General features: G+C 36.6%; 1 protein-coding gene and 1 non-coding gene across 2 annotated transcripts; one reads left to right on the top strand and one right to left on the bottom strand.

Moving 5' to 3' along the window:
* Window positions 1-16,695: 16,695 nt before the first annotated feature.
* On the bottom strand, window positions 16,696-16,884 carry LOC114495925. Its single transcript, XR_003684580.1, has one exon. It is a non-coding gene; the product is annotated as a U2 spliceosomal RNA (small nuclear RNA).
* A 28,714-nt stretch (window positions 16,885-45,598) lies between these two features.
* Window positions 45,599-119,662, top strand: SPOPL (speckle type BTB/POZ protein like). The gene is made up of 11 exons (XM_028508868.2): window positions 45,599-45,924; window positions 97,223-97,355; window positions 97,537-97,658; window positions 97,915-98,066; window positions 100,906-101,033; window positions 107,046-107,223; window positions 107,304-107,359; window positions 109,576-109,698; window positions 113,193-113,335; window positions 113,425-113,478; window positions 117,005-119,662. The coding sequence occupies exons 2-11, from the start codon at window positions 97,281-97,283 to the stop codon at window positions 117,147-117,149; spliced, it is 1,176 nt and encodes a 391-aa protein (XP_028364669.1). The 5' UTR covers window positions 45,599-45,924; window positions 97,223-97,280; the 3' UTR covers window positions 117,150-119,662.
* Window positions 119,663-144,179: the final 24,517 nt, after the last annotated feature.

Genomic DNA, 144,179 nt, shown 5'->3' with positions numbered 1-144,179 from the left:
ATGGTAGGTACAAAATAGACAAGGGAGGTTAAGAATATTATTGGAAATGGAGAAGCCAAAGAACTTATATGTATGATCCATGGACATGGACTAAGGTGAGAGAATGCTAGTGGGAAGGGGTTTGCAGGGAGAGGGGAATAAAGAGGAGAAAAAAATGGGACAACTGTAATAGTACAATCAATAAAATATACTTTTTAAAACAAAGACTAGAGAATCCCCATTTTAAAAAGCACTTTTTGATACTTATATAGACTGAAATCTAAGAACCAATGACTAAGAAATAGGGATAAAAAGCTGATGTGAATTCATCCACCTTTAAACTTACTTTCAGAAAAATCTCATTCAACAAGGAAAAAGAAATCAAAGTTATCTTAAAACTGTCAAGTCCTACAAAGCACTACATTTACATAGATGTAGGAATCCAAGACATGGCCATTACTTAGTCTGTTGGGGGCTAATTGTTCAAAATGCTATCATCTGCGTGGAGAAAGTGCCAAAAAATAATAAGGGACAAGCTGACATCATATCCAGGAAGTTGGAGGTGGAGGCTGTCCTGTGATATGCTGACCTCATCTTCTCTCATGAATATGAATACACCCCAATATATCTGTAATTGAAGGTAAGCTTCTTTTATTCTAAACTTTGAATTCTTAAGACACCATTATAAAATGCTGTCTTTAGTAGCCCACATTAGAGTTAAACCAGTTATGAGCCTTACACCAATATTCCAGTATGCACATTGGTAAGGACATTAGAAGACTGAGTTCCAGGCCAAACTGTCAATACTAAATGTATCCAAGGGCCTAATTAATCCTTGGAGCTCTCTTACTTCTGTGTCTGCATTCACTCCCCTGGTGTTCTCATGGCTTTAATTATAATCAATACTCTGATAATCATTAAATTATCTAGTCCAATACCCTTACCTAAATTCTAGATTTATATTCAACTGCCTGTTTGAAATCATTGCTCGGATAGCTAATAGACATTTCAAGCAAAACATTTCTAAAACTGAACTGTTTGTCTCCCTCCAAACCTGTTCATCTTATAGCCTTTGTCATCTTAGTTAAGTGCAACCCTATCTTTCCAAATACCCTGGCCCAAAACCTCGGAATCATTTTTAATTTTCTTCTCCTTTTAACCCCAAATCCAATCCTTCAGTAAATCCTCTTGGCTCCCCCTTCAAAATGCATTCATAATCCAGCCTCTTTTGACTATTTCTGCCATTCCCATCTGGTTTGAGCCACCATCTTCTCTTACCTGGACTATTGCAACAGTCTCATAAGAATTGGTTTCCCGGGCTGTAACCTGGCCTCACTCTAAATCATTTTCAACACAAAAACCCATGGTAATCCATTTAAAAACTACGCAGAAAGATGTTACTGCACTGCTAAAAATTCTCCAATATCCACTCACCTCACTCAGAGTAAAACCAAAGTCTTTGCCATGGCTTCCAAGCCTTGTATAGATCTGGTTCTCCATAACCTCTGAGGTCTCTCATCCCACTGCTCTGCAGCTTCTTCCGCTCATTCTGCCCCAGTTTCCTTTTCCTGGTCTCCCAAAGAAATCATCATGTTCCTGCCTACAGGGTTTTTGAATAGGCTTTCTCCAGATACTCTTATTATTTACTCCTTTACCCTGATTATCTTGTTGCTGAAAAACATCATCTTGCCAATGAATACCTTCCTGACAACCTTACTTAAAATTTACCCAATGCTTCCAGGACTACGTCTTGCCTTCCTTTTCTGCTGCAATGGTATGAATACTTGTGTGTTCCCCACCCCCTGCCCATGCCACTCCAGCTGCCCAAATCCATATGCTAAAATTCTAATGCCCAATGTGATGACATAAAAAGGTGAAGCTTTTGGGAGGTGCTTGGATCATGATGGGAAGCCCTCATGAATGGCACTAGTAGTCATAAAAATAGAGTTCCCTAGCTCCTTCCATGTGAAGATACAATGAGAAGGCACCAACTATGAACCAAAAGGAGGGCCTTCACCAGAAGGTGACCATGCTGGAATTTTGATCTTGGACTTTCAGCCACGAGAACTGGGAGATATATAATTCTGTTATTTTTAAGTTACCCAGTTCATTATATTTGTTATACCAATCCAAACAGACTAAAGATGCCTGCTTTATTTTTCTCTTATGTGTTGTCACCATTTGATATACACTATAATTTACTTTTGTATTTTTAGTTATTATTTGCTTTCCTTCACTAGAATATAAACTCTATTGAAGCAATAATTTTTTTCTTCTTTTCCACTGCTGTATTTTCAGTACCCAGAATAACTCAGAGAACAAAGTAAGTTTTCAAGCAAATGTTTTTTGAGTGAATCAGTTAATGAATAAAGAAGCCTAACTGGCTCTGTAGCCCTGATAGAACAGGTCATTTAAGTTCACATCCTCTGTCCTCATTTGTGAAATGTGATTCATGATCCTTCCTAAGATCCCTTCCATGTTCTAAAATTAAAGTCACCATCATAGATCCATAGATATGGCAGAAAGCCCAATAAAGCTCTGGGACAGAGTCTCACTATTTGAACACTGCTGTAAAAACGAGCTGGAGTGGCTGTAACGAAGGCACTGAGTGGTCCTGTGATGAAGACTGAGTTTCAGCAGTACTTGGTGTCAAGGTGGATTTGAGGTTGCACTATCCTGCCTCAAAGAGTCATTTTTAAATAAAATCCGTTGACTTTGTCCTTATATCTTTTTGCTACTTCGAGCAACCCAGGCCATGTTCACTGCTTCCACTCAGCATGATTTTGGAAATGCTAGCCACATTGCACAGTTTCAAAGGATAAAATATCTAATTAAATTGAGATTTCTGGTGGGACTAGCTTTCAGAGAACACAGATGTGATGAGACAATATATAACCAAAACAGTGTGAGACTAGCAGTCAGAGGAACTTGATCCTAAATCTAGTTCTGTCATTATCTGCATGACATCAGTAAAGCCACTTATCCTTTTTGCCTCTATTTCCTCATTTGTCAAAGACAGATTGGTCATACTTCACCAGGTAATTGTAGAAATTGCAGAAGATACCAGACATAAGTATTTTAAAGTTTATAAATGCCCAACACTTACATATGTTAAGGAATTATTTCATCCTTTTGAAGCACTAATAAAGTGTTAAGTTCTGAAAATGACAGAGTTAAATATGATCTTTGCTCATAAAACTATGAGATGCAGTCCTATACATTCAAAATCTACCTAACAGGATATGGCATGCACACTGGGAGATACTCCAGGAAAGAGGCTGTTGACAGAGTAGAAAAGTCAGGCATATGCAATTACACTGTTGAATCCAATCAGTGTCATGAGTTCAAGGTAGATATTTAAAGATCACCATGGGGATTGGGAGGAATCTGACATTCTGGGTGGATAGTAGAGAGAGGATTCTCACAAGGAAGGCAAAGTTATCAAAGACAAAGTCACTTCCAACTCAAGAATTGAACACAAGTTGTGCAGCTAATCTATTTAAATGGTTTTTTTCTGCATGCAGAAATTGAATTTGGTTGCCATGAGACCACAGTAGATGTTCTGAGTGCCACACTTTGTACCAGCACAACTGTAATTAGGACACATTGCAATCAGGACACTTTTTCTGGCTCTATAGATACTGACAAAATCCATGTTTTCTTTTTCCAGGATCCAGCTCAAAAATTAGTGCTGATCAAACAAAGCACACATTCCCTTTAGCACTGAGTTTGACTTGGCAGAGTCTATATGGGGATCTTGGCAAGCAAGAGATTCATTTTTCTAAGCCATGGCCAGTCACTGGAAGCAAATCTAAGCCTAATAGGGCATTCCAAGAAGAAATGTGAGGAATGTTCAGAAATGGGCAGAAGGGGAGATATAAGAATATCATAACAAGATCCTTAGGGGAGAGAGCTATATTGGACTAAACTTCAGATGCCCTAGAGCAGCTATACAGTTCTGCTTAACCCCCTTAAATAACTAACTGCATGTGTTAATTAATGAGAGGATGAATGCCTAGCTGGATTAGACTGAGTCTGTATGATTGTATCATTTGGTAGCAGAATCAAAACATTCAGCCTTTAGAGTCACTGGGGGCTGGCTCACTACTGTATAGAATAACAAGTTATTTCTGAATGCCATCCATATCACACTGCCACCAGAATCAAAAGCCATTTGAAAGAAGAAGCAAGTGTGTGCTCTATGTTGTTCACAGTCTGTTTTGGCCAAGGTCATACAGATGGATTCACAAAGGAAGTATTATTGCATCGTCATTGAACCACAAACCAACTTTTAAAAGACAAATGCCAATTGAAAAACAAAGTGAATTTAAGTCTATGTAACAAGGAGATTCTTCTTTTTTAATTTTAGTTTTGTCCAGCTTTATTGAGATACAATTGAAACATAACATTATATAAATTTAAATGTACAGGATGATGATTTAATATACAATGAGGTCTGCCCAGAAAGTATCCATCCATGCAATATGGACAATAAAGATATTTATTGAAAAAATACAAGATAAAAGAAACATAGTACATAGGGCAATGACATCTCAGTCCCCTTCCAAGTGGGCACCTTGGGACCTCACACAGTTCTCCCAGCATCTCTTCCACTGTTCAAACACTGAGCAAAACTTTTTGTTGGAATCGCCATCAGCCACCCCATTGTATTTTCCTGAATCTCATTGATGGTCTGAAATCTCTTCCTTTTCAAAGGTGACTTTAGTTTTGGGAAAAGCTGGAAGTCTTTGTTGATTGCAGCCCATACACATTCAACATTCTCAGGTATTCTGTTTGTTACAGGCCTTCCAGAATATGCCTCACTTTCAACAGATTCTTGACCATCTTTGAAGCACTTGTGCCACACTTTCATTTGTGCTGCACTCCTTGCATAATCTCCAAAAGCCTTCTGAATCATCCAAATAGTTTTCACAGAGGAATGTTCAAGCTTAATGCAAAATTTGATACAGACTCATTGCTCTACTCACTCAGTCATTTTGTATGCGACAGCCACACAGTACATACACAAGCTCACTCAACAAAGTCTACTGTCCCCACTGACTAGAACAATGAAGCAGTCATTTTCCATGCCTGCACACTCTAGTCCACTCTCCTTGGCTGCCAGGTACATCGATGTCATGCAAACTCTTCTCTTTATATTAATAATGGCTGGACTTTTTCCAGACAGACCTCATATGTATATATTGTGAAATAATTACAACAATAAAGTTGAACACATTCTTCACATCACACAGTTACCATTATGTGTGCATATGTATAGTGAAAACATTAAATATCTATTCACTTAGCAAATTTCAAGTATATAATACATACTTGTTAATATAGTCCCCATGCCATACACTGGATCCCCAGAACTCATTCATCTTATAATTAATGACCTCTTCTACCTTTCCCTGCCAACCTTTCAACATTTAAAGTTCCCCAACCCTTTTTGTTTTGTATTCTTTTTAATTGTTCACACTATCACAAGTGCCCCCCCATTTCTCTCTACTTTGCCCTCTCCACCCAGCATCACCTGCAGGCCTTCACCACATTGTTGTCTGTCCATGGGCTATGCATATAGACATGTTCTTTGGCTAATGTGTTCCAGTCCCTCCATCTCCCTCCCCTCTGTGAATCTGTCAGTCTGTTCCATGTATTCATGCTTCTCGTCTGATTTTCTTCATAAGTTTATTTTGTTCATTAGATTCCACATATAAGTGAGATCCTTCAGTATTCATCTTTCTCTGACACACTTATTTTATTTAGCATAATAATCTCCAGGTTTATCCATGCTGTTCCAAAGGGTAAGAGTTCCTTCCTTTTTCACAGTCTCATAGTATTTCATAGTGTTCCAATGTACCGTATCTTTTTGATCCACTCATCTACTGAGAGGCACTTGGGCTGTTTCCAGATCTTGGCTATTCTAAATAACACTGCAGTGCACACAGGGATGCATATATTCTTTCTGAATGGTGTTTCACAATTCTTGATTACAGACCTTTCAATGACTTCAGCTTCTCTTTAGCACTTGTACACAAGAACTCAGCCCTGGCTGGCATAGCTCAGTGGATTGAGCGTGGGCTCTGAACCAAAGCATCGCAGGTTCGATTCCCAGTCAGGGCACATGCCTGGGTTGCAGGCCATGGCCCCCAGCAACCGCACATTGATGTTTCTCTCTCTCTCTCTTTCTCTCTCCCTTCCCACTCTAAAAATAAATAAATAAAATCTTTTAAAAAAAGAAAGAACTTCTCTTACATGATACAGTCATTTAACACAATATTCTGGTTACTAATAAAGGCATACCATATAAGGTTTCCAACAGATTTTCAACAATAATAATACACAGCTATGTTATATATCATCTTTATTATTACATAAAATTCATTGTATTACATGATATTATATTACATCACATTATAATCATATAACTACACCTCTGCTGGACATAGTGGAATTTTCTCTTGGTGACTCATAAAGTACTTTAGTATCCTGGTATATTTACAATAAGCAAAAAACTGTTCCAAACTGATAGTGAATAGAGCATTATGTTTAATAGATTAATGGTAAGCACAACTACATCTTTGCTCCAAAATTATTTGATATGCAGATAGCTCCTGGTAACCTTAAGTTATTTTCTATCTATATACGTATCAAGATTAGTTCTACTTAGTTTCCCAGATCACATAAGATCAGGTGTGGTCTATCTATTATGTTTTTAAATATTTGCTTATGATTATATTTATTTGGGCTCCAAGTTTCTTTCCATAATAGTGCTCTTCATATGTTTTCCTTTTAGATTCTTTCCAGGTTCAAAGATTTTATTTTCCATGGCAATGTCTTCCCTTGCATATTATTTTAAGGCTATGTACAATGAGTCCTCCCAAAAGTTGGCTCACTGACTGACTCTTATTGGCTACATCTTCTGTAGCAAAAATAATTTATATCATTAAGCAAATAATCAAAATGTTATTAGAACTAATATAGATTTATAATTTTCCTGGCTTGTTCCATGGAGATCTGAGATTCTACAGATGTGCTTCACTGGCCACAATGATATGAAGAGAAAGCTAAACTCACTTGCATCTCATACTCCTCAACCTGAGCAATCCCTTCCTCATCTGTTTTATGTATTGGGTTTCCACATAAGATTATAAAATAGATTCCATAGCATAAATTTAGTTTGACAATAAGTAATATTCCCAAGCTACTTATTGACTGTTAATATTTCATTTTGGTTTATCTAATTGCTTGTTGACAAATCTAGTATTGAGAAGCAGTGATGCAGACCAGTCCTTTATTTGGTGTAGAAACATTTTTTAAATCCCACATGTTCAAAGCTGAATAAGGTGCATGTACTCCCAATGCTTACTGTCCAAAGTAGCACTATGTACAACACTTAACTTAGCTTCCACCCTACAATTCTAAAGTCTAAGCAAGAATATCTGTTGTTGCTTTAAAGATTTGTGTTAGAAATTATTGGAGAAGCACATTCACATGCACCTTGACTCTTTTCTACATTGGAATAATTACCCAGCATTGTAGCTGGAATCAAGGGATTTTGAACATAGTAATGAATTATAGAAAACGTTCCAAGAAACACAGAACCATATGTCTCAGGGACTTGGTTGGGGGCTGAAGCTATAGATAAGGATATAGGAAGGGATGCTAGTAATTCTAAAGTCAACCGGGGAAGGTTATGAATTGAAATTCATTGCTAATGTGGATGAAGCTTGAATGCATTTTTCCCATGCTGTTTAGGGTGGAACTCGTCATAGTAGTAGGAAACTGCATGCTAAACTTTATAATTTGCTTCCTAATGATTAAAGAACAGAATGTCCAGATTCTTAGAATTTTCATACTAAAAGTTCAGATTTATGTATGGCTTATATTATCTGGATGGCTACAGTGAGAAACTCTCAGAATCTTAGGCAAGATCAGAAAAAGGTCAAAATATAAGACTAAATATAAAGAAAATTAAAACACAGTTCAGTAGTCCCCACCTACCTATGGTTTCGCTTTCCACTGTTTCAGTTACTTACCATCAATGGTTGTCTAAAAATATCAAATGGAAAATTCTAGAAATAATTCATAAGTTTTTAAAAAGATTTTATTTATTTTTAGAGAGGGGAAGAGAGGGAGAGAGAGAATCAATGTGCGGTTGCCTCTCACATGGCCCCCACTGGGGCCTGGCCTGCAACCCAGGCATATGCCCTGACTGGGAATAGAACCTGCCATGCTTTGGTTTGCAGCCCACGCTCAATCCACTGAGCTATGCCAGCCAGGGCATAATTCATAAGTTTTAAATTGCAAACTGTTCTGGGTAGCATAATGAAATCTTGTGCCATTCAGGGCGTGAATCCTCCCTTTGTCCAGTGTCTCCATGCTGTGTATGTTCCCTGCCATTAGTCAGTAGATGTTTAGGTTATCAGATCAACCGTGTCAGACTCATAGTGCTTGTGCTCAAGTAACTCTCATTTTACTTAATAATGTTTTACTCACCTCATCTCATTACATAGGCATTTTATCATCTCACATTATCCCAAGAAGACAAAGGGTGAGTACAATATAGATATTTGTGAGATAGAGAGGCCACATGCACATAACTTTTATTAGAGTATATTGTTATAATTGTTCTATTTTCTTGTTAGTTGTTAATCTCTTACTGTGTCTAATTTATTTATTGGTTTATTTATTTTAAATCCTCATCCAAGGATATGTTTATTGACTTTAGAGAGAGAAGAAGAGAGACTGAAAGACAGAAACACAGATGTGAGAGAAAAACATTGATCAGTTGCCTCCCATACATGCCCTGACTGGGTATCAAACCCTTAACCTAGGTATGTGTCCTGATCAGTGATAGAACTGGCAACCTTTTGATGTATGGGAGGATACTCCAACCAACTGAGCCACCTGGCCAGGGTTGTGCCTAATTTATAAATTAAATTTTATTATGAGTATGTGTGTAAGAAAAAACAGTATAAGGTTTTTTACTATCCTTGGTTTCAGGCATCTTCTGGGGGTCTTGGAACATAAACCTCACAGATAAGGGAGAGCTACTATAGATTAAAGTAGCAAGGTGTAGAACTTCCGTTGAAGGCTAGAAAAAGAAGAACCAAAAATAAAGGTTCATAGAAATGTATTCAACAGTATCTAAGAAAAAGAGATATTATACTATATTTAAGTCACCTGACGTGCACACTCATTGAATAAGGATGGCTAATCAAGCTTTTCTTGTAGACTTTTAGATAACTTTCAGGATCTCAAGAAAGAATAGAGAAAATAGACTTGATAATCAAATTTAAGTAAAAGAGATTATTCTAGGTATGCTGGGTAGGCCTGATCCAATTAGTTGAAAGGCCTTAAGAGCAGAACTGAGGTTTCCTGAAAGAAAAAAAAGAATTACACCTGTGAACTGCAGCTTCAGCCTGTGTCTGAGACTTCCAACATGCCTTTCCTGACAGTCTACCCATCCCCCCACATCAGCTCCCACAATCACATTAGCCAATTCTTTAAAATAAGTCTGTTAGTGTGTATTTCTTATTGGTTCTGTTTTTTTCTGGCTGAATCCTGATGTACTCTCACAAAGCCTTTCTTGGGCAACTCACAGAGAATATACTTAAAAAAAAAAGAGGAAGACTAAGGTCAAGCAAACTGGGAATACACTTTAAATGAGAGATGAAGGCAATCCAAGGATAATGATGACAAAAAACTTTAGGAGAGCAGCTATAGACCATGTTCAATAGGATGCCGAACATCCACAAGGGAAACAGAGACATTCATATGGTAAAAATGATTGGCAGCTTGAAAGGAAGACCAAAGCAAGACAGATTTCAAAACAATATTAACAGGAGGTCTTAGTGGCCAAGATGAAAATATAAAAGTTGCCTGACCATTCATTGGTACAATCACAGAAGTTTCCAGTTCATTGCAAACACAGGAAGTAGGGACACCAACAAAACTCTTCCAGGGCCCTAAATGTGCTATAATTATACTTTTGCCTTAAATTATCATCAACTTTATGTTCTGTGTTCTGAAGAAGAATCTAATCTCCATTACAAAGGAGAAGGTTAAAATAAAACATCAGAGCAATGAATTATTTTCTATGATTTGGTGTATTAGAGAAAATGAAGCTTTCTGAATAGGGTTAAAAGAATGATCTGAGGAAGATGCCAGAAAGGAAATGATTTCTAGGAGGAGAAGGAGAATTAAAAGTTGTGTTGATAGAAAAATGCTTTTAGTAGATGGGAAGACTCAGCACTATTGGAGTTGCACTGTGGAAATAAAACTCCAATGTCAGAGTAACAACTTTTATATCTCTCAGCTACCAGATTCTATAAAATCAAATCACATTATTTAGATATCAGCATCATGTGTTTTGCTTAAGGGGTCAAAGGCTAAATTCAAAGCAACTTTAGGAAAGAATTGGGTTGTTAGGAAAAGGAATGCCTTCTGAAGTTCTGGGCAATCCAGAAATCATCAAGTAATGGAATTCTGAGCAGTGATTTCTATTATCCTCATGTAGATATGTGAAGTGTCATTCAGGCATGTCCTAGATCCTGAAGTAAATGGACAGGTTATAAATAGTAACTACAATTTTCTAGGATCAATTGAGTGGTCACTATAAGGGCTTCAAGTGGCTTCAAGACTACTTTCTTCTACATCAGCATTTGAGGATTCTAGGGAAAGTTGGAGATACAATGCCTTTATTTTTAGTGAGTTTATTTTTAAATAACAGAACACATGCACATAAGAAAAAATGTCATACTATCATCAATTGGGCAGGCTGTGACATGAGACATCCTAGTACTTTAGCAACATGTATAACCGAAAAAGGAAGAGACGTCACAGTGTGAAGAGTAGGACATGGGAATGCCAACCAGTCTAGAGCAGCTAACTTCTGGGGGAGTAGCCAAGAAGTCAGAAATTCAAAAGCCAAAGGACATAGCAGCCTTGAGGCTGGGTAAATAAGGGTCCCCATTAGTTAGGCAGAGAACAACAAAAAGAATCCATATCTGATGTTGATTATCATTCTCTCACAGCAAGCCCCTTGCCAGGAGCCAGGGCCATGGGAAAAAGACTTGATGCTAGTCAAACAGGGAGTTGGGGTCAGCCTGGTAAATTCCAGTTCGGGGAGTATCTCAAGTCCAGCAAGGAAAGCAAAACTAATTCATGCTTGGATTAATACAGTGGGTAATGAGGGGGAAAAACACTTGCAACAAAATGTCTTATGCTCCAATCCAAGAGATTTCTACTTCCATGTCAATTACAAAGAAAGAAGAATATATTTTGCCATATATAATGCACACTTTTTTGCCCAAATTTTTGAGGGAAAAATAAGGATGTGCATTACACATGGGTAGTATTTAAATGTGGATGCACATTATACACAGCAGAACACAGTACTTCTAGGCTCTTTTGATAGGTCATGCAAACAAAATTGCTCTGATCTCCTGACCTCTTCAGGCTCTGCTAGGAAACTAGGATCAGTCTGGTCCAGCAGGAGGACATTATTGTCTCTAGTGGACAGAAATGGGGGACAACAAAAGTAGGGAAAATTAGATCATTAGGGATAACAAGGACATGTCCAAAGCTACACAGAAAGAAATGACATGAGTCTTATTTCACAGCTGTTATATATGTTGAGAATTCAAGGAACCGTTGTCAGTGACAAATCAAGAGTTTTTAATGAACAGGGTTATAGGAGGTCTATGCTATATACTTCTAAAAACTGTGGTCTGGATCAGGCCAATGGAAAGAAACTTCTGCTCATTCAGCCAGGCAGACAGTCATTCAGAGTGATAACAGGAATTATGTTTTGATCTCAGTAATAGTTTATGAAGCTTCCTGGAGAGTCATGGAAAGAATGATCAAAGCAAGGACAAAAATAATCTATACTTTCTTTTCCCCATAGAGCATGAAAAATCTTTTTTACCCACCTTTCATTATCCTTTGAAATAACTTGTGGGGGAGTAAAAGCAGATGTCTGGAGAAGTCATCAAGAAAAGCCACAAATCAAAAAGATTTCAAACAGAATGTTTTTAATGAACTGGCTGAAGGTTTGTGTTTTCCTCCCCCTGTTCCATCCCAACTGATCCCAGAGTGTTAGTGGGAGTGTTCTATCAATCACTACTTTTCCAAATCTAAATGTGCTGTCATTCTATTTTCTTTGGGAAGAGAAGACTTAAGACAGTGGGTAGAAGAATGCTTTGGAGTACTGAACGAGCTTTCTTCGGCAATCCAGACATACTGCTTTCCTTTCAGTCCATAGTACATTCAACCCAGAGCTGGAAAACTTGGAATAAACCCTTGGCCATCCTTCTTTTACATTTGTGAGGAAAAAATATGAAGTCATGACTTTTAAGAGCTGTCTTGGCCCTGACTGGCATATCTCAGTGGATTGAGTGCGGGCTGCGAGCCAAAGCATCACAGGTTTAATTCCCAGTCAGGGCACATGCCTGGGTTGCAGGCCATGGTCCCCAGCAACCACACATTGATGTTTCTCTCTCTCTCTTTCTCCCTTCCTTCCGTCTCTAAAAATAAATAAATAAAATCTTTAAAAATTTTTTTAAAAAGAGCTGTCTTGGCTCACAGAACATTCACTCATTGGCTTTTCTTTCTTTTTTCTTTCTTTCCTGGAGTCATAGTATTTACCAATAATAATTAAAAAGATCCTTTGGGGAGACTTCCGGCAAGATGGAGGAATAGGTGGACACACCGTACCTCCTCACACAACCAAGATTAGAACAACAATAATTTACAACAAAAATTTACAGATAGAATAACGCCCAGAACCGATAGAGGATTTATCTGAATGGAAGTCGGACAGCCAAGAAGTTGAAGTAGACGCGTTCATCCGGACTGGTAGGAGAAGATGAGCTGGGCGGGTGCGGGGCTGGCGCGGGTCGGGGGCATGCGGAGGTCGGGGAAAGTTTGGCGCGAAATCGGCGCGACAGCCATAGGGGCGCAAGAACGCAGCGGTGATCCCTGAGTACGCAAGCTGCGGCTGGCAGACCCAGAGGGGTAGCGATTGTGGACCAGGGCAGAACTTGCAGCCCGGGAGCCCAGAGAAGGGTCTGAGCCCAGGAGAACAGAACTACCGCCATTGTTCCCTCCCGCTCCCACTCCCACCACCACCCCCACATATAACGTCACAACTTAGCGACTGGGGTGCCCAGCCCTGGTGAACACCTAAGGCTCCGCCCCCCACAGTAACAAGAGCGACCAGACTGGAAAAAAAAAAAAAAAAAAAAGGAGAGACAGGGAAAAATATGTTTTCAACAGAGCAGATCAGTCCCCCAGGACTCATCTTTTTGAGCGACCAAGAAATAGCCAATCTATCAGTTGTGCAGTTCAAAACACTGGTGATCAGAAAGCTCACGGAATTGGTTGATTTTGGGCGCAATTTAGATGAAAGAATGCAGGTTACCATAAAAGAGATGCAGGAAGATAGGCGGAGGAGAGCCAATAGTGAAAGGAAGGAATCTGAGTCTCAAAACAATACAGCAGACCAGAAGGAAGATAGAATCAACCAAGCAGGAAAGCATGATGAAATAAGAATTAAAAAAATCGAGGAAAAGCTTAAGAGCATCCAGGACACCTTTAAACGTTCCAATATCTGAATTATAGGGGTACCAGAATCGGAAGGGGAAAAGCGACAAATTGAGCACGTATTTGAACAAATAATAAAGGAGAACTTCCCCAATCTGGCAAAGGGAACAGTCTTCCAAGAAATCCAAGAAGCTCAGAGAGCCCCAAAGAAGTTGGGCCCAAGAAAAAACACACCAAAGCACATCATAATTACATTAGCCAAGGTAAAAACGAAGGAGAGAATCCTAGAAGCAGCAAGAGATAAGGGGACAGTAACCTACAAAGGAGTTCCCATCAGACTGTCAGCTGATTTCTCAAAAGAGACCTTACAGGCAAGAAGGGGCTGGAAAGAAATATTCCAAGTCATGAAAGACAAGGACCTACATGCCAGATTGCTCTATCCAGCAAAGCTCTCATTTAGAATGGAAGGGCAGATAAAGTGCTTCTCAGATAAGGTCAAGTTAAAGGAATTCATCATCACCAAGCCCTTATTTTATGAAATGTTAAAGGGACTTATCTAAGAAAAGAAGATTAAAAAAAACCATGTATAGTAAAATGACAGCAAACTCACGATTATTAACAACCACACCTAAAGCAAAACCAAAAGAAACTAAGCAAACAACTAGAACAGGAACAGAACCACAGAAATGGAGGGCACATGGAGGGTTAGCAGCAGGGGAGTGGGAGGAGGAGAGAGGGGGGAAAGGTATAGAGAATAAGTAGCATAGAATGTAGGTTGAAAATAGATAGGGGGAGGGCAAGAATAGTACGGGAAATGTAGAAGCTAAAGAACTCATAAGTATGACACATGGACATGAACTAAAGGGGGGAAACGTGGGTGGGAGGGGGGTACAGGGTGGAGGGGAGAGAAGGGGGGAAATGGGACAACTGTAATAGCATAATCAATAAAATAGATTAAAAAATAAAATAAAAAGATCCTTTGGTAGTTTGGATACTTTCTTTTTCTTTTTAGAAGAATAGGTATGTTTTTTCTATCTGACTAGGGGTTGGATAGACATATTATTTCTGTATAAATAGATCTCCATCCAAAAGAGATCAAGTAATTTCTACAACTTTCCATTCTTTTTTTTTTTTAAAGATTTTTTATTTATTTATTTTTAGGGAGGGAAGGGAGGGAGAGAGAGAGAGAGAGAGAGAGAGAGAGAGAGAGAGAGAGAGAGAGAGAGAGAGGGAGTTGTTCGGGTGCTGGGAGTTATGGCCTGCAACCCAGGAATGTACCCTGGCTGGGAATCGAACCTGGGACACTTTGGTTCCCAGCCCGCGCTCAATCTACTGAGCTACGCCAGCCAGGGCTTTCCATTCTTTTTTTTAAGAGTTCACTGCCTTCTTTTTTAAATATTTTATTGTTTATGTTATTACAATTGTCCCACCTTTTCCCCCCTTGCCCACCTCCACCAAGACCTCCCTCTACTTCCATAATCAGTCTCATTATTATTGTCCATGTCCATGGGTCCTTCTCATATGTTCTTTGACTAGTCCCTTCACCTTCCTTCAGTCAGTCCCTACCTTTCCCACTCCCTTCCTCTCTTACAGTTGTCAGTCTGTTCCACGATTCTATGCCTCTAGTTCTCTTTTGCTCTTTATTTTGTTCATTAGATTCTTCTTATAAGTGAGATCATATGGTATTTGTCTTTCACCAATTGGCTTATTTCACTTAGCATAATAGCCTCCAGCTCCATCCCTGCTATTGCAAAAGGTAGGAATTCCTTCAATTCTTAACATGACTGGCCCTGATTTTAAGTCAGTCAATGGCTATAGTGTTAGAAGGGGCCTGAAGATATCATTTTTCCCTATCTCCTGTGTTCTACACAATAAGATATAATTATGCCCATGCTTTAATTTTATACTGTGAAGTTCAATGTTATGCTAAGGTCCCACTGCAACTCAGAGGGCATGGGAATTCAGGACAATGGCCTCTAGTGGAGGGCCTTGATCTAGCACGACACCATGCCGTTTCTTTTCTGGAACAGTGGCTAATTTAATCCATATTATTATAAACTAAGTCATAAACATTAACTTAGTAATTGAGTTCTGTGAAATTTCCAATCTAGATGACAATGATTAAAGAGTATCTTTATAACAATAGCTTCATAATTAAAACAATGATATCGTAGAATATTGTAGTCAATAAAACATTTTTCTTTTTAAGAAAGTAACAAATAATGTTAGGAAATATTATTAGTAATTATTTAGATCCTTATAGCAATACATATAATTATATAGAGTGACTATATATTGTAGTGAATATATTCTGGTCTGAGATGAAATTATAGAGACAAGGATTGTAATCAGAGAAATGAAAATGAAATCACTATACAGAAAGATATGGTGGCACATGCTGCTGCAATATTGTAAGACTGCTGTGGTCCCTGTGTCCCTCCCTGGATGAGTCTAGAGGGGGTGAATAAAGGAGAATATGGGAAACCTAGGATTGGACATATCCAAACAAGAATGATGGAATTTATACTATGTTACCCTTGCTCCAGGCAATGCCATTATTCTTCATTAAGCATACTCAGTCAAAACCCCACTTTGCCAAGGGAGAATATAACCATGCAACATGCACCAAGAAGAGGAAAAGGGTACATTCACAGAGAACCTCAAGAAGTTTGGATGGCATCTCCAGCCAGTCTTTGGGAAATGTTTATATTCAATGGAAAATAAGAATATGAAAAATACAGTTTAGTATTACAAAAATTAAAGAATATATTTCTATGATACAGTTTCACTATCATTTCATAAAAATGGAGATTTGATTATTTACATTAACAGTGCGGACAAAGACTTCTATCTGGGAAATTAGTGCCACCAATTCCATGTTCACATGACAACGTATGTTCTTTTCTTGCTTGTTTTAGAATAAAATCTTTTAGTTTTCATGTTTCTTGTAAAAATAAAGGCCTTTAAAAATTGATTTTAGGTAGAGAAAGGAAGAGAAAGAGAAACATCTATTTATTGTTCCACTTGGGGCAATGCTCTAACCAACTGATTTCTACACTGGTCCAGGGCTCTGCTGAGGGTTTTGACAGGACACCTGCTAGGAAAGGTAACATATCACTGTAAATAGATTCTCCTTTTCATATGATGAATTTTATCCCCCAAGGGGGGTGGTGCCCATTCCTGGAAGTACTGCAAACTGGGTTAATGTGTGAAGTGGACTGAGCAAGCTCCTATTCCATCTTCTTGCTCCACAAATACATTTAATACAATGTCCTCAGACAGAAGATGTATCAGATAGTAAACTTATAAGAACAAATACTATACTTGATATTAGCCAAAAGACTGAAAAATGATTTTAAAATGGAGACATTTAAAAAATAAGATCTATTAATTGATTTTTGAACACTATGGTTATGATATTTTAAAACAAATTATTATACCCCTGGCTGGGCAGCTCAGTTGGTCAGAGTGTTGTCCCAATACACCAAGGTTGTAGGTTTGACCTCTGGGCACATACAAGAATCAACAAAGAATGCACAAATAAGTGGAACAACAAATTGGTATTTCTCTCTCTCCCTCTCTCTCTCTCTCTCTCTCTCTCTCTCTCCCCCCTTCCCTTCCTCTCTGTCTCTACAATCAATTAAAAAAAAACTAGTATAAACTCTATACAATTGATGAAATTAATGAATTACTTTTAGTTTTTAGAAGCAATAGTTTTTAAATTTTATATTTATAGGTGAGGATAGTTCTGGGCCGCATGTTGAGATTTAAATACGCACACACACATAAACATGTAAACACACAATAGAATTTTTATATATGTGTAAAGTATCATTTTATACATTGCTTTGTCCCTAAAAGAATGTAGGGGAGAATAAAAAGACATAACTATAACATATGAATCTGCCTTTAGATTTTATTTTGAAATTCAAGGTTATATGGTACAGCAGGTAATGTATTTGTCAATATAACCTAGATTATGCTTTGTTTAATAAAAAAATCCCCAAATCTTAGTAGTTTAACAAAAACAAAATTTGTTTCTTATTTAATAAGTCTGTTGTGAATCAAATTCCTTTTTTATGTTACCAAACAATACTTGGGGTCCTGCTGCTAGCTGCCTCCCTCTATGCAACAATTTCAGAGGCAAAGGTTTGGTGGTAAAGGAAAGAAGTCTTTATTCAAAAGCATGTTACTTAAGGGTATCAATTAAGGCTAAACTCTAATCCTTGAGTTCTGCTATCTTTTCCTCTGTTATTTTTTAGTTATCTTGTTTCTATAGGGTTACTTTACCAACCAAAAACAATATACAAAAACTACACAATTTTAGAAGAATGGCAGTCTTCTGCCTCAGAGCCTGTTCCTTCTAGAACACCCAAAGAAACACCTGCCACCACCCTCTTCCAGGTCAGCCTGATGGCAGGGTGTGCAATTCCATCCCATACAAAATACCATCCATTGGAAAATGCAGGCAGCTGCAGGATCATCCAGGCATCCTCAAGGAAGAGTGGACCTGAGAGCCTGAGCCAGAGCCTGAGAGAGAACCAGCTCAAGAGCCAGAGAGCCAGCCCTCTTTTTATTTCCATTGGCTCTGAAGGCATTCAGGTTCTCAGCCAATCACATCCTAGACTGCCCCCAATTGCCTAGGCAACCTCCTCCTACAGTCCCTACCTTCTCCTCCCCAGTGATCTGTTTTCTTAATCAGATCTCTCTGTATCATTCAAGCAAATGTCTTTCTTAGGGAGACTCAAGAAAGTGAGGGTGTTTTTTACCATTTTCTAGTGGTTTTCAAAGCATATTAATTTTACTTTTATCAAAATCATTTAAGTGAGAACATTCTTTAAATGTGTATAGGATGCTATCAACTTAACTTTTATTTTGAGCTCTAAGTACCTATTTATATAATATTAAGATAGTTCTTTTATTCTCATTATCTTTATAATATTTACATTTCCTACATTTTTTAACTTTACATGATTATCCTTATTATTATAATGTGTTGTCCACCCAAAAGAAACCTCCAAAACTAAATGTTTACATTATTGTGTTTTCTTTTCTTCCTGTCCTTTAAAACAGTTCAAATGACCTGAATAAGCATTTAAAACTAGCATTGATTTTAGCTATTTTGGTTTGCATTCCCCAAATAATATTTGTTTAAAATGAAGTAATTTAGAAGATAATCTCTAAAATCTGAAAGATAAGAATCTGAATATAAAACAATATCCTTTTATTCTGAGGAATGTTTTTGTGTAAAATATTAAAAGTCTATTATATTCTAGGCCTTATGCTAAGTACTAAAACAAAGACAACACAAAGAGGCAGAGGAGACCTGGACACTGAGGGTATGTGTACAGGGGTGTGTGCCATTTTGACCCCGATGGATTGGGGAGACCTCTCTCATGGCGTGGCATGCATGCAGATGGCCAAACGAGGGAGAAAGTAAATTGTGTGAAATTTGGGGAAAGGGCATTCCAGCCAGAAGGAATATTGAGCATAAGGCACAAAAGCTGCAAGGTGCAAACAAGTTCAGCTTGTTCAAGGGTTTGAAAGAAGATCATTTTCTGAGCTATAGATTAGTTCAGAGAAGTAAGCAAGATGTGGATCATGCAGAGTCATAGCAGCCTGAGTGTGGGGTTTAGCTTTAAGTGTTCTGAGAGGTAGCCCTTGGGGTCTTTTGAGTAGGAATATAGTATGAAGTGATTCATATTTTACAAAGGCCACTGTATCTTGTACAGACAGAATAGTATACAGGAGGCAGGAGTGGAAGCAGAGATTTGGTAGGAAGCCAAGGCTCTAGTCCAAGTAGGAGCTGATGGAGGCCTGGTCCAGCAGTGGAGACGGAGAAAAATTGACAGAATTCCATAAGGAAATTCCAAAGACAGACAATGAACTGGGAAAATATCTGAACCTCATGTCATAAAGGGTTGATCTTCCAAAGGTCAATAAGAAAAAGACTGATAATCTGAAAAAAATGCAGTTTGTAGAAAAGGAAGCAGAAAAGGATTTTACATGTGTATATGTTAAACTTCTCAACCTCACTGCTAATTAAGATAAATGAAAATGAAAATTATGCTGGAATGCTTGTTTAACTAGAAGATTGGCAAAAAAAAAAAACAGAGTCTGTTAGAATATAGACTGGGGGCAGGGCATAAAGAAATAAACACTCATACACTTCTGGTATGTATATAAGTTAGTACACTCTATGTGATGGACATATTGGAAACGTCGACTGAAATTACAAATGTACTTGTCCTTAGACCCCGCAGTTCTGCTATTATAATCTATCCTACAAATAAACTTTTATTCTACATCCTGGTAACAGATGTTATCAGTGCCTTGCCCATATCCCTCAGATATGCAGCTCTCAATTACTCAGATGATGGTGTGTATTTATTTCAGCTCTCTCACCCTGGAGATTGTGAAGAGTGCATTTTGCTCTCTTCTTAAGTTTCTCCATTTTAAAATCCTATAAGATTATGCTCTAGTTACCCATGGAGGTACTTGGCTTAATAGTATACCATTGCTTGACTCCTTTTTCCTGAATCACTTCCCCCTTTACTAGTTTCCCCAGCATCTACAAATAAACTACTTACAATCGATGTTGCTTTCTGTAGGAACCCAATTAAGAGAACCCTCCGCCTCTTCTCTCAATGTGCTTTCCACCTTTAGCTTCCAAGTTGGCATGGTATTTGGATTTGCCCCTACCTTTTGGGACTCTTGGCATTCCTCTTCCTTGGACACTGAACTTCCATAGCATTCCAACCCCTAGTCATTTTGACAACCAAAAACTTAATCCATGCATTTCCACATGGCCCTGTCTTTTCTCTGGGAAAACAGCTTCCTGTGGCCCTCGCAAGCAGTGTCAGTTGCTTCTCTGGGGTGCCTCATAACAACACTATGCCTGGTGGGGACTTATGTGTCCTTCTTACTGTTCTTTACTGCTTCTAGATCATTTTCTTGCACTCTTTACCCAAAACTTCATCTTTGAATCTCGTATCTTCCCACCATACCACTATTCCTTATTGTATGGGTGACCCTTGAAGGCTCCTTAAAGGTTTCAGCTCCTCACTAATTGTCATTTTAGCACTACTATCTTAGTTATTGGTGATTATAATATTTACTATGGTCTCTTAGTTTCTTGACCTTCTCTCTTTTCTTTTTCCTGTGACCTTATCTGTCCTTCAAAACAGAACCTCTACAACTGCTCACCACAATACCTATTTCTTGGTATCTATGCTACATACTGCCTTCTTTTCTGTTACTATGAATAAAATGCCCATCCCTATTTAGACCAACATGCTTTCTAATGTCCTAATCCTATACTTTCTTACCTAATCCTTCCGGCAAGGACATTCCTCCAGCAAGTCACATCTCTGTGCCTGCATCACCAATTTTCCCCTTCCTCCTGGATCATTGCTTTCAACATTCCAGTATGCTGCAATTTCACCATATGAACTTATAATACACTCACCTGTTTTTTTTCCTGCTTTACTGCCCACTTTGTTATAGCCTTTCTTGTTGGTTATGCCTTATTCCATGACTTCTAATTAGAGGAGGGCACCAGGGCTCAGTTCATGGCTTTTTCTCCATCCATGCTGCCTACTTTGGTGATTTCATCCAGTTTCATGGCTTTAAATTCCACATATACAGGGTCTGGCACAAATAATGCCCCTTTTATTACAAAATTTTTATTACAAAATCATAAGCATGTAATTCTGTAACATAACATCACTCTCAAGCACACCATATGACATTTTAGGTGAAATGTTCAAATTAAAACTATAAATTGCTACACCCATACTATTACCCTACCAACCACACCTAAGACTTCTAGACTCTGTATATTGACAACTGCAGAATTAACTTCCTTAGCTGGGCCCTCTCCTCTGAATTCTAGATGCATATATTGAACATCTTACTTGATAACTCTATTTGAATACCTGATAAATGGTTTAACTGGTAATGTTTAAAGTCAAACTTTTTATCTCCTCCTACCAAATGGTCTTCTTCTACTCAGGAAATGTCATACCAATTCTTCAGGTTGCTCAAACCATACTCCTTGGTATAATTATTTCATTTTTCTCTTTCTCTCATACTCGACATTTACTACCACTTATACCTCCATTGCCAGCATCCTGGTCCCAAACATCATTTTAAAAAATTGTAGTAGCCTACTAATTGAGTTCCCTATTTTCATTTTTCCCACCATCTTATCCACATTTTAATCTCAACACAGAAATCAAAGTGATCTTTAAGAGCTTAGCTAGATCATGTTACTATTTGTATCAAAATCCAGAATTTCATTTGGAGCTAAGATGTAAGTTCTTACAATGGCCCACAAGACTGCAAAGAGTCTAATCCCTCAAAGTACTGCTCTATAGCTCCACTTATTGAATAAGGAACTAGACAGCAAGACAGATTAAGCATGTATTTTAGGAATATTAAGACCTGCCAATGGACTGAATGTGGTAGGATTGGGGAAAGAAAGCAATTAGATGTGGTAAATGACTCCTTAGTTTTTGGGCTGAGGGTCTGGGTAAATGACTGTGTGTTAACTTCCATGAGAAAGACCAGGACAGAGTAGGTATGGGCCTGATGTGCACATGTGGGAATTACGGCATGTACATTTTAGGATTTAGATCCCTGTTAGACATGTAAGTGAAGACTATTAGTACACAGCTGGTTATACACATCTGCAAGAGAAAACTAGGTGAGTGTGATTTCACAGAACTCTAGAAAAAATGTTTTTTCAAAGAGAATGCAGTGATAAACTTATTTTTGATGCTGCTGAAATTGAGTAAACTCAGGACAGAGGTTGACAATGAATTTGACAAATACAGGTCATTAGTGACCTTGAGAATATCATGTCATTGGAGTGGTGGGATGGATTAAGGAGAATATGGGAGGTGTTAAATGGAGGATGGTGGGAAGATGAGTTGGCTCCCTTTTGGTTACATTATTTTTTGAAACACCTTTATTGTGATATAATTAACAAACAGCAAATTTATCATTTAAAGTATAAAATTTAGTGGTATTTAATATATTCACAAGGTTGTGCAACCATCACCACTAATTCCAGGCCATTTTCAATACCCCCAAATGAAACCCCATAGTCATTAGCAGTCACTTTCCCTCTTCTCCACCCCACCCTCTAACCCCAACTCCTGGCAATCACTGATTTACTTTCTGTCTCTATGGATTTGCCTATTTTGAACAATTACCACAAATGATATCTTGCAATGTGTGGCCTTTTAGCTAGCACGTTTTCAAGGTTTATCTATTTCATAGTATGTGCCAGAACTTCATTCTTTATATGGCTGAGTATTATTGCATTATATGAGCATTCCACATTTTGTTTATGCCTTCATCAGTACATGGATATTTGAGCTGTTTCTACCTTTTGGCTATTATGAATAATGCTGCTATGAATATTTATGTAAAGGCTTTTGTGTGAACATGTTTTTATTCCTCTTGGGTAGGTACCTGGAAGTAGAATTGCTAGGTCATATAGTATCTGTATGTTTGGAAATTTGAGGAACTGACAGAACTGACAGACTGTTTTCCAGAGTCTGCATTTTACATTCCCACTACCAATGTACCAGGGATGTCTGTTTTTCCACATCCTCATCTGACTTTATGATTACAGCTTGACAAATATCAATGTAAAGTTTAAGCTGTACAGAATGATTTGACTTACATATATTGTGAAATGATTATCACAATAATTTCAGCTAACATCATCATCTCATGTAGATACAATATAAAGGAAAAAAGAAAAAATACTTCCTCTTGTGATGAGGACTCTTAGAAATTATTCTCTTAATTTTCCTGTAGATCAAATAGCAGTATTAGGTATAGCCATCATGTTGTATATTGCATATCTAGTACTTGTAACTAGCAATTTGTACCTTTTGACCACTTTCTTTCAACTCCCCCTTCCTCTACTCTCTGCCTCTGGTATGCACATGTCTGATCTGTGACTTTGGGGCTTTTTCCTTTGTTTTGTTTTTGTTTTAGACTTCACATATAAGTGAGATCACACAGTTATCTGTCTTTTTCTGTCTGACTTATGTCACTTAACATAATGCCATCAAGATCCATCCATGGTCATGACTGGTGGGATTCCCTCATTTTTTTATGGATACACACACACACACACACACACACCCCACAACTTATTTATGCATTTTTCCATCAAGAAGCACTTGTTTGTTTCTGTCTTGGCTATTATAAATAATTCCTCTATGAATGTGGGTACAGATATCTTTTTAAGTAGGTGGTTTTCCCCCCTTTGGATATATTTTTAATATATTCTCTGAAGTGAAATTACTAAAATTACTAGATCATATAGTAGTTCTATTCTTAATTTTTTGAGGAATCTTCATGTTTTGCACTGTGGCCAGAAAACAATTCACAATCCCACCAACAACGTACAGGTTTCCTTTCCTCCACATCCACACCAGCATTTGTTATCTCTTATCTTTTTGATGATGGCCATTCTAACAGGCATGAGGTGATATAGCTTTGTGATTTAATTTGCATCTCTCTAATGACTAGTGATGTTGAGCATCTTTTCATATTATTGTAAATAGGATCTTTTTCTTAATTTAATTTTCATATTATTCACTGCTGGTTTATAGAAATACACTGATTTTTCTATATTAATCTTGTACCCTGAAATCTTGATGAACTTATTTACCATGATATTTTGATTGCTGTAGCTTTACAATAATTCTTAAAATCAGGGACTATTAGCCTTCCATATTTATTTTTTGCTTTTTCACAGCTAATTGGGTAATGTTATTGTCTAGTTTTGATATTAGGATAAGGCTGACCTCATAGAACAAATTGTCATATAGTGCTTACTCTCCAAATCTTTTGTAGCTCTATCTGGCTGGATCAGTCAATTAGAGCATTGTCCTGTACACCAAAAGGTGGCGGGTTCCAATCCTGGTCAAGGCACATACCTATGTTGTCAGTTCAATCCCTGGTTGGGGCACATACAGGAGACAACTTCTTGATGTTTCTCTCTCTCTCTAAGATCAATAAATATCTTTGGGTGAGGATCAAAAAAATTTTTTTTGGAAAAGATTAGGTACAATTTATATTATTTCTTCCTTAAAAGTTTGGTAGAATTTACCTATGAAGTCATGTAGGTCTGCCTGCAATTTTCTTTATGAAAAGTTTTTTTCTTTTTTTTGAAAAGAAAGCTTCTAATTTCTTTGTTATGAGTTTTTTCAGGTTACCTTCTTTAAAGTATGTTTTTCTAGGAATATATCTGTTCCTCTAAATTATCAAATGTACAGCACAAAGTTGTTTCTAATAGCCGCTTAGTATCATTTCACTGTCTGTAAAATCTGTAGTGACAATACCTCTCATTTCTGACATTGTACTATGTGTATTTCCCTTTTTTTCCTGATCATACTATGGATTTTTTAGCCTTGTAGATCTTCCCAAAGAATAACCTTTTTGGTTAATCAATTTTCTCTATTGTTTGTTTTCTACTTTTTATTTCTGCCCTGATGTGTATTATTTCATGCCTACTTTTTACTTGGGTTTAATTTCCTTCACTTTGATAGTTTCTTATGGTAGAAATTAGTTCATTGACTTGAGATCTTTCTTTTTTTCTAATACAGGTGCTTGATGGTATAAATTTCTCCCTAAGAGAAACATCCCACAAATTCTTATAAGTTGTGTTTCCATTTTCATTCAGTTAAAGCAACTTCTAATTTCTCTTTTGGCTTCTCCTTTTAATAATGGGTAATTTTAAAGTGAATTGTTTAGTTTCAAAATATTTTGAATTTTCTAATGATTTTTGGATTACTGATTTCTAGTATAATTCCATTGTGGTCAGAGAACATATGCTGTATGATTAGAATCCTGTTTTATTTTCTGAGATTTGTTTTGAGGCCCTGAACATGATCTATCTAGTAAATGCCTTGTGTGAATGTTAGAATAATATGTATTCCATTTTTATTGTGTGGAGTGTTATATAAAGGTCAATCAAAAAAAGGTGGTCATGAGCACTGTATAAGTCTCCCCATTCATTGTTCACTTTCTGCCTACTTACTCTACTATTGAGAAAAGTATTGAAAACTCTGGGTACAATTATGGATTTGTTTTATTTTCCCTTAAAATTCTATATTGCCCCCATATATTTTCAAGCACTGTTATTAGGTGCATAAATATTATCATGTCTTCTTAATGAATTGACCACTTAATCCTTATGAATGACCATCATAATTCTTGCAAAATGACAATAGATGTTGCTCTACTGTGTTCTCATTTGGATTATTTCCAATTAAAAAGATCTCATTTCATAAGGACTGTAAAGAATTATGGCTGGTAATATATTTTGCTCTGAAAATTTATTTATTTATTTATTTTTTACTGCTTTTAAAATTACTTTATTGTTGTTCATTTACAGTTGTCTGCCTTTTCTCCCCACCATCCCCCCCAACCCAGTCATCCCCACCTCTATCCCTTGCTTCCACCCTCCCCTTGGTTTTCTCCATGTGTCCTTTTTTTTTAATTTTAATCATTGTTCAAATACAGTTTTCTCCTTTTTACTCCCAATCCAGTCTCCCCTCCCACCCTCCCCACTTCCCTCCCATTACCACCCTCCCCTTAGTTTATGACCATGTGTCCTTTAAGTTTATTCCTGTGAACCCTTCCCACTGTCCCCTTAAATTCCCTATTCTCTCCCCTCTGGTCACCATCAGCCTGTCCTCTACTTCAGTGTCTTTGGTTATATTCTGCTTGTTTCTTTGTTTTGTTACTTAGGTTCCTGTTAAAGGTGAGATCATATGGTATTTGTCTTTCACTGACTGGCTTGTTTCACTTCGCATAATGCTTTCCAGCTCCATCCATGCTGTTGCAAAGGGTAGGGACTCCTTCTTTCTTTCTGCTGCATAGAATTCCATTGTGTAAATGTACCATAGTTTTTTGATCCATTCATTTACTGGTGGGCATCTTGGTTGATTCCAGCATCTAGCTATTGAAAATTGTGCTGCTGTGAACATTGGGATGCACAGGTTCTTTTGAATTGGTGTTTTAGTATTCTTAGGATAGAGTCCCAGCAGCGGAATTGCTGGGTCAAAAGGCAGATCCAGTATTAGTTTTCTGAGGAAGTTCCATACTGCTTTCCATAGTGGTTGTACCAATCTGCAGTCCCACCAGCAGTGCACTAGGGTCCCCTTTTCTCCACAACCTCTCCAACACTTGTTGTTTGTCACTTTGTTTATGATGGCCATTCTGTTTGGTGTGAAGTGGTATGTCATTGTGGTTTGAATTTGCATCTCTCTGATAGCTAGCGATATTGAACATCGTTTCATGTGTCTTTGGATTTTCTGTATGTCCTCCTTGGAGAAGTGTCTGTTCAAGTCCTTTGCCCACTTTTTAATTGGATTCCTTGTCTTCTTAGAGTGGAGTCGTGTAAGTTCTTTATATATTTTGGAGATTAAACCCTTGTCTGAGGTATCATTGGCAAATATGTTTTCTCATACAGTTGGTTCTCTTTTAATTGTGATACTGTTTTCTTTAGCTGTGCAGAAGCTTTTAATTTTGATGAGGTCCCATTTGTTTATTCTTTCCTTTATGTCCCTTGCTCTAGGGGACACGCCAGTAAAAAAGTTTCTTCGTGAAATATCTGAGATTTTCCTACCTACATTCTCCTCTAGGACTTTAATGGTGTCACATTTTATATTTAAGTCTTTTATCCACCTTGAATTTATTTTTGTATATGGCGTAAGTTGGTGCTCAAGTTTCATTTTTTTTGTACGTGGCTGTCCAATTCTCCCAACACCATTTGTTGAAGAGGCTATTTTTATTGCATTTAATGTTGCTGCCTCCTTTGTCAAATATTAACTGACCATAGAGACTTGGGGTTATTTCTGGGCTCTCTGTTCTGTTCCATTGGTCCATGTGCCTGCTTTTATGCCAGTAAAAGGCTGTTTTGATTACAGTGGCCTTGTAGTATAGTTTAGTGTCGGGTATTGTAATCCCTCCTACTTTACTCTTCTTTCTCAAAATTGCAGCAGCTATTCAGGGGCTTTTACGATTCCATATAAATTTTTGAAGTGTTTTTTCTATGTCTGTGAAATATGTCATTGGTACTTTAATAGGTATTGCATTGAATGTGTAAATTGCTTTGGGTAGTATGGACATTTTGATGATATTAATTCCTCCAATCCATGAACAAGGTATATGTTTCCATTTTTTTTGTGTCTTCCTTGACTTCTTTCTTCAGTGTTGTGTAGTTTTCTGAATTCAGGTGTTTTACCTCCTTGGTTAGGTTTATTCCTAGATATTTTATTTTTCTTTTTGCTATTTCAAATGGGATTTTTCCTTGATCTCTGTTTCTGCTGCTTCATTGTTGGTGTACAGAAATGCCTTTGATTTCTGGATATTGACTTTGTATGCCGCTGTTTTGCCAAATTCATTTATTAGGTCAAGCAGTTTTTGCCCAAATCTATAGCATTTTCTATGTACACTATCATGTCATCTGCACACAGTGACAGTTTTGTTTGTTCCTTTCCGATTTGAATGCCTTTTATTTCTTTTTCTTGTCTGATTGCTGTGGCTAAAACTTCCAGTACTATATTGATTACAAGTGGTGAAAGTGGACAGCCTTGTCTTGTTCCTGATCTTAGTGGAAAAGATTTTAATTTTTGCCCATTGAGTATGTTGTTGGCTGTAGGTCTCTCATATATGGCCTTTATTATGTTGAGGAATGCTCCCTCTATTCCCACTTTGCCAAGTGTTTATATCATGAATGGGTGCTGTACCTTATCAAATGCTTTTTCTGCATCAATTGATATGATCATGTGGTTTTTGTCTTTGCTTTTGTTTATGTGATGTATTACATTTACTGACTTGCGAATATGGAACCATCCTTGCATCCCTGGAATGAATCCCACTTGGTCATGGTGTATGATCTTTTTAATGTATTGTTGGATGCGGTTTGCCAGTATTTTGTTGAGGATTTTAGCGTCAATGTTCATCAGTGATATTGGCCTGAAGTTTTCTTTCTTTGTTGTGTCTTTATTTGGTTTTGGAGTTAGGATGATGTTGGCCTCATAAAAAGAGTTTGGGAGACTCCCATCTTTTTGGATTTTTTGGAATAGTCTGTGAGTATAGGGGTTAGTTCTTCCTTAAATGCTTTGTAGAATTCTCCTGTGAAACTATCTGGTCCCAGGCTTTTGTGTGTTGGGAGTTTTTTGATTACTGCTTCAATTTCTTTTGTTGTTATTCATCTGCTCAGGCTTTCTGCTTCTTTTTCATTGAGTTTTGGAAGATTATATTTTTCTAGAAAGTTGTCCATTTCACCTAGGTTTTCAAATTTCTTGGCATACAGTTCTTTGTAGTAATTTCTTACAATCCTTTGTATTTCTGTGGTATCTGTTGTAATGTCTCCCCTTTCATTTCTGATTGTGTTTATTTGGGTCTTCTCTCTTTTTTTCTTGATGAGTCTGCTTAAAGGCTTGTCGATTTTGTTTATCTTTTCAAAGAACCAGCTCTTGGATTCATTGATCCTTAGAATTGTGCTTTTAGTCTCTATGTCATTTAATTCTGCTCTGATCTTGGTTATTTCCTTCCTTCTGCTTGCTCTAGGCTGCCTTTGTTGTTGTTCCTTGAGTTCTTGTAGACATAGGGTTAGGTTGTTTGTTTGGAATGTTTCTAACCTTTTTAGGTGGGACTGTATCGCAATGAACTTCCCTCTCAGGACTGCCTTGCCTGTGTCCCATAAGTTTTGGGTTGTTGTGAGTTTGTTTTCATTTGATTCCAGAAATATTTTGATTTCTTCCCTAATATCATTCTTGACCCATTCATTGTTTAATAGCATGCTATTTAATCTCCATGATTTTGAGTGTTTTGGGTTTTTTTCTGTCGGGTTGGTTTCTAGCTTCAGTCCCTGTGGTCTGAGAAAATGCTTGGTATGATTTCAATTTTCTTGAAATTCTTGAGGCTTGTTTTGTGTCCTATCATGTGGTCTATCTTTGAGAATGTTTCATGTACATTTGAAAAGAATGTATATTTAGCTTCTTTTGGGTTGAGGGCTCTGTATATATCAGTAAAGTCCATTTCATCAAGGGTATTGTTCAATGCCACAATATCTTTGTTGATATTTTGTTTGGAAGATCTGTCCATTTTTGATAGTGGGGTGTTAAAATCTCCCACTATAATTTTGTTGCTGTCCATATGTTTCTTGAAGTCCTCTAAGATTTTCTTTATGTATTTCGGTGCTCCTATGTTGGGTGCACATATATTTACAATATTTATGTCTTCTTGATGGATTCTTCCCTTGAGAATTATGAAGTGACCTTCTGGGTCTCTCTTTATGGACCTTTTGTGGAAGTCTATTTTGTCTGATATGAGTATTGCTACCCCGGCTTTTTTTTTTCCTGTCCATTTGCTTGGAAGATTTGTTCCATCCCTTCACTTTCAGCCTGTGTAAGTCTTTTATCCTGAGGTGGATCTCTTGTAGACAGCAGATATGTGGGTCATTTTTTCGTATCCAATCAGCTATTCTATGTCTTTTGATTGGAGCATTTAATCCATTTACGTTTAAGGTTATTATTGATAGGTACTTATTCATTGCCTTTTATGTACGTGTGTTCCTCTCTCTCTCTCTTTTCCCTCCCTTCCTTAAAGCAGTCCTTTTAGAATCTCTTGCAGAGCTGGTTTGGTCAAGGTGTATTCTTTTAGACTTCTTTTGTTTGGGAAGCTTCTTATTTGGCTTTCTCTCTTGATTGAGAGCCTCACTGGATATAGTAGCCTTGGTTGCAGGCCTCTAGTTCTCATTACCTGGAGTATTTCTTGCCATTTTCTTCTGGCTTGAAGTGTTTCCATTGAGAAGTCAGCTGTTAGCCTTATTGGGGCTCCCTTGTATGTTACTTCCTGTTTCTCTCTTGCTGCCTTTAAGATTCTTTCTTTGTCTTGAAATTTTGTCATTTTAATTATGATGTGCCTTGGGGTGGGCCTCTTTGGGTTCCTCTTGATTGGGACTCTCTGTGTTTCCTGGATTTGTGTGACTTTTTCTCTCATCAAATTACGGAAGTTCTCCTTCATTACTTGTTCAACTAGGTTTTCAATCCCTTGCTTTACTTTTTCTCTTTCTGGTATCCCTATTATACGGATATTATTACGTTTCATATTGTCTTGCATTTTTCTTAATCCCTCTTCATTCTTTCTGAGCCTCTTTTCTTTTTCTAGCTCTTTCTGGATGCTGTTTTCTACTTTGTCCTCCAGCTCGCTAATCCGATCTTCTGCTTCATCAATCTTGCTTTTCATTCCTTCTACTGTGTTCTTCAGTTCAGAAATTGTATTCTTCATTTCCTCTTGACCTTTGTTGAGAGTTTCTATTTCCTTTTTGATGTTTATATGGTTTGTAGTGAGATTGATGTAGTTTCCCTTTAATTTCTGAAAGCTCATTTTGACTTCATTGAACTTTCTGGTAATCATTGTTTTGAACTCACTCTCTGATAGTTGAGTTGCCTCTATTTCATTTAATTTTTCCCGAGGCTTCCTCATTTCCCTTCAATTGGGGGTTGTTTCTTTGTTTTCTCATTGTTCGTGGGTTTCTTCTTGTTTGTTAATTTTATCTGTTCTAATTCCCTTTAATTATGGTGTGAACTTCTGTGGTAGAATATTTGTGAGATTCAGTGGTGCAATCTCCTTCGTGTATACTGGTGCTCACAGCTTCCCCCTATTCTTTTTTTGTGATCAGTTGGAGGAGTAAGGCAAAATGGTTTAAAACAGCAAGACAGTATACTATGATATTTACTTTAGCAGCCAGTAGAGAAGAGATGGGTTATCCTTTGGCTCCTTATAGTGTTAACCATGATCCTCCACCCCACTATCCACATTTTAGAAAGGATGGAAAGAAAGTAAGACTCTTATTGGGGACTAGAGGATTGTTAGTTGGATCTAGAAAGCTGTGAGGCTGTGGGAGGTCATATTCTGAGGTAGGGTTGGATTAAAGATTGGTATATAGGAGTAGTGTGTAAAAGAATAGAGACAACCCCCACAATAGTGTAGTTCAGAAAATTGCAAAGTGGGCTGAGATCAGGTAGGGGTATTGAGAAGCATTTACAATTGTATAGACTAGGTCTTACTAGCAGTAATAGTAAAGTGACAGTCTTGTGGAAGAATCGATGAGGTCTAGGTAACAAGAATAAAGAGTATAGGACCTTGAGAGGTGTATTAATGGAACACAGATGAAGGATAGTAACTTATCAACACCTTGTGACTGAGATACCAGGGGGAACCTATCAAATGACAGTATAACCAGCCAAGCAAAGAAGGTTATACAGAAAGAAAAAGAATACCAAAATATTATTAAAATAAAAAGTGTCAGAAGAGTGAGAAAAAGATAATACAAATTTACAGTAACTTGCAAGATTAATAAAAACGGAAAAGCAGAAGATGTAGTGCAGGAGAGATAAATTTGGAGTGGAAAGAATAATATTAGGATGAATGGAAGAGAAACATAAGGGATTGCGAGATGAAAATAATAAGAATTGAAAAATAAAATGTCACATAAAACACAAGATAAAATCAATCAACCAACAACAGCCAGAGAAACCAAAGAAAACCAAAAAAAACCCCCCAAAAACCAAAAAAAACACAAAAAACAAAAAACCTCTTGTTGGTTTCTAACTGGCCAGACCAGTTTTTCTGATCTTGCTGGCTTCAGCTGGCTGAGGAACCTTTGAAATGCTTCTCTGTCTCCTAGCCACACCTCAGCTGGTCTGTTATGTAGCCTAGGCACTCCCGAACACACTGGCTCTTTGGATCTCACTTCCAAGTTCTTCCAGACTCCGGGGTCCTGCAGGTTTCCAGCTCTATGATCTCAGGAGGCACCCGCGACGTTTTGGGATTCACTGCGCCCTCTCTGGGGATCGTAAAAGGGCACACCCCTCCCCCAAACTTTTGAGATTCGGGGTCTAGGATCACCCTAAGCGCCTTGCCGCGACCCTTCCGGGATCAAAGCGCGCGAGAGTCAGTCATCCTGATGGTGCGCTAGCAAAGCCATTTCCAGCTCCGTGTTCCCCGCCGAACCGAGTGATCGGGTGTGGGCGCCTTTTCCTGCTCCCCGGGTTGGGCTGGCTGGAAATCTCTGAGCCACCACTGTAGGAACGCACCAAGTGCCACGTCCCTCCCGGGATCCCAGCGCACGATTCAGGCCTCCTAATGGGGCTCGAGCAGAGCGCGGCCGGGTTCTGTACTCTCCACCGATCTGCACTTCCACCGGGCTAGGGGTGCAGGCGCCCTTCCAGGCTGCCCCTGGTCCTGTTGGCTAGAGTCCCTCACTCCTCCCAGGCCTCTGGGCGGGTGTTCATAGTCCCTGGGCGATTTTTTCCCAGTCCAACTGGCCAATCTGTTCCTTTTAGCAACACGTTCTCCCCTGGAGTTGCTCACCCCCCGCATTTGGGGGTGGGAGCAGCGACTTCCCTCTCCCGGGCGCCCTGGGGCAGACCCCGGAGCACCGGGCAGGCCTGGGGTCTGCACACCCCTAGACCCCAGGCTGATCCCTGGGCCCCTTTTGTCCTGTAGCAGACTCCTTACCGTCTGGTTTTCCAGTGAGTGTAATAATTTTTGATGTCCTGCTTTCAAAAGCGATTCAGTAACCTAACCCACTTGCTCTGTTTCTCCACCAATCCACGAGTTTCCCCTCTCTTCACAGAAGCCAAGAAAAACGCTGCCTAGAGTAAAGCCGCCATCTTCCCTCCTGAAAATGTATTTAATACTAATATGGCTTCTTCAGCTTTCTTTTGACTAGTGTTAGTATTGTATATCTTTTCCATTCTTCTAGCACCCTGCTTATAGGCAGCATATAATTGAATCTTGCTTTTAAATCTAATCTGATTTAAATAGTTTTTATTTATGCTAAAATAATTTACAATAATATGATTATTGATGCACTTGGGTTTAATTCTATCATTTTTCTATCTGTTTTCTATTTATCTTTGATAAATATGTTCTTTGTTCCCATTTTCCTCTTTTTCTATCTTATTTTGGATTGAATATTTTTTTATGAATTTTTTTTCTGCTTTCTTGGGCCATACACTATAAGTCTTTCTTTAGTTTTTAATGATTGCTTTAACTTGTCACAATCTGTGTTCAAATGATATACGACTTGAACACGGACACCAGTCCGCAGTGTCCACAGTGTTATGGATAAGATAAATTCACATGGACTCCTAAGTCCTGTGGAAGAAAAGGGACAGCACAGCCACTCTCAAGGGGAGAGTGCCCTGACCCTTGACTTGACAAGCTTTTATTTGCTTTCTAATAGCATGCATCAAAGAATGTTTTCATATTTTATATTTAGGTTTGCTTTAGGTAATTGCTTTTTACAGATAGCAGTGGAAGGGATGTTACTGATTACTTCTTGCAGACTAACAAGGAAAAAATGTTACAAATGCAAGTGAATGATAAGAGTAAAAGTCTAGTTACACTTCAGTCCTTGGGAGAATTATCACAGACTTCAGGAAGTTACTTTAAAGATGTGAAGCAAGCATTTGCTGCATGAACTCAGGGCAAGAGAGTTTTAGCAAGAGCAAGTCACAAAGCAGCCTAGGTATAATGCAGGCCTGATTTCCCATGGGAGAACTTCTTCACGGGTGTGGTCCTGAGTGCCAACTTGCCCCCTACTGGTTTTCCACATGGGTGCTGAGCTACATTTCCACACCTCTCAAAGCAGTTCCCTATACACTTAAGCTCCACAATAATAATTTTGTAGTAGGACACTTCCATTTCTCCCTCCTAAACTTTATGCTAATGCTGCCATCCATTTTGCTTATACATATGTTATAAACCCCACAAAACATTGTGTTTTTGTTTAAATAATAAATTCTTTTAAAAGATTTAAAGAATATGAAAAAATGTTTTATACATTTACCCATGAAGTTAAAAATTACTTTGCTGTTTATTCCTTTGTGTATATTCATATTTCCATCTGGTAGTATTTTCCTTCTGTCTAAAAAGCATCTTATAATTTTTTTATAGTATGTGTCTGCTGGTAATGAATCTGTTCAGCTTTTGTATGTCTGAAAATATTTTTACTTCAGTATTGTCTTTGAAATATATTTAGCAGGATATATCATTCTAGACTGACAAGTTTTTCATTACTTTAAAGATGTTGCTTCATGGGGTTTTCATTTAGATTGTTTACAATTAAAACCTCATGTCATTCTTATTTTTGTTGCTTTTTACATAACATGTCTTTTATCTCTGGGTACTTTTAGGCTTTTCCTGTTTATCACTATTTTTGAATAATTTGGACATGGCTTGGTGTAATTTTCTTTGCGTTTCTTGTGATTCGGTTTAATTGAGCTTTTTGGATTTGTGGGTTCATAATTTCTAAATCTGGAAAGTTTTTCCCTACCTCTTTTCTCCTGTGAGGACTCTAATTACCCACATATTAGGTCATTTGAAGTTGTGACACAACTCACTTATATGCTTTCATTGTTTTGGATTCTTTTATCTTTCTGTGTTTCATTTTGGATAGTTTCCATTGCTATGCCTTTAAATTCACTAATCTTACCTTTGCCATATCTAATTTCTTATTAACCTTATCCAGTATATTTCTTATCTCAGGCATTGTAGTTTTCATCTCTAGAAATTTGATGGGTCATTTTTTATCTCTGCTTGATTTTTTGAATGTATAGAATATATAATCACAATAATTATTTTAATGTCCTTCATTGCTAGCTATATTCTGTGTCAATTTTGATTCAGTTTTAACTGATTATTTTCATTATGCATTGTGTTCTCCTAGGTCTTTGCATGTCTATGATTTACCCTCCCACACCCCACCCCTGCAAATACTAGCAAAAGTTTATTTAGAAAGTCACAGGGGTAGAAATGAGCTGTGAAAGAGGTGAGCCAGCTGGGCTGTGTGAACTCAGGAAACAAGTTAAAGATGTAAAAGAAAGGCCCTTGGAATTTAGGAGAAAGAAAGCAAAGGCATGTGCCTTGAGGGAAGAACGGGGGAAAGTCACTGGCATGACAGAGAGAGAAAGAGGAGAGAGAGAGAGAGAGAGAGAGAGAGAGAGAGAGAGAGAGACTGCATGCCTATTATTTTTGATTGCATGCACACTTTGTGGATTTATTTTGTTGGGTGCTGGATACTTTTGAATTCTCATAAATCCTAAGCATGGTTCAGGAAAGGTGTTCAGTTACTTCACATCAGGTTTTTCTTTTATGGTTTTTTGGCAGATTGGGAGCAGTTCTCAGTCTAGAGCTAACTATTCCCCACTAATGAGCCTAGACCTTCTTAAGTTGAGTTTTTCTGGTCTCTCTAGTAGAACCAGGTGATACTCCTAACCTTGTGTGTGCTCCAGATGAACTGTTCAAGGGCCTCATGTAGTTTCCTTACAGGCATGTGATCAGGTCTCTGTGGAATATGGGACAGGGGTCCCTCTATAGACTACCAGTGCTCTCTCTATGAAGCTCTCTCTTCTTTGTCACCAATTCTATCAACTCTCACTGTCCTGATCTTCTTGGACTCTCACCTCTGTCTCTTCATCGCATGGTTCTAACTGGGCTTCACCTAAGTTGTATTTCCGTAAGTCATGACCTGAAAACTCTCTCAAGTTAGCATGCTGGGACAATATACGGACTCATCTTTTTGTTTCCTATCTTCAAGGATCACTGTCCTTCATTATCTGATATACAATGTTTGAACACTGCTGTTTCATGTATTTTGTCTGTTGTAGTTTTGTTTTTGTTTTGTCTTAGTTATTTACAGGTGGGAGGGTAAATTTAGACCCTGCAACTACATCTCGGCCATATAGCTTTCATTAATCAGAGGTGGAAGGAAGGACTTTGAAGTGGCACATCATCACTGTCTTTCCTTAGTTATGATGAGAATGGGAAACATGGTTCGGACTGTAGAAAACTAGATAGGTTTTTGTTTGTTTCTCAGACCTTAAAAAACAGATGCACTGAAACCTCAAATGGATTTCTTCTCAAAACATAAGAACATTTTACCGGGGAATACTCATATATAGTATGGAATGCTAGCCTAAGCTTTGTCCTGGCAATGATTACCAATTCAAATTTTAACACAGGAGCCTGGTAGAAGGGAAGTTGCAGACCAGGTAAAATACGTGATGATCTGGGGAAATGACAATCAGTGTAGTGGTAGGCCTGATCCAGAGTCCTTTAGATTCAGTAGTATGACAGCAAGTAAAGGGCCCTAACTTTCTGGCTCAACTTAATGGCACTGTCTGTATCCTAAACTCCTGTCCCTGCCTCAACCATAAGATTGTTTTTTATTAAAATACTAAATAAAAAAAGTCAAAAGTAAAACAAAACATTATAGTGGCGTTATTGTTAATAAGTCCTATAAAGAGGACCCATGGTCCCCCAAAAGAAGATTAACCAGGAGAATGTAAAATCACAGATGAGGAAATGAATCTAATTCTCCTGAAAAAGTAATTACCCTCTTTACTCATCGGAGATGTGTGCCCACAAAGCTCAGCACTATACACATGTCAAGCATAATATATCTCTACTGTCTCCCCAGCAGAAGTAGCCCATTACTACAACTGCTTCTGTTTTGCAGTCTGTTTTGGTCAATATTTTCTTAAGCTAGTAAGAAAGCTAACCCACACAGCATGTTTGGAGAGCTGGGTCAACATTTTAAAAATAATAATAATTTCTAGATTTTAAATAGCTATTGTTTGGTTTCCAGTGTCCTAGAAATTCAATGGTAGCTAAGAGTATCATATTAGGAGTAGTAATCACATGCAGGATTCCACTGATTATGACTTAGCAATTATGCTGATAAAATTCTAACTCCTGCTGCTATTTAAGGTAGTCTATACAGGTACAGACAGAGATTACCTGAGTCGTGTTATGAGATATATGTTCCTACTAGTATTTAGTCTGACTTTCCTTGCCTTAAAGGACATCAAATGATATCAACATGTAATAGTCAAATGTAAAGTAGTGTGGTCTTTTAATACCTAGTAAAAATAACGACAGGTATTAACTGTGAAGAGAGCCCATCCTGGCCTGGCAATCCAACCACAGTGCTCAGTGGGAATATGAGTCTCTCCAACACAAATACTTCGTAGGACACATCACTGCTATCACAGTAACCACCGACTTCCCTTGGGTTTATGGGTTTATGGATCTCTAAGAGGTTATGTTTCATTACTGATCTGCATTTCTAAAAGGTCTTTCCCAAAATGTTTTTTTAGAAAGCAAACCTTTTATCTTTTTTCAAACTTAAATTTAAAGAGGTCTCATTTTTCCAAATAGATTTGGTTAGGTCAGTGTTTCTCACCTGGAGTGCTTTTGCTCCTCCCTTTCTCCCAGGGGATATTTGGCAATGTTTAGAGATGTTTTGGTGGTCAAAACTGAGGAGGAGAGTGTTAGTGGCATTAGCAGAAACATTTTAGGATGTACAATAATGAATTATCCAGTAGCAGATATCAACAAAACTGAGACTGAGAAATCTTGTTTTAGATGAAAGCTATGTGATGCTATTACACTTTCATATAAATTCCAACTGAGAAGTACCTTTGCTGCTAAGGTTTAAAATGACATTTGTTTCAAGAAAAAAGTAACTAGTCTTATTTTTAAAAGATTTTATTTATTTATTAGAGAGAGAGGAAGGGATAAAGACTGGAAGAGAAACATCAATGTGCAAGTGAAGCAGGATGGGTTTCCTCTAGAACCTGGAACTTTTTGGTTTGTGGGACGATTCCCAAACGACTGAGCTATATCGGTTAGGGCCTACTAGTTTCATTTATATTTTAAAATAACAACCTCTTGCATTTGCTTAGCATTTTACCATTTACAAAATCCTTTCATATGCTTTAATCTCACTTCTCATGGCTCTGATAAGTCATCTTACTTCCTTTTCTACTATCAAAAGCACTGTCCTTCAGGAAGAGGCCAAGTGATTCAAGCAAGGTCACACAGATCCAAATTGTGCATGGAAAATCCAGTGACCTTTCTGCTACCCACCAGTTGTGATATTCTTGTAAAGAACATTATATAAAAAGATTTAAAAATGTAAAAATCACATCATCGTGCTTCTGTGGCCCATGACTCCAGAAGACAGATGTAATTTGTCCTGAGGATGAAGAGAGAGGGCAGGGTGTGGGGGTTGGTGTTATGGGAAGTGGAAGCAAGTATGAGAGGCAAGGAGCAGAGAAACAATGACATTGGTCAAGCCAAGTGGAGGAGCAGAGTCAGGTTCCTCAGTTTAATGAGACTATTTCCCTGTGAAAATCATTCCTCCCCCTCTAAATGGGATAAGACCCTTATGAAAATATCAAATGGACAAATGTACTTAGGCCAACCAGAAAAACAGAAACTGCACTCATGACTTCCAACAGAGAATCTCATAGAAGGAATCCATTGCACAGGTGATGAGAAGAATGCAGGCTTGAGCAGCCAGAGGAAACCATTACACTTTTAATAGGCATGAGGGAAAACGTGATATTGCCTGGGCCCAAGGCTGATTCTCTGCTAGGATTGCCCAACAGGAAATGGGGCCTGGGAGCAGACAGTTGCTGCTGGGGAAGGTGCCTAAGGCAGAAAAAGAGTAAATGTACTGGCTTTTCCTTTCCTCTGCCATCCAGGTTCCTGACAGTCCCTTCTATTGGCCTAACCCAGCAGGAGCCTGGAAAACAGCCTAGAGGAGCTGGCTGAGAGGTGGAGCTGAGGACAGAGGATGGTTCTGAGTGCAAATGGGCTCAGGACCATCGCATGTCCTGTGAGCGTTATGCCAATGGAAGGACATTGTGAATTAGTTCAAAGCATCAAGAGAATATTCCGGGACCTAAATCATCTGTTCATTCAAGTTGAGGAAAACATGTCTTACATAAGACTATCCTGGACCAAACAAATTGATAAATAAAAGAAAAATCACACTCAGAAGAGAGAAGGACTTGACAAATGGAGCATAATAATATTTTATGTAAGTATCCAGACCTTTTATGGTTAAGTAATTACAACTGAGAGAAATGAAGAAATAGCCCTGACTGGTGTGCTTCAGTGGGTTGGGTGTTGTCCCACAAACCTAAAGTTCACTGGTTCAATTCCCAGTCAAGGAACCTGCTGGGTTGAGGGTTAGATCCCCTGTTGGGGGCATTCCAGAGGCAATCTGTGCATGTTTCTCTCACACATTGATGTTTATCTCCTTCTCTTCTCTCTCAAATAAATGAAAAAAATTTTTTTTAAGAAATAAAAAATAGAAAATAGCTCAAATAGATATTCAGAAAGGAAGTTGGAATTTTGTCCCATGTTTTGCATACAGTAGACTCCACATTCAAAATAGATGCAAATTCTTGATGAGCTCTTGACAACATAAAAATAAAAACATATCACCTTTTCTCTCAGAATGGTAGACTGTAGCTGAAAAAAAAGCCAGCTGAATTTTCTTTCTGGAGGAAGAAAATTGAAGAGGAAGACAAAGAGGCAATAATATAATGCTACAACTCTCCCTCTTACCTGGCTATGTGGTCTGAATATGCATAATTCATTTTTTAAAAAGTATATTGAAATTGTAGAACCACTAGTGTAAAAACTAGAAATCCTAGAAAGTAAAATCCAAACTTCTAATGGCTCTTTCAGTTAAGTAATGGTTAATATTTAGATGAGATATAGTCTGGGGTAATTTCTGGGAACATTTTTGTTTCCTTGTACATGTTCTCAATTTGTATAATGAGTGATCAGGAAAGCCTCCAGAGAAATGTATCAGTGATGTTGTATGTAACAGGCATGAAAGGCTTCCTTTAGCAATGGAGACACCTGAAGCACACAGAAATGTGAGCAGGCACTTAAGTAGGAAAATGTAAAGTGTGCAGCTATCCTGCTTCAAATACAAGTGAGGTTCACTGGTCAGTCCCAGCAGATGGGGTAAAAATGAAGCATCCAAAATGTAGTATTGGACCTGCCTCTTGGAGTGGGGGATGGGCAAAGAGCTGGATGCAGCTGCAGGCAGAGCACTCTGTGGAGAACATGGTCATATCTACAGGGTCAAGAAACAAATACCAAAGCTAGTCTGAAGCTTCAGTCTCCTGGGGGAAAGGGGCTTTAAGACAATAATCAAGGGCCTTAAGAGGTGGGAGGAACCTGTGAAAAGCTATCCAGGAGCTGGTGATCTTGTGAAATCCAGGCAGGCCAGCTGGCATTTGGAATAAGGGGAGTACCCATGTGAGCAGTGAGAGTAAAGGGTGAGTGACACAGGCAAGTGATCAAAGAAGCCTGGTTATTAAAAGCTGGGGAAGAGAAAGATTTAAGGGATGATTGGAGTGTGGGAGGGGCCTGGAACTGAGTCAAGTTTGTAAATGCTTCCCTCCCTCCCAAGCCATTTGCTTAATCCTTTTAAGGAACAGGTTCTCACTATAGGCACAGTGCCCAAGGCCCATAAGCTTTTCCAGGTTTTATCAAATTGCTTGAGAGCTGGAAAAGAAAATGCCTTGGCTCTAAAATACAAAGAATACTGTAATATTAAACTAATAAATATTTCAAGTGGAAAATTTTATGTCTTTCATTTTGCATAACAAAAATTGTCTTTTTCACATGGAATATGGCTACATTTTTCCAGTGTTAGTATGTGACATGAAGCCCCACATCCAGGGTTTATGTAGCCTTTGAGTTGGCCCTTCTTTGTCCTGGCATGGTTCAGACAGAGAAGGTCAGGAAAGAATGGACAGGCAAGGTGGAGAAGCCAAAACCCAAATCACCAAGGACAGAAATGTAGGGGAGGGGACAAGAAGAAGTCTTGAGGGAAGGGTGTCTGGGACAGTGGCAGAGGTTGGGCTTTACCAGGTGCTAGGAGGTACAGGCGTGGTATCCCTAGAGATGGCACAGTATAGTTTCTAATTTTGTAAATGGCTATATCAGGGTTTCCAATCTGGCAGGCAGGTTAGCAGCAAAGGGCTCTGAAGAGCAGAGAGAACCATCTGGAGGCAAGTGGCCACTCAGAGTTGTGTTGGGGTATGAATGCAGAATTGGCAACAGCTAGACAGCTGGCTTAGTTTCCAAAGCAGGGAAGTGGTAGAAGGGAAGCGAGGACTGAGCGGGAGAACTCAGTGCTTCTGAGGCAGCAGAGTAGTGGAAAATCAGGGAGTTAACACTGAGGCACAGAAATTCCAAGACTCTGATGTTCACTTAGTGCCTGATTGGCTGCAGGGCCATCCCAGGAACACCACAGAAGTTTACCCAATGGGTTTTCTAGGACTTCTAGATTGCTGTTGTGAGAACAGAGCCCAATTCTATATGCTTCCCCCTTGGGAGAAGGGCTGCCTTAGTCTGAGAGAAACAGGAGGCCACCTATTACCCTACAGCCAGGACCCCTTAATGTGGCCAGAGAAAAGAGCTACAGAGTTGCCATTTCTTGAGTCAGGGTCAGAGGGGAATGGAATGAAGTGACCCCAATTTTCAGGGAGAACAGGGCTAAAGGAGACAAGGAACCATCCAGTGGGTGTTGCAGGGGCAGATGTTTAAATTAAATCCTCTAGCCAGAAATTGCCCTGATAGGCAGAAGGGTGTGTCTCTCTGGGAGGGGATCAAAGACCCTTACTGGAGACATTGTGATGACTGAGCAGAGATAAAAGAGAAGATTGAGCAGCCGCACCCCTAGAGCCGTTTGGGACTGCTGCAGAGGCTGTGGCCACTGGTTGAAGAGCACAGTGGAGAGCCCTAGGCTTCACCTGGGACTCTTTCCAGGGTTCAGAATCAACTGCAACTTCTCAGGTTACCTGAAAACAGAGAAGGGGCAGGGCCTGGGCACCAGCAGAGGACAGAGAGCTTAGGCGGCCAAGCTAAAGAAGAGAGAGGTCATCAGAGACTACTAGATTATGGCAGCAGTGACCGCCTAGATCCTGGCACAGTGAAGGATACCCAGCAACTGTAAGTGACCTGAAACAAGAGTTCTCAAGGCATGCCTGGAGGGATGCTATAGGAGCTTTGGGTAACTTTGTAGAAGAGATCATTTTTGTTTTTCTCCTATTATATTGTAAATAGAGGATTTAACAAGTAGGTGACCAAGATTTCTCAAGATGTAATGCTGCCTAGGTAGTGGTATTGCCATTTCTCATTCATTGAACATTACTGATCCAGAATCTAGGGATTATTAATGTATTAAGAACCTTGAATGTTTTAAACCTTATTAAAATTAATATTTGATCAAATGGCTATAAAATGTATCAGTACACCAACTAGTGCACTGCGACTCAACCCTTATTCTTCACATGGTTATAGAAAAAAAACAACAAAAATCACTTCTCCTATAGTGGACTCAACAGATTATGCAGAGGACCAAAACACTAAATATATGAATGTTTATTTAATTTGAAACAATGGAGCATCCTGAAATATTTGACATAATGTGGCTGGGCACATGAAAATAGTGGTATCAATGGAGGACCTAAACAAAGGCATAAAAATGATCTTGTTCTCAGAATTCTGGGTGGGCCCTGTTTTCAGTTTCCTAGGAATGATTTCTGAATAATAAGTATATCAAACTTACTGGCCTCTTTTTTGCTGTAGGCATTACTGCACAAGGTTGTAGGGATAACGCCAGAGTTCTGAAGTTTTTGGATCTTTAAAAAGTATCATACAATGCAAAAGTACTACAAAATAGGAATTCACAAACAAGGTGAAAATCCAGAGACAGAAAAAGAAATGAAGACATGGGAAGAGAAAATGAAATTATGTGTAAGATAATTTTTGAGTTAAAACAAAGGTTTTAGTGATCTTTTCCAGATAACAGGCCTGTAATTAAAACAGTGAAAAAAATTAGTCAACAAGTTGGTCTTTTCTTTCCACATAAATTCCAAAAGTTAAATTTTAAGAGTCTGATCACAAGTGTTAGGCTATAGAAGTAAGGAGTTTAGTTTCCTTGAAGAAAATTTAAGATGGGAGTTTAGAAAAATAAGGGAAGACAGATCACTATGAGAGGAAAAGCTTGGTGGACCACATAACGGAAAGGGGATGAGCACAATGTCCAGGGAAGCTAAAAGAGTTATCACTGAGGATTCATGAAGGATATCATGCTTATTAACAAGCATATCACTATTGTTTTAAACTTGTAAACAGAAGATAATAATGCATTTGTGGATTGTCAAGTCCATTGTGTGTACCCAGCCCTGAAACGGGAACATCTGTGATGTTTAATTTAGAAAAGAGGAATAAGATGCTGCAGTCCCTAAAATATCAAAGTGGGATGCTTGGTTGGCTCTTCAGACAGTGTGGCCCTTATCTGTGCTCCTTAAGCCCAGAGAATGGCTCTTCTGATCTTTAGTAACTACCAAGCTATTAAGTACAATAAGTAAAACTTCAAAGTCAGATGCATCCAGTGAAAACTCTGGTTTCCTATTGAAAACTGACAAATGAGCAGCAAAATGATTATCATAATTTCTTGTTATCTAAGGAGTTAGGTAGTTGGGTGATCCTAATGGCTAATGCCTTAAGTGATGTAAGCCTGATATATGATGGGGTTAAGTATACTATATTGTACACCAGTAATAAAGCTCTAACCTATTTTTAAAAGTCACATATAGCAGCAATAAACTAAAGCCTATTATAATAGCCTAGTTCATTGAACCACTCCCTGATTAGAACCCAGTCAAGTGTCAACGGTCATCCAACCCACTCAATCCTGAACTCCAATTAGAAATTCTGCTTCAAGGATTTATTATAATTTGATTCCTTCAGCATGTTACATTTATTAGTGCTAAATTGACCAGCATAAGAGAGGGCAGGATATACTAGTAAGGGGTTGAAATAACTACAAAGTCTGGGCAAAAGTAAATTTTCACTGTATCTGTCACATACCATGAAGTTACAACACAGGCCCACACTAATATTACACTAATATTTCTTCTCCCCATCAGTTGCCAACACACCAGCGCTCACTTCTGATTCTGTTTTTAAACTCTTGGCCTAACTTTGAACTCTATGGTTAGGCTTGTCTTATCTTTTTCTTTTTCTTTTGTAACACACGTTTTGTGTTAAATACATGGGTAAGGTTGCCAATGTAGTATTAATTTGAAGTAATGGGGATCTTCAAATTTCACAGATTTCAAACCTCAGTAACACTGGGATGAGTTATTCTTTTTGATCCTCAGTTGCTTTGTGTAAGATGAGAATTTCGACCCTGAAGTTGTAAAGAAGTTTAGAGGATTAAAAAAAGATCATACAAGTCTGCTTACAGTGCTCAATATAGTAAAATAATAAATGATTTTCCTTCATTCTCCCCACACCCTCTTCTTGGGAAACCAGATAAGCAGTCTGTTGAGTTATGCCCAGTTACAGTGAAATGAGTCGGGGTTCTTAAATGATACTCGTGCCTGCTCTGGCAAGGCCTGAATCGTTAGGTCCCTCAAACCTGTTTAAATGAGAATGTTCTTGGCAATTAGATCAATTATCTTTTGCCCATTGTTTGCTAAATAAAGTTCTGTTCTTTACCACCTGTTTCTCTAAACTCCATGAGGAAGTCCCCTCCTCTCTTCAGACCTCTGCTTAGAGAGCACTTTGTTTACTAACGCCCAGTCTTGGGCTGCCGCCTGCTCCGTGGCTGCCCTGCGACATACCCCTACCCTCCGAGGCCCTGGACTTCCATTTAAGGCTCATCACGTCCAAAGGAAAGCCATTCCACTGTGGCACTTCATTTGGTTTTCTCGTTAGGGACTGCATACTGCTGTTTCTGTTTCAGCAGTTTATATACTTCTTCTAGCCTGGGAAGTCCCCAGGAAATCGTGAGCAGAAACGGTTGTTGCTTTTCACACCCTACTTGGGTCGACCAGACGAGTTAGTAGGCATTATAAGTGGGCTTTTTAAGCAAGTAAAGGTCAATCTAGGCCTAAGCGGGGTCCTCCCAAGGTAAGGTCCTTCTGCCTCCTCAAAGCGGCTGGGCCAGGAGGAAGCCAGTGCCAAGCGCAGAAGGTGGCAACAACGGCGGCTATCTCTAAAACCCGGCGGCAGATCCGGACTGGCCCGGAAGTGCCCGGCGCAGCTGGGGGGGGTTGAGGAGAAAGAACCTCGCGAGCGGCCGCCGTCGCACCGCAGCGCGCACGCGCCCTCGCGGGCTGGGACTAGGGCTGGAAACGCAACTCGGAAGCCGGAGCACGGACGGGCCCGGGGTGGGGGGGGTGGGGGGGTTTTTCAGGGGCGGGAGCGGCGGAGGTGGCCGCCCCTGGCGGCGGGTTTGTTTATCCCGGGGAAGAAGTTTAGGACCGGGAGATTGGGAAGGAGGGCGGGACGGGGAGGAGGGATGCGGTTCGGCGGAGGCGGCCGCCACAGGGACTCGCCGCCATCACCTCTGTCTCCACGGCAGCCTCGGGCTCCGGTGGCAGTCGTTGCTGTCGCTTCAGCCGGAGAGGAGCCGCCGCGGGACTGCTCGCTACCTTGCCGCACGTCCGGGTAGGCGCCCCTCCCCTTCAGGGTCTCTGCCGCAGCCCTGGCCCCCACCCCGCGGACTCGCCTGCGCTGGAGCGGGGGGTGGGGTGGGGGCATCCCATTGGTCCGGGACCCTGCTTCTGCTCGCGCCTACCTCTTTCTCAGGGCAGGTCTTTTTCCCCAGCCGCTCCGCCCCACCCTTGGTCTCCCCGGACCGCCCTCCCTACGCGAGTCTCCACTTCCCCTGGGGACTCCTATCTCCCAACCCCCCGCCAAACACCCTTTGATTTTCCAGCTGTCGCCTACCAGGACCCCCCAGAGTTTCCTCCACAAGTCTGGCGCCCGTCCCACAACCCCAGTCCTCCTCTATACCCGTACACCTCCACGCCCGCCCATTCACACCTAGTCTGTCCTTCCCACCCTGAGTAGTGCTGTAAGCGAGAAACGCCCCCCCCCCCCCCCCCCCCGCTCATCACTAGCGTCCCCATCCATACGTCCTCATCTCAAACATGTACACTCGACATTGTCACCCCTGTTACCCATTTTAGGTCGAATTCTCGACTCCCCAGTCACACCACTCAGTACCTCCACGCCACACTGGTAATGCCCTCAACCTCCATATCTCCAAGCACAAGTTCTCTCAAATCCACCAAGGTACAACCCTATAGCTCCGGGTTCTCGGTCCAAGCCTTGACTTCTCCCCTTTCTATTCCCTTTTGCTACCCTTTCTCCTAATTCCTCCTCTGCTTGAGTTTACATACACATGAAGGGGATGGTAGGATTTTCTCCCTCTGAGCAGTAGGTCCAGTAAAAATAAGATTCACCTTTTGCTCATCTCAACTTTTGGCTTCTTTCTCTGTGAATAGTGTCATTCAGCCTTACTTTGGAGGTTTCTGATGCTTTGTCTGTATTTGAAGAATCCTGGGCCTAGATTCTTCATTTGTAATACTCATCCTCCCAGCTTTTCCTTAGAGTTGAATCCACTCTTTTTTAACTGGAAACTTAAGTATTTTATATTTAATTCTAAGAGAAATGGGAAGCACTGAAGAATGGTAAACAGCTGAGTAACTTACTTGAATTTTTGTTTTAAAAACATCACTTGGCTGCTCTGTGGAGGACATATTGGAGAGGCAGCTGTTAAAACGGAGACCAGATAGGCAGATGCTACTCAGTATCTGTGGTTAAGGACCTGTTTTGTTTTAGTTTCTAATCTATACTGGTACTTTGGCAATGTGATAAAGTGGATGTTGTACCTTGTCAAGTTGCTATAAAAATTTCTAAATGCTTCCACTTAGTTTCTGTATTTACTGTCTCAGACTAATAATAGTTTGCAGAACAGTATTGGTCCACGCACCACGCTTTTGAGTGGAATTGAGTTTGGCTATTAGAGTAGTTTAGGCAAGAGATGATGGAGTCTTGGTCCAGCATGGCAGTGATAAAGTAGCTGGATTGACAAATATTATTAGAGTAAAATTGGTAGGATTTGATGATGGCTTAGATTTGGGGGTTTGGGGAGAGGAGAAGGCTGGTTTCCAGGGTAAGTGGTTCTTGTGTCTAATATAGGGGATTTTGGGAAAGGATCAGTGTTTTGTTAGTTTCTGGGAAGTGCATGAGTATTTTTTAATGATTTTTTAAAATTTTAATTGTTCAAGTATAGTTTTCTGCCTTTTACCACCATCCCAGCCCACCTCCGCAGACCTCCCCACCACTCCTGTTTCTATCCCCACCACCTTGTTTTTGTCCAGGTGTCCTTTATAAGTATTTCTGCAAACCCTTCCCCTTTTCCCCTGAAATTCCCTCCTCTCTGGCCATTGTCAGTCTGTTCTTAATTTCAGTGTCTTTGGTTATAGTTTGCTTGTTTGTTTGTTTTGTTGATTAGTTTCCTGTTAAAGGTGAGATCATATGGTATTTGTCTCTCATCACCTGGCTTATTTCACTTAGCATAATGCTCTCCAGCTCCATCCATGCTGTTGCCAAGAGTAGGAGTTCCTCCTTTCTTTCTGCTGCATAGAATCCCATTGTGTAAATGTACCACAGTGTTTTGATCCACTCATTTACTGATGGGCATTTGGGTTGCTTCCAGCACTTGGCTATTGTAAATTGTGTTGTTATGAACATTGAGGTGCATAGGTTCTTTTGGATTGGTGTTTCAGGATTCTTAGGGTATAATCCTAGCAGTGGAATTGCTGAGTCAAAAGGCAGATCCATTTTTGTTTTCTTAGAAAATTCCATACTGTTTTCCCTAGTGGTTGTACCAGTCTGCCATCCCACCAACAGTGGAAGGGCGTGAGTATTGAACATAATACAGTTGGGAATAGTCAGTATATGGCTTATCATTGATGTCTTGGTGTGGGAGGTAGGGAGTCAGACTGCTAAGGAGAAAGTACCTATTTTGCCATGTATAACATGAACTTTTGCCCAAATTTTGAAGCGAAAATATGTATAGGTATAATGATCACATACCATGGGTATAATAATCCATATATAATGGGAACAAAAATGTGGGTGCATATTGTACATGGCAAAATACGGGATTTAGAGAGAAAATACAGGGACATAGTATCCACTGTGACTCTTAAATATTTATTTATTTAATCATTTAATACTCACCTGAGGATATGTTCACTGATTCTAGAGAGAAAGTGAGAATGGAGAGAGGGAGAGAGACTCCAGTAGGTGCCCTGACCCGGGATCAACCCTCAAGCTAGTCATGTGCCCTGACTGGGATTGAACCTGCAAACTTTTGGTGTACTGGATGGTGCTCCAAGCAACTGAACCACTAGCCAGGGTTGACTCTTCAATATTTAAACATAATGGAGTAAAGGAGGCTGAGAAGGTGTAACCAGAGGTTGGAGGAAATTTTCCTTGGTGTCAGACTTTTTTAAGACCAAGGCAATAGACTATTTTGAAAAAGGAGGGAGTGGCTAATTAACTACATTGAATGAAGCTGAGAAGTCAATTTAGTTGGGAACTAAAAAGTGCACATTATATTTATCAACATGAAGAAAATTAGTAGTCAGTCTATCTATAAACTATTTGATTATGAATTTTGTTTTAATCTGCCAAAGTAACAGTCCAAATTTAGAATAAATTCATATCTATAGCATCAGCCATATCTTCATTCCTGGGCTGAGACTCATGTTTCTATTTATGATCATCTGGATGTTCTTATATGCATCTCAAACTCCATTTGTACAACTCTCACTTGGGACATAATCAAACAAAATATGTATTTTAAGTACCATTTATTAGACATTGAATACTAGACTTTTAAGGAATGTCATTAGTCCTTAGAGACTAGAGACAATGGACATTTAAATATTGTTAGTATAGTGTGACCAGAGCTGTCATAGTACTTTATTCAGGTTGCTTGGGAAGCACAGAGAAATTGTGCATTAGGGAAGGCTTTCTAAGGAAAATGGCACTTTGGCAGAGTGTTTCCAAAAGACAAACGGAGAGTCGGAGACTGCAATGCAGTGATAGAAAATTTTAAAGAAATTATATTCTAGGTGTTTTAAAAGCATGCAAATGCAAAGAATTGTGGATGTAGCATATGGGTGGTAAGTTAGTATGGTTGGCCATGCCATCAAAACTTTTTTTCTTGAACTTGTGCCTCTTTTCTATTTGTTGTTTTAATTAATATTATCACCACCCATGTCGTCACCAAACATGGAGATGTCTTTTGCATATCTTCAAAAATTAAAGATTTTCTTTGTTGTAGTATTTATTGTCCAAGGTGGTGTATATCTGTGTGTGTATCTTTTTTTTTGGTATCTTCACCCAAGGACATTTTTTCATTGCTTTTAGAGAGAGAGAAAGGAGGGGAGGGAGAGAGACAGAGGGAGAGAAGGAGAGACAGAGACATCAATGTGAGAGAGAATCGTGGATTAATTGCCTTCTATGGGCTCTAACCAGAGATCAAACCCACGATCTTTCTGTCTGTGGGACTATGCTCCAAGCTACTGAGCCACACTGGCCAGGGCAAGGTGGTGTTTTATTTTTACTGGTTAGCTATATATTTTGTATATTACACCTATACTTATAGAATCATTAAGTAACTAATGATTCAGTACCTGTAACTTTTTCTCAAATTTAGAGAGTTGTAATGAAGGCCTTAGTAAGGATTGCTATGAGTTTACTGTTAGCTTCAGGTATATGGTCAATGATGGTACTTTTGGGCTCAGTACAATAATAACAGTCCTGTGATGCCTTAAATGCTGTTTTAGTTAGTTGTCTCAACCTCCCTAGACTTAGACTTATCTTAGAAAACTGTTTATCTGTAGGGATTACTTTCTGAAGAAAACTATAGTTGGCAAAACCTGAATTGGCAAGATCAAAGTTTCACAAAAAATAGTGTGTTAGAAGGGAAAAGGATATTAAAATGAGCTTTAAAAACATAGTAAATAAAAGTTCTAGGAGGCACCTGCTGTAAAATAAAAAGGGATGGGCTATATTAAAACTTGCTTCTGAAATACCTTTTTTTGTTATTGTAGAAACACCTAAAAATGCCTTCCTTAAATTTCATATTAATAAAATTATAACTTAAAATTTATTTTTATTAGTTCTTACTTGCTTTAATGTTTTTTTGCTCTTGCCCTCTCTCTGATTTTTAGTTTATTAAATCTTACTGAATTTCTTTGTATGCTTTTCATATACTACTATGGTTTTTAAAAACAGGCAACCTTTTCCAGAGTAATTATTAGCATTACATTCTGAATAGTGTTGTGAAATAGAACTTTACGTAGGTAAAAGATAGCAGATTAAACTTTTTTTCTGCAAATATTCCATGGATTGTTTATGTAGACAGAACAAAAGCATGGTGGAAATACTTTTTCCACCATATGTGCAGTATGTTATATGTAAGTCATATGTGCAATATGAATGTGCTAATAAAATAGCTACCCCTGCCTCCCAAACTCCTTTGGGGTTTTCATATTTGCCTTCCACCCTTTATTAGATATAGGAATAAAAATTACTGGGAATATCAATTCAAAACCATAAAAGAAGGCTTTTGCAATACCTTCATATTAGTAATGCAAGATCTCAAAGGTTGTAGTGAAACTGAGAAGTAGTGTGATGCTTTTTAAATATTTGAGATTTGTTATCTAAAATAATGTTTTCTGTTTGTGTATGGCTTCTGAAATAAATTTAAGTTTTTTTTCTTGTGTAAAATGCACTTGTACTCCTCTTTTTGTGTGTTATTTCTGCCCCCCAAATAATTGATATTTAAGGTAAACAGTGCAATTGTCTTAAGGCATTTTTTTTTCATTGTAATTTGGATACAATTTCTGGTGTTTTACCATGGGAAATTCCCTTGAAAAGTATAGTTTTCATGCTATCACACAAACACAAAACCAAACACAAAACCAAACACAAAATACTCTTTAATATGTTCATCCTAAAATTGTCAAGGCAAGTATCAACATAGGAAACTATCAAAAATTTAAATAAGTCACATTTCATTAATACATTTTGTTGTTGCAACTCTTAGGGTCAGTTTAAACTTTTATTGACCAGTTATTCAACATGGCAGTTCAGTTTAGTATGTTTCATTTTCTTAGAGAAGCTCAAGTGGGGTATAGGCACATACCAAACAGATTGTCATTTCTGATCATACTGCTGCTTCACTGTTGATTTTTTTTTTTCCTCAGGTATCTTTATTTTCACTGTCGTTTTGTCTCTTTTCCTCACCCGAATCCAAGTCCTTTATAAAAAAATTTTTTCTTCATCAGATTGTTTAATGAAACCTAGATTATTTGAACATGGGCTGGAGAAACAACTTAATCTAGTGCAAAGATATCTTTACATGGAATTTCCTTATAGGTCATTTGGTTTAAAGGGAAGAACTACATTTTTTAATTTAAGGCACTTGTACCAGACAGTACTTAGCTTAGTTACTTTATTTCATTTACCTCTTATTACTAATCTATGAGGAGTAGATAATATCATAAGCTTTGAGTTGTACTTGCCATCAATTACCATATGCACCATTATTTTATGTACCCCAAAGAGAGAGGGCACTGTCAATTACACTTGTAAAATGCTATCATTTTCAGAAATGTTAAAATATGAAAAAATGGGTGTCTTAGAATTAATGAAATGAGGCATTAGTGCTACATCATTTTATGGTTATCACCTGAAGTATTCAAAGTAACTAATGTCCCAACATCAAGTGAAGCCAGAATACGTTTAATTCTGCTTTACTTGTACTTCAGAGTGCACTGGGCAGTATAGCATAGAGGCTATCAATATGTATTGGTCTGCCATCTAAAGCTTTAGCTTTGTTACTTAGGCAAGTTACTGAGCATTTCTGCCTCAGTGTTGTCATCTGTAAAATGGAAATTATTAAATACCTGTCTCAAGAGCTGTTATAAAAATTGAATGATTTACTTTTACACTTAGGATATTGCTTTTCACATAGTTCAGTGTTTTGGTTAAATGTTGGTTAATGAAAAACAGTAATGCTAATTGTGACCTAAGATATATCAGCAGATGATGTGCTTAAAAGGAAGGGGGAAAGGTTCTTATCAAATAATTCATTGATATTGTACACAAAATGAAGATGGAAGTATTATTGATTTGTCTTTGAAAACTAATGTAAGATTGTAGTCTTGACAGTTTTGATATCTAAATTCCATTTTATTTCCATAAAAATAATACTTATAAAAGGTTCAGCTGAAATGTACTTTTCTTTCATCTCTGTTATGACACATATAGTCAGAATATTGATGTGCTATGATGGATGTCTTAAAAAATAACCTGTAATATACTTATAATTTCTGTCAGTCTCATGAGGGATTTATTCAGGAGTGTGTGTGTGTTTTTAAATATTTTATTTATTTATTTTTAGAGAGATAGGGAAGGGAAGGAGAAAGAGGGAGTGAAACATCAATGTATGGTTGCCTCTAGCACACCCCATACTGGGGACATGGCCTGCAACCCAGGCATGTGCCCTGACTGGGAATCAAACTGGCGATACTTTGGTTCGCAGGCCTGCACTCAATCCACTAAACTACACCAGCCAGGGCTATTCAGGAGTGTTTTAATTTTAGTTAAAACATTTCACTTCTGCTTTGTGAAACATATGTGAAAAAAGTAACACCAAGGCAGTTTATTTTAATGGTTTTATATGTATATGATTTTTGCTTTGTCTTGAGATTTAAAACTCTTCTTATACACCCTGATAAGAAAAATAGGTTATGACCTTACTTTGAGCTTTTCCTCATGCCCACTTTTGCCTTGTTTTCATCTCATTCTTTTTCTGTTTCGAGCTCACATCATTCATTTACTCCACAAATAGTTATTGATTATTAAATGCCAGGTTTTGTGTTTACAGTGATGATTGGGAAATAGCCTTTGACCTGGATGACTTATATTTGGGGTTTATTAATCCTCTCTAGTCATTGAGTGCTTAGGCATAGTGCTAAAATCTTTATATATACACTCTTTTTTTTAATCCTCATAATGACCCTGCTATAGTAGGTTATTACTTTTCAAATGTTTCTACTAAATAAATGGCTGTAAAAGGTGATCTCTTGACTGATGGAGGGGATATAAAGATCGATTGTGATCAAGGTAGTATGGTGGTGGAAGTAGAGAACTTTAGTTTCCCCAAAAGGGATTTAATTCTTACATTCTATTACCTTAATCCAGTATTATTTGTTTTAATATAAAAAGGTTTTAAATTAGCATGAAGGAAGATTTGAAAAAGTGTTCTGTCCCAAATTTAGGATGATGGGAACATAGCTCTGGGAACAGGATTTTTATTGAGAATATCTAGGCATCAGGGTTGCTTATTTATTTATTAAATATTTATTTGCTTTTTTTAATTTTAAGTAAACTTTTACTGACATAAAACGTACATTCAGAGGTATGCACATAGCATCATACAGCATGTACACCCTTGTATCTGGCTTCTTACTGTATCATTTTATGCTACCTCTTCATGTAGTGTGTAGCAGTAGCTTACTCATTTTTGTTGTTCTATAGTGTTCTCTTCTGTTGTATGACTATATATACCATAATTTATCCATTCTACTCTTGATGAACATCTAGGTCATTTCCAGTTTTGAGCCACAGAGAATGGGGTCCCTAGAGAATATTCTTGTGTATCTTTTGGTGCCCATGTATATATTTCTGTAGGATATGTATCCTGTAGTGGAATTGATCAATCAGAATCTGTTTATGTTTAGTTTTGCTTTTTAAAAAATATATTTTATTGATTATGATATTACAGTTGTCTCATTTTTTTTCTCTTCTTTAATCTCCTCTACCCTGAACCCTACCTCCCACTAGCCTCCTGCCCTCCCCCCCCCCACCCGCCCCTTAGTTCATGTCCATGGGTCATACATACAAGTTCTTTGGCTTCTCCATTTTCTATACTATTCTTAACCTCCCTCTGTCGATTTTGTGCCTACCATTTATGCTTCATATTCCCTGTACTTTTCCCCCCATTCTCCCACTCCACCTTCCCACTGATAACCTTCCTTATGATCCCCATTTCTGTGAATCTGTTTCTGTTCTAGTTGTTTCCTTGGTTTGTTTTTGTTTTTGTTTCAGGTTCAGCTGTTGATAGTTATGAATTGTCATTTTACTGTTCAAATTTTTAATCATCTTTTTCTTAGATAAGTCCTTTTAACACTCTTTTCTTTTGCTGCTCTTAAGATCTCTCCTTTAATCTTGGGTAATATGATTATGATGTGAGTTGTTGTGTGCTTCCTTGGGTCCAACTTCTTCAGGACTCTGAGCTCCTTGGACTTCCTCCAAATCTATTTCCTTTGCCAGATTAGAGAAGTTCTCCTTCATTATTTGTTCAAATAAGTTTTCAATTTCTTTCTCTTCCTCTTCTTCTGGCACCCCTATAGTTTGGATGTTGGAATGTTTGAAGTTGTCCTGCAGGTTCCTCAGCCTCTCCTTATTTTTTTGAATTCTTGTTTCTTCATTCTGTTCTGGTTGAATGTTTATTTCTTCCTTCTGCTCTAAACCGTTAATTTGAGTCCCGGTTTCCTTCCTGACACTGTTGGTTCCCTATCTGTTTTTCTTAATTTCACTTTGCAGAGCCTTCACCACTTCTGTTTTATGACTATACTCAACCATTTCTGTGAGCATCCTGATTATTAGTGTTTTGAACTCTGCATCACATAGGTTGGCTATCTTTTCTTTATTTAGTTGTATTTTTGGAGTTTTGATCTGTTCTTTCATTTGGGGCATATTTCTTTGTCTTTGTGCCCCTGTTACATTGTGAGGGGTGGAGCCCCTTAGGTATTCACCAAGGCAGGGCAACCCACTTTGCTGTGTTTGGTGCTGTATGTGGGGGAGTGGTCTGAGAGAGAACAGTGCTGCTTGCTGGGCTCTGGGCTGGCGTTCAGTCACTTCCCCTAGTACCCACAAGCAAATTGGGCCCTTCTGGTGTTGATTCCTGGATGGGAGGGTTTGTGTACATTCTAGGACCCTGTGGGTCTCTCCAACATACTCCTGTGAGGGTGAGGGTTTCTTCCACTGCCACAACCCCCACAGAATTGTATAGCCAGAGGTTTTGAGGTTTTGATACTTTATTTCCCTGCTATGCAGCCCTGGGTTGTGCAGTCTGTCTTGCTCCCTAGTTGTTTCTTTGGGTTTATCAGTGCAAATGTGGGACCTCCCGGTCCACCAGCCACTACCTTACCACGTGTCCTCTCTGCCCCGGCTTTTGTTTCCACCCCTCCTACCAGTCTGAATGATTAACTCCTTGGTTGTCTACTTCTATACAGTTTTGATTTTCTGGCAGTTCTGGTAATTTTTGGTTTTTAAATTTGTCCTCCTTTTGGTTGTGCAAGGAGGCAAAGTGTATCTGCCTACCTATGCCTCCATCTTGGCTGGGAGGCCTTACTTTTTATTTTTTAAAGACTTTATTCAGTTGCCTCTCGCACCTCCCCAGCTAGGGACCTGGCCCCTCACCCAGACATGTGCCCTGACTGGGTATTGAACTGGTGACCTTTTGGCTTGCAGGCTGGCATTCAGTCAACTGAACCATACCAGCCAGGGCTATGTTTATATATTACTCAGTGCTTTCCAGAGTGGTTGTACTAATTTATACAGTCTCATCAGTAGTGGATGAAAGTTCCATTTGTTCCAACTGCTCTGCAGCATTGGGTTGATACTGTTTTATTTATTTAGGCATCATGGTGAGTATAAAGAGGTATTGAATTGTAGATAGGCTAGTTTTTCAAAATAAAAAGAATTCCTTTTCCTATTCATATCCTCATATTCCTCCCATGTGCTCACCAAGGGAAAATAATGGAGACATGTTTATTTTCACAAACTCCATTCAGATAATTCTGGTTGCCTTTCTGACAAATGGTTCATTTCTGCCTATTGCTAAACATGGAAAGGTTTTAAGATTTTGCAAGCTGGGGACAAGATTTATAGGCTCTTTTATTGAATGATTTGCAACATTGACCCAAAGCTTTAATTATACAATGCTGAAATGCACTTGATTTTACTTGACTGTCCACCCAGATTATAGGTCACTCATTATTTGGTGAGGTTTTGTTACACCCTTAAATAAGGGAAATACTGTAAACACAGCAGAGCTTATTCAGTTTTCAGAACTTGAAAGTAAAATTGAGAAAATTTTACCATATGCCCACAGCATGCAGTGTGTTTTTACATTTAATTTCTTGTTACTTATGGATTTTTTCCTTGTGTCACAGAGGCAGTGTTATTAATATGTGTTTTGCATATCAATTGTGGTGAAAACCAAGAATGCAAAACATATTTCTGCCTGTGAATTCTTTTCAGTGTTAGGATTATGGTTAGTGTGTTGTTATTTCTCAATGAATGTAGATTGTTAGAATCATATGTAGGGAATCACCATTCGTGTACATTTTTGGCATCACAGTTAGTTGATTTTAGTTAAAACACATATAGAGTTGTAGCTACAGAGAAGCACATAGTTTTTTCCCTTTTCAACATTTTTATATGACTTTATTTCTTATTGCTGCAAGTACTTTTTCAAGGTAGTACAGCTGTTTGATAACTGCTTGTGCTCTGCATATTCATATGCATTACTGATTATTGTTAGTCATAAGAATCTTGGAATTATTAACTGATCATCTGAGGACCTGAGTTGGCATTCATGTCCTTAAAGGTTTCCTGTGAGGTACAAGAACAACTCAGTTTATCTTACAAAGCATTTCCTTACAAGAGAGGTAGGGCTGGTAGTTAGATGGCAATAGCTTCCTTTTAAGTCTAGTTTGATTATGTGTTATTTTATTTCATAAAAGACTGGCTTAAAATCCAGGATCTCCTCATACATTGCTCTTCCTGGGTGATTTTGCTTCATTTTTTTCTTTTTCTCTTCTAATTTCTTTGTCTTTATTTCTTTCATTTTTTTTCTGTAAATTACACAGCTATGTGACAAGATTTTTTCTTTAAGGAAAATTAAGCCATTTTAATGGTAATGGACATGCAGGGTGTAATGATACTGACATACAGATCCTTATTGCTGTTTACCCTAAGGCATGTGACTTTGTCAATTTTTTCCCCTAGATTTTATAATGTAGAGGTCCAAAAACCTTTTTCAAGGTTAATGATTTATCATGCTTTTGCCTAGGTTAGTAATAGTCTTTATGTCTTTTTTTTCCCCAGCATCCTTTTCTCAGACTTAGCATTTGTAATAAATATTTTTAATAAAACATTAATATTAACAGTTATATTAAAATGAATCTGAGTAGGTTTGGTAGATTTTTACTTCCAGCTGCTGCCACGGTCTAGTCTATTGATAGGTGAGATGCATGTGCAGTAATGACTTCTATCTTTAACAAGTGATAAAATCTGAAAGGAATCTACTAAGTATACCTCTCCCTAACCCTTCTCAGATTCAGTGTGACCAACACCTTCCTCAGTATTGGGGTGGGGATCTCTAGGTTTGGAAGTGGACTAGGACACAAATGACTAGGGACAGCTAACTCCTTTTCATCTCAAGTGATGGTGAGAGATAGATTTGATGCCACTGCTCTTGTTTGTACCACTTTGGTCCCAGCCTGTTGTTTAATGTTTATGCTGCAGCTTGCACAATTCATGACATCACAAGGATAGCAGTAGGTAGTGTCATTGGGAAATTAGAGGTTATGTGAACTGAAATAGTGGTAGAGTAGTTCTGTTATAGAATGTGTAGAGCAGCATTGTTTAATAAAGCTTTGTGCGTTGATGGAAATGTTTTAAAATCTCCATTTTCCATTATGGTAGCCGTAAAGTACTTGTGTTTATTTAACACTTAAAATGAGTTCAGTATAACTGAGGAACTGAATTTCTAATTTAATTTATTTCATTATTTGGTAAGACTTTTATTTTGCAACAGACCCTTTGACAACAATTAGTGAAAAAACAGAAGACTGTAACTAATGAAAATAATACTTAAAAAGTTGCTTTTTTGCTTTTTAAAGATTTTCTATGCCATTGCTCAGCAATGAAAATAAAGGAGCAGACATTGGGTAGCTATATTGAAGAAGAGTGGAGAGTTCACAGAATGGTTGTGGTTTAAGAAAAAAAGGACAAATGTTAAGCATGCTTGCTAGAGAGTCTTTGAAATGATGCATTTTGGATTTTGGGTTTGATATGAAAGTGAAGCCGTAATGGGGATAATGACTTGAGAATGGGAAAGACTCAATGAAGTGTTGGTTATAAGAGATATTTGGGATTAAATTGATGACATTAAATTGAGGAATAGAGCCCTGGCTGGCATAGCTCAGTGGATTGAGTGCGGGCTGTGAATCAAAGCATCGCAGGTTCAATTCTCAGTCAGGGTACATGCCTGGGTTGCAGGGTAGGTCCCCAGTGGGGGCCATGTGAGAGGCAACCATACATTGATTCTCTCTCTCTCTTTCTCCCTCCCTTCCCCTCTGTAAAAATAAATAAATAAAATCTTTTTTAAAAAATGAGGAATAGGTTCTGTTGTAAGAATGATATACTGAGCTTTATTTTCATAGTTGATTAAGCTGTTTTAAGCAGTAAGTTCCAAGTCAGAATATTTTGGAAAAGATCACTAAAATGTTAAGTGGATGAGATCATTTAGAAAGGTCAAGGAACTTTGCTGGTAGGTCAGAAGTCCATAGGAGTGAAATTATGCAAGGTAATAATGGTAGGACTGGTGAAGAAAACAATGGAGACAAGCTTTCAGGTCCTCCATAAGGGAGCCTAACTGGAAGAGAGGATAGATGAAGGCAAAGGAGAAGACATTAAGAAAGTGTAATATTGGACTCATGCAATTGCCAAATGGTTTTAGAAGACCAGAAAAGTGGTCTGGAAGAACAGTGTGGAGTTGGAAGAACTCTACTTCCAACTCCTTTTTCTAGGTCCTTCACAGTTGTAAGAAAAGGATATTATTTTAGTAATTCTACTTACCTGCTTTGGTAAGGTGTTTGCTGCTTTGAGCTTATCTTTGTTTGTCTAGTGCCCAGTATTTAGGTACCTAATAAGTGTTTGTTAAGTAAATGCTAGATGAATGTGAAATTGTTCCAGTGTACTGGAATTCTAGAACAAGGAATTGCTTACACACTTTAAAAAAGTGATTTGAAAATTAGTAAAAGAAACTGTTATTTTAACACAATTATATTTTCAAAGTACGGATTTATTTACCCCAATTTTAACTAGACATGTTTGTATCTCAAAGTGTAATATAGGAAATGAGTTATATAACTTTTAGTAGATGGTAGTTTTGTAATGGGTGATTAAGGGTAGCTGGGATATTTGGTGGACTGATCTTGATTTTTAGAGGTGGAGAAGAGGATATTGCAAAATTAATGCAATATCCTCTTGTCAGCTGGTTATTTTATTGTTTCCTTGTATTGGCACATTAGGCTCTTAAGGAAGGAATTGTAGTAGATTGACTTTGGGCAAGATAGATAAAAAGTTTTTAGTAATTTAAGGTAAGAACTTTTAGCAATCAGTAAATGAGCAGAAGGAAAAGAATAAAAGCAAAAGACTTGATTTTGTTTTAAAAAAAAGAGAGAGAGAGAGAAGCTCTGTGGGCAAAAGTTTTAAACAGATATTTAGCCATGTTTTTCTAAAACAAAAGAGGTTGGCAAAAGGAGAGGGAGAATATATAACTTTTATTTTGGGTGAATGTTTTAGGACTCAGGTGATTTTGAAAAATGCCTGGGGTTAATATTATGGATCCAGAATTGGCAAGTAACTGTATAGATGCCACCATAAGTATATTACAGAACTTCTTTCACACTCGCTATAATCTTTTTTTAATACAAGTGAAAATTTATTTAGAAAGTCACAAAGGTAGAATACATGAACCAGCTGGTCTGTGTGGGCTGAGGAAACAAGTTACAGAGGCAAAATAAGGACCCTTGGATAAGAGAAAGACACAAGAAAGAGAGAGAGAGAGCTTGCGTACACGCCTGTGCAAGCATGCCTCACTATAATTTTTTTGAGTGAAGAATATTCCTTTTCTGAGGATGAGAAAGTTAAGGGCCAGAAAATGAAAATAACTTGTTTAAGGGTTATAAAACAACAATAACAAAAAATTAAATTTGCATTGTTTTATACACAGATGTTATATTTCAATAGTTTTAACAGATGTATCACCTGTGTAATAACAGCATATCAAGATATACATCATTTCCATTACCCCAGACAGTTCCCTTGAAGGCTACACAACTCCTGAGAGACATTTTGCACATCAGTCTGTCTTTTTCCAAATACACCTCCACATTATGTACATTCAAAGGGAGATGGGATCTGTTAGAGTAGGGGGTGTCAAACTCATTTTCACTTGGAGCCACATCAGTCTCACTGTTGCGTTCAAAGGGCCAAATGTAATTTTAGGACTATATAAATGTATCTATTTCTTAACAGTTAAGTGAGAGCTTGGCGCTGCCGCTGGGTAGCAACTAAGTGCTGGGCCAGATAAAACAAGGTGGAGGGCTGGGTTCAGCCCTTGGGTTTTGTGTTTGCCACCTATGTGTTAGAGAGAAGTAGTGTAAGAGCAACAAAGTTAGTAGCTGATGTGTAATAGCTAATGGAAAACCAAGTGGTAAAGAAACCTCAAGAAACATATTTGGGCAAATTTAACTCTGCTCTCCTTCATAGTTCATGAGATTATTACTGTTTTGTAAACTAGGTCTATCTTTGAGTTTTATATTAATACATATATATTATGAGTACTATCTCTGCACCAGACACTGTACTATCTTTCATTCATTCCCATTTAATACATCAGTCATTTCAGATGATTATCATTTATTATTCCCATTTTACAAATAAGAAAACTGAGCCCCAAAGAACTCACATAGCTTCGGAATTTGAATGTAAGTCTAATATTAGAAACCAAATTCTTTTTTAAATATATTTTATTATGCTATTACATGCAGTTGTCCCATTTTTTCTCCCCTTTATTTTATTCCTCTCTACCCTGTACCACCGCCCCCCCCCCCCCCCCAGCATTCCCCTGTCTTAGTTCATGTCCATGGGTCATACTTATAAGTTCTTTGGCTTCTCCATTTCCTGTACTATTCTTAACCTCCCCTTGTCTATTTTGTACCTACCATTTATGCCTCTTATTTCCTCTACTTCCCCCCCCACTCTCCCCTTCCTCCTCCCCACTGGTAACCCTCCATGTGATCTCTGTTTCTGTAAAGCTGTTCCTGTTCTAGTTGTTTCCTGGGTTTGTTTTTGTTTTTGTTTTTTTTTAGGTTTGGTTGTTGATAATTGTGAGTTTGTTGTTATTTTACTGTTCATAGTTTTGATCATCTTTTTCTGAGGTAAGTCCTTTTAACATTTCATATAATAAGGACTTGGTGATGATGAACTCCTTTAACTTGACCTTATCTGCCCTTCCATTCTAAATGCTAACTTTGCTGGATAGAGTAATCTTGGATGTAGGTCCTTGCCTTTTGTGACTTCAAATACTTCCTTCCAGCCCCTTCTTGCCTGCAAGGTTTCTTTTGAGAAATCAGCTGATAATGTTATGGGAACTCCTTTGTAGGTAACTGTCCCTTTTTCTCTTGCTGCTTTTAAGATCTCTCCTTTAATCTTGGGTAATATGATTATGATGTGAGTTGGTGTGTGATTCCTTGGGTCCAACTTCTTTGGGACTCTCTGAGCTTCCTGGAATTCCTCGAAGTCTATTTCCTTTGCCAGATTAGAGAGGTTCTCCTTCATTATTTATTCAAATAGGTTTACCATTTCTTGCTCTTCGTCTTTTCCTTCTGGCACTGCTAAGATTTGGATGTTGGAACATTTAAAGTTTTCCTTCAGGTTCCTAAGCCTCTCCTCATTTTTTTGAATTTTTGTTTCTTCATTCTGTTCTGGTTGAATGTTTGTTTCTTCCTTCTGCTCTAAACTGTTAATTTGAGTCCCGGTTTCCTTCCTGACACTGTTGGTTCTCTGTACATTTTTCTTTATTTCACTTTTTATAGCCTTCATTTTTTCTTGTTTTGTAACTATACTCAACCATTTCTGTGAGCATCCTGATTATCAGTGTTTTGAACTCTGCCTTAGATAGATTGGCTATCTTTTCTTTGTTTGGTTGTATTTTTAGAGTTTTTATCGGTTCTTTCATTTGGGACATACTTATTTGTCTTGGTGCATCTGTTAAATTATAATGAGCAGAACCTTAGGTATATGCCAAGGCAGGGTATCCCACTTGGCTGTGTTTGGCACTGAGAGGGAACAATGCCACTTGGCTTGGTTCTCATCCCACTTTCAGTCACTTCCCTTGGTACCCACAAGCAAATTGGGCCCTTTTGGTGCTGATTCCTTGAATGGGTGGTTTTGTATACTGTCTAGGATCCTGTGTATTTTTTTGTCCAGTGAACTGTCCTGTGAGGCTGGGAGTTTCTGCTGCTGCCCCACAGGTATTTTCAGTCAGAAGTTTTGAGGCTTTATTTTCCTGCACTGGAACCCTGGGTTGCATTGTGTGTCTTGTTCCCCATGCAACCTAGGGCTCCATCCACTGCAGGGAAATAAAGTTGTTTATCTGCACACGAATATTGTACTGCCCAGTCTGCCGGCTGCCATCTCACCTACCCCGGTCCTTTAGCTGCCACCTTGCCTTGAGTCCTGTCCACCTTAAGCTGCCTGTGTTTGCCCCCCCTGCTGGTCTGGATGAATGTTTCTTCTTTAATGCCTTGGTTGTGGGACTTCCATGCAGTTTGATTTTCTGGCAGTCCTGGTTATTTCTTGTTTTTAAATTTGTTGTGCTCCTTTTGGTTGTGTGAGGAGGCAAAGTGTATATACCTATGCCTCCATCTTGTGCAGAAACCCTATGGAAACCAAATTCTTAATCTGATGGTGTTCCCTGGATTATTCTGTAATACTAAAATATATTTGGTACTTAGATTATTAGAAGGCAAAATACATTTACTATCTAGTAAATATGTAATATTTTTCCAGTTGTTGACTTCACATCCAGTCAATGTGTCTGCGCATTATCTGCCAAGTTCTACACTAAGCAGTGGTCACATAGAGATGAAAATACAGTAATTTCAAGGAGTTCAGCATATTTGATGAATTGGAAAAATACTAGTAGGTTTTTTGACATTCAATATTATTTTATATTAGTTCAGATATACAGCATAATGATTAGACAGTTACATAATTGACAAAATGATCCCTTCAATAATTCAGGTACCCATCTGGCAACTTACATATTTACTACAGTGTTATTGATTATACACCTTATGCTGAATTTTACATCCCTGTAACTATTCTGTAACTACCAATTTGTACTGCTTTTTTTTCAATTTTATTTGTTTTTAGAAAGAGGGGAAGGGAGAGAGAGAAAAAGGGAGAGAAACTTCAATGTGTGGTTGCCTCTCAAGCACCCCCTACTGGGGACCTGGCCCGCAACCCTGGCATGTGCCCTGACTGGGAATTGAACCGGTGACCCTTTAGTTTGCAGTCCAGCACTTAATCCACTGAGCCATACTGGCCAGGGCCCAATTTGTGCTTCATAATCCTTTCATTTTTTCCCACTCATCTCCCCAACCCCTCTCCCCTCTGGCAGCCATCAGTTTTCTGTATCTATGAGTCTGTTTCTATTTTATTTGTTTTGTTCTTTAGCTTCCACATATAAGTGAAAACATATGGCATTATTTGACTTACTTCACTTAGCACAATAACTTTTAGGTCCATCCACATTGTCTCATGTTGCAAGTTTTTTTCTTTTTATCCTCACCCAAGGACGTATTTATTGATCTTTGAGAGAGGGGAAGGGAGGGAAAGAGAGAGAGGGGGAAGTATCAATGCAAGAGAGAAACATCGATTGGTTGCCCATCAACCAAGGGACCAAGCCTGCAACCTACACATGTGCTCTGACTGGAGTTGAACCCACAACCTTTCAGTTTACAGGATGATGCTCCAACCAACTGAGTCACACAGCCAGGGTGAAATTATGTTACTTTTTTTAAAGCTGAGTAATTCCATTGTGTATATGTATCACAACTTTTTTATCCATTCGTCTATTGATGGGCACTTGGGTTGCTTCCATACCTTTGCTATTGTAAATAACACTGGATTGAACATGGGGGTACATATATTTTTTTGAATTAGTGCTTTGGGTTTTTTCAACTATATACCCAGGAGTGGAATCGTTGGGTTATAAACCAGTTCTATTTTTAATTTTTTGAGGAAACTTCATACTGCTTGTCATAGAGGCTGTACTAGTTTGCATTTCCACCAGCAGTTTGTGAAGGTTTTGTTTTCTCCAGAAAAATAACAGTATTTTCAGTTAAATCCTGAAAATCAATTTATTACACCCTGCCAGTGGTCTTTTTTTTTTCCTTTTTTAATTTCTGTGACCTTAGGTCACATTGTTTCTGTGTTTCTGTCTCCCTGTTTGTAAAATAGAAGACAGAGGATCGAGTAAGATAATATGTGCAAGAGTAAAGTTCTGAAGTATGAAGTAAGATCTTACGAATAATTGTACTAGTAACTACAATAAATATTAATTCTGTATGAGAGGCATTGCTGATGAAAGTGCTTGGATAGCTGGAAAGTAGTTCATTTTACTGAGAAAAATGGAATTGGGGGACATATGTTGGTTACGAAAAGTTTTATAGACCCTACCCAGGTAGCTCAGTTGTTCAGACTGTTATTCCAATATACTAAGGTTGCGGGTTCAATCCCATGTCAGGGCACATTCAATAATCAACCAATGAATACATAAATAAGAGGAAGAACAAACTGTTTCTCTCTTTCTTCCTCTGTTTCTCTCTCTATATAATTTAGAATATAAATTTTATAAAATTGATGGTAAACAATTTTACCATCATTGTATACCAATGGTGGTATACAACGTACATATGATGTGCTGTAGAACTGTGCACCTGAAACCTATATAATTTTGTTAACCAGTGTCACCCCAATAAATTCAATAAATAAATGTTTTATGGAATGGTGACATTTAAGATAGATCAACTTCTTGTCAGGATGGTGGAATAGGTCAATGTTGTGTTGTCTCCTCCCATTACAACATTAAAATACAGAACAGTCACCCTTGAAAACTACCTGAAAACTAGCTGAACAGAAGTCTTATAAATATGTATGTAGAAAAAAATCCATATTGAGATTGGTAAGAGTGGTAGAGACCAGTAATAATGGTGGAGATATGGAGCCAGCTCATCCCACATTCCTATGTGGTACTTAAGAATTGGGAGGGATATCTCACTAAGGAGGTCTCCCTGGGGAGCAAGGAGTCTCAGCCCCACACTGGACTTCTCAGCCTGGGACAGCAGTGCTGGAAAGAGGAATCCTCACAACAGCTGGCTGTGAAAATAGCAGGGACTCATTACAGGCAACAGAAGGCTGCCGTTGACCTAGGTATCCTCTTAAAGGGTAGCTCACCATGAATAGACTCATTTGCTCACAAACTCTAGCCCCAAGATCCAGTGAAGAGACAGCAGCTGGAAAAGCACCAGGATGTTCAGGGAGTAACTGAAAGTTCAGAGAGTCCCAAACATGATGAACCCAAAGAGGCCCACACGTTGTAATTAATATGCCAAAGGGTAAAGACAAAGAATCTTAAAAACAGCAAGAGAAAAGTGTTTTTTTACCTACTAACTTAGAGGAGCCCCCGTAAGACTGTCACCTGATTTCACAACAGAAACACTGCAGGCCAAAGGGATTGGCACAAACTATTCAAAGTGATTAAAAGCAAGGACCTGCAGCCAAGATTACTCTAACCAACAAAGCTATCATTTATAATCGGAGATGTAAAGAGCTTTCCAGGCAGGAAAAAGCTGAAGTTCATCACCACCAAAACAATATTACAAGAAGTGTTAAAACAACTTCTTGAAGAAGAAGAAGAAAGAAAATAAAGAAATATGAGTAAGAAAATGTCACAAAGAAAATTTTACTGACAAAGGCAAACATTAAAAGCAGTGAATCAACACTAAAGCTATTGTTACAAAGGTTAAAAGACAATATTATGAATATCATGTAATTACAACAGTAAATTAAGGCATATACACAAATATACACACACACAAAAGAAGTAAAAAATAATGACAAAAACATAACTGTGAAAGGGGTGAGTAAAAATAGTAGTGATTTTAGAATGTGTTTGAACTTAAGGTATCACCAACTTAAAATAGATCATTATAAACATAGTTGCCATAGGAAGCATATGGTAACCACAAACCAAAAGCCTACAAATCTATACAGGAAAGAAAGAAAAGAATTCAAATACCGGACTACAGAATGTCATCAACATACAAGAGAAGAAAGGAAGACATAAGAAAGGAACAGAATTACAAAAACAATTAGAAAACAATAAAATGGCAATAATTATGTACCTGTCAATACTCACTTTAAATGTAAATGGATTAAATGCTTCAACTAAAAGATAATGGATAAAGAAGAACTAATACATATATACAGTGGAGTATTACTGGGCCATAAAAAATGAAATCTTACTATTTGTGACAAAATAGATGGACCTAGAGGGTATGCTAAGTTAGACAGAGGAAGACAAACAACATGATTTTACTTTTATGTGGGATCTAAAAAAATAAATGAACAAACAAACTCAAATACAGAGAACAAACATAAGGTTGTCAGGAAGGTGTGGTTAGGGGACTGCATGAAAAAGATGAAGGGATTATTAAGTACTAATTGGCAGTTAACAAAAATTGTATAGCATAGAGAATACAGTCAACAATGTTGTAATAACTACGTATGTTGTCATGTGGGCGAGTGACTTATTGGGGGGAAATCACTTCAAAAGTTATAAAAATGTCTAGCCACTGTATTGTGCACCTGAAACTAATGTAATATTAAATGTGAACTGTAATTGAAAAGTAAAAATTAATAATTTTTTTAAAGATACACAGATTCCAATACAGTATTGGTTTCTAAAGAAGGGATAAGATTAAATTATCTATAGTTTGTTAATCGAGAAAACTTACTATGATTTAGGTAAAAAGAAGTGTGTTGCTATAATTTATAAATTAGAGCTTGAATTAACTTTAAAAATTTAACTTTTGTCAAATGTTTATAAAATGTATGTATTTCTATGCTCTTTCACACATTTTACAAATTATGCTTGGTCATTTCTGATTCTTTGTGTCTTATAAGAACTTAAAGCAGTTGCTGAAATTTGCAAAATTTTGTAGGCTAATGCCCATGTAAGTTTGTTTTTAGATGCTAATAGTAGACTTGAAGGTGATATTTTGCTGTTAAGTGCATCTGCATGATCCTGTTCCTTTTATTATGCTTGAGCTGCCTAGAAATACATACACACATATATTTTGGGTGATACTTGGTTTTAGGTATTTGAAATTTTTACCAAAACAGACATCAGGTGTTTACTGTTTTGTTTATTTTCTTCAGCACATTTGAAGTTTTTCATAGGTTTTACCCAGAGGATCTCTGAGATTTAGTTTAATTATGAGGTCAGAGGTTGTCTTCTATTGTCCCTTCTTGTTTTCACAGAGCCCGCCTCAGTGTAGGTTCCTCCAAAATATGCAGATGGGTCAGTGAATAAGAGAAAAAGAAAGAGAATAATGAATAAATGAGTGAATAGTTAAAAAAAGAGAGGTCTTACAACTTGTCTATAGTTCTCCTGACTTGTAGCCGCTTCCCTTTTTAGTTCACCATAATTTATATATTACTGTATTTTAAAATTTTACCTCATAAGGTTTAATGACCATAGTTATGAACTGTCATGCTAACTAAATAAAGCTGATTTTTTCAAAAATCCCAATTCTGTCTTTATAAAACAGAATTCGGGAAATAGCCTCCTTTTGAAAAGTGAAATATTTGCTTTATATACTTTAAAGGTGCTATGGCTAATAATGCGTATTCAGATAGACTTACATTTGTGTTATCATCCCTTGTATATAAGTTATTAACAAGTAATAAGAGAACAGTTGAACTTGTAGCAACTACTATGACATATAAATGTAGTTGTTTACAAGTGATGATTTTGAAAAAAATATATCCAAATGTCCAGAGTGTCCTTAATATGTTGGAAAAGCAGTCAGTTTCTGAAATGATCTGTATTTTTTTTTAAGTAAAACTTTAAAAAAGTAAGTGTGAGGAAATTATGTGGTGCTGTGGAGTCAGTCTTAATCTTAGTCTATAGTGTATGAGTTTTACTGTGCTAATTTATGGTAGAACTGTGTGGGACTTAGTGATTTTTGTCCCTGACTTATACAGCCAAACATTCAGTGATTTGCCAAAGGGCACATGGTCTGAAACATAAAATGTCTAGGAATAGAATTTAATTCTCTCAAAATGTAGATGCCAGGGATTTTCTCCATTTTTACCATTGTTAAAGGTAGTTTACCATTTTCAGGTAAAATGGAAGACTTAGACGTAGAGGACAAATGGATAGTGAGGGCAGTGATGATACTTTATTAGCCATATTACTAACTTTCTACTCTGTCAGACTAGAAGTGTTTCCAAGTGGTCAGCACCACCTGAGATCTTTATTAGAAATGCAAAGTTCAGGACCTACCCCAGACCCTCTGAAGCATTCACTAACTTTGGGGTTGGGACCCAGCATTCTAGTTTAACAAGCCTCCCTTGGGATGCTAAATGCACACTTAGATTTGAGAATCACTGCTAGAAAGAAATATAAACTTGTAAGTCTACCATTTGTAATCACCAGAGGCTGGGAATATTACATTGGACCATACGAAATATTTTCTGGTATTTCTCCAGCTTTTTAAAAAAGATTTCATTTGATGGTTGCCAGGTAGGAGTGGGTTATAGGGTAGTGGGTGAGGAGGTGAGGGGGTTAAGAAGTACAAATAGGTAGTTACAGAACAGTCATGGAGATATAAAGTACAGTATAGGAAATGGAGTAACCAAAGAACTTACATGCATGATCCATGGACATAAATATGTCTGTGGGTATTTATTGCCTGAGGGAGTAGGGGATGCTGGGTGGAGGGGGGAAATGGAGGAGAAATTGGGACAACTGTAATAACACCATCAATAAAATATAATTTAAAAGATTTCATTTATTTATTTTTAGAGAGTGGGGAAGAGAGGGAAATAGAGAAACATGGATGTGAGAGAGAAACATTGATCAGTTGCTTCTTGCACGTACCCTGACCAGGGACCAAACCCAAAACCTGGGCATGTGCCCTGACAGGGAATTTAACTAGCCACCTTTCACTGCATAGATGATGCCCAACCAACTGAGCCACACTGGTCAGGGCTCACCTGCTTTTGACTTACATAAATTTTAAACTTGGCAGACTTTGAAGGAAAGTGGTTTACTTGGAACAGAGAATTCAAACTGTAAAACATCTATTTCACTAGGCCCCAAAATAGGACAAAATCAAGGGGTCTAGGTAAGTGAGATATTTGTCAAGTCTCATAGTTTTTTCTGCTTTAAAACTGAGGCCTTGTGTAATATTATTAGCTATTGACTTCTGGGTGCCCATCCCCTCTTCCCACTTCCCCAGCCCTTTTGACTTTCATTTTATGTAAGACTGTATAGCCAAGAAGGAGGAATGATCTTCCCAGTCAATTTTTTTCTTGAAAGTTCAGAATATTGCCATTGCTGCATTATTATTCATCCTATTTCTGCTGAAGATTCTTCCCTGTAGCATGTGTGTTCAGATATGTTGCCATTGACTCAGATCATTCTACTGAGAATCAGCTATCAAAGAGAAAATTTTCTATCCATGTAATGCACATTTTAGTCAACTTTATACTGTTTTTAAGTGAAACTATAAAGTGGTTTTTTTGTTTCCTTATCTAGTCTGAATTAGCTATTTCATTAATTCCCCCAGACTGTATAATTAGTTCCCCTCCTTTTTATTAAACACTAAGCATCGTGCTAGGGTTTACATTACAGGAATGAAGAAAACACAAAAAACATTCACAGAGATTATAGTGCACGTAAAAACAACCATACACATAAAACTCAGTAGTAAAAGGCGGTAATTGAAGGGGGGTGATGAAGGTGGTAGGACTGTTTAATGTGAGTTGGCAATGGCAATGAGTAATTGATTTCAGTTTTGTAAATGAGCATAGGCTTTCCCCCCTCTGTTTATCCTTTTTAAAAATAGAAGTTGTAATTGTATTGAGATTATATAAAAGAGAAAAAAGAATATGAAGCCACCTTCCCACTACTAGTTCCAATTCCCACTGTAAGTTATGCCTTCTTTTAGTTTTGCTAGCAGTTTCTATTGATAATGTTGTTTTTATCTGTTAGCTCTACCAGCGGTGTCCAACCTGTGGCTCAGGGGCCACATGCATTCCAGGATGGCTTTGAATACAGCCCATCACAAAATTGTAAATTTACTTAAAACATTATGAGATTTTTTTGTGATTATGTGTCACAATGTATTTAATGTGTGACTCAAGACAACTCTTCTTCCAGTGTGGTGCAGAAACTCCACTAAAAGGTTGGACATCCCTGCTGGGTAATCGACTTCTGTAAATGATAGTCTAGTTCCTCTCCTCATTCCCATAATCTCCCAGTTATGTGTTGTTAATGTTTCATCATCAAAGGTTTTGCATTTTATTCTGTAACTAAAATTTCTTTATTGCTTTATTTACAGGTCAACTCTAAAAATTTTAAATCTGGAAATATTTATAATATGATTATATAAACACTTAGTTTACAACAAAGTAGAATGGTCTGACAGAAGGAAGTATAATCCTATGTACGTTAAAACTTTAACAATTGAAATTTTTTCCAAGTGTCAAATACTAGTGGATTTTCTTTCATTCATTCATTCATTTTTAGTTTCTTTTCTTCCTCTGAGACCTGTTCAGTTCTATTGCTTCTTCCATCCATGATTCTTCCATCTACCCCCACCTTGGATTTCTGTTTTGTTTGGTTAGAGCTGTGGTCTTCAAAATAAGGCAACCACATTAAAGGGGGGTGTCAGAATATGCTAGAAATTGTTATCTGTTGTTACCTTATTATTTTTTTGTTATGCTTTATAAAATAAATATGTATACTGAGAGAATATGTTCACATGTTTTTTTTTTTCACTCATAAAGTTATGCCATACAAAAATGTTTTAAGTTATTGGGTTCCGAATATCTTACTGAGTAATTTTCAGTATAGGATATGGATATTTCAAGTATTTGCTGTCTGAAAATATTCTTTATTTGGCCTTCATTATTGAGTAAATTTTAATATGGAATTCTAGGTTCAAAATTGTTCCCTTGAAAACCTTAAATGTATTTATCCTGTGTCTTAAGAGCATTCAGATTTCAGTGTGATTTGCTAATGTATGAAAAGCATGGGCACTTCTGGATTTTCTCTTTTTTTGGTGGAACTCCTAAAGTTTAGCCAGGATGTGTCTAGGTATACATGTTTTTTTAGTAAGCATTTTGATACTTGGTGAGGCCTATCTCTGACTCCTTTCTTTCTTCAGATTATGGAAATAGTCTGGTGGTTCTTTTTTCTCTTTATATATCTGTTGTTTCTGTTTTTAATCCCCTTCAGGAGTGCATATGAGGTGACTGTTGGATCTCTTCAGTCTGACCTCCAGATCCCTAACTTTGCTTACTATAGTTCCTATATTTTTTGTGTCCTTAAAAGTAGTTTTTAATCTTTTATTTTCTATTTATGTATCAACCACTTTTTAAAAGCAGCTTCTTACTGTTCTATCAAATAAGTATACTTTATGAGAAAACAGTGTAAGTATACCATTCCCCAAGTTGTCTCCATTTCTACCAGGGTTACTTGTATTGGTCTGTTTTGTTTCCTGGTTTTGGATCTTTTTCCAAATGTCTTGGGTTTTCCATTAATATTTGGGGATAAAGAATTAAGTTGATAAGCGGTGGTATCTGGCTGGCATGGTTTTCTCTAAAGTTGTGTAGGTCTGTTTCCCAGAAGCCTCTCTCTTAAAAGGGAAGGCTATGGATGTATTCAGTATAAGTGGGCAAAGTGTTTTCAACATAGTGATCATTTACTGTAGGTTGTATGGGTAGGTTTGTGAACCTCTACACATATCAAAGTAAGGAGTGCTTCATTTTGTGTAGAGTACTTTAATATTTAATTTCTGTTAGGAATTATCTCTTCTCACCTCCCTATCCCTAATGTCTGTTACGATATTCGGAGATAGTCCGTTCTGTATATTGTTTGTCTCTCAGGCACTGATACTTTCACAAGGAATGTACCCAGGCAGGTGGCCCAGTCCTTTATAGTGCAATTCGTGGGCTTTGGTATGATGGTAAAAACTACAACTGCCAGCCTTGGGAAAGGGGAAGGTCCTACTTCTCTCAGGTAGCCCAAATGCTTTTTCTAAAATCATTAACCTGATGATCAACACTTGGCCATTTTCCTGCTCTTTGTTTTTGATGAAGGGATGGTTCTTTGGGTCTCTTTGAAACAACTGTGGGTAGGTACTTCTTAGTATCTTGGATTGTGATGTTCTTCCTTAATTTCTCTGCTAATTTGTTCCCATTTATCTGCCTTGAAATTCCCAATTTCTGATTACCAATATCATCCTTTCTTATGTTCCAGCCCTTTTGTGCCTTCATTCTTTTGTAAATGTTTGTTGTCATCCCACCGATATGTTGGGAACTAAGAGAGACAAATAAGTGTTTACTGCCTTTAGCAATGAACTGTTTTCAAAGTTCCATATTGGGTACAGTATCTCATCCAGGTATCTAGATCTGTCACAAGAATTTAGAAGAGGGTATTAATCCCCTTGTTCTGGATTTTTAAAAGTGAGGCTTTTTTGCGGGGGTGGGGGGGGGCGGTGAGGGAGGGGACGGTTACTATCTTGCTGGAAAGGGTGTCTTAAGAACATAGGTCTTTAGTGGAAGTTTAGATCGAAATCCAGGCAGGCATTGCAATATTTTAGTGTTATAATCTTGAGTAGGTAACAGAGCCTTTTGCAGTCTAGTTTACCTATGTATAACATTGGCAGAAGCAGTTAATACTTACTTCATAGAGTTATTTTAGGAATCAAATTATATACTTAAAGCCTGGCTTATAAAAAGTCTTTTAAAAAATCTATACTTGGTGTTATTACATTGTTTCTATTCAGGAAAATGTTAGTTATGCATTTTAGATAGCTTTTTCCTCACGGAACAGATAAGTTTCTGCAAAATTGACTACACAGTAGTTTGCTATAAAATAAAATTTCACAGTGATTGTCTTTGTAATCCTGAAGGTGCATTTGTAGAGAAAAATCGCTGTTTTATGAGTTGAAAACTTTTGGTGAAGCAGTTTGCTGGTGATATGCTGGATCAGTAGCAAGCACGTTTGCAAGGGTTTGGCTACTAGAGATTTTTGTTCTGTTTTAGGAAGTGCTTGCTGGAGTAGTAGAGCTCTTTGAATGATTAGGATCATAGGAAGCCAGTAGGTAACACTCATTGTATTTTTTCTGTGTGTGTGGTTCTGTAAAGCTGTAATGAATATCATGTATATTTTTATGGTCTTTTTGAATATGTTTGCAAACATCTCCCACTAGTATCTCAAATTCTTAAGTTATCCAAAAGCTTTTTATTCTTTTACATGAATCCCCTTTATTATTGAATTGCTTTCTAAATTACAAATTTTGATATCTGTAAGTCCTCAAAATCTTAACACTTATACCTCTGCTATTTTGACTTACTATATCATCTTAGTTTTACCTAACATGATATAGGAAGTCAGTTTTACCTGTTTTAAAACTTTGGAAGCATGTAACATGTCTGTCTTTTTGGCTTAATATTATGTCTATGAAATTCATCCATGTTGCATGTTGTAATAGATTGTTCATTCTCACTGCTATATAGTATTTCATTATACTATAATGAAATTACACCACAATTTATCCATTCTATTATTGATGGATGTTTGTGTTGTTTTTAGTTTTTGTTTATCATAGGTGCTTTAATTGCTTTATTTTCATATATCTGGAGTCCATCTGTGAACATACTTGTACAGATACTCTTGCACATATGAGTACAAGCTGTTGGATATATATCCAGCAATGGGATTGATGGGTTATAAAGTGTGTATTTGTTTGGCTTTCATAGATACTGCAAATAGTTTTCCAAAGTGGTTATACTAATTTTCACTTCACTATTAACATAATTTTAGAGAGTCAGTTCTCCATACCTGTCAACAATTTTTAGATTGTCTTCAGTTTTAGCCATTCTTTTGTGTGAGTAGTAGTGTCACACTGTTGTCTTAATGTGTTTTTCTGATGACTGATGAAGCTGAACACCTTTTCTTTCATATGTTCATTGACTTTTTAGATACCCTCTTTTTTAACTCTCTATGTAGTCTTTGGACAATTTTCCTGTTGGATTGCCTGCATGTTTTGTGATTATTTGCAGGAATTCTCTTTATATACTGGAAGCAGATTCTGTATCAGATACCTTACTGCAAATTTCTTCTACCCTGTGTCCTGCTTAAGAAATATTTATGTACCCAAGAATTATAAAGATGTTACCTCACATTTTTCCCAAAAACTTTATCTTTCATATTTATATCTGAAGTATGTCTAGAATTGACCATTGTATATGATATGAAGTCAAGATTTCATTTTTCTATATGACTATTCATTTGACTTAGCACCTTTTACTAAAACGGTCCTTTCTGTACCACACACTTCCTTATTACGTTTGTTGTGAATGAACTGGCTAAAATGTGTGGGTCTGATTCTGGGCTCTTTATTTTTTTCCATTCATTGGTCAGTTTCTCTTTTTACACTAATACCACACTGTCTTAATTTCAGTGGCTATATTTTGTCCTGGTATTTTATACTTATTTCTTATACTTAGGTCTTGACATTACAATCCTTCAGCTTTATTCTTCAGGATGCTTTGTGTTTTCTTGTCCCTCAGTATCATTTTGCAGTTTTTATTGTAGAGATTGTGAACATCCTTCATTAGATTTTTCCTGGGAGAATTGGATTATTCTATAAATGGTATCTTTTGAAATTATTATTTTCTGATTGTTTTTCGCTAGCATATAGAAATACAATGAATTTTTGTATGGTAACCTTATATAAAGTAATCTGGACAAAATTACTTGTTAATTCTATTAGTGTGTGTGCAATCATGTTATCTGTGAGTGATGATTATTTCTTCTGTTGCAGTTCTTAAGCCTTTTGTTTTTCTTGCTCTAATGTATTAGGTAGGACTTTAAGTACAATGTTGAATTAAAGTGCTGATAGTGGTCCTTCTTAATCTCACTGGTAACTCATACCTTTTGTAAAATTGAAAAAAAATCCTCTATTCCGAGTGTGTAAAGAGATTTTTATCCCGAATGGATTGAATTTTATCAAATGCTTTTTCTGTGTTCATCAAGGTGGTCATTTTCCCCTTTTTTGGTTAATAAGAAAAATTATATTAATATATTCTGATGTTAATCACCTTTGCATTACTGGAATAAAAAAACCCATTGGTGATAAAATATTATGCTTTATTATAGCTTTTTATGCAATACCAGGCTTGACTTGGTATTACTTTGTATAGGATTTTCACTCCCATGTTCATGAGAGAGTTTTCTATATTTTCCTTTCTTATAATGTGCTTGACAAGTTTTGGTATAAACGCTTCACTGGTGTTATCAAACAAAATGGGAAGTTTGTTTTCATTTCCCATTATGTGGAAGAGCTAGTGCAGTGGAGCTATCTGTGTAAGTTTTCTTTGGGGGTGAGGTTTAATATGAAATAAATTTTAATCAAAATTAGACTGATTTTCATGTGGTGTGTCACTTTTGCTAAGTTACATTTTGCAAAAGATTTTTCTCATTTAAATTATCATTTAAGTTCTTGTAAAGCCTCATTATCTTTTAGGGAATCATTTTTGGTGTTATAAATTGTGTCCCTTTTTGTGATTAATCTGAGAAAATCTGTCAATTTTATTGTATTTTTTAACTTTGGCTTTGTAATTTTTAACTTTGTGTTTTCTCTTTGTACATGTTTCCTTATTGTTTTCTGTCTATATCTTTATTATTCTATTAATATTTTCATTATGTTAGACTTTTTTCCCCCTTGCTTTTTATATTGGAAGCCTAAGTTTGTGATATTCTGCTTTCTTTTACTGGTATATGCATGAAAAGTTACAGATTTTCTATACATCAATATAGTTTTGTCTTGCAAATTTGGAAATTTCTTATCTTTATTGTTATTTAGTTCAAAATATTGTCTGATTTCTGTGGATTTCTTTTTTCACTTATAGATTAGTAAGTTATTTAATTTCTGGGGATTTATGTATTTTCTGTTTACCTTTTGCTTATTGATGTTAATTTAATTCCTCTGTGATTTCAATGATCTGAAATTTGTTTGCAAGGTTTTGTATATCATGTAGCAATATGGTCAGTTTTGGTAAATGTTTTCTGTGCAGTTGGGAAGAATTTTTTTTTTTGCTGTTGGGTCCCATGTTCTCTCCCTATACATATATACATAGAGACCAATGTACACATACATGTGTCTCTGTCTAGTCATTAAGATTGTCCTTTTAATTATTGAGAGAAGTGAATTAAAGTCTCCCACTATGATTTTTTATTGAATTTATTGGGGTGACATTGGTTAATAACATTAGATAGATTTAACACTTCGGTTTTTTGAAACTGATCCTATTATATACAGACACAGAATTATGATTTCACAATTGAACTTTTTCTCATTTTATTATTTTCCTTTTTACTTTTTCTAATGCTTCTTGTTTTAAAGTATGTTTTGTCTGCCTAGTATAGTTGTGCGTGCTTGGTTTTGGATAGGATTTGTAAGGTATATATTTTTCCATCCTTTTAAAACTTAAACCTTTCTATACACGTATATTTAAGTGTTCCTCCACAGCAAATAGTTTTTTTTTCTCACACAGCTTCCTGTAATGTTAATACCATATTAAACACTAATTAAATGTGAAAACCTTTTTGTTATATTAAATAAAATAGTAATATTAAAACTTATTAAAACCAAGAAATAACATTGCTATAATACTGTTAATGTCAACTAACTGAAGACTGGAATCAGATTTTTACCAGTTTTCCCACTACCGTCTTTTTACTATGACAAGATCTGACATTGCAATTAGTTATGCCTTTGGTTATCTGTTTATTTAATCAGTCTGATAGTTACAGTATATAGTCTATTTGCATATATATACAATTATATATTTATATCTTTACCTATTTACATATAAATATAATTATTATGTGTTTATACCTTTACCATCTTACTATGTATTTGTTTTCTATATTTTTCCTTCCTTTTTTGTCTGTTTTTAGTTGTGCTATCTCACTTTTCTTCCAGTGGTTACCCTAGTGTTTATATGCTTCATTTACTTACTATAGCTAATACCAATACTTATGCTTGCCATTTCCCCAAGAATGCTAGAACTTAGAACACTTGTTACATTATTGTTATACATGTTAACTGTAGATAGATTTAAGCCTCATAAAATGTTACAATTATTGTTTTGTTGACCAGTTTTAAAAAATGTTCAATTATTTAGCTTTTCTTCTTGCAACTCCATTCACACATGTTAGATTTTCACTGTGTCTCATATTTGTTCTAGGGTTTTTTGTTGTGTTTTTTTAAAACAATATTTCTGCTTTAGTGCAGATATCTTTTACTGACCTTTAAAGTTTTCTGGTCCTATCTTCTGCTGTTTAGTCTGCTGTTAAACTTATACATTAGTTGTTAATTTCAGGCATTTTCCAGTTCTAGAATTTTTACTTGATGCTTCCTTAAAGAATTAAATTCTTGGTGAACTATTTATCAGCTTTTTAGTTTTTTCCTCTCTAGTATAACATATTAATTACAGTTATTTTAGAGTTCTTCTGACTGTCTGAAAGTTTGGGTCTGTGTTTGGTACTGTTTTTTTCTTTCAGTTTTCAGTCATGTGTATCTGTCTTTTGTATCTGGTAATTATTAATTAAATACCAACCATTATGAAAATTGATGTCTTTCTATTTTACTTTATTTTTATTGTTGACACTATTACAGATGTCCTTAATTTCCCATCCTTTATCCATCTTCCGCCCCTCCTTTCCCTCTTGCTGTCATTACACTATTGTGTGTATGTATACCTGTTTTATGGGGTTAATCCCTTCATCTTTTATCCAGTCCTCTCCCACTCCCCTCTGCTCTCAGATCTGTTAGTCTGTTCCATGTATCCATCCCTCTCTTTCTGTTTTGTTCATCAGTTTATTTTGTTCATTAGATTCCACATATAAGTGAGATCATATGGTATTTGTCTTTGACTGGCTTATTCTTTCTGCTCTTAGTTGTAAAGCATAGAGTCTAATAACTTTGAGTCAGTCAGGGACTGTGTGAATCAAGACTGAATTAAGGCTGTTTGCACATTTGGTTTGTCCTACTTGTACAGCCTAGCTTTTCAGGCCTTCTAAATGACAGCCTGAAGTTTTTATTTGGACTTCTCTCTCTGTCAGATCCTGAACTCTAATCCTTGTTTTCTCAGCAATATGAGATATATGAAAATTTTGCTGTGCTCCTTGGGGGCTTTCTTCTTGGCACCCTGCTCCGTGCATGGTGAGCTTTCGGCAGAAATCTTAAAGGATGACTGCATGAAGATATTAGCCCCTCAGGTATCCGTTTTTATTTCCTACCCCACAAAGCCAACAGTCTTCACTAAGTAATATTTCTACCACTTGACAGAAGCCCTCAACCTGAGCAAAGCCTGGATTCTCTGCATTGTAGCTAGAATCAGCAGATACTCTTAGAAAAGAAAGTAGCTGTATCCCATCAGCTTGACCTTCTGATTATTCCCCCTTCTCTGGAATTTTGGGAACCCCTGTCCTGATTGCTTGAGCAGCTCTAGATGCCTTTAAATGGAAAGTTTTTTCCCCCCCAGGGTTTTCTACTTCATAGCAGAACTTAGTTCACCAGCCAGCTATTCCATCATACTCAGAAGAAGACCCCATGATAGCTTTTAAGTACTTCTTAATATACATTAATTATTTGACTTGGGTATTACCACCTTTAAAACCATTGCCCAAATTACTTACCCTCATATGACACCTGTGAAGTTTTTCTTTCTGTGGGTTTATTCTAGTGCTTACTTATGTGTAACTAAGGACTTAATATACAGGGCCCAGCACAAGTAACACCCTGTTTTTATTACAAAATCTTTTGTTACAAAATCATAACCATGTAATTCTGAAACATAACAATACCACACTCAAGCACCCCATATGACTTTTAGGTGAAATGTTCGAATTAAAACTATAAATTATTACACACATATTACCCTACCAACCACACTCAAGCAGGCCTACTTCTGCCACACTCTGTATTTCATGTTATCACTTAACCAGCCATAGAGAAATAAGATGCTATAATCATTTAATAGACAAAGGAGAGGCCTGATGTCTGTAAAATTACATAATTCATGACAAAACAATCATTCTCATTGGTCTCTGTGCATAACCCTTGCTATTAAAATCTGTGCTTTAGTTTGTGGTCTTTCTATACCTATCACTATTAGAAAGTATATGTTTGCTTCTTTTAGAATCCAGTTCAGGGACTATCTTCATGATATCCTTCCTGGTTTAAAAATATTCCATTATCCCTGGCTGGGATAGCTCAGTGGATTGAGCACGGGCTGGGAACCAAAGTGTCGCAGGTTCGACTCCTAGTCAGGGCACATGCCTGGGTTGCAGGCCACAGCCCCCAGCAACTGCACATTGATGTTTCTCTCTCTCTCTCTCTCTCTCTCCCCCTTCCCTCTCTAAAAATAAATAAAGTGACAGTTAAAAAAATACTCCATATTTCACTATCATATTATCATATTGAAAGTTATCCTAGCTTGCATTATCTTCCTAACCATATTATAATCTTCTCCAAAGTAGAGACTATGTTATTCATCTTCATACTTTAAGGCCCATTATAATGTACAATATATATAGCATATAATAAATGCTTACTGCATTCACATGGAGTCGTCATATGCTTAATTCAAAGACATTTTAAGAAATTAATAATATGTGTATTTTAATTATCACTTTTCTAAACATTTATTGTGGTCTAATTATTCTTCCAGATAACAGTCTTAGAAAACTGTTGAGCATTATATATTAAGTTACATATTAATTCATTCACTTTCATTATGTAATCATCATCATTAGATATATAAAACTGCTTTGACTTCAAACAGTATTTTCAGCTATAATTTTATGAAGCAGTAAAGTTAACTTTTAACATAAATATAGTATTTTATAGTTGTAGAGTGACATACATTTTATTAGTTGAATAATTAATAAAAAAATGGTATATGGTTAACATTACAGTGATTAAGTTAGCATTTAGAAGACTTGCGCTCATTATAGATAATTAAAAGATTACAGATGATCTCAAACATGATAGTCATATTTTATAACTATAGAATTTTGATACTATTCTTCAGACACTGTGATTTTTAAAATAAGCTACTTGCTAATTCATATATCCCATTTGTCTAGAAACTCAATAGCTGACACCCTAGGAATATTGCACAATTTAAGATAATTATTCAAAAAGGGTAATAGTTTTGAGATTCACTAAAAATCTGTTTAGTACTTTATTCTGTAATAGTGGTCAATTTAGATTCAGTTGTTAGAGATGAAACTTTATAATTTCTTCTATTACTTTTCAGTCACAAAAGAAATATGTGTATATTGAATATGAACATGTATGTGCATGTATATGTTTAATGAGGTAATATTCATATAACAAAATTTACTATCGTAACAGTTTTATAGTATACAATTCAGTGATTTTTAATACAGTTACTGTGTGCAACCAGCACCACTGTCTAGTCCCAGAACATTTTTATTTCTCTGAAAGGAAACTCCATATCCATTGAATACCCAATCCCTACTTTTTCTTCCCTATAACCCTAGACAACCACTAATATGTCTTCTGTATATAGCTGCCTATTCTGGATGTTTCATACAAATGAAATCATAATGTGTGGCCTTTTGTGTCTGGTATTTTTTACTTGACATATTTTGAGGATCATCTGTGTGTAGCGTATATCTGTAGTCAGTTCAAAGTGGGCACCTTGGAACCTCACACAGTTCTCTCAGTTGCTGTCAGCTGTCCTGTCGTATTTTCCTGAATCTTGTTGATGGTTTAAAATCTCTTCCCTTTCAAAGGTGATTTTAGTTTTGGGAAAAGGCAGAGGTAACAGGGTGCCAAATCTGGGCTGTAGGGCAGCTGAGTCACCTGGGTGATTTGATGTTTTGCCAAAATACTCTGCATGAGACTTAGTGCATGAGCAGGCGCATTGTTGTTGTTGAAGCTGCCAGTTACCCATAGCTGTGGCCTTCTGAATTATCCAAATAGTTCCCCCAGAGGAATGTTGAAACTTAACGCAAAACGTGATGCAGATTCATTGCTCTACTTGCTCAGTCATTTTGAAAGCGAGGGCAACAAAGTACACATGCTCACTCAATGGCATCTCCTGTCCCCACTGACTAAATATGGTGAAGTTGTCATTGTTCACGCATGTGCATTCCAGTCCACTCTTCTTGGCTGCCAGATTACATTGATGTTGTGCAAAGTGTTTTCTGTTATATTAACAATGGTTGGACTTTTTTTCTGGGCAGACCTCATAAGTATTTATTCTAATAACAAGAGTCTTGCTTTTCTTCATAATAAAACTAGGAAATGTCACATTTAATGTTTTTAAAAGAGGCATATTTAAAACATGGAGGAATCCTTTACTTGTTTACTAGTCAGTATAGATTGCTTGTCTTATATTATTCTCAAGATCTTATTTTGGTTATCCTGTCTCTCTCTTCAGGCTTTTCTGTATGAATAAGAATAGGAAATCCTGAGCATTTTGAATGTAGTAGATAGTAGATAGTCTATCTTTCTTATTTTTTTTCTTTTGAAGTAAAGGAAAAATAGAATACTAGAAATAGCGCTGAAATGAATATTGGGAGATCTTTGTCTTCTAATTTTCTAATTGTAAATTTTGACAGGTTATTTCTGTAGTCTAATTCATTTTTTTATCTTAGTCCTCATTTATAAATTTAAGAGTGGCACCAGATAGTTAAGAGCTATTGCAGCTTTATAATATAAGGAGATTTCTCAGGTCATTGTGTTGTGCTTCAAGTACATTACATGATAGGAACTTTTTGTATGTGAACAACCTTCATAAATATTTAGGAAGTTACATAAATACATTTGGGTGAGAGTATTAGTATAGATACCATTATTAAAAAGTGAAATTACATAAGTATTCATCATAAAGGATTTTTTTTAAAGAACCTTACATTTTATTTTTCAATTACAGATTACATTCAATATTATTTTGTATTAGTTTCAGGTGTACACTACAGTGCTTAGACAATCACCTACTTCACAAAGTGTTCCCTCAGATATTTCTAGTACCCACCTGGTACCATACATAGTTATCACAATATTATTTACTGTATTCCCTATGCTGTACTTTATATCTCTGTGACTATTTTGCAACTACCAATTTGTACTTCTAAAATCCTTCACCTCTTTTACCCAGTCCTCCAAACCATCTGTCCTCTGGCAGCCACCAGTTTGCTGTATAATATTTGCCTTTCTCTGACCGACTTATTTCACTTAGCATAATACCCTCTAGATTCATCCATGCTATTACCAATGGTAAGATTTTATTCCTTTTTACAGTCAAATAATAGTTCAGTGTACAGGGAAAATAGATTTATAGTTGTGAGTTCTTGCATTATTATTTCTTAATTATTCTATTATTTTTCCATCCAAACAACTCTAAACCTCCTTTTACCTGACCCTGTATGTATGGACCACCACTTGTTTATCCACTTGTCTATTGATGGGCACTTTGGTTGCCTCCATATCTTGACTATTATAAATAACACTACAGTGAATGTAGGATTGCATATATTCTCTCACATTAATTTTTGTGGGTTTTTTTCCTTTGGATTTATACACAGAAGTGGACTCTGGGTAATAAGGCAGTTCCATTTTTAATTTTTTGAGGACCCTCCATACTGTTTTTCATAGTGGCTGCATCAGTCTGCATTCCTACTAATAGTGCATGATATTTCCCTTTTTTCCACATCCATGTCAACACATGTTTGTGGATTTATTTATGATAGCCATTCTGACAGGTTTTAGGTGAAATCTCATTGTGGTTTTAATTTGCATTTTAGTGACTATTATTGACTAGTGATGTTAAGTACCTTTTCATATGTGTATTGTTCACCTATGTGTCCTCTTTGAGGAGTGTCTATTCAATTTCTCTGCTGATTTTTATCCAAATTATAAGGGAAAGTTTCTTCAGAAAGTTACAGAGGAAGAGTTTCAGCCAAGACTAAGGTGTATGTAGATATGCTTCGCTTCCTTGCACAACCAAAAGAGGATAACAACCAATTTAAATACAAAAAAAACAATGTCCAGAACTGCCAGAAAATCAAACTGTGTAGAAGTCTAACAACCAAGGAGTTAAAGAAGAAACATTCATCCAGATGGGTGGGAGGGGCAGAGATGGACAGCCTGGGCAGAGATGATGTGTGGCAAGGTGGCAGCTGGCAGATAGTAGACTGTGTAGTCCCATATTTGCATGCAAGTAAGCCAGGAGGAACAACTGGGGAGCAAGACAAACTCTGCAACCCAGAGTTCCAGTACAGAAAACTAAAGCCTCAAAACCTGTAGCTGTAAAAACCTGTGGGGGTGTGGCAGTGGGAAAAACTCAAAGTCTCACAGGAGAGCCAATGCTATCCTAGAACATACACAATCCCACCCACCTGGGAATCAGCACCTGAAATGGCACAGTCCTTTTGTGGGAATTGAGGGCAAGTGGGGCAAGAGCATAGCAAGCTAGCAAGTTGCATTGTTCCCTCTCTAACTCCATCCCCCCGCAAAGCCCCACAAAGCAACAAAGTGGGTTGCCATGCCCTGGTGAATATCTCAGCTTCTGCCCCTTAAATAACAGGTGCACCAAGACAAATAAATACGGCCCAGGTGAAAGAACAGATCCAACCTATCAGATGCGGAGCTCAAAACACTGGTAATAAGGATGCTCACAGAAATGATTAAGGTTGCAAAATAAAGGAGGAAATGAAAGCCATACAAAGTGAAATAAAGGAAAATATACAGGGACCAATAGTGAAGGGAAGAAAACCAGGACTCTAATCAATGATTTGGAACAAAAGGAAGAAATAAATATTCAACCAGAGCAGAATGAAGCAACAAGAATTCAAAAAAATGAGAGGCTGAGGAACCTCTGGGACAACTTTAAATGTTATAACATCTGAATCATAGGGGTGCCAGAAGGAGAAGAAGAAGAGCAAGAAATTGAAAACTTATTTGAACAAATAATGAAAGCGAACTTACCCAGTCTGGCCAAGGAAATAGACTTCCAGGAAGTCCAGGAAGCCCAGTGAGTCCCAAAGAAATTGGACCCAAGGAGGAACACACCAAGACACATCACCATTAAGTTACCCAAGATTAAAGATAAAGAGAGAATCTTAAAAGCAGCAAGAGAAGAGGAGACAGTTTCCTACAAAGGAGTGCCCATAAGGCTCTCAGATGATTTCTCAAAAGAAACTTTCCAAGCAAGCTGGAAAGAACTATTCAAAGTCATGAAAGGCAAGGACTTACATCCAAAATTACTCTATCCAACAAAGCTATCATTTAGAATGGAAGGCCAGATAAAGTGCTTCCCAGATAAGGTCAAGTTAAAGGACTTCATCATCACCAAGTCCTTATTATGTGAAATGTTAAAAGGACTTATCTAAGAAAAAGATGATCAAAACTATGAACAGTAACATGACAACAAACTTACAACTTGCAACAACTGAACGTAAAAAACAAAAATTAAGCAAACAAACTAGAATAGGAACAGAATCACAGAAACAGAGATCACATAGAGGGTTGTCAATAGGGAGGGGGAGAGAGAGAATGGGGGAAAATGGTACAAGGAATAAGAAAGCATAATTGGTAGGCACAAAATAGACAGGGGGAAGGTTAAGAATAGTATAGGAAATGGAGAAGCCAAAGAACTTACATGTATAACTCATGGACATGAACTCTGAGGTGGGGAGATTCCGGAGGGAAGAGAGTATAGGATGGAAGAGGATAAAGAACAGAAAAAAATGGTACAACTGTAATAGCATAATCAATAAAATATACTTAAAAAACAGAAATCTTAAAAAAGATAGTGGTGAGCCAGCTGGGCCGTGTGGGCTCAGGAAACAAGTTACAGAAGCAAAACAAGGGTCTTTGGAGCTTAGAAAAGAGAGGGTAAAGGTAACACACCTGGGGGAGTGACAGAGGAGGAAGGGAATGCTCTGGTATGCTCCCAAGAGGGAGAGTGCTTCTGTGATTATTTTTTAGTTGTATTATTTGTGATTTTGATGTTGAGTACAATGAGTTCTTTATAAATTTTGGATATTAAGACCATATCAAATGTATTATGGTTGAATATATTCTTCCATTCAGTAGGTTGTCTTTTAATTTTGTTGATAGTTTTCTTTGTTTTGCAAAAACTTTTTAGAATACTGTAGTCACATTTGTTTATTTTTCTTTTGTTTCCCTTGCCTGAGGGAAACAAAAGCAAACTATCAGGAAATATCAAGAAATATCAGGAAAACTATTGCTAAGAGAAATGTCAGATTTTACTACCTATGTTTTCTTTCAGGAGTTCTATGGTTTCTAATCTTACATTTAATGAAATCTTTAATCCATTTTGAGTTTATTTTTGCATATCTTGTACAAAGGTGGTCTACTTTCATTTTTTACATGTATCTGTCCAGTGTTTCCAATATCATGTATTAAATAGACCGTCTTTGTATGTTCTTGTCTCCTTTGTCATGTATTAATTGACCATATAGGTTTGGGCTCTCTCTCTCTCATTCATCTATATATGTCTGTTTTTATGCCAGTACCATGCTGTTTTTTATTATTATATCTTGTAAGTATAATTGGATATCAAGTGGCATGATAACTCCATTTTTTTTTTCTCAAGATTGCTATGGCTATTCAGGGTCTTTTGTAGTTCCACAAAAATTTTTGGATTTTTTTGTTCTAGTTCTGTAAAATACACCATTAGTATTTTGATAGGAAATTTGTTGAATCTACAGATTGATTTGGGTAGTATGAACATTTTAGCAGTGTCAGTTCTTCCTACCATAACATGGTATATGCTCCCATTTATTTGTATCTTCAGTTTCTTTGTTCAGTGTCTTACAATTTTTCAGAAAGATCTTTTACCTTCTTGGTTAAATTTATTCTTAGGTATGTTTTTCTTTTTTAATTCTATTGTAAATGATATTGTTTTCTTAGTTCTTTTTCTCATATTCTTTATTGGTGTATAAAAATGCAACTGATTTCTTTTTTAAAAAATCTTTTATTTGTTTTATTTATTTATTTTTAGAGAGAGGGGAAGGGAGGAGAGTAACATCAATGTGTAGTTGTTTCTTGCATGCCCTTAACTGGGGACCTGGCTAACAAGCCAAGCATGTGCCCTGAGGATTGAACCGGCAACCCTTTGGTTCACAAACCCCAATTCAGTTCACTGAGCCATACCAACTAGGACTGATTTCTGTATATTTATTTTGTATTCTGCTACTTCACTGAATTCATTCATCAGCTCTAGTAGTTTTGTTTAGTGGTACGTTTAGGGTTCTTTCTGCATAGTATCATATCATCTGCAAATAATAGCAGTTTTATGTCATTTCAATTTGAATGATTTTATTTCTTCTTGTCAGATTGCTATGGCTAGGACTTCAAAACTGTGTTGAATAAGAGTGGTGAAAGTGAACATTCCTGTCTTGTTCCTGATCTTAAGGGAAATGCTTTTAGTTTTTCTCCATTGAGTATGATGTTAGCTGTGAGTTTATCATATATGGCCTTTACGATGTAGAGGTATATTCTCTATTCCCACTTTGCTGAAAGTTTTTTATCATAAATGGGTACAGGATTTTGTCAAATGTTTTTTCTGCATCTATTGACATGGTAATATGATTTTTGTTCTTGTGTTTGTGGTGTGTCATATTGATTGATTTGAGGATGTTGAACCAACCATGCACCACTTCAGAAACAAATTCCACTTGATATGATACATGGTCATTTAAAAGAATTGCTGGCTTTGGTTTGCTAATATTTTGTTTAGGATTTTGCATTTATAATATGGCCTATAATTTTCCTTGTGTCTTTTTCTGGTTTTGGAATTAGGTTAATGCTGGCCTCATAAAATAAACTTGGGAGTCTTCCCTCATCTTAGATTTTTTGGAATAGTTTCAGAAGGATGGTGTTAGTCTTTGACTGTTTTGTAATATTCATCTAAATATTACAAAAAATATGAATCCTTTTGCTGCAAGACTTTTTGCTGGGAGCTGTTGCTTCATTTTCACTATTTGTGATCAGTCTGTTCAGATTTTCTGTCTCAGTGGTTCAATTTTGAAAGGTTGTACTTTTATAGAAATTAATTTTTTTCCTTCAGATTGTCCAATTTGTTGGCATATAGTTGTTTGTAATAGTTTCCTACAATTCTTTGTACTTTGTGGTGGCAGTTCTTCTCTTTCACTTCTAATTTTGTTTTTTTGGGGGGGTTCCCCTCTTCCTTCCCCCCTGCCCTTTGAGTCTGGTTAAAGGTTTGTCTTTATCTTTTCAAAGAACTAACTCTTGTTTTCATTGATCGTTTGCATCATTTCTTTTAGACTCTTTTTAAATTTCCCTTTTGATTTTCATTATTTCCTTCCTTCTAATCACTTTGGGCTTCATTTGTTGTCCTTTTCTTAGTTCCTTTAGGTGTAAGGTTAGATTGTTTATTTGAGGTTTTTCTTGAGATAGACCTGCATTGCTATTAATTTCATTTTAAGACTGCTTTCACTGTGTTTTATAGATTTTGGTGTTGTTGTGGTTTCATTTTCATTTGTATCAAGGTATCTTTTGTTCTCTTCCTTGATCTCATTGTTAACCCATTGTTTAGTTATCTTATTTAGCCTGTATGTGTTTCTATTTTTCAGTTTTTTTCCATTGTGGTCAAAGAAAATACCTGATAGGATTTTAATCTTGTTAAATTTATTGAGACTTGTTTTGTGTTTTAACATGTGCTCTGTCCTAGGAAGTATTCCATGTGCACTTGAAAAGAATTTGTATCAGATCCATCTGTTAAGCATGTTGTTTAAGCCTACTATTTCCTTGATGATTCTTTTTGTCTGGAAAGATCTATCCATTGATGTCAATAGGGTGTTAAAATCTCCTACTGTACAACATTACTGTCAATCTTGTTCTTTATGTCCATGAAGATTTGTTTTATATTGGTGATTATTATCTGTTTGGCTTTGGTAAATTCATTAAAAACTTAAGAAAAAATTATTTGTTTTTATATATTTAGGTGCTCCTATATTGGGTGGATAAATGCATATAAGGATTATATCTACCTTATATCTACCTTTTTGGATTTATTCCTTTATAATTGTATAATATTATTCTTTGTCTCTTATTATAACCTTTGTTTTAAAACCTGTGTTATCTGAGATAAGTATTGCTAGTCCAGCTTTTTTTGTTTCTTTCCATTGGCATGAAATACCTTTTTCTATCCCCTTACTTTTTAGTCTGTGTGCATCTTTTGGTCTGAGGTGAATGTCTTGTAGATAGTGTATGTACATGGGTTTGGTTTTCTTTTCTGTTCAGCTACCCTTTGTCTTTTGTTTGGAGCATTTAGTCTATTTACATTTCAAGTGATTATTGTTAAGTACATATTTACTATGATTTTATTCTTTATAACTATGTCCCTCTTTTGCTTTTTCTTTCTTCTTTAGTCCCTTTAATATTTTTTGAAATACTGGTTTGGTAGTAACGAATTCCTTTAGCCTTTTCTTGTCTAGGAAGCTCTTTATTTCACCTTCAATTTTAAATGATAGCCTTGCTATGCATAGCAGTCTTAGTTGTAGGTTTTTGCTTTTCATCACTTTGAATATTTCATGCTAAAACCCTTTTGGACTGAAATGTCCTATTGAGAAATCATCTAATGACAACATTCTTGTCTGTAACTAACTCTCTTTCTCTTGCTGCTTTTCAGATTCTCTTTTTGTCTTTAACTGTTGCCATTTTATTTATGATGTGTCTTGATGTGTGGTCCCCTTGGGTACATCTTGTTTTGGACTCTGTGCTTCTAGGACTTGTATGTCTTTTTCCTTTACCAGGTTAGGGAAGTTTTCAGTCATTATTTCTTCAAATATGTTTTCAATGTCTTGTGCTCTCTCTTCTCCTTCTGGTACCCCTATGATGCAGATGTTGTTATGCTTTATATAGCTCCAGAGGTCCCTTAAACTGTTCTCATTTTGGGTTAATTTTCTTTTTCTTTTTGCTGCTCTGATTGGGTGTTTTCTGCTATCTTATCTTCCAAATTGCTGATTCAGTCATGTGCTTCATTTAGCCTCTCTTGATTCCTTCTAGTGTATTTTTCATTTCAGATATTGTATTTTTCATTTCTGACTGGTTCTTTCTTTTGGTCTCCTTGTCTTTTTTTTTTTTTTTTAATATTCAGTGACTCTTTTGTTTTAGTTCTCACTGAATTCATCCATCTTTTCCTTTGAGTTCCTTTAGCATCCTTATAACCATTATTTTGAACTCTGGTAACTTGCTTGCCTCCATTTTATTTAGTTCTTTTTCTAGACATTTCTCCTGTTTTTTTATTTGGGGCATGTTTCTTCATCTTCCCACTTTGGACCTTCCCCTGTGTTTCTTTTTGTGTATTTGGTTGATCTTCTATACCTTCCAGTCTTGGTATGGTGTCCTTATGTAGTAGGTGTCTTTTGGGGCTCAGTAGCAGAGTCTCCTGATTATCTGAGTTAGGTGCTCCACGAATGCTCTTTGTGTGGGTTATGTGAACCCTCTGTTGATGAGTCTTGATTGATGTTGGCCTGTTTGTGGGTGTGGTTGCCCTTCTGGCTGTCTACTATGAGCATCGACCCCAGCCATAGTGTACAAGCTGCTGTGTGGGACTGGTCCCACAAAGCAGAATATGCCTCAGTAGGCTCTGGTGCCTGCCAAGATTTCCCTTTGGTTGTGCTGCTTCTGGAAATAATCAGGCAGTGTTCTGATGTAGTCTGAATCTCATCATCGGGTGTGTTGGTTCTGGGACCTCTTGGGAGAAATTTTGGTGCAGGTCAATGTCAGATGCTGCTTGTGGCCAGCCCTGGGCTACCTGTTTGGAGCTGCAAAGTAGTCTATAGTTTGTGGTGTTGTGTTGGACCTGGGAGTTCATGGGAGAGGCCAAGCCTGTGCCCAAAGGTCAGTTTTCACCAGCACTGAATCTGGGGCCAGGTCAGCAAAAGACCCAAGACACCCCAAGATTTACCTCCACCTGCCTGTTAGTCTCAGTCATTGAAAGTCTCTGGTGGTATTCGAGTCGCCTGGGGTAAGTTCCCAGTGAGTCACTAGGTTGGGATAAGTGATGTTCACCAGATTGATATTGACTCCAACTCAGGGCCAGTGCTGGGTCTGAGGCTACTCAGCAACAATCTCGTTACACCAAGGTTGTCTGCCACCTGCCAGGTGCCTCTGGGCCATTGTTCAAGTGGGGTCTCAGAGTAATTAGGGTGAGGCCAGCAGAGTCCATTAGGCTCATATAGAACAAGATTTGTCTGTGTGAAAGGGGGTGTGTGCACAGGAACAGTGGCACCAGTAGGGCTTGCAAGGGAAAAATGGCCTCCACCCTAGAGCCATACAACTCAGTCTCCCCAGAATCTGCCCTGACCTCCTCTAAAGACTTCCAAAAGTATGTGCGGTACACTGGGGGTCCAGGCTGGCCACAGCCAGCTGACAGTATTGCAGAGTTCAACTCAGGAAGGTGGAGCTACCAGAAGTCATGAGGATGGAACTAGTGGATCTCCATAGGTGGGTCTAGTGAGTCTCTTGTGGGGGGTGCACTGTCACATGGGAGTGCAGAGCCACTCAGGTGTGTAAGACATGGGTCACTGATGCTCTAGTATGCTTCAGGGGGAGGGAAAATGGCCCCTGCCTCAGAACCACAGCTCAGTCTCTGACAACCCCCGAGTTCATCCTTAAGAGCCCACCAAGAAAGTCTATACTGAGGGTTCAATCAGCTGATTCTCCACAGCATGGGCCTGGCAGGGCTGGAGGACATGGAGTCAGTGGGGTTGGGCTAGTGTATTCTTCCAGGCCAATGCAATATGGACGGTAGTACTTAACCCTGGAAAGATGATATCTGAGTGCAGTGTGGTAGAGGTACTCAGGACAGGGACCCTAGTAGCTCTCTCCAGCTTTCTTTTCAAAGCTGTACAACTCAGCTTATCTTTGTACCACTCCTGTTCACTTCGATATGCTCTCTTTCTCTACCAAAGCCCAGAGTAAATGGCTTAGAAGGAACTTTTTTACACTGGCTCTTTAAGAGGTGTCATGGATTTCTAGAAGACTCTCCATCTCAACCTGGCAGAGAGAGTCTCCCCAGTAATTTTGACAGCCAGGTGTTATATGGGCTCCTCTTTCCACTTCTGGTTCTTTGGGCTGGGGAGCCCACAATGTGGGGTTGAGACCCACGCTTCTCAGAGGGAAACTTTGCAGCTGAGATATCCCTCTGGGTTCTAATCTGCTGCATGTGGGAGCAGGGCCAGCCCTTTTCTCATCTCTGTCCTTCCTACCATTCTTTATGTGGATTCTGTAAATCCTTTGTTATAAGACTTCTGTTTAGTCTTCCATTGGTTATTCAGGTTGATTGTTATATAATTTAGTTGTAATTCCAGTTTGGACATGGGAGGAAGGAATGCAGCTTCCACCTACTCTGTCACCATCCTGAATCTCCCCCATAAATGATTAATTTAAAAATTGTCCCATTTGAAATATTTCCTTTCTGTTTTTCACCACTAAGTGTGATGTTGGCTGTGGGCTTATAATATATGATCTTTATTATATGGTGGTACATTCCCACTATATACCTGCTTTATTGAGGGTTTTTATCACAAATGAATGTTGAATTTTGTCAGATGGTTTTCTGCATCTATTGAGGTGATTATATGATTTTTATTCTTCATCTTGTTAATTTGGTATAGCACATTGACTGCTTTGCAGCTGTTGAACCAGCTTTGCATCCCTGGAATAAATCTCTAGACCATGGTGTATGGTTCTTTTGATGTATTGTTGAATTTGACTTGCTAATGTTTGTTGAGGGTTTTTGTTGCATCTGTGTTCATCAGGGATAATGATCTGTAATCAATCTCTATCTCTCTTTCTTTTCTCTCTCCCTCTTTCTTTTCTCTCTCTCCTCCTCTCTCCCTCCCTCCCTCTCTCTCCCTCTCTCTCCCTCCCTCTCTCTCCCCCTCTCTCTCTTTCTCCCTCTCTCTAGTGTCCTTGTTTGATACTGGAATAAGGATAATTCTGGCTTCATAAGATGAGTTCAGAAGCATTGTTTTCTTCTGCTTTCTTTTTTTTAAAGAGTTTGCATAGATTTTGTGTTAATTCTTTGAATATTTATTCACCTGTAAGGCTATCTGGTCCCACACTTCGGTTTTCTGAGAGATTTTTGATTATACTTGTCTAATCTTACTACTAGTCTGTTATGATTTTTTATCCTTTCGTGATTGAGTCTTGGTAGGTTGACTGTATCCAGGAACTTAACCTTTTCTTCAGGTTTTCTGATTTGTTGGCATAGAATTCTCTTACGATCCTTTGTATTTTGTGGTATCAGTTACTATATTTCTTTCCTATGTTATTTCTGATTTTGAGTCCTCTCTTTTGTCCTACTGAGTTTAGCTAAAGGTTTGTCAATTACATTTATCTCTTCAAAGAACCAACTCTTACTTTCATTGAGCTTTTCTGTTGTCTTTTTCGTCCCTATTATCATTTATTTCTGCTCTTACATTGTTTTTTTTCTTTTCTCCTACCAACTTTGGGCCTCATTTGTCCTTTTTCTAGTTCCTTGAGTCATAAAGTTTAGGTCAGGTTTTTTTTAGACTTTTCTTGTTTCTTGGTTGTAGGCTTTTATCGCTATGACCTTCCCACTGGGGAATGGTTTTGCTGCATCCCATAAATTTCTATGTTATATTTCCATTTTCATTTGTATCAAGGTTTTAGTTCTCTTTTGCTATCTTTTTTGATCCACTCATTGTTCAGTAGCAAATTATTTAATCTCTACATATTTATGTATTTTCTAGTTTTTTCATGTAATTGATTTCTAGTTTAATATCATTTTAGTTGGAAGTGATGCTTGTTATGATTTTATTCCTCTTAAATTTATTAAGATGTTTTTGCCCTAACATGATCAATCCAGGAAAATATTCCATGTGCATTTGAGGATGGAATGTTGTTTATATATTTATTAGGTTCATCTGGTCCAAGGTGTCAGTTAAGGCTGGTGTTTATCTGTCTGGATGATGTATCTGTTAATGCAAGGGGTATTAAAGTTCCCTACCATTATTGTATTGCTCTCTCTTTCTCCCTTTAGATCCGGCAATATTTGCTTTATATAATTTAGTTCTATGTGGATGCATAAATATGTGTGTATGAATATGTTATATGTACTTTTTATAGTGAGCCCTTTATTATTTTCTAATTCTCTTCTTTGTTTCTTATTACAATCTTTGTTTCAAAGTTAGTTTCTTCTGATGTAAGTACAGCTATCAGCTAACATTCCAACCAAGAATGCTCTACCCAGCTTTCTTTTGGTTTTCATTTGCATGGAATGTCTTTTTCCATACCTTCGCTTTCAGTCTGTGTGTGTCTTTACCTCTGAAATGAGTCTTGTAGGCAGCATATAGATAGCTCTTTTTTACTTTATAGTAAAGGTAAAAGTATAGTAAAAATAAGACACTTAGCCTCTCTATGTCTTTTCGTTGGAGAGTTAGTTTATTTATATTTAATTGTTGATGGGTATGCACTTATGCCATTTTGTTCCTTGTGTTTTTTTTTTGTCTGTTTCTATAGTTCCTCTCTGTTTCTTTTGCTCGCTTCCTTTATGGTTTGATTACTTTCTTTAGCGATATGCTTATTCCTTTACCTTCCATGTATTTATAGCACTATAACCCTATAACCCTTATAGTACTATAATCCTTGTTTTGTGGTTATCATGAGGCTTACATGTAACAACTTGTCTCTGTCTATTGTAGTTGTTTACAACTTGTTTGGTTGCATTTTAAAACTCAACATTTTAAATCTCCCTGTTTTTTGTCACGTTTTACATCTTTAAACATGTATATTTCCCTAATTACTGCAATTACAGTCTACTGCTTTTGTCTTTTAACCTTTATACTGAATTTGTCAGTGATTAATCTGCTACCATTACTATATGCCTTTCAGTGAGATGTATTGTTTCATGTATCTGGTTACTAAGTGATGCCCTTTTCAGTTTAAAGAACTTCCTTTAACATTCCTTGTAAGACCGATTTAGCCTGAATGACATCCTTCAGCTTTTGTGTGTCTGGAAAACTGTCCTTCAATTCTGAATAGCTTTGCTGGGTAGAGCATTCTTGGTTGGAATTTTTTTCCTTTTACCACTTTGAATATATTGTGCCATTCCCTCCTGACTGAAAAGTTTCTAATACAAAAATTCTGCTAATAGTCTTACAGGGTTTCCCTTGTGTGTTACAAGTTGTATTTCTCTTTCTGCTTATAAGATTCTTTCCTTGTCTTTAATTTTTGCATTTTAATTATAATGTGTCTTGGTGTGTGTCACTTTAGGTTCATCTTACTTGGAACTTTCTAGGCTCCCTGGATCTGGTTGTCTGTTTCCTAACTCACATTATGGAAGTATTAGGCATTATTTCCTTCTATAAGAATTCTGCCCTTTTCTCCTCTTCTTCATTTGGGAGCCCTGTCATGTGAGTGTTAGTTGGTTTGATGTTATATAATAAGTCCTTTTAGCTATCTTCACATTTCAAAATACTTACTTCTATTTGCTAATATGATTAGGTGACTTCTACTGCCTTCAAGCTTACTGATCCTTTCTTTGCTACATGTAGCCTGCTGTTGTACCCCTTTAGTGTATTTTTCAGTTTCCTTACTATGTTCTTCAGCTTGACACACATATGTCTGATTCTGTAGTTTCTGTGCTGACTTTTCAGGGGATGCCCTTGATCATCGGGCTCTGGTGGCCAAGGGGTGGGGGGCCTGCATTCCTAGGTCCCATGGGATTGTGACAATTGGAGAGACAGTTTTGGCATGCTTCCAGTTCCAATACATTGCACAGATAGCAGACTGAGGCACACTTCCCAGTCTCTAAAAGAGATCTTTCAGCTTGTCCTGGACCTTTGGCCTGAGGGCCAGGCTTTAGGTTTGGCCCACATCTAGTGTCCTACATGGCTGCTCTCAAAGATTGTAGGTTCTGGACACCATCTTAGTGCTCTCCCTCTGCCTTGCTCCAGCTTTGGTTTTATTAAAGCTCCAGCTGGAGCTTTATTTTTATAACTGCCACCCAGGGGACACCTCCAGATGACTTAACTCTAATGGGTTGTAGGGCTTACATTTGTGGTCCCACAGGACTGTATATATTTGTGTAATTTTGAAAGCTGCTACCTGAGAACCTGGCTGCCAGTTACCCTGTATCTAGGTGCTGACATCTGCCCATTTGGGATTCTGACAAGTCTTGACATATACTTAACTACTGGGAGCTATTAAAAAATAATACGCTCCTTGGACAAGCGCAAAGGCTTATTCCTAATCAACAGATAGGGCAAGGTCGAACAAGGTTCATCTACAGAAGGCCACTACTTCGAGTCTAGTGCAGATTTTGATGTGCTTCTTCATTTGTAGTTTAAAATCTCTTCATACCTTTTATAGGTCTTTTTTCATTTTTTTCATTTTTTAAAGATTTTATTTCCAGAGAAAGGGGGAGGGAGGGAGAAAGAGGGAAACAGAAACATCAATGTGTGGTTGCCTCATGTGCTCCCTTGCTGGGGACCTGGCCTGCAGCTCAGGCATGTGCCCTGACTGGGAATCAAACTGTCAACTCTTTGGTTCATAGGCTGGCACTCAATTCACTGAGCCACACCAGCCAGGGATTTTATAGGTCTTTTGATTCTCTGTATCTTTCAGGTGGCTTTCTTCAGTCTTTGTTTTCTCATTTCACACTGTTGTTTCATTGGGTATAGCCATAGAGCAAGTATTTTTCTTCTCCATTTTAGATGAAATCCTTTTTTTCCCCAGTAGTTTCTTTAATAGGAGTTATATGGTTTTCCTTCCTCATTAATTATTCTTAAATGAAAAGAGGATTCTCCAGACTTGAGTCCCTGTTTCAATGTAATACTGAAACCCCTCCCCCTTAATGCCCCTGCAGAGTACTGTGCTATGTACCTTTTATATTTTGCCTCTTTTATATACTTTCCAAGTTTTATCTGGTTACTAATGTCCTTACCAAGTTATGAAGAAATAATTATGCATCCAAATGAATGTAGTATGAGAACAGATAACTTGGAGGAAATTTTATGATATGGTACATATTATCTGATAGGGATAACAATATAATAGAGTTAGACTTTTGTGGAAATCTATATAATTATTCTTATACCGCATTACCAGTTAGGTCACATCTGTGTTTCAGTTGGTCAAAAAGTTGGTGTCTACAAGATATATGGCTAATATTTGTAATTTTCAGGGCTCTTCTGACTTTACAGTCATTTTGATTTTTGCAAATAGGTCAATGAAAAGATGAAGGGAGGTGAATCAGATATTCCCATTTTTTTATGATTTTATATTTATGATTGTACTATTAAGGTAGATAAAGTTTTGATTCATGTTACTTTGGTAAATCTCCCTTTATAAAATAATATGTTATCTATAAGTATGAAGTTTGATTTCTAGTGTTATGCTACAGAGCCTGATTTTATTTCTTAAAAACTATAAAATAATGAAATCTGTGCATGTTATCATATAATCTAATTTGGGAAAGCAGTTGTTTTTTATGATTATTTAAATATTTTTTTCCCCAGGATTCAGTCAGTTACACCTTTTGATCAGTAAATGAAACTTTTTCTTTTTTGTAGTAAAACACTCAGCTCTGTAGGATATTGCATAAATCTTGGAAGTGGCAATTAAGTGGCAATGTCTCGAGAGCCCACCCCACCTCTCCCTGCAGATATGTCTACTCCAATAGCAGAAAGCTGGTGTTATACACAGGTACATGTTGTTGAAATACCTTACTTTATGTCACTTATAAGTTTTATAGTATTTTGAGAATATTGTGAAGCACCTTGGCATAGTTATTAGAAATGTTAAAAGATTAAGTCATAGAATGGTTAACATGTGACAATTTAAAAGCATAAAATTTATTATGGAAGTGTTTTTCCGAATCTCTTAGGTTAAAGTAGTAAAATTTTCCTACATGTGGACCATTAATAACTTCAGTTTTTGTCGAGAAGAAATGGGTGAAGTGTTAAAAAGTTCAACATTCTCTTCCAGCCCAAGTGACAAAATGAAATGGTAAGATTTTTTTTTTTTTTTGGCTTGGCGTTTTGTTTTTAATGTTATGGTTGGCTACTTTGTTTTGTTGTTACTGTTTCCGAATAGATATTAGTTTATTTTATATTAGATTTGTAAGAATTTTCTAATAGTATAGAGAATTGTAAAGAACTGTGGGGATATTGATGGGATATTAACAAATGATTTCAATATTGCCTCTTTTTTTTAATTTTTAAAGTATTATATTTCTCCATATGAGCCTATTGTTTTATTTTAGGTGCCTGAGGGTAAATCCAAAGGGATTAGATGATGAAAGTAAAGACTACTTGTCCTTATATTTGCTTTTAGTCAGCTGCCCAAAAAGTGAAGTTCGAGCAAAATTCAAATTTTCCCTTCTGAACGCTAAAAGGGAAGAAACAAAAGCAATGGGTAAGTGATTTGAAAACTTAATGAAGAAGTCTCTGTAACTACATGCTGTGACTTCTATACTTTTGCCTACAAAAGTTGAGGGTATTTTTTTCTACTAAAATCTGCTTAATCTTAAATATTTAATTTGGTTATTACTTAATTTTAAATGGCAATGTGGAGCTATAGTTTCTGTACTATTAGTCTTCATAGATATGTGAAATTTAATACTTAAATTTATATGAAAATTTAATTTCCTCATGTTTTAAAACAACATTCGTCACTTGAAAAAACTGTTGCTGTTAAGGGCAAGGTACCTGGTTCATGCCTGCCATGTATAACAGATGTCGAGGAAATACTTCTCTTCTCCCTTGCTATTTTTGCCAGTTAAAATCTGAAGATTATTGTGAAAGGATATTAAATGTCTTGATACTTTATCTGTAGAATTTTTTTGAATAATAGACCTGAACACTAGTTGAAAGGAAGTCAGTTTTTCTTAGTCTTAGGACTTGTTAAATTCCCTTCAAACTAAAAAACATTTTTCATTTTTACCAATAACTTTATTGGTTTGAATATTTTGAGTCTGTCAACTATCTCCCATGTGGTATAACATTGATTGTTCTCAGTTAATGTCTCAATTTGATTACTGTCAACTTCAACTGGTCTACCCGACTGTGGAGCATCATCCAGTGAGAAATCTTCAGGATGAAACTTCACAAACCACTTTTGACACATTTGATCAGTCACAGTACCTTTCCATGCACTGCACAAATCTTTTTTGCATTTCAGTTGCATTTTTACCTTTCTTGAAATAATAAAGCATGATATGCGGAAAATGTCGCTTATTTTCTTCCATCTTCAGTATTAAAATGGCTATACAAAAATTCACCAATTTGGTAAGTTTTTTTTTTTAAATGCACGCTGATATGACAGCTGTCACTATACAAACTAACAATAACAAAATTGTTTTGAATAAAGTTAAAGACAACTAAGCACTATTAGACTACTAAGCCATCTTATAGAAAAAAAACAAATGGACTTTTTGGCAAACCCAGTACCACCGAAGAGATGGTTTATAAACAGCAGAAATTCATTTCTCACACATCTGGAGGCTGGGAAGTCCCAAGATCAGGGTGCCACCATGATCAGATTCTGATGAAGACTCTTTCTGGGTTATGGACTATCAGCTTCTCATTGTGTCTTCATGTAGTAGAAGGGGTTAGGGAAGTTTGTAAGGTCTTTTGGAAGAGCAGCATTCCCATTCTAATCTCAAACACTGACCTCTTAATACCATCACATTGGGATATATGGCCAGCCTTCCTTCCTTCTTTCCTTCCTTATTTATGTATTGAATTATAAAGGGTGAATGTCGGACATTCTAAGTTAAAGAAGTTAGACATTCTACTTTCATAGAAGACAGTGATGAAGATAGATATCCCAGTATTTATGCAGTAGAATTATATAAACAATAAATAGTTTAAGAGATTTTGAAATTTGGTTCAGACATATACTATAGATGCCAAGAAATAGCATGCCAAAAGTAAAAGTTAAAAAAATAGTTGGATCTCAAGTATAGTTTTTTTTTTTTAAATTTTAAGATAGTATCAATAATGTGCTTTAGCTTTTTCCTACAATAATAGTAGGCTTTTTAGACTGCTGGTCCTACCCCCAGTTTCTGAGTCCAGAGGTCTGGTTTACAGGCTGATTTTGCATTTCTATACAAATTCTCTGGTGATGTTGATGCTACTGCTCTGGGGACGAACGATTGAGAAGCATTGATTAAGAACACTGAGTGAATGCTAACATGTACAAAGATTTACAAAGAGATGAAGATTAAGTCAGTAAATATACTTGACCCACCATCTAACCTAAGAAATTAAACATTACAATGATTTGAAATCCCCTGTATATCTTTTCTGGATTCTGTTCCTCTTCCAACTTCAACTCTAGGAGTAGTCATTATCTTTCATGTTTCATCATTATTTTTTATGGTTTGCCAAGAACTGCAAATCAGCAAGAAACAAGTGGGATATATGGTTCCAATATGAGAATTCTGATGGGATACACACATTCAGTCCATGTCTTGGAGTATTTCAATTACATTTACTACTGGTTTCCACCTCCAGTTCATTTTTTTTATGTAACACTGAATACTTAATGTTGGAGAATCTTGTTTATTTAGTTGTATACAGTTGGTGTACATTATAATGGGTATTTGAAACATTTACTTCAAACATCTATTTGTTAGAAACTACTAAAAACTGGTTTTTAGATTTTTATGAAAGCAGCATTAAGGGGTGTAGGGGGTTATGTGTGAAGACCTGGGAGTGATAAGTGACCTTATTTAGCTTTTTCGTCAGTTAATGGATGTTTTCTAGTTCAATAAAACTTAAGTCAGTGGGATGGTGTCCCAGGAAACCTTAAAGGGTGTCCTGGTGATTTAGAGCACTTATTTTTAAAAGGAGAAAAAGGAAATGGGAGTCATGTTCTGATCATGTTCAATCAGGTTCTGATGGTAGATTGCAAGTAGTATGCCTATGCCCATGCATTTTGGTCTTACTTTATTATTATAGGGCCTACATCTTTCCTCTCTATGATATTTGATCTGGCTTTTCTTCTACATAGAGATCCAGAAATCTGAAAGTGACCTCATTTGATGGCCAAAATTTGAGTAATGCTGAGGAGTGATCTGTTTGTACCTGATGTAACTCTTATGACACATTTATGTACACAAATATCTCTACTTTTTATTATGGATGTATCAACCAAGTCTTATTTTTACATCTTCATTTACTGTGTTACCATTAACAAAAATGTTTCTTAGATACTTTTTAATTTAAATTTCTATTCTTTTTTCCACCAGAAAGCCAAAGAGCATATCGATTTGTACAAGGGAAGGACTGGGGTTTTAAAAAATTCATTCGGAGGGATTTTTTGCTTGATGACGCTAATGGTCTTTTACCAGATGACAAGCTTACATTATTTTGTGAGGTGAGTACATTTCTTATTTCAAGGAACTTCATGATTATATTTAATGATAAAGCAAAAATAATAAACCATAACTATATTGGTTATATCATACAAAATAATATTGGGGTAATTGATAAGGTTTCATTTGAAAATGTTTTACCAGTGAATTCCTAGAAATTGTCTTAGAAATCAATATAGTAGCCCACTCTGAAAAAATTTGGTTATATTTCTAATTATAAATTGTATATGCAGTTATACTAATATATACTAAACATTTCTTTCTCTTAGGAAGACTATGGATGTATATATCATTATACGAAAAATTTAAATATTTTTGTCATTCTGAATGATTCTGACATAGATGGTGAATATTTTTGTCATATTCAGATTGATCATATATTTTTTTAAGATTTTATTTATTTATTCTTAGAGAGGGAAGGGAGGGAGATAGAGAGAGAGAGAGAAAGAAACATCAGTGTGCGGTTTCTGGGGGTTCTGGCCTGCAACCCAGGCATGTACCCTGGCTGGGAATCACCTGCGACACTTTGGTTCGCAGCGCGCCCTCAGTCCACTGAGCTATGCCATCCGGGGCAGATTGATCATATTAAACATAAAAACATTATTAGTGGTTTATCAGTCTGAACCCATATTTTGAACAGTAAAGTTCCTGAAAAAGATTGGGAAGCTTTTTATTCGTTCAAGCAGTTGGGTTCATTTAATCAAGCGATGTAATTAGCATTATAAGCAATAGCATCTCAAATTTTTAAGTTGTACCCCTGTCTGCATGTTATCATTATGTATTTTTACATGTACAAATTATTGAGATTCATCTTTGGAATGAATTCAAGGATTATGTTATGTTACTACTATAGTTTATAGAAAATATGTATTAGTTAAATCGTTTTATCAAAAAAATATATAGCAGTTGATAATTTTCATAGCAAACCAGTTGAAAGGTTATAATCAAGTAAACTAAATGTTAAATATATCTCCATAGGTTATTGTAGACAGCTGAGAGTTTTGGTAATTACTAACTTCCATAATTTCTTTATACAAAACATGTTAAATTTCTTGGCAAGGTTACAAACTAATTGTATGCCATTATGCTGTGTTAGAAAAGTAATTGAAATATGGCCCCAGAGACTACATAGTGCAAATACAGTGCATCTTATTTTCATCTAGCCAAGTTAAATGAACTGTATGATGAATTTGTTATGAGCACAATTGTTTGGTCGATAAGGCACATATCACAAGTGTCTTGAGCAGAGCTTATCATTAAATAATTTTTTAAAATAACTAAGACATTTGTTTTCAAAGGTAGATATTATTATAAGAACTATTCTGAAAAAATATAGGGTATCTAAAACTTAGCATCTTTAATATAGAATCTTCCAGAATTCTAGCAATTATCTTAAGTTTTAGCATGTTGATTTTTAAAAATCTCTTAACCTTAGAATTTAAAGGGCTTTAAAAAGCTATGTAATCTAAATAGAAAACTTCAGTTAAACTCTTTTTGTTAAGACTTGGACTGTTAACTTTTAATATTAACTTTTTAAGATGTTTTTGTTGAATTGAAATATGGTTTACAGATATTTTCCCAAGCATGTATCGGAACCTAGCAACCAAGAAATTCAGAATGAAGGCTGAAATTAAGATTTTTTTGGTATATATTTTTGAAGTATACTTTTTATCTTCATGCTAGATTATATATGCTAGTGACCTTAAAATAGAACCCACCATGACATACATTTTAACTTGACATTGTTCAGATTCAGTTTTGGATACTGTATTATATACCTTTTTATCAATGTAGACATTTATACTCTGCACCATATTAGGCAAAGAAAAGCAAGAGCACTTTGAACAAACATTCCTCATGCCCTCCACCATTTCTTCCACACCTCTCATTGATGCCCTTCCTTCTACAGCATCTCCAGCACTGCTTGCAGAAGAGGAGGAAGCATTGCACTGCTCTACGTAAAGAACTGCCTCCTCCCCCTCCCCTGCAAGTGGTGCTGTAGACAGGTAAGGCAGTTTGGTGCTACCCTTTTGTGCAAGACATAACCTAATCTTGCAAGTTCCATACTGTGAATCAAGTAGCCAGTGGTAGAAATTTCTACCCATGTAAACAGCTCCACCCTCCTCTCAAAGAGATACAGATTGCAGGAATTGAGGAGTAAGTAGGAAAAATAGAAAATTGGTTAGATTAATTCATCTTTTGAAATCCAAAAGCTTTTAAATATCTTAGTCTACAGACCCATGCCATTCCACGATTTACACAAAAATATGTATATAAAATTTAATTTTATTTAGAAAGACACTGTTTTTCCTCCATCCTATTTTTCTGTTGCTAAGATATTCTTTTTATTTATAATACTTGTGATGATGGGTGGAAGTTGGGTTTTATTCTCTAAGAAGCTATTTCATGCCAAAATGAAAAATTGACATTGTTTTTATCACCCAGACCAAAATAGGACACCTGTCTATGAAAGTCAAAAGATCTGAGACCCACTGTTTTGTAAGATGAGTGAAATTTTACTGTAAAGAAGTTTCTCACTTTGGAGCCAGTGTGAGGGATGGTTAGGTAGTTAAGTAGAGTGGACAAATTTGTAGTCTTATACACCTTGGTAAATTCCTAGCTCTCAGAATTAATTTAGAGAATTGAGATTTTTAAAAAATTGGAAGTAGTTGTCATCTAAAACTACACTAGAGAAGACCCAGATTTCTAGAGTGCTTATAGTTGATTTGAGCTTCCGCCTGTTCGTCTTTAGTCTGAATTGTATTCTCAGAGTGGAGCCAAAGCAAATTTGAAAAAGAGCTGTCAAATGAGTTTGAGGTTTTGCTTTGGAGTAGTAGTCAATTTTGAGTGTTGTGGATTTGCCCTTTTATTTTGAAAGAGCAACAGTTTAATCTCAGGAAAGAATCTCAGCCTTTTTTCTGAATTTTTTACTCTAGGTTCCATTGAGTTAGAATGTTTATTCATATATTTAAATATGTACTAGAGAAAAACTAAAATTTTACCAATTTCTTAATTATAGGTATCAAGAAAATAATTATCAGAATTGATTGCATTTCAGTTTTTTTAAAGATTTTATTTGTTTTTAGAGAGACGGGAAGGGAGGGAGAGAGGGAGAAAAATATTAATGTGTGGTTGCCTCTCACGCCCCCACAACTGGGGACCTGGCCTGCAACCCAGGCATGTGTCCCAACTGGGAATTGAACCTTTGACCTTTTGGTTCGAAGGCCGACACTCAATCCATTAAGCCACACCAGCTAGGCCTGCATATCAGTATTTAATTAAATTATTAATTTGTACTTTATAAATAGTCCCTTGAGTACCCTTTGGAGTATGAATTATCTTAGTTAAAATTTGTGGTGGTTATAAGAAATACTATGTAGATGTGTATTTCAGTAATATAAATTCAGCTGAATTACGATTATGTATATAAAATACAAATGTAACATCATGACTATTATGCCAGATAATAACAGCTTTATTTTTTGATGCTTTTATTTATTTGTTTTTGTTTTAATCATCATCCAAGGATATATACTTACTGATTTTTAGAGAGAGAGGGTGAAATATCAGTGTGTGAGAGAAATATTGATTAGTTGCCTCCTTTGTGCATCCCAGCTGGGGATCAAACCCAAAACCTAGGTATGTGCCCTGACCAAGAATGGAACCCACAGATCTTTTGGTGTCCATGACAATGCTCCAACCAGCTGAACCTGCTGAACCGCCTGGCCAGGGCAGCTTTTATTTCATCCGTTACCTGATTTTTGCCAAACCTTTACATTAAATATTCTATTTTGAGTTAAGATAATATACAATGAATAGAATTTAAGAAATCTATTCCTAAATTAAATACATCATCACATTTTTAAAGCTTCACTGCGTACTTTATGGAAGTAATTAAACTAATGTAGTTCCTTCTGTCTAGAAATCTCAAGAGAAATGCTTGATAGGAACAAATAAATACCATCTATCTATGTGATAAAAAACTGATCCCTAACTAATCCCTGAGTATTAACACCAACATACCTGGTTTATGTATCATTAAGTTATAATGTATGGTATAACAGGGCAATCAAGTGAGGATTAGTGATTTTTTAATTTTGTGTTCATTAAAATTTTGGAAGTTATTTTTGTAATTAAAAACTTAATAGAACAATATTTATGTACATAATATTTTGGTGATTGTATTTAGAAAAGCATCTTACAAGGTTTGTGAAAAATACTTCTGAATCATAATTGCATTAAAGTAGTACTACTAATTTAAAAAATATACCAAAAAAATATTGTCTAGTACAAAGAGCTTTAAAAAAAGAATCTGGCCCTGGCTGGCGTAGCTCAGTGGATTGAGCGCGGGCTGCGAACCAGTGTCACAGGTTCGATTCCCAGTCAGGGTACATGTCTGGGTTGCAGGCCATGACCCCCAGCAACTGCACATTGATGTTTCTCTCTCTCTCTATCTCCCTCCCTTCCCTCTCTAAAGATAAATAAATAAAATCTTAAAAAAAAAGAGTTGTAAAAAAAAAAGAATCTGGAGATATATCTAGTGATATTAACTAGCAGTGTGATTGAGTTCACTTCACTTCAGTTGCCTTCTCTTGACCTCATTTTGGAAACTTTTTACCAAATAAGGATATTGGACTAGATGATTTCAATAACAATGTGATTCCAAAAGGTTAATAATGCAAGTTGGAAAAAACAAAATGATTAATAAAAATATCCTCAAAAAAAGAATTTTTTCTTTAGAACTGCCTGTTTATTCACATGAGATGCATGTTTATACATCTAGATAAATGAGGACTTCTGAGAGTTAATATTCTCCAAATATTTTATACTAGATTATTATACTTTCTGTGTTAGCACATTAGTAGTTTGGTCTCATTTATACATTTGTGATTTACATTTTCTACATTATTTATTTATGTGTGTTTTTATTTATACTTACTCTTATTTAATAAAAGCCATTTGAAATGTTTTTAAATGAACATAGTTATCTATTGCTGCATAAGAAATGACCGCAGAATTTAGCGGCTTAAAACAATGGATAACTAATACAGCACTTTTGTAAAAAATTGGTTCATTTACTCTGAAACATGCTTTACTTGTTGAGGTAGTATTTTCTTTAATTTATTGAATATAACTTGAAATTCCTAATAGCAGAATACCTTTTTTTAAAACTGCTGTGCAAGACTTAATAGTGTTTTAAGATTATATTCAGTAGATAGTGGTTATCTTTAATTAGAGATAATTTAATCTGTATTATATTGGAGTCTGAATAAAAGCAATGTTGAAATATCAAATTTATTACATAGTTAATAGGTAAATAAAAGGTCTGAAAATCAAACTAAATCATATTTGTATTGTTCTTACTGTTGATTTTTTAAATAAAGATCCCATGAACTTTTAATAACTATAGTTGCTTTTGTGAGAATTCTTGCACTTTAAAATTTAAATCAATTTATATATTTTAAATCAGTTTTACTAGAGTTAAAACATGTAGCAACAGTATTTAAAGTACTTCCCAAATTACATATAGTAGACTATAGTTTTACCTTTTTTAATACTGTAAAAGTTCATTGTAAGTGTGATATTGTATTTACTGTATATATAATAAACTTTAAATTTCAATAGGTCTGTAGTGTGAGAAAATAAAAATGAAAATATTTTCTCCATTTCACAAAAATGTCTCATTTGAATTTGACATATTATGATTTATTTATTGTTGAGAAATAGTTTCTGTAATTACTTCAGTAACCGGTTATTTGAAACAGTTGATAAACCATTTATTTACACAGAATTGTCTCTCGAAAAAGACATATGTAGTTCATTTAAAATATTTTTTGTATTATTTCTCTCCTTTAAATTGTATCCTTAAAGTAAATTCTCAGGTATTAGCATTTTTATCAGGAGTGTATATAAATATTCAAATGATTTTAATGATAAATTTAAATATAATCTTAGTAACCAGTTATTGATATGAAATTGTAAAAATGTTTTTCTTACTGTCCCTTTTTTATTAGGTGAGTGTGGTCCAAGATTCAGTAAATATATCAGGGCATACTAATACGAATACTTTGAAGGTGCCTGAATGTCGACTAGCAGAAGATTTGGGTAATCTCTGGGAAAATACAAGATTTACAGATTGCAGTTTTTTTGTGAGAGGACAAGAATTTAAAGCTCATAAATCTGTACTTGCAGGTACTTTTTACTTTTGGGTAATGTAGTACATTTCTTTTATAAATTTGTGCATTAAATAATGATGCTTAATCTTGTTACAGCTCGATCCCCAGTTTTTAATGCAATGTTTGAACATGAAATGGAAGAAAGCAAAAAGGTAACCATAGTTTAAGGGCTAATATTGAATTTATGCAAATGTAGAATAGTGGAATGTATATTTTAAAATTTATGGTGCATGTTCTAAATTGTTAAAACTGTCATTTTAGAAAGAAATACTAAGATGAGGAAAATGTGTTCTGTAGTAGATCAGTAGGTAACATAAGCTAAAGTGGGTGAATATTCCAAGTAACAGCTAATTTGATGCCCATTTGGTGGGAGAATAACTAAATAGTTGTTGTCCAAAAGGGTAGTTATCCAAAGGCCTGTTTTTGTCCATAGCTACTTGGGAGCTCTCTGGTTAAGAAGAATATTTCTCTTTTCTAGACTATGATTTTGGAATTAGTTTTCCAGAACAAAATTAATGCCTGCATTTTTTTAACCACTAAAATAAGTGGATATTCATTAGATTTAACAAAAATGACATAAACTGCATTATTATATGTTAACCATAATCAAGATATCACCTTTTTGGTTTTCCCAGTTGTTTCTGCCATCTTGAAATGTTGTGAGATTAAAGATCTGAGGTTGATTCCTTGCTGGTTGCATTACACGTGGTCATTAGTGCTCCAACTAGACAGCTGCACAGTTTATGTGGGCTCAGCTTTACTCTTTCTGCAGAACTGGATGCTGCAACAAAATAGCGGCATCCTTTCCTTTGAATGTTGGTCTTGGCAGGCACTATGATCAGTCAGCCTTCTGATCATTTCCAAGTAAAGAGACATTAATGATGTGTCCAGGACTATTGTAACAAAGGGTCAAAAAATTTAGTGTTGTTCAGTGTTAGATTTTAGCTTGATGATCCTGGGAGAGAAACCAAATTTACAAAGATACAGGACTTAAAAAAGGAACTAGTCTTCTTTGGGCTTGAGTATGTGTTAAGCAAAGAGGTCAGTTGCCAGTAGATAATACTGGAACCAAGCAGACAGGGACCTACTCACCTGCCACCTTGGTAATTTACCAGGGCAGGCAAGGAATTCTCATGCAGGCACTGTAAGCCCTCAGCTACATCACAAGTCAAAGTCACACCCATCTTCCTGGCTCTAGAGCTGGTAGAGCAACAGCAGAGCACTTAGCATAACTCTTGAACTAGTCAAGTTGCCATAGATATACAAAGTACCTCTCAGTCGCAGTCTTCCACTTCCTCCATCCCCCAAACCATGGTTGTGGAGGGGTTTTTTTCTATATTCGAGGGAATCTTTATTCTGAACCCCATTGCAATACTACTTGCCATTTTGCAAAAGGGGGGTTCTGAGGTATAGTGGGCTCTGGCATTATCTTATACCTCACCCTTCTTTTGCTTAAAACTGGTTATAGAATCTTAGGCATTGTATTACAACTTAGAAATTCAGCAGAGAAAAAGTTACTTCATCTGCTAAGATGGAGGTCAAAAACTGAACACAGATGTATTTTGTTTGGCCAACAGGGTGTTTTTTTCTCTTTTTAATAGAGAAACTGGGGTTTATATTCTTACATGGTAGTGCTTGGCTGGTTATACTTCTCATCTTAGACCTGCCCTTTTCATTTTACTGCATACCTTACTGAAGATGTGTCGGACTGGCCAAAAAGTTCATGTGCTTTTTTTTCCTGTAAAATAAAAAAACACATTTTTCATTCTTCACTGATAACTTTATTGATTTGGATATTTTGAGTATGTAGCTGTCTCACTCATGGTGAAACATTGATTGTTCTGAATGTCTGAATTTGATTGCTGTCAACTTCAAGTGGTCTACCCAGCCATGGAGCATTGTCCATCGAGAAATCTCTGGCATGAAACTTCCCAAACCACTTTTGACACATTCAATCCTTCTCCATACACTGCACAAATCGTTTTTTGTGTGTGTTTTTTACCTTTCTTGAAATAATAAAGCATAATATGTCCACGATGTCACATATTTTCTTTCACCTTCAGTACTAAAAGGGCTACACAAAAATTCACCAGTTTTGATAAGTTTTTAAGTGCATGCTGATATGACAGCTGTCACAATACAATATAACAAAATTGATTGAAATGAAGTTAAAGAAAACTAAACACTACTAGAGCCACTTTACGGAAAAAAACTTTTTGGCCAATGCAATACTTACCTCAATTTCAAAAACAGTTTAATCTGTATATGAGTTGCACAGATTTGGGGCATTTAAATTACTATTGAAATTTCTCCCTGGTTCATTTGCGCATATATGTTCTTTAATTTTTTGTGTTATTTTCAATATCAGAATCGAGTGGAAATAAATGATGTAGACCCTGAGGTTTTTAAAGAAATGATGAGATTCATTTACACGGGGAGAGCGCCAAACCTTGACAAAATGGCTGACCACTTGTTGGCAGCTGCAGACAAAGTAAGTAAATAGGTCTTAAAGAGCTGGAAAATGTCATCAAGCTTTTGATGTATCTAGAAAGTTATCAAATGAAAACCTCAAATACTTTGAAATACTGAATTAATTTATACTATTTGTAGGTGGCTCTTGAGAGTATTATGAAATAGCATACAGTGGGATGATATGGAAATGAGATTCTTTAAAATCAATAGCACTAAAAATATTTTTATATGGAAGAAAATGAATTTTAATGGGAATTAAATTATACACTTAGTAGTTTTGACTTTATATGGACTGTTTTATAAGAACACACACATAATAGCATATATAATCTATTGAAATTCTCAGATATTTTTATTTTTAATATATATTGCCTTGCCTCTGTTTACAGAAAGGAAGAAATATTGGATATTTTGACTAATTCAGTTCTCTGATTGATAAATTTATTTTAATTTGATAATATAGAAAGAAAAAAACAATTTTAATTTTATGATGCTTTTTTGTGGTGGTGATTTTTTGAAGGTAGGGAAAATACAAAAATAACAGAAAATCTTGAAGCCAGTAGTTTTGTTTTTTATTTATTTATTTATTTTTTTTTTATTTTTTATTTTAATCATGTTCAAGTACAGCTTTCTCCCTTTTACTCCCAGTTGAAGCCAGTCGTTTTCAATCCTGGAAACACATTGGGAGCTTTCTCCAAAAGTGTTGATGTCATGCCACTTTCATCCATTTATATGCATTTGTGTATGTAGGTGTATATATACAGATAGGTATGTAGGTAGGTAGGTAGGTAGGTAGATAGATAGATCGATCTCCTGATATTAACATTGTTTTGCACAGCGTTAACATTGGGGAAAACTGGGCCAAGTATATATAGAGTCTGTTTACAGTAGCACGTGACTCTATGACTATCTCAATAAAAATTTAAATTAAAAATGCCATTTATATACAGTCATATCAAATATATTAAAAACATAGGCATAAATAAATACATAGACAAGAATGTTCAGGATTTATGCACTAAAAATTATATTGCTAAGTGAAATTCACGTAGACCTAAATAAATGGAGAGATAAATCTTGTTTATGGATGGGCTAGGAGTCTCAATACTATTAAAATACTATTCTCTTATTATTGATTAGTAGAACCAACATTTACTAACAGCGTTTTTTTATTAATAAACTTACTTAAAAATGTATATGTAAGTGCAAGAACCTATCATCAGTAACTGAAAAGAAGATCAAAGTGAAAGACTAATACTGTCTGTGTTATCAGACAGTAAGACTTATTTTACTGCTTCAGTATTTAAGACAGTGTTTTATTGATGATGAGATGGAAAAAAAATTCACTGGAACAGAACAGAGTACAGAAATAGACTGTCACACACATGGATATCTAATTTTTCATGGAAGTGCAAGAACAACTCAGTAGAAAAAGGATAGTTTTTTCAACAAATGGTGCTGAACAATCAGATACTGAAATGCCCCGCAAATTGAACTTTGATTGAACTAATTTGAAAAAGTGAACTTTGTAAATGAACTTCATGTCATATATAAAAAGTGTAAAATAGGATGATAAACCTAAAGATCTAAAAGCTACTAAAAGGAAACAGTAGAAAATCTTCATGATCTTGGGTTAGGCAAAGACTTCGTAACTATGACACTGAAAACATACTACATAAAAGAAAAAAATTGATAATTAGACTTAAGTAAAATTAAAACTTCTTAAGACACAGGAGAGATCTGGTGAGGTAGCTCAGATGGTTAGAGTGTCATCCTGATATGCCAAGGTTGCAGGCTTGATCCCCAGTCAGGGCACATACAAGAAACAACCATTGAATGCATGAATAATTGGAACCACAAATTGATGTTTCTTTCTCTCCCTCTCAAATCAATCAATATATTTTTTAATTTTTAAAAAAAGACTAAAGATTGATCACAGACTGGGAAGAAATATTTACAAAGCATGTTTGATCAACAACTCTTATTTATAATATATCTGATAAAGGACTTAGCAGTGTTATTTCTAAAAAATGGAAAATATCTGAACACAAATTTCCTAAAATAATATCAATCAAACATATCAGAAGATGCTCAACATCATTAACCATTAGAGAAATGAAAATTGAAATTATCACAAGATATTTCTTTAACTACCATAATACCCCAAAATTTAAAAGACCATACTAAGTATGGTCAAGGTCATTAAGAATTAGGACTGTCATATACTGCAAAAGGAATATATAAAATGGCACAACCATTTCAAAAGACTGGTTGGTCATTCCTTTAAAAGTTTTACACTTGCCGTATGATCTAACAAACTCACTTTTAGGTTTTTATCCAAGAGTAAAGAAAGCATTTGCCCATACATTGACTTATATATGAATGCTTATAAAAGCTTTCTTTGCAATAGCTAAAAACTGGAAATATCCAAATGTTCATTAACAGATGAATGGATACAACAAATGTGGTATGTATGTATACAGTGGCATACTCAGCAATAAAAAACATTGAACTTTTGATACACATGCAACACATGCATGAATCTCAAAATAATTGCACTTTGTGGAAGAAGTTAGTCAAAAATGAGTATAAATTATATGATTCGAATTATGGAAGATTCCACAAAATACCAAGTATAGCAGTAGAGGGCATGTCAACCATGTTGCCTAGGGTGGGAGGAAAGGTTTACAAAGAGGTAGCAGGAAACTTTGGGGGGTGATGAATGTCTTCACTATCTTGATTTAATGGTGATTATAGGGCTACATAAACTCATTAAAGTATAATGTTTAAATATGTGTAGTTTATTATATGTTAACTATACCTCAATAAAGTTGCTAAAGATGTTATAATAATATATACTAAGGATTTAAGTGTCTATGAGTATGATTTCTTTAGCTTTATAATTCATTCTTTAAGATCGAGTTGTGGCAATATGCAATGTACTGGTTAGCAGAGAAGAGAACTATACTCATTAAGAGTATTTAGTAGTATGTTTGTTTGTTTGTTTATTTTTAGAGGGGAAGGGAGGAAGAAAAAGGGAGGGAAACATCAATGTGTGAAATGCATCAGTCTGCTGCTTTTTGCACATGCTCAACTGGGGAGCTGGCCTGCAACCTAAACATGTGCCCTAACTGGGAATTGAACTGGCAGCCTTTTGGTTTGCAGGCCAGCACTCAATCCACTGAGCCACACCAGCCAGGGCAATAAGTTTTTTTTTTTGTTTTGTTTTGTTTTTTATTTTTTTTTAAAGAACAAAACCCTATTTTTAATATATACAGTATTTTGCACTATGGAAATTGAAATTTCCTGAAGAAAACTGTTTTTTCTCTTGAATGTATTCATTCATATTTTCTTCATATTAGGTTAAAAATAATTTAGGGAATTATTCTCTAAACTTTACTCTCAGTTCAAAGTATAATGTGCTGTAACTTTATTTCTAAGTCACCAATATTATGTATTTAAAACTTGGTAGTTTAAGTAAATGTTTAATGTTTATGTTTTCCTTTTGGATAGTATGCACTGGAACGGCTGAAGGTCATGTGTGAAGAAGCTTTGTGTAGTAACCTCTCAGTAGAAAATGTTGCTGATACCCTTGTCCTTGCAGATTTGCACAGTGCAGAACAGTTGAAAGCACAAGCCATAGACTTTATTAATAGGTAAGCTATGCTTGTATTTCAGTGAGCATGACACCTTCAGCTTTTTTCACCGGACGTTTTTTTTAAGTGTGTTTAAATCTTCAATGCAGGTGCAGTGTACTTCGACAGCTTGGGTGTAAAGATGGGAAAAACTGGAACAGCAAGTAAGATGACATCAGTTTCTGACCTAAAATTGGTCTTTTTATATTAAATTAAGTGTCTGCATAGCCTTTTGTTCATCTGCAATATGTAAGAATCTAATTAGTTATATGGAGCAAACAGCTGGTTATTTAAAAAAATAATAATAATTTGACTAACTTGGTGGATTCTTGAGGCTATATGTCTCCTCCTAGATCAGCTGTGAATGTGAACTGGAATGGATGCTCTAATTTCTTTAGCACATATGCTCACATACTGTATAGCTGAGTCCAGCTATTTCAGCGGCTACTAGAGATCCTTTTCCTGTCCCTGCAGAATGCATTTCTAAAAATACAGAAAATAGTCATTTTTATCCTATAGTAATGCACCCTCTAGATTTGCCTAAAAAGTCATTATATTTGCATGCTAGTGCATTACTTCTTAGGATAGCCAAGTACCTTGTATTGAATGCTATATTAAGCCAACTGCCTAATATCCAAAAATGGGAATAATTTGCTCTTTACTTTCCCTGGTAAACTATAAGAGGTAGCATAGTTACATCTTTTCTAAACTCAGACCTTTTGAATATGAACTGTTAGAACTTATTATTCCCTTTTTGTTTTCTTCTGTCATTTTTAGAGATACTCTTCTACTCTTTATAATTATTCAGAACAAAATAGGGTAGAGCTGATAGGTTGAAATTTGCATCTTTTGATTTTTTTTTTTGCTTGTAAACCCCTAAATTCCATTTTTGCATATTACCAAAATTGGTAGAAGGATGTTAAAAAATCAAAAAAGTCAATGTTGGAGACATTAAAATGAGTGTTTGTTGACTTAATTATTTCCTATTGTTTTAATCTGTTTTGGTATATGTGAAGTTAACTGAATTCCTATCAATTCGTGAACTCTCTCTATTTTTAAAGATTTTATTTATTTATTTTCAGAGAGGGAAGGGAGGGAGAAAGAGAGAGAGAAACATCAATGTGCGGTTGCTGGGGGGTCATGGCCTACAACCCAGGCATGTGCCCTGAATGGGAATCAAACCTGTGACACTTTGGTTCGAAGCCCGCACTCAATCCACTGAGCTACGCCAGCCAGGGCAATTCTCTTTTTTTAAAGTAAAAATTAATGACTACTTACAATTCTTTGGTTGTTCTGTATATTTGTCAATGCCTTATCATTATGGTATATGACCTAGATAAAAATCAATTTAAATTTAAAATACAATGAATAAGCAGCAAATGACAGTTTTATAATCCTTTGTACTAAGTTACTTTCAAACTCTAGTTTTATTCTGTTAAGAAAATATTTTACATTGTATAGCTTTTTCAATGTGAAAAAAATCAACGTATTTTATATCCCCTGAAGAAGCTGTTGTATGTACAGATCTTCAGTAGATATTTGTTAAATAAATGAAAAAGTCAGATATCTTGAGAGATATCTATGTGATTCTAAACAACTAGTTGAAATTATAAACATAATGACACACTGATAATCTTATGTCAGGTAAATAAAAAAGTTGTAGCCCTGGCTGGCGTAGCTCAGTGGATTGAGCGTGGGCTGGGAACCAAAGTGTCCCAGGTTCGATTCCCAGCCAGGGTACATTCCTGGGTTGCAGGCCATAACCCCCAGCAACTGCACATTGATGTTTCTCTCTCTCTCTTTCCCTCCCTCCCTTCCCTCTCTAAAAATAAATAAATAAAATCTTTTAAAAAAAGTTGTTTTATTATTAGCTACTGTTTAGTTCAACAAACATTTACTTAGTGTCTCTTGTATCTCAGACCCCATGCTAATGTGCTGCCTGGAAGAACAGTTATGAGGAAAAATTCCTATTCTTGAGAAATCTAATGAAAGAAACAAATACATAAACATATCATTTTATTATAATATGGTAAATGATGTTATAAAGGAAGCTGTGTACAGAACACTTAACAAAGGCTGGAGGTTTAGGGATGGCTTACTGAAGATGACAGACGTGTCTTAAAAACATGAATAGTAATTAGCAGAACTAAAAGGGAAATAACAGGCATCGCAGATAGAAAGGATAGCTGAATCACAGTACAGAAGCCTGAAGGCAGTAGCTGATCATTCATTTTATAGATATTTATATTACCCCATAAATATGACCCAATGCACTGTTTTCAGTATCAAGAATATAGTTGTGAACATAGCATATGTTTTCTCTCTCTTCATGGAGTTTATGGTTTAGCAGGAGATAAATAAGAATTAAACAAGTAACTGAAATAAAGCATGATGATAGGTAAAGTATAGTATGCCATCTGAGCATATAGCATAGGTGCCTAACCTAATCTAGGGGTCAGAGGAAGCCTTTTCAAGGAATTGTGTGAATAAAAACCTAAAGCATTAGTAGGAATTACCCTGGTAAAGAGGAGGGGAGAGATGAAAAAGTGCATCCCAGAAAAAGGGAATCATGTATGCAAAATTTTGGTTATGGGGAGCTGGGGAAAGTAGGCAGGGATAAGATCCTGCAAAACCATGTAAATTAACATTAAGGCTTTTAAGGAAATTATTCAAAGAGTAATTTAGTAAAAGGTTTCAACCTAGGGCAGGGCCTGATTAAGTTTATGTTTTTAGCATTTTCTCCACGGAGAAAATAAATTGTGGAGAGGTTGAAGTGATGTGGTAATTGACAAGAAAGGTTAAATAAATATAAGTTGACCATTTAAAAAGTTACTAGAGTAGGTCAGGCAAGAGATTAAACCTGATAGGTAATGAAAGGACTAGAGAAAAGTGAAAGGATTCCAAAGGGACAACGATAATATTAGGATATTACTATATTTGGATGCCAGGTTGGCAGAAGGGAGAGGAGACAGGAAACAGAGAAGGGTAAAGTGAGATGATGTAGGCCTTCACTAAGGATTTAACATATCTCTAGGAATTAAAATAGGGCTTTGATGATTGATTGGAAAGGACAGAGTCTAACATGACTTGAATCACTGGATGATGGTGGAAGCATTAGCTGACTAGAAATGAGGAAGAAAGAATTTAGGGCTTGGGAAGAGACATGTTGAGCTCTTATCTTAGAATCCTGAATTTATGGATCTTGAAACACATCCAAGTAAAAAGAACAAGTAGTTGGGAACTTACCTTGTGAGAGTCTGAGGATTTAGCAAATCAGTAGTTGTCATCATTGAATATGATAACTAACATTGTGAAGAATGGGTGAGATAGGGTGAAGAATGGATGGAAAAAACACTAGAGGGCAAAAGTTGGAACTCAAAGGAAAACCCGAGCCAGGGAGAAGAGCTCTTGAAAGAGCTGGTTCGGAAATGGTAACAATGGGACTGGGACTATACGGATGAGTGTCACATACTTCAGGAGAAAAGAAACTCCAGAAAAATTTAATAATTTCAGCTGTAATCGAAAATACTAGTAAGACGAAGATGATAATTTAATGAATTTGAATGGTTCAGATACATACATAAGCAGTGTTCAAAACATTTTAAAATCCATAAATTAAAAAAAATGACAGTGCAACAATGCATTTTGAAAAGTACTCTTTAATAAACACCTCTTAATTTTGTTTTTCAGCCAAGCAACGGACATAATGGAAACATCAGGGTGGAAGTCCATGATTCAGTCTCACCCTCATTTAGTAGCAGAAGCCTTCCGAGCACTAGCATCTGCACAGTGTCCACAGTTTGGCATTCCACGCAAACGGCTAAAACAGTCCTGAAATCCTCCATGAACTGTAGAAAAATGGGATTGACTTTTACTCCTCCAGGTCCAGAAGGATTCTAATAGACAAACCATAAGCAAGAGTTGTTGCTATTGTCTTGTCCACAGAACAGAAGCTGAAAAAGCATATTGCTTGCATTTCAGGTGGATAATTTATGGTTTATTCTTCAGCTTTAAACTAGACTGACTATACTCTAATTCACTTCAAGGCCTTAAATTATCTCCAATGACTTCTCTTGTTCATGTAATACTTTTAAGTTTTTATTGTGCCTTGTCAATTTTGACCAAGGCTATGCAGGATTGCACTAGCTCCATAATGCAGTAATATTGATAACTGAGGATACTAAGTTTCAAAAGGATCTTCCATTAGCTTAAGAAAAGCAAAATTAATTTCATAGGGTTTGTGTTGTGCTATCTCAAAGTTTAAAAATAGGTTCTCCCTGAAAGCACTTGCATTAGAGATAACTATTAATGTCTCCAGCCTAAGTTCTGTAAACACAGGAGAACCTGCTTACCTTCAAGGTAAGTTATGACAATACACTGTTCAGTTCTAACTTATTTTTCATTTCAAGGGGCAAATATGCAATGAGTTGGCCCTAATTTTTAGTAGAGTCTGTGGTGGTTGTTAACTGTTCAATGAACTAAGAGAAGCATAACAAACCTTTTCTTGGTGGGTTTATCCAAGTTTACAATTATTGAGAACTGGTTGAGGTTAAGATTTCAATAAGAAGAAAGCATGTTTTGTGCTGCATTATTTTTTTTAATTTATAATGACCTACATTTATATGAAGAATTCTGTACATGTTAAAAGTAAGGATGACCAAATGTAAATTTAATGAGTGGGCCAATTAAGAAAGATATATATGCACTTTTAATGTGTAACTTTTGTATGCTGAATGGTACATATATTTTTTTGCTTTTGAGGGAGTTAATAAGGTATAATTAATTGTGTCTTAACTTTTGAAAGAATTTTTTAAGACAGATGGAGGTAACTGGGCAGTTTGTGATAATAGTTAAAGATATCCTTCATTGTAGTTAAATTGGTTTCAATTTTAGATAATTATTATTGAATTTACTCCTTTTTTATCACACTTTAGAGAAGGCAGCTGAATAATAAATGAATCCTGGACAGTCTACCATTCTAAAAACAATGAACTGATATTATTTGCAGACTAAAGGAGAGAACCCTTAGAAATATGTCAAGTCACACTCTGAAACTCCATCTGCCCCACACCTAGTTTTCTCCTTTCTGTTAGTTACTGTACTAACGTGGATGATACTGAAATTCTGCATAATGTGAACAGGATAAACTATTTATAAATTTCATGGGCCAGTTCTTTATTATAAATGAATTTCAGCTTTAAACACATAACCTGTTCAGTGTTCGATAGCTCTGTTCACAGTGGAGGTCTGTTCCGGAGCATTGTCCCAGAGAAGGAGGAGCTGTCTGTGTCAGGTCACTGCATCTAATTCCTGAAATAGTGACAGTGTGCTTAGGCAAAATTCGTATTTGATCACAGGGGAAAAGTGTGTCACTGGAAAAGGGTACACAAACCTATATACTTGCATATATTACTTTAGTCCCCAGATTCAAATATGTATAATTTGTTTATTTAGTTTTTGAATTTAGGATAAACAGAAAAAAAATAAGTCTGAGGTTTCAAAATAGATTTTGGGGGTTATCTCTTTGTTAGGTATTCACTGAAGCAGTTCTAATATAGCAAGAGTGATTCATATTTACATTGAGCAACACTGTCAAATAGGCACTTGTGATCCATAACAAACTGCAATTTGGAAAGATCTTGTTTTTTTAGATATCTTTATTCTTTTCTGTGTGGTTTCATTCAGCCTTTGTTTTGTTAACTTAAATTTGAAATTGGAAGAGTCCCCTGAGATAGAAGGAAGATTTCTTACATGTTAATGGACTCCATCCTATGTAGCCCTGCTGGGAGCAGAAATTCACTTTCTTAAATTCACCATAAGATTGAATTCATTAAATTTACAATGTACAATTTAAAAAATATACACACATACCATACACACTACTATTTTACTTTAAAATTTTGTTAAGAAAACAAAACTACTCAGGCTATAGAATTTTTTTGTCATGTATATATATAAAAAAATACTGATGTGCCCGCTTATATAAAACGTATATAGGCAGGTTGTGAATTCACTGCTTGAAACGTGCCTGGTCAGAATCCATATTTCTGATCATAGTGACTTCAGTAATAATACCATATAATGAACATTTCAGCCTGCCCTCACTTGTTTTCATGTTTATTGCAAATCTTAGGGATTTTATTGTAAGTACTTTTTTAAGTTTGATAGCACATTTTGTACCAAAAATGTCAAACACTGTGCTGTAAGGATATCCATGTTTGTAGAAATGTCCACTTTTCAGATAATCTAATGCCTACGTTTATACTAACAGGATCATATGGTAGTTGATTTATTTTTTTTATTTATTATGTATATTTTTGGTATTGTAGGTTCTTGAGGCAGTGATAAGAAACTGTGTTCTGACATAAGTGCTCTAACAGCCCTTTTCTTCACTTTGAAGAGATGTTGTTTTCAACAGGCACGGATTCTGTCTAGAGTAGTCTTGACTTTTGATTATTAGCCTGCTTCTGTTTCCCTTTTGTCATCTAAACAGAACTTTTTCTTCAAAAGTAGTGACTGGCTTGTCAACATTACATATAACAAAAGTAACCATTAGAAAACTGTTCTTTAGATTCAGATAGGGAAACACACTGTATTTGTGCCTTTTTCATTTTTGAATTTTAATGTGTGTATTGATATTTGGAGCACAAATATGAAGGTGCCATAATATTATGGCTGCCATTATTACCTCCTTGAGTACTCGTGTGTCATTGTCTTAAAATAGTCATTGGAGAACCTTGCATGTATTACCTGGTTATTTGGACATCAGTGTGCGCGTGTGCGTGCATGTGTGTGTGAGTGTACATGTATTGTACTTGTTTTCACTTGGACTTGTGTGTGGTATATTCAAGAGAGTGAATTTCTGAAAATAGGACTCAGTTAAATGTTGAAAGTTCAGGCTAGCTGAAATATTTCACTTAAATGTGCTTTACTCTGGGGGATATTGATTTGACAGAGGAAATTACAATTGTCAAAAATGTGACCAGTTTACTGCATGACAAAGTAGTGCCTTTTTAGGACATCATCAATTTTAAAATTAAGGTTAAAATATTAACAGAGGTCTCTTAAAAAGTCGTCACGGATATAATTGGCTTTTTAAAAACTAGATCTTAAATTGCCAAAAGTATAATTACTAATTTATTTACCCATTTAAGTTTTGTGCATAAATTTTAAAACATAAGCAGGAATTCTTTATAAAATTGTGGCTCATAGACACCACCCATTATTACTAAAATAAAACACTAGGAACTTCTAAGTTGTTTTTTTAAACTCACAAAGCTTTTATCATAGCCAAGTATACTTCAAATGTTCAATTATTCCAAGTTGGACCTTTATCCTCTTGGGTGGGTAAAATAAAAATATTCAATATATTCTTGCAAAATAAGGTGGGTGGGTTTTAGTGTGTTTTCAGATTATACAGACAGCACTTTCACACACAAATATGAGTACTTTGCAGACCTCCTTTATACAGATTATGAGCTCTATTTAAGTGTTTGTGGAATGATGTAAATTTTAGGTCCAGTTGAATAAATATTGAGTGCCTGCCATATCCAAGACTGACTTCCCTTTCACTAGGAATCATATCATCACATCATGTCTTCTGCGTGCACTCTGTGGACTTTGTTTGGAAAGGAGTTCTTATATTTAATTTTTTTTGTTAGAATTTATTATTGTATACTGTAACCCAGTTAATTTTGCAGTCAGATTTTTAGAATGAAGATAAAACTTGAGTCCCACTTTTGAAAATGAAAATCTGCTAAAGTTATTTAAAAATAGTTCTGGGGGGAATTGATTTTCAAGTTTCAAATGTATAAATGCTTATATTGAACTTTTCAGCCTCATTTTTAATCAGCTCATGTTAATAATGAGATACATACTTTTGGTATCTTGTTGCTGAAAATATTTTTTGCATTTCAGCACTTTGCGTTAAAATAAAGTTGTTACTACTTATTCACAAGTAATTGGTTTACTTTGTGTTTATTTGAAACTATGAACTCTTTTTACCTGATATCAATGTCTTGAAAACCACTGTTTCATATATTTTGTCTGTTGTATTTTTGTTTTTGTTTCATTCTGGTTGTTAACAGGTGAGAGGATAAATCTAGACCCTGTAACTCTATCCGGGCCACGTAGTTTTTGTTAATCAGATGTGGAAGGAAGGACTTTGAAGTGGCACATCATCACTGTCTTTCCTTAGTTATGATGAGAATGGGAAACATGGTTCAGACTGTAGAAAACTAGATAGGTTTTTGTTTGTTTCTCAGACCTTAAAAAACATGCACTGAAACCTCAAATGGATTTCTTCTCAAAACATAAGAACATTTTACCGGGGAGTACTCATATATAGCATGGAATGTTAGCCCAAGCTTTGTCCTGGCAATGATTACCAATTCAAATTTTAACACAGGAGCCTGGTAGAAGGGAAGTTGCAGACCAGGTAAAATACGTGATGATCTGGGGAAATGACAATCAGAGTAGAGGTAGGCCTGATCCAGAGTCCTTCAGATTCAGTAGTATGACAGCAAGTAAAGGGCCCTAACTTTCTGGCTCAACTTAATGGCACTGTCTGTATCCTAAACTCCTGTCACCTGCCTCAACCATAAGATTGTTTTTTATTAAAATACTAAATAAAAAAAAGTCAAAAGTAGAACAAAACATTATAGTGGCGTTATTGTTAATAAGTCCTATAAAGAGGACCCATGGTCCCCCCAAAAGAAGACTAACCAGGAGAATGCAAAATCACAGATGAGGAAATGAATCTAATTCTCCTGAAAAAGTAATTACCCTCTACTCATTGGAGATGTGTGCCCACAAAGCTCAGCACTATACACACGTCAAGGATAATACATCTCTACTGTCTCCCCAGCAGAAGTAGCCCATTACTACAACTGCTTCTGTTTTGCAGTCTGTTTTGGTCAATATTTTCTTAAGCTAGTAAGAAAGCTAACCCACACAGCATGTTTGGAGAGCTGGGTCAACATTTTAAAAATAATAATAATTTCTAGATTTTAAATAGCTATTGTTTGGTTTCCAGTGTCCTAGAAATTCAATGGTAGCTAAGAGTATCATATTAGGAGTAGTAATCACATGCAGGATTCCACTGATTATGACTTAGCAATTATGCTGATAAAATTCTAACTCCTGCTGCTATTTAAGGTAGTCTATACAGGTACAGACAGAAATTACCTGAGACGTGTTATGAGATATATGTTCCTACTAGTATTAAGTCTGACTTTCCTTGCCTTAAAGGACATCAAATGATATCAACATGTAATAGTCAAATGTAAAGTAGTGTGGTCTTTTAATACCTAGTAAAAATAATGACAGGTGTTAACTGTGAAGAGAGCCCATCCTGGCCTGGCAATCCAACCACAGTGCTCAGCGGGAAGATGAGTCTCTCCAACACAAATACTTTGTAGGACACATCACTGCTATCACAGTAACCACCGACTTCCCTTGGGTTTATGGATTTATGGATCTCTAAGAGGTTATGTTTCATTACTGATCTGCATTTCTAAAAGATCTTTCTCAAAATTTTTTAGAAAGCCATTTTTTTTGACAAAAAGAGGTGCCATTTTTCCAAATAGGTTTGGTTAGATTAGTGTTTCTCACTTTGAGTGCTTGTGCTCCTCCCTTTCTCCCAGGGGACATTTGGCAATGTTTAGAGATGTTACAGTTGTTAAAACTGAGGAGGAGGATGTTACTGGCATTAGCAGATAAAGGTAGGGATTTTATTGAACATTTTACAGTGTATACAAATGACTTATCCAGAGCCAGACGACCATAGAACTGAAACTGAGAAACCCCCTTTTAGATGAAGGCTATGTGATGCTATTAAACTTCATTATAAATTCCAATTGAGACCTACCTTTAATGCTAAGATTTAAAATTACATTTGTTTCAAGAAAAAGTCTATTTACTATTTTTATATAATAACCTTGTTTGCTTAGCATTTTACCATTTACAAAATCCTTTCATATGCTTTAATCTCACTTCTCATGGCTCTGATAAGTCATCTTACTTCCTTTTCTACTATCAAAAGCACTGTCCTTCAGGAAGAGGCCAAGTGATTCAAGCAAGGTCACACAGATCCAAATTGTGCATGGAAAATCCAGTGACCTTTCTGCTACCCACCAGTTGTGATATTCTTGTAAAGAACATTATATAAAAAGATTTAAAAATGTAAAAATCACATCATCGTGCTTCTGTGGCCCATGACTCCAGAAGACAGATGTAATTTGTCCTGAGGATGAAGAGAGAGGGCAGGGTGTGGGGGTTGGTGTTATGGGAAGTGGAAGCAAGTATGAGAGGCAAGGAGCAGAGAAACAATGACATTGGTCAAGCCAAGTGGAGGAGCAGAGTCAGGTTCCTCAGTTTAATGAGACTATTTCCCTGTGAAAATCATTCCTTCCCCTCTAAATGGGATAAGACCCTTATGAAAATATCAAATGGACAAATGTACTTAGGCCAACCAGAAAAACAGAAACCGCACTCATGACTTCCAACAGAGAATCTCATAGAAGGAATCCATTGCACAGGTGATGAGAAGAATGCAGGCTTGAGCAGCCAGAGGAAACCATTACACTTTTAACAGGCATGAGGGAAAACGTGATATTGCCTGGGCCCAAGGCTGATTCTCTGCTAGGATTGCCCAACAGGAAATGGGGCCTGGGAGCAGACAGTTGCTGCTGGGGAAGGTGCCTAAGGCAGAAAAAGAGTAAATGTACTGGCTTTTCCTTTCCTCTGCCATCCAGGTTCCTGACAGTCCCTTCTATTGGCCTAACCCAGCAGGAGCCTGGAAAACAGCCTGGAGGAGCTGGCTGAGAGGTGGAGCTGAGGACAGAGGATGGATCTGAGTGCAAATGGGCTCAGGACCATCGCATGTCCTGTGAGCGTTATGCCAATGGAAGGACATTGTGAATTAGTTCAAAGCATCAAGAGAATATCCTAGGACCTAAATCACCTGTTCGTTCAATTCAAGGGAAACATGTCTTAAGTCTATCCTGGACCAACAAATTGATAAATAAAAGAAAAATCAAACTCAGAAGAAAGAAGGAATTTAACAAATGAATCACAATAATATTTAACTCTTTTTTAGCTTACTATGGTGCTTTGTAAGAAAAGCCATATATTTTAAATGGTAATTTGCAATTTTGCAGAGTAGTTGTGTTTTCTACATAGGCAACCTAGTTATTTTTTGGAACCTACTAAAAACTTACTGCTTAACTGTGAGGTATCGCGTATATATCTGCCTTGGCAAATGCCTACCATCAATATTGAATGAGTTATGCTAATGTCATGTAACTTTAATGTAACGCTTAAAGATGACCTTTCCAGAGCCCGCCTACCCCTTCTTAATTTCAAGTAGCAACTTAATCATTTGCTGCTTTCTAAAAGAGCTGATTTGGGTCAGGACAGTCCTGGACCAGCTTAATAACAGTGACACAATTACTGCTAAAAAGTTTTGGCCAAAGTGACAGTACCAGTACATGGTGGAAAACCTTTCATATGCCCAACATGAACATACATGTGTGTGCACAGTGAATTCCCCTGAGAAGAATAAAAGATAAAAAAACTTAAGAATGTTGTCTATGTGATTATATTAAAATACAGCAAGTGCTCACATATCCTAAACTTAAAATCTATTCTAATGCAGTCAGTGCCTTTAATGATTAAGTACATGGGAATGCTGTCTGTTCTACCACCTCAGAATCATTTGTTTCTAAGAGAAGGCTGAGTGTCTTTTCTTTTGATCACTATTTTAAAATGGAAAACATATTGGTAGAAATCTTTCACACAATATGCTTTTGCTACATTTTTTTTCTCTTGGCAATGGAGGTTTGCATGCCTATGCAGGGATAGTGGCAAAAAGAGTTTGTCATTCCTGTTTTGAGAGCTTCCTTTTCACCTCCTGTCTCTTGTCCTCCACCCTTAATCCTTTTATACAGGATTCAGATGTAGTCCTGTGACATAACAGCCAAATAATTCCTGTAATATCTAACCTTACCTTTGCCCAAATTTAATACAGGCCTTAATAAATACAAGAAATGAAAGAAAAAAGTAAAGTATAATATTTAGGAATACTAACTGTGGCACCAAAACCCAAAATAGTCGCTGTCCTGATGACTCTACTGTTCACTTTGCTCTAATATAGATTCACTGCCATAGCTGAAGGTGTTTGGAATGTATACTTTCACAGTGCTAAAAAGATCTTTAGGACATGAGAAAAATTGGACAAAAATGACAAAAATAAAAATAACATGCAATTGAAAAAGAGTAGTAAAATAGATGCATTAAACTTGATAATCACCAGAGATGATAATAGCAGTCTGAGTCAGTAGAAGACAAGGTTCAGAAGTGCTCCTAGATCACAAGGACAAGAAAAGGGAGGTGAAAATACTGGAGATGCAGTTTGGTTTCTATAAACAAATTAAATGAAGTGCCAGGTGCTGTGTGGATCATGTTTACAGTGATAAACACGGTATAAATGTGCCATATCCCCATGAAGTCTATGTTCTGAAAGAAAGTGCAATTACACAATCCAGTGTGTGAACTGTGCTACAAGTACAGGAAGTGCATCAACGCTGGGGTAGGGGAGGAGAGGCCACATAGCCTTCCTTAGGAAATGGTGTCTGCACTGAGTTTGGGTGGAAGTTAGGCAGCTTAGTGGGAGTGTTATCCAACTCACTATGCAAAGTCTCAAAAGTTGACCAAGGTTTATATGGAACACTTACAGGAATGAAATGAGCATGGCTACAATCTAGTGTGTAAAGGGAAGAGAAGACTAAACCAGTATGTGAAGGTCATGCTTTTTTAAAAAAAAAAAGTCCTTATTGGAGGAGTCAAACTTAACCTATGAGTGTTAAGGAATTTTAAGTGGGGTGATGTCATGATAATCTAAAAGGGAGGGAGGGGAAGATGGGAAGTAAAAACTCAATCTCCAGACAGATTGTAGGAGGTTCAAAGAGGGTAGAAAGACCCTTTTAAGGGTTGAGGAATGATAGTCCTCTGTGCTAGGGTAAAAGCACTGGTATGGACAAAGGAGAGATCTGAAAGGAAATGCTGAGAGAGCTTGGAAAATAACCGCATGTGGTAGAAGGGACGGAGGAGTCAAGTGCAACTCCCAGGATTTTTATTTGAGAAACTGGGTGTAAATACTGCTGTTCACTGACACAGGGAGCACACGGGTAACAGCAGTTTTGAGAGAAAAAAGTTAGTTTGATTTAGAGCCTGTTGAGTTTAAAGGTCCTACTGGGCATTTTGGTTGGATCTGTGAAAGTTAAATGTGGGAGTGATCTGGGTTCTGAAGTCAGGAATCCTCAATATGCAGGTAACAATTGGTATGTATAGGCTGAGCTAAGGTGAACAGAAGGCAGGGCAGAAAGGGACAGAAAGAGCAGCTTGCAAAAGGTGATAGATCACAAAGATAAACCCAGAAGAGTGTCCATTGTTGTTGAGCAGTCAGATAGGAAGCTAAAATACAAATTTAAGGTTTAAGATTGGAAATGATAGGAGTCTTTGGAGTGGGGAAAGAAGTAGGACTGGATTGAGCAAATGAATACTGCAGACATAGAACATGGGACATTTGGCAACATGGGACATTTGGCAAAGAGGAAATTGTAGCTATGGGATGGGGTTGCGGGCTCGTTTCTCATTTTGGTTGGTTTGTTTTCCTTTATGATGGGAGAAGTATCAGTATGTTAAGACAATGATGAGGAGTTAGGAAACAGAATATAGACAGGATTACTGAGGCCCTATAAGAAAAGAAGATGAATGAAATCAGATGCCAGACAAGATTGTCCCTAACATGTGAGAGGGAATTTCATGAATGCACAGTCAGATTTATACTCTTTTTTTGCCTGAAATTTGATATACTGATTTTATGTTATTATTCCTTGAGAAGTCAGAATAAAGGTTGTAGGTGATGGGTTTAGAGCAGGGTCAGCAAACCTACTTTGTAAAGGACTTAGTAAATATTTTACCTGTTCAACTATTCCATTTCTGTGTGGAAGCAGCCACACAGAATTTACATATTGGTCAGACAATATGTAAATAAATTAGTGCATATGTGTACCATTAGATGTGTTTATCAAAGCATGAGGTGGACTGGAATTGACCCCTGCACTATATATACTTTTCTGAGTTCATAGGTTTGAGAAGCGCAGATGAGTTTTGGAATAACATGGAAAGAAAACATAGATGGCCCAGCTGAGATTGGAGGCCATGACTTTACCGATAATAAGCTGAGGTGACCCGGTGTTTCTATATTGATGTTACCAAATACATAATTGGAATAGAAGCAATGATTATAGATGGTAATAATTTTTTAAAAAAATAATGTTTTCCATGTCCCTCCATACTGTTGCAAAGTATAAAACTTTCTTCTTTTTTACTGCTGAGTATTATTCCATTGTGTAAATGTCCCATATTTGTTTTATCCACTCATCTACTGATCCACCCATCTACATGTGGGCTTATACTAAATGAAATAACCCAGTCAGAGAAAGACAAATACCATATGATTTCACTCGTGTGTGGAATCTCATGAACAAGATGAACTAACAAGCAAAACAGAAACAGACTTAGAGAAAGAGAACAGGCTGATAGCTATTGGGGGTGGGAAGTTAGGGGATAGAGGGATGAAACAAATGTGAAAAAGGATGCATGGACATGGAAAACAGTGTGGTGATTGTGAGGGGAGAGGGGTATAAGGGAACTAAAAGGTAATGGAAAAAATAATTAAAAAAAACAAATTTTAGAAATGAGAAAATGTACAGTGCTCCAGGTGGTACTCATGAATAGATATCCAAACCCAGACATACTGGGTCACTTATAAATTACAAAGATAAGCAGTGTGGGCATCCAAGCAATAAATAAGAATTTAAAAGTCATATAATCTCTGATAATACTTTATGTGAAATAAATTTTGACTCAAGAACCCTTAGCCATTTAATGTTTCACATCTAAAGTTAGTATTTAAGTAATATACTTGTATGCTATTGTAGTATCTAAAGCATAGGGAATGCTGAAAATTGATCAAAACTAATCAAAGCATAGAAGTTGAGGCTTTAAAGGACTGGCAGTGAGTATTAAACTTAGGGGGAAATCTAACTTACTATAACATTGTTTACAAATGTTAATGTAAAAGTTGATCACAACCCCCTCTAGCACTCTCCTTCCCCACCTGCTCCTCCTGCACCCGCTTAGGAAACGTGGAGATAGTGCTTATCTCCCTGCAGAGGGGCTGCCGTGATACCCTGAGGAACCTGGCTGGTTTAGAAATATGAACTAGAAAATGTAAACATGAAAATATTACAAATATAATTGTAAAAGTGATCATCTATTGTAAAGAAAAAGGAAATGAGGCAAGAGGAAACAGATTGGGAAATAAAAGTGTGAAATTCTTCCTCTTCCATAAACAGGAATTAAAAATGTCTTCTTACTGATTTTTAAACTTTGGTTATGAAGATTTAAGAGTTTTTAAAAAGTAATTAAGAAGCTTTAACTATCCACTGGTGGAATTTAAAATAGACTATGTATATTCTCCAAAGCACAAAACATCCTGTGCTTGACAAGTCAGGGGAAGAGACCAATTAGGACACCAAAAAAGAAGGCAAGGGTAACATGACAAAGCTCTAGAACATGGATGAGAAATAGAACAGGTTAAACACACCCACTAGAAGAGAATCTTATTCAGCAATGATCTCAGGTAACTTGTTCTGATGGAATTTAAGAAATCAATAACAAAGTATAACCTTATGGTAGGGGAAGTAGAAAGGACGTTGTCTCACACACCTCAACAATGCATAATTGCTGGCCAGGCATAGGGAGGAAATGTTTTTATAAGGGACCAAGTTCAAAGGCTTAGGGGCTAGAGGTGATGGGTGATGATTTTACTGAAATGTGGTTAAGCTGGAAGGTAGTGCTTTTTGCTGATATACAGTGCCTCTGGGTGTGTGTATACCTGGTTTTGATGGGAATTCAAGTGAGAGAACTCTGGGAGGACTAAGTCAGGAAAGCCAGTTTGAATTCTAAATTGCCCAAATTGACTAAATCAAGGAAAAAATGAAAACATTTATAAAATAATGACCTCCACAGAAGGGTTGGAACTAGATTGGCTTTATATAGAAATTACTTTAAACTTTCTAGAAACTGATAATTCCCATGATATGGAAATTGAAGTAAATACTGAAAAAATAAATGAGCACTTTTAATCAAGTTGGTATAAACCAGATAGTGTTAGGAGAGGACAATCAACATAGAAGTGTAGGTAAACACAGCTTGCCTTCTTGCACAACCACAGCAAAAATTACAACTAGACTATAAAACAAATATCCAGAATCATCAGAAAATTGAGTAATGTGGAAGTCTGACAACCAGAGAATAAGTCACATTCATCCAGACATGTAGGAGGGGCAGAGACAGAGATGTGTGGAGTGGTGTAGAGACCTGGAGAGATGGAGCAGCTGGTCCCACACAGAAGTGTGGTGGATAAAAATCAAGAGGGATACCTCTGGAGTGAGGGATCCAAGCCCCACAGCAGGCCATGCAACCCATGGTTCCAGTGCCAGGAAGATAAGTTCCCATAACTTCTGGCTGTAAAAACCAATGGGGTAGGTGGTAGAAAAAACTGCAGTATTCTTAGGCATCTCCTCTTAAAGGGAGACTTAAAAACTTAAGTCCCACAATAAACTTAGGACTTATATAGACTCACTCCCTCTGGGCTTCAGCAATGGGGCAGCAACTGGAAGGGCACCAGTGGCATACAGGGAGAAATTGAAGTGCCTGGCACCAAGGTGAGTGCCAGGAGACAGCTTCCTCTTGGACAAAACTCCAGAGACCAGGCAGCAGCATTGTCCCCTTTCTGAGCCTTCCCCCATAGACCCACAGAGTGGCAACACCAGTTGGAGAATCCATCAACCTAGTTTACACTGGTTGTTACACCCTGGTGATTACCTAAGGCTCTGCCCCATCCAACTTAGTGGTGCATTTTCCTACAATAGGTCATGCTACTAACACAGAGGGAGTCAATGCAGCTCTACCTAATACATAAAACAAACAAACAAACAAACAAAAAAACCTCAGGGAGACTGCCAAAATGAGGAGACAAAGAAACATGGCCCAAATGAAAGAACATAACAAAACTCCAGAAAAAGAACTAAAGAAAATGGAGATAAGCAATCTATCAGATGCAGAGTTCAAAATACTGGTTATTAGGATGCTAAAGGAACTCACTGGGTACTTCAACAGCAAAAAAAGGACCCTGACAAAAATGAAGGTTGCATTAAATGAAATAAAGGAAAATCTACATGGAATCAACAATGGAGATAAAGCCAAGACTCAAATCAATGATTTGGAACATAAGGAAGAAAAAACCTTCAGTCAGAACAGCAAGAAGAAAAAACAATTAAAAAAAAACAAAAACAAGTATAGGCTAAGGAGCCACTGGGACAACTTAAAATGTACCAACATTTGAATCATGGGAGTGCTGGGACAAGAAGAGAAAGAGCAAGAAATTGAAAACTTCTTTGAAAGAATAATGAAAGAAAACTTCCCTAATTTGGTGAAGGAAATAGATATATAAGTCCAGAAAGCACAGAGAGTCCCAAACAAGATGGACCCAAAGAGGACCATGCCAAGACGCATCATAATTAAAATGTCAAAGCTTAAAGATAAAGAATCTTAAAAACAGCAAAAGAAGAGCAGAGTCTGTTACCTGGTTTCTGACAAGAAACTTTACAAGTTAGAGGGGACTGGCAAGAAGTATTCAAAGTGATAAAAAGCAAGGACAAGGACCTATAATCCAGATTACTCTTCCAGCAAAGCTATCATTTAGAATTGAAGGCAGATAAAGTGCTTCCCAGACAAGATAAAGCTAAAGGAGTTCATCATCACCAAGCCGTTATTATATGAAATGTTAAAGAAACTTATTTAAGAAAATATCAAAACTATGAACATTAAAATGGCAATAAATTCACAACTATCAACAACTGACTCTAAAAAACTAAGCAAACAATCAGAAAAGAAACAGAATCATAGATATGGAGATAATTTGGAGGGTTATCATCTAGAAGGGGGAAGGGAGAGAATGCGGGAAAATGTGCAGGTATTAAGAAGTACACTCTGGTAGGTACAGAATAGACAGGGGGATGTCAAGAACAGTACAGGAAATGGAGTAGCCAAAGAACTTATATGCATGACCTATGGACATGAACTAAGGGAGGGATTGCTGGAGGGAATGGAAGGTACTAGGTGGAGGGGGGCAAGGGAGAAAAAATTGGGGCAAGTATAATAGCATAATCAATAAAATATATTTAAAAAATAAACCAGATGGTGTTAGAAATTAAAAAAAATAAACTAGATCATATAAGACACTAATGCAATGTGCTAAAGGTAGCAGTAGCCCTAGTAAGTGTTTATTCCCACTCCCTTTTGTTCTTTTACTACATAACCAGCAAGTTAGACTTACAGACCCATTTCAATTAAAATATGAAAGTTAGAATCCTAAATAAAATTCTAATAGTTAAAATGTAGTAATAGAAGTAAAACAAACCAAGTCTCCTAATGTTAATTTAGGACTCTGAGAAAGGTTTAGTATAAGGATATCAATTTTACACCACACCAAATGTAAACTAAAGCCATTGTCATTAGTTGAACTCTACAAAATTGCACATTTATTTCACACAAGATATTTTTACAAACCAAGTATGGGAGACAACATGTTTATTATTTAAAATTATTCTAGAAATTTTGTTCTATGAAACAAATATGCAATATAAGTATGGAAAAGGCCTATATTTGAAAATTATATACAATTTTTTCCTATAAGGCCCAAATTAAATTTAAAATGTAAGGCTAATTTAGTAAAATGGCCAGGAAAATTAGAGATAATCTACAAGATACATACAAGATACTACAAGAGGCAGAAATCATTTATGAAACATAACATCCCAATCACAGTGTCAGAAAATAAAATGGAAAGGGCCTAGGAATGATCTTAGTTGAGGTGTAAGAGCACTCACTACAAAATTATACTGAAGGATAAGAAAAAAATAGGAAAAATAATATTTAATAAAAATATACTTGAGGGAAATATAAAAACACAATAAAACTATTTGTCTTTAAATTATGCAATTCTGGGAATCATTTGTTTTGATGGACTGTATTTTCCAAAATTTCCATACAATGAATGTGTATTACATTGTTAATGAGATAAAAAAAGGTAAATATTTAAAAATATATGTTCTGGGAAAGTCAACAAATTGATTTTTTAAAGCTATCTAAAATGGTAAAGGTGGTAAAATCAAGAACAATGAATTAGTAAGACTACTGGCTACTCAGCTTGGGGAAGGTAATATTTCATGTCATGTGGTTGATTTGCTAGTTTGTACTTAACTCTCATGCAGACCATCATTACTGATGAGATCATTTACAATCATTTGGAAATAAAGTGGCATACAATTGCTGGAATGGTGTGAATTCTTATTTTAGAAAGATACATTTTCCGTAAAATTTATTCTTGCATTTTCCAAAAAATGAATTATAGTTAAATGTTGATCTGTTCCAAATGTGAACTTAAAACACTAAAGCATAGGTGAACCTAACACATTGGTGTCTTGATCTGATCCATTCCTCTTGGGATTTAAGACTTTAAGCTGTAAAGGAGTGTTTCCTTTAGTTACAATTATACAATTGAGTCCTTACTCAATTTGTGCAAATTTCTGGGGATACAGTGATGGTAAGACAAAACAGCCAAAGACAGGCTTATATTCTCATACACCATGCTCACAGACTAGTAGACCAATTAATCAGTAATGATCAGTTTTGCTAGATGCATATCAAAAACAAACTTTTGACTTTGTTGATTTTGCTTATTAGTCTATTTTCTATTTTATTGATGTCCCCACCTAGCTTTATTTTTCATTGTTTTCTAGTCTCTTAAGGTAGAAGCTTAGATCATTTATTTTTATATACAAGGGGGAACCCCCCCCCCAACCCAGAAATTTCTTCTGGAGGGTGGACCCATTGTAGTACAGGACTACCCCCCACCCCAGGTGAGTGTTCTAGGAACCCATCAGTATCAGTGCACCAGCTGACATTGCTGTGAGATGCTGTACTTGGCTTCAGTGAATTATTTTTGAAGACTCAGCACATTCACCTATTTCAGATGGCTGATTTACAAGCACACTTGCCCACACCACTTTGAGTGTTCAGCAGTTTTTGACCAAAAATGGCATGACTCCCATGTGCCACCCTCCCGATTTACCCAATCCTACCCCCAGCAACTTTTTTTTATTATCCTGGATTTAAAAAGTCTTCAAAGGAAAACATTTTGCTAATATAGAAGAAGCAAAACAAAAAGTGTCAGAAACAGTAAAAAGTATCAAAATCAAAGAGCTCAAAAACTGTTTTGAGCAGTGGAAAAAAATGTCTTGATAGGTGTGTTGTATCAAATGGAAAGACTTTGAAGGTGACTGAAGTTTAAACAAATAAGAATAAATACACACTTTTTAAATAAATAAATTGTGTTTTGGGGGGTATCCCCCTCGTATATTCCTCATGCTGTACTTTTATATTTCCATGACTTCTGTGACAACCAGTGTGTGCTTCTTAATCCCTCCACTTTTTTCACTTAATCCCTCCAATCTCCCTCCCATCTGGCAACCATCAAAATGATCTATGTATCTATGAGTCTGTTTCTGTCCTGCCTGTTTATTTTATTTTTTTATTTTTTTAGATTCAATTGTTGATAGATATGTATCTATTGCCATTTTATTGTTTATATTCTAAACCTTTTTTTCTACTCCTTCTTGATGAAGACCTTTTAACATTTCATGCAATACAGGTTTGATGGTGATGAACTCCTTTAGCTTTTTCTTGTCTGGGAAGCTCCTCACCTGTCCTTCAATTCTAAAGGATAGCTTTAGAATCGGGACAGTAATATTGGTTGTAGGTCCCTGCTTTTCATCACTTTGAAATTTGCTTGCCAATCCCTTTAGACCTGCAAAGTTTCTATTGAGAAATCAGCTGACAGTCTTTTGGGAACTCTCTTATTGGTAACCTCTTGCTGCTTTTAAGATACTCTCTTTATCTTAACCTTTCACATTTTAATTATGATGTTCTTGGTGTAGGCCTCTTTGGGTTTATCCTGTTTGAAGTGCTCTGCACTTCCTAGACTTGTGTGTCTATTTCCTTTACCAGGTTAGGAAAGTTTTTGGTCATTATTTTTTTTCCCTTGCTCTCTCTCTTCTTCTTCTGGCACCCCCATTATGTGAATGTTGGTACATTTGAAGTTGTCCCAAAGCTCCCTCCAAAAAAGCTTCGTTTATTTTGGAAACTTTTCTTTTTGCTGTTTTGATCAGTGTTTTTTGCTTCCTTATATTTCAAATAGCTGAATGGATTCTCAGCTTCATCTACTTTTTGTTGATTCACTGTACATTATCTTTTATTCCAGTTAGTGTATCATTTATTTCTGACTGGTTCTTTTTTATAGTTTCCATGGCTTTTTTTATGCTGTTGAAGTTCTTACTAAATTCATTGAGCATCTTTATAGCCATCATTTTGAACTCTGTGTTTAGTAGATTGCTTGTCTCCATTTTCTTTAGTTCTTTTTCTGAAGTGTCGTTCTGTTCTTTTTTAAATTGTATTTTATTGATTAAGCTATTCCAGTTGTCCTGATTTTGCCCCCTTTGTTCCCACATACACGTACCTGAGGGAGCTCCTTACTCCCTCAGGCAATCTCCACACCATTGTTCATGTCCATGGGTTATGTGAATAAGTTCTTTGACTACTCCATTTTCTATACTGTACTTTACACCCCCAGAAAACTTGACTATTCTATAACTACCTATTTGTACTTCTTAATTCCCTCATGTCTTCACCATTCTCCCCCTCCCATCTGGCAAACTTCCTATAACCAACTTCTCTTCTCTTGCTTTTGAGAGTATCTCTTTATTGTTAACCTTCGGCCTTTTAATAATGATGTGTCTTGCAGTGGGCCTCTTTGCATCCATCGTAATTGACACTCTGTGTTTTCTGCACTTGCAAATCTATTTCCTTCACCATTAGGAAAGTTTTCTTTCACTATTTTTTCAGACAGATTTCCAATTTCTTGCTCTTTCTTTTCTCTTTCTGGCGCCCCTATGAGGTGAATGTTGGACCTCTTAAAGTTGTCCCAGAGACTGTTTATACTATCCTCATTTTTTTGGATTCTTTTTCTTCTCGTTTTTCTGATTGTTTGTTTTTGCTTCCTTATGTTCGAAATCATTGATTTAACTTTAGGCTTCATCCATTCTCCTGTCGTTTCCCTGTAAATCACTTCATTAGTGTATACTTCATTTCTAATTGGGTCTTTTTTATGCTGCTGAGGTCCTCAATAAGTTCCTTAAGCATCTTTATAAACAGTGTTTTGAACTCTGCATCTAACAGATTGCTTATCTCCATTTCATTTATCTATTTTTTCTGGAGTTTTGATCTGTTCTTTCATTTGGGCCATGTTTCTTTGTCTCCTAGTTTTGGCAGCTTCCTTGTATTTGTTTCTATGTATTAGGTATAGCTGCTTGGACTCCATGTCTTGGTAGTGTGGCCTAATATTGTAGGTGTCCTGTAGGATTCAGTGGCACAGCCTCCCCTATCACCCAAGCCGAGTACTCAAAGTGTGCCCTTTGTGTGGGCCGAGTACACCTTCCTCTTGTAGTTGAACCTTGGTTGCTGTTGGGAGATCAATGGGAGAGATTTACCCAGGGCAGTCAGCTGTGAGGATTGGCTATGACAACTGACCACCAACCTCCACTTTCCATGAAGGATAAGCTATGCAGGAGCAGGGTGGTGGTGCTCCAACATGGTCTGTAGCTGTTCACAGGGTGAGCTGGCCCTGGGGTTTCCTGGGTGGTGCAGGACAAGGTTAGCCCTGTGTTTTACTTGGGGCCACCCTGCATGAGCTATAAACAATCTGAAATGGCTGCTACTTTTGCTGTACTTGGAGATTCCTAGGTAAAGCCAAGCTATGACTCTAAGCTGGCTGGCTCACTGAAGCCAGCTGTTGCTTATTTGATAGGATTTAGGAGTCAAGGCCAGACATTCTTATGAAAAAACAGCTTGGGTGGGCCAGTAGGTTGGGTGCTGTAGAGCCTCTGTGAATCTCCAACATGGTCACACAGTGTTAGCCAGACTGATGAAGTCTCAGATATGGCACCAGCCTACTGACCTTGTGGAGGTAGAGATCAGCAAAGGGACAAATGGCCTGTGTTCACCCTGATGCCAGACATTTCACTTTCTCCCTTATACCACTGGTGCCTCAAGCTGCCACCCCAGTGCTGGAGCTCCAAGGGAGTGAGTCTGAGTAGGTGAGTCCATATGTGGGTTCCCCAAAAGGAACAGTTTAGGGCTCCAGCAGTCTCCTCCACTGACTCAATCCCTGCTGATTTTTGCAGCCTGAAGTTGTAGGGACTTATCTTCCTGGTACTGGAATCCTGAGCTGGGGGTGCTGGTATGGGTCCTTGATCCCAAGATATTCCCCCTGAATTTTTAACCAAGTGGGTGTGGGGCCAGCATGTTCCACATCCATGCACCCTCCCCCTGCCACCAGTTTAGATGGATGTGGTTTCTTCAATTCTGTAGTTGTTAAACTTCCATTCAACTAGATTTCTGATGTTCCTGTGTGATGGTTTTCCTGTATTTTAGTTTTAATTTTTAAAAAGATTTTATTTATTTATTTTTTAGAGAGGGAAGGGAGGGAGAAAGAGAGAGAGAGAGAAACATTAATGTGCGGTTGCTGGGGGTCATGGCCTGCAACCCAGGCATGTACCCTGACTGGGAATCGAACCTGCGACACTTAGTTGTAATTTTGACGTGGCTGTGTGAAGAGGTGAGCCATGTCTGCCTACTCACCATCCTGATCCCATATTCTGTTCTTTCAATTAGTACATGTTTCTCTGTCTCTTTATTTTGGCAATCTTCCTGTGTTTATTTCTACTGTTTGTTTCTATGCATTAGGTGGAGCTGTTACATCTCCCAGGCTTGGTAGATTGGCCTTCAGGAGTGTGTGTAGTATGTGGCACAGCCTCTCTTGATCACCCAAGATGGGCATTTAAGTTGCACCCCCAACACCTGTGTGGGCTGTGTATTCCTTCCTGTTGTAGTTCAGCCTTGACTGCTGTTGGCACATCAATGTGGGGATTTGTTCCCAGCTTGATCAACTGCAAGGACTGTCTGTGAACACCAACCACTATAGAAGATTAGCTGTGTATGGGGCCCACCCCACAGAGCAGCACTTACTTCAATGGGGCTCTCTTGCCCACTGAGTCCACATCTTGAGTGTGTTGCTTATGGAAGTGGTTGGTTGGTGATGATCCATGTGGTCTGATGCTGTCCACTGGGTTTGCTGGCTCTGGGGTCTCCTAGGAGGTGCAGGCCAAGGTCAGCCACTGCCTGTGTTCTGCTCTGGGCCACCCAATATGAGCCACAGATCACATCTGTGATCTGCAGATGGCTCATATTTGTGCTATGCTTGTAGGTACCCAGGCAAGGTCCAGCTATGAACGAAGGCTGGCTATTGCTAGTGGTGGGCCTAGGGACAATAGGTGAGAGGTACAGGGCACACTGAGGCCAGGTACCCCTTGTTTGAGAGGTTTTAGGAAAGTCTGATGTATGAGGTAAGACAGGACATTTGTATGGAAAAGCCACTAGAAACAGCTTAGATGGACCCACAGTTTGGGTGGAGCAGGCCCTCAGGGAATCATTGGGGTGTGGCAAACAGTGATAGCTAGGTTGATGGATTCTCAGATATGGTGCCCACCTGCTGGCAAGTGGTGGGGGCCTCCAAAAAGAAACAATGGCATCAGTGTTATTTTTCTGGTAGAAAACTGCTCCCTTAGCTTGCACACTAATTCCCTGAAATTCAGTTCCTCCCTGTATGTCCCTAGTTCCTTTCAAGCTGTGGCCTCAGCACTGGAGTTCAGAGGAAGTGAGTTCTAGTAAGCCTGTGCATGGGCCCTTTAAGAGGAACTATCTGGGACTCCAGGAGCCTTCCATCTCATTCAGCCACATCCTCACTGGTTTTTGCAGCTAGAGGTTATGGGTACTTCTCTTTCTGGCACTGGAACCTTGAACTTGAGGGCTTTGTGTGGGGCTGGGATCACTTACTCCTCAGTGGAATGCTCTGCTGCTGAAACGCCCTTCCCGAGTTTTATTCTCCACACATGGGTGTGGGCCCAGACTGTTCTGTATCTGTGTCCCTCCTACCAGTCTCAACATAGCTTTTTCTTTACTTTCCTAACTGTCGAACTCCCATTCAGCTAAATTTTACATGATTTTGAAAGTTGGTTGTTCTGCAGTTTAGTTGTAATTTTGATGTGGTTGTTGGAAAATCCAAATACTGCATTTACCTACCCTGCCATCTTGACTGGAAGTTAGTTTCTTCTTGTCTTATAATCATGTAAAGCTACTGATTTTTCTCTAAGCATCTCCTTAATTACATCCCACAATTTATTGTATGTTCATTATCACCAGCTTAGAATAGTCCTTGGATTTATTCTTTGAACTGTGGGTTTGCTTTTTACTTTTGGGAGAATTTTTCTAAATATCATATTTTCATTGATTTCTAATTTAAGTCTATGGTGGTCACAGCCCATATTCTCTTTGACTTCAATCAGTTAATATTTACTGGTACTTGTTTTATGACACAGAATAAAGGTTCTAATATGAACTTAAAAAATATTTTCTGCAATTGTGGATGTTGTGTGCTATAAATGATGATTAGATCATGCTGGCTAGTAGTATCTGACCTAATTATCATTTATATGATGATTTATCATATCTTTCATATGTTCACTAATTTTTGTCTACTGTTTTGTAGCACTTACTGAACAAGGAATGTTAAATTTTCCAACTTTATCTGTGAATTGGTCTACTTCTCCCTTAACTGTTAATTTTTTGTGCATTTTGAAACTTTGTTTTTAAGAGCACTCATTTAAAGTGGCTATGTCTTCTTGATAAGTTGGTCCTTTTATCATTATAAAAGATTTTTCTTTATCTCTAGGGACACTCTTCATTTTGAGGTCACTTTTATGAGGCCAGATAACCTTCCCTACACTGTTTACATGGTACATATTTTTTCCATTCTTTTACAATACTTCCACTATACCTTTTTCTCTATATTTAAAGTATGTCCTTATAAATGGCATATGTTTGATTCTTGCTTTTATGCAGTGTGAAAATCTCTGCGTTTTACTTAGAGTATTTAGTCCATTTCCAACTAAAGTGATTATTGAAATAATTGAGTTTAACTCTCCCATCTTGATATCTATTATTTATCCTATTTATTTGCTTTCTCCTCATTCTTTTCTGCTTTCTATGGAGTGAATCACATGAGTTTAAAGAATATTTTATTATACTTTCCATTATAAAATTCTTGATATGTAGTTTCTTTGATATGTTTTCGTGATTGCTCTAAAATTTGCATTTTGCAACTTTGTCCCAGTCTACCTTCAACTAATATTTTACATACAGCAGTATAAAACAGCCTCACATTTTGGGCTTTTGTATGCTTATATATTACATGTATATATGCTACAAATTGCACAATACCTTGTTAATTTTTAATTTAAACAGGTAATAATGTTTTGACTACATTTAAAATATTATAAATGTGTATGTATGGACATTTTAAAGTTACTTTTATTTACCCTTGTATTTATCTTTTTTGTCCATTATTTTCTCCCTCAGGTATCTGTTTATAACTGATATCATTCCCATTTAGTCTGATGAATTTTTATTAGCATTTAAATTTTTTTCAGCGTTTGCCTGAAAATGGTTTCTATTTCTCCTTTCTAAAAACTTATCATTTCACTGGATGTAAAATACTAAAGCTTATTTTCTTTCAGCACGTTGAAGATGTTATTGCATTGTGATCTGAACTCTGTTGTCTGGTGACATGTGTAGTTCTTCCATTGTGTGTGTTATAAGTCTTCCCACCCCAACCCTGTTTGCTTTTAAAATTTGTTTTTTATCTTTGGTTTTCAGAAGTTTGACTATAAATGTTTAGGTATGTGTACTCTGAATTGACACTCTTTAGGGTTTCCTGAGTTTCCTGATGTATAGGTTTGTATCTTTTATCAATTTTGAAAGATTCCTAGTCATTATTTCTTTAAATATTTCTTCTTTCTTATTCTCTCTTTGTTCTTTCCAGTGACTTCAACTGTGTATGTTAGATCATTTAATATTGCCTAACATATCTCGTATGCTCTGTTTTGGTTTTCTTTCCATTCTTTATCTTATTTGTGTTTTAGTTTGGGTACTATCTATTGACCTATGTTCAAGTTCACAGATTCTTTCTTTAAAGGAATTTAGTTTGTTGTTAATCTCACCTAATGATATAATTTTCACTTAGAAAATTTCCATTTGATTCTTCCAGTGTTTCAATGTTTCTTCAGAAGTTGCTTGTTCTCTTCAAATATATTATTTAGTTTCCCATTTCCTTCAGCATTTTTAGTATAGTTTCAAGTCACTGTTAGTTCCAACTTCTGAACTATAGCTGGATCTACTTTTATTGACTATTTTCTTGACGATGAGTCACATTTTTTTCTTCTTAATTTATTTAATGTAATGTTTGACTCTATGGCACACATAAATGAAAAACCATAGAAATTACAGTAAATGATATTTGTTTCCCCAAAAGTGCATGATCTTGTGTCATGCCACTAAGTAAGACTTTGTCAATATGATGTGTAGTGATGCTGTTCTAGGTTCTATTGCAGATTTGAGTTAAAGCATTTCACCAATGGCTTCAAGTACTTTGAAAAAAGATCAAGGTTTTCCCCTCTGAGCAGTGGCAATATTCCAGATATGTGTATATTTTATAGCCAAGCTGCCAGCTATGAAGTATCATTTGCTCTTCAGTTTTATTTCAGGCTTCAATTTCATGGAAGATGCCTTTCTGCCTAAAACATAGTGGAGAAATATACCTTATTTCACCATCACACCTTCATAGCTGAGAGTCTAGAGTGCCTAGAGATGGAGGTTTTAGGGAAAGTGCTCTCTCAGTTCTTCAGTTCTGATGCCAACATTTTATAGGTAAGTCCTGAGCACTTGAATCGATGTCTCTCATTTTGCTTGCTCTAACCATTCAATTCAGTAAGTGGCTGCCTAACATTTTGAGAGGCTCTGCACCCCTAGAGGTGTTCTTCCTGCCCTGCCCTACTCTCAGATTTGATATACTGTCCTAGTACTCTGTAAAGTACCATAGGAAAGATTTGGCAGATTGGTGCCTAACTTGATTTGTGACTATGGCTTCTCAAAATTCTAATTGTCATGTCAGTCCTCAGACAGCCATTAAGTGGTAGGAAAAAAAAAAGCCAGTGTCACCTTATAGCTATGGTAGATTTTGTTTTCTTCTGGTCTTTACCTGGAGTGGGAACAGCTCCCTTAAAGAGCTAGTTAGTCACTTTCTGGAATTTTCATTACTTAGGTATTTTTTTTTGTTGTTGTTTTGTTTGTGGTTAGGGTGAAAGTGATAGGCTCTTGCAGCCATCTAAATACTAAATGGAAGTGAGAAGCCCGGTATTTTTAAAATTTTATTTTATATTGTTTGCTTCTAAGATATAAATATACAATTATTTTTATTATTGTTGATCTATATTAATGGCCTTCTCTGTTCACTTATTTGTACTAGAGGTTTTTGGGGTTTTTTGTTTTTGTATATTTTTTATGATTTTCTACATAAATTTTTGTCCTGTGTGACAAAAAAAAGTTTACTTCTAGCTTTTTATTCTTTATGGTTTTTATTAACTTATTTTTTGGGCTGGCTTCACTGTCTAAGTCCTCTGATGCAATGTTGAACAGAGTGATGAGTGTTACTGAAGTAAAGAGGAAAATGTGTACTGTTTTTTCAGTAAGTGTGATGCTAGTTTATCACAGATGCTTTTAACAGACTGAGGAAATTGCCTTCTATCCCTGCTTTGCTCAGTTTTCTCATAAATAGGTGTCAAATTTAGTCAATGCTCTTTTTAATGTAGTGATGTGATTACATATCTTTCTCTCTTATTCGTTTTAAAAAAATTTTTATTGTATTTTTCCATTGCCATTTAGTCCCCTTTTACATACTCTCATCCACCCCTCTCACAGTCACCCCGCTGCTGTCTGTGTTCTCTCTCATCCTCTTAATGTGGTGAAATGCACTGAAAAACATTAAAAATTTTAAAGCAACCTTGAATTTCTGGAATAGACCCAACTTGGCTATGATGTATTATTATTCTTTCTCTATATTACCATATTACATTTGCTAATATATGTTTAAGAAATTTTGTGTGTGTTCATGAAGGATATTGGGGTGTGTGTTTTGTTTTTTCTTATAGTAATGTACTAGCCTTTGGTATTACAATCATTCTAGTAAACTTATCCCAAATGGATTAGGTAGTATTTTCTTGTTTTCTATTTTTTGAAAGAGATTGTATGGTATGGCATTGTTGCCTTCTTAAATGTTTAAAAGAACTCATGAGAAAAATTATGTAAACCAGAAATTTTCTCAATAAAGATTTTTTTTTGTAATTTCATAATATGAGGCTATTAAGATTTTGTACTTTTTCTTGTGCCCATTTTGGTTAAGTTGTGTTTTACTTATGACCATTTTATAAATGTTGTCAAACTTAATTGGCAACATAATATTTACTTTTCATCTGTTTAATGATTGTAAGATCTACAGTGATAATCCTTTTTCATTCCTGATGTTGGCATTTTTTTTCTTTGATTTCCTTGATTGGTATGATAAGATTTTTATCAGTTTTCATTAATCTTTTTAAATGTCCAGTTTTGTTTTTTAAAGTCTCCTTTTGAATTTTTTTCTATTGTTACTGTTTATTTCCATTTACTAGATTTCTGACTTAACTACTTTCTTCTTTTTTAGTTACAATAATTTTTTCAACTTTTTGTAGATTTTTAAGGTAGAGACTTGGATTATGGGTTTTACACCTTAATTTTTTCCTGTCATAAGCATGGAAAGCTACAACGTGCCCTCTAAAACAATCTTGCAACTTCATCTTACAAATCTCTTTTTGTTTTGATTCATAATTGTTCCATTGAACCATTTTCTAATTTTCCTGTGATTTCTTATCATTGACCAATAAGTTATTTAGAAGTGTTTTATCTTGATTTCAAATAGTTAGGATTTGTGTCTAGATACCTTTTTAAAAATTTTTATTTATTTTTATTTTTATAGAGAGGGGAAGGGAAGGAGAGAGGGAGAGAAACATCAATGTGTGGTTGTGTCTCATACATCCTCTACTGGGGATCTGGCCCACAACCCAGGCATATGCCCTGGCTGGGAATTGAACCAGCAACCTTTTGGTTCTCAGGACCATGCTGAATCCACTGAGCTACACCAGCCAGGGCTAGATATCTTTTTTAAAAACATTGAATCCTATTGTGTCCAGAAGACATACTCTGGCCTTTGATATTTACTGATACCCTTTTATTACTCAGCATATAGTCTATCTTGGTAAATGTTTCACGTGTATGGGAAAGAACATGTACTGTTTAGTTTCTCATGTAGCAATGTATAAATATCATTAGATCAAATTGGTTAATAATACTACTTAAATATATATCTTTTCAAATTTTTGTCTACCTTTTCATCAGTTAATGACAGGGTCATTAATCTCAACCTCACCAAGTCTAATTGTGGATTTGGTTATTACTCCTTTCAGTCTCTGTCAATGCCCACTTCTTATATTTGAAGTCCTTTTTATTAGATGTACAGATACTTATGACTTTTATGTTTTCTAATGACTTATTCTTGTTATTATAATAAAATAGAGTATTAAATAGAGTATAAAAATAGAGTATTATTTTTGATAATACTCTTTAACTTGAA

The sequence above is a fragment of the Phyllostomus discolor genome, chromosome 4 (genome assembly GCF_004126475.2).
Source record: "Phyllostomus discolor isolate MPI-MPIP mPhyDis1 chromosome 4, mPhyDis1.pri.v3, whole genome shotgun sequence".
NCBI classification, from domain to species: domain Eukaryota; kingdom Metazoa; phylum Chordata; class Mammalia; order Chiroptera; family Phyllostomidae; genus Phyllostomus; species Phyllostomus discolor.
Note: the sequence above shows the minus strand (reverse complement) of the source record. Positions and strands in the feature narration are given on the sequence as shown.

Excerpts from the sequence above, each read along its gene's own strand:
- SPOPL (XM_028508868.2), top strand. The coding sequence starts at position 97,281 with ATGTCTCGAGAGCCCACCCCACCTCTCCCTGCAGATATGTCTACTCCA. Across the intron at positions 97,356-97,536 it reads AAAGCTGGTGTTATACACAG|GTTAAAGTAGTAAAATTTTC; the intron begins GTACATGTTGTT and ends CGAATCTCTTAG. Across the intron at positions 107,224-107,303 it reads TCATAAATCTGTACTTGCAG|CTCGATCCCCAGTTTTTAAT; the intron begins GTACTTTTTACT and ends ATCTTGTTACAG.